Source organism: Zingiber officinale, chromosome 7A, assembly GCF_018446385.1.
Source record: "Zingiber officinale cultivar Zhangliang chromosome 7A, Zo_v1.1, whole genome shotgun sequence".
Classification (NCBI taxonomy): Eukaryota; Viridiplantae; Streptophyta; class Magnoliopsida; order Zingiberales; family Zingiberaceae; genus Zingiber; species Zingiber officinale.
The window spans coordinates 17218842-17342792 of record NC_055998.1 but is presented as its reverse complement, the minus strand read 5'-3'; the positions used below and the strand labels follow the sequence as shown (position 1 = coordinate 17342792).

Sequence of the window (123951 nt, the reverse complement as noted above, 5' to 3'; positions counted from 1 at the left end):
AATCATCGACATGCCCGCTAACATCCCGGATCCAGGGCCGAGCGGATGAGCCGCTCGGCTACCTTTTACCCTCGCCCATATTTCGGCCGAGCGAACTCCCGCTCGGCCCTTATGCTTCTGCCGAGCGGACTACCGCTCGGCCCTTCGATCTCCCAGCCTTGACGTCGGAAACCCAAGCCCTTGGATGGGTTAACTCTAGCTCCGCTCGGACCTACCCCAGCTGCTCGGCTCGCTTAGTTAGCCTACCCTGGGTTTACTGCCGGATCAATATGTTTCTCTCACATCCAATTTTCTCTCCTATCTAATTTTTTTTCTTATTTTCCTATAAGCTAAGGGTAAAAAAGGAAATTTATGTTCATTCCGATTGAAAATATTTAACTAACCAAACATCATTTTTAAGAATGATACCCAAGCTCATACCCATTCCCATTGCATAATACTATGATACTCATTCTCATTCCTATTCCTAGGAGAGAACCAAACGCCCCCTAAAAATTTTAAAAAATAGAAAAAACAAAAAAAATAATAATAATAAATAATAATTTGGAAAAAATAAAAAAAACATAAAAATTAGAAAAAACGTAAAAATAATAAAAAACATAAAAATATATATATATAAATATAAAAAAAATTAAAAACAAAAAAAATAAACATAAAAAAAATTTAAAAAGTAAAAAAAAACTTTAAACAAATTGATCCGGCAGTAAACCCAGGGTAGGCTAACTAAGCGAGCCGAGCAGCTGGGGTAGGTCCGAGCGGAGCTAGAGTTAACCCATCCAAGGGCTTGGGTTTCCGACGTCAAGGCTGGGAGATCGAAGGGCCGAGCGGTAGTCCGCTCGGCAGAAGCATAAGGGCCGAGCGGGAGTTCGCTCGGCAGAAATATGGGCGAGGGTAAAAGGTAGCCGAGCGGCTCATCCGCTCGGCCCTGGATCTGGGATGTTAGCAGGAGCATGTCTGATGATTAGGCCGTACACAAAATCGCACGATGGAGGATCTCGCCGTCACATCGTGAAATGGTCGGTACAGTAGCAGTATGGTCTCATGAACATCTTCCTGATAGATCCATATTTGGGCATGGCCCTTCTGACAGACCCATACTTGAGCATGGTCAAAGGCATGTTGTTGATTTGACCGGGGCATTCGGGTCTCCTCCAAAGGTCTATATAAGGCCTCCATTTCTTCACCGGAGGTATGATGATAAAAAAATCTTGATTTGGGAACCACCTTTTGTTATTCCTCGCTCGACTTGAAGGCCGGAGGGCCGCCGCCGGACACCCTCCCGCTTGTTGCAGTTCACCGGAGCATCTGAGGATTCCGCAGAAACGCCACGCGCCCGTGGCCCCTCGACTCGATCTGACAGATCAAATTGGCGCCGCTGGAACGCCTCCCGCCCGATCGAACAATGGACGAGGGCCGGACGACAAGACACGGACGCTTAAGGAGGGAACTCGACGCCTGTCGAGATAAGGGCCGCCAAACTCGTGGAGCAAAACAAAAGCATCCGCCGAGAAAGGAAGAACAGCGACATCTCGCTCGTGGCCGAGCCAAGCACCCAAGCCACCATCGCATTCCATCGGCCCTATTTCGCACAAGCAAATCAAGAGATAGATCTTCCTCGCACGTAAATGCCAAGACGGATGATAGAAAAGGGAAAGCCTCGACGGACTCATCTCCCGAGCGGACCAACCGCCAATTTTCTAAGCCATTCATGAGATCCTTTGCCTAAGCACTACGTGCCCCTACGATCGAAGTAGTATAATGGAACAACGGACCCGGATGATCATTTGGTAAGTTTGATAATACCGCCACGCCCACCAATACACCGATGGAGTGAAGTGCCGATTCCACCACGCCTCCGACGGGTGGTTCCGTGGGTCACGCTCGCCTCCCATCACAAGCTTCAAGGACTTCAACGCCTTCCTCCACCACTTCGCCTCCAAGGACGTAAAACCCTTCCTTGTTCACATCCACGATTCAACCATGGCTATGCCACTAATGTAACCGCCAACACAGGCTTGATGACGGGGACTTCATCCCCCTTCCCCCGAGACTACGACTTCTCCATGGAAACGACCCGCTTCGCGAAGCCCCAGGCCACATGGAACGTACAACCGTGGAGAACGGCGAGAATTTCATTCGATGCCGCATCCTTCCAAGAACCACACAGGAGGCACCAAGAGGAGGGATTCATCCTCCCACAGCATCGCATGTACAAGAAGTGGATGCCGCCGGCCCAAGCCAAAGAAGAGGTGGACTCCTATGTTCTGCTCCTTCCACCAGTCAGACACGCACAACACGAGAGATTGCCGGAGTCTTCCCTTCGTGACTAATCCTGCTCCCATGAGGGTCGAACGCCGGTCTCCTCCCCGTGACAGGAGGCAAAGGGCTCAGGAAGCCGACCGACCCGCATGGAGAGGCAACATCACCGACGCCCGACGCACTGCATCACCCGCACAAGAGAATCGTCATGCCTAGGGGAACGGTCCCACCATCCACCTGAGGAAGAAAACAGAGCAATATTTCGCGAAATCAACGCTATTGTCAAGGGCTCGACCGGGAGGAGACCCAACCGAGCAAGAAAGGCGGCCTACACCATAGCAGATCCACGCGGCTCATCAGAGCTAAGAAGGGCGATCGGACTGTAAATCACTTTCGGCCCGGGATTTAGGAGTAGAAGTACCCCATGACGACGTGCTCATTAAAGCGGTAATAGCAAATTACACCATTCATCGTGACATTTGTTGACACAGGAGCCCTACCAACATCATATTCAAGAAGGCGCTCGATCACTGAAATTGATCGAATCGAGTCACGCTTATGATAACCCCGCCTACGGGTTTACGGCAATGAAGTTCAAATACTTGATGTATTCTACGCCATCTCATCGAGAAGAACCGCCCGAGGACCAGGACAATAAACTTCGTGGTGGTCGACTCTCCATCATCTTACAATGTCATTCTGCAAATTCCGAGCGGTTGTCTCAACCTTCCACCGTAAGATAAAGTTCCCGTGAGGACAAAGTTGGAGAAGTGCGGGAGATCAACTAGCAAACGCTGCTATATAGAGATGATCCGAGCGTAGGCTCCGAAGGTCCCCGAATCGAGGTACACGCCATAACCGAAAACCCCGCTTTAATTTATGATGAAAAGGAGGAAGTTCAGATCCGACCCGATCGGAAGCCACCACTTACATCGCGGGGATCCAAATGTATGAGCTTAATGCTAATCATGATGAATGTTTGACACATGAGTTGCCCAGAATTTCGCCAAGCCTGTCGCATGAATTGCATGTCCGACCGACGGCCAAGAAACAGAGGACTTCGCCACGAAAGTAATACCATTATCCCGAAGTAGAAAATCTCTAAGGGCCACATACGCGAGGTACCCCGAGTCGGCTGGCCAACGTAGTCTTGGTCTCAAGCCGGGCGGCAAGTGGAGGGTCCGATCGACTTTCAGACCGAACAAAGCATGCCCCAAGGATTTTTATCCTCCGCCTGGACAGGTGGACTCTACGACCATCTGCGAATTAATTTGCATGCTTGATGCCTACCAAGGGTATCATCAAGTGCCGCCGGAAGATCAAGAAAAAGTAAGCTTTGTAACAAATGACTTCATATTGCTACAACGTGATGCCGCTCGGATTAAAGAATGCCGGGGCCACTTATCAACGCGATGAACAAGGTGTTCAAGGAGCAGATGGAATCTAGAAGTTTATGTGGACGACATCCTTATCAAATCCGTCTCGAGCGAATCATCTTTTCAAAGATATGGAAGAAACCTTCCAAACATTCGTTAAATCCAAAATGCCTGTTCGGAGCTAAAGGAGGGCGCTTGGGGTATATAGTGACCGAGCGGGGAATCGAAGCAAATCCCAACAAGGTGAAAGCCCTGCAAGACATGCCGCCCCCAAGAAATACAAGAGAAGTGCAAAGGTTGACCGGTCGGATAATTGCTTTATCCAGATTCATCTCTAGAACCTCCGATCGGAGCCTGCCCTTCTTCAAGATCCTGCGAAAAGCTACAAAGTTCCAGTGGGATGAGGAGTGTGACCGAGCATTTGAAGAGTTGAAGACATACCTAAATTCCCTGCCTATACTTGCCAAGCCGATCGGCGGGGAATCACTGTATATGTATCCGTCATCAATCGAGCATGCTGTAGGCTCAGCACTTGTGAGGGCGAGTGATGAAGAGCAGCCGGTGTATTTTGAAAGATGTCAAACTCGCCACACCGGACTCGAGAAGTTGGCCTTGCTCTGGTTCTAAGCCGCTAGGGCCCTCGCATGCATTTCTTAGCCCACACAATCATTGTCCGGACGAACAGTCCACTCGGAAGAGTCCTGTTGAATCCAGAAGCGTCCGGACGACTTATCAAGTGGACAACAGAGTTAAGCGAATTTGATATCCAGTACCAGCCCCGCCCGGCGATTAAAGCCCAATCCTTGGCTGATTTTGTGACCGAGGTACAGAGGCCAGAATTGGAAGCTCTATGGAGGATATATGTGGATGGGTCTTCCACTCGGCTCGGAAGTGGGATTGGGATATTGCTCATCTCACCGCAAGAAGAAAAGATGCACCTATCAGTCCGGCTGGACTACAAGGCCACCAACAATGAAGCAGAGTACGAGGCCATTATAGCCGGATTACAGGCAGCACGGCATGTGGGTGCCGGTCGGGTGATCCTCTATTCCGATTCACAGGCCGCTCAACAACTTTCCGCACCTTTGAAATCAATAGCTCGGCTTAAGCTACCGAAGCCTTTGAAAACTCAAAGCTACTTTCGAGAAGTGCTTATTGTAAGATTCCCGAACGAGAACCAGCACATGAATTAGCCAAACTGAGCTCAATAACGCCGATCGCCATTCAACAAACATTGAAAAACGCCGCTGGTGGCGACGCCGATCGGATGGAGGGCTCATTTCAGCACGATCGAGGACATCCATCATAGAGTTCCTCCGCCGAAAACACTGCCGATCGACGAAGCCCAACTTCTCGTGAGGAGGGCCGGTCGGTTTACACTCATCGGAGATCAATCAGATAAGAAAGCTGCGCCTTTGTTGAAATGTGTGAGTTCAAGACTCAGACATCCTCTGTGAAGTACACCAAGGATCATGTGGCGGCCATCCCAAGCGCGCCGTAGCCAAGAAGATCCTCGCCGTACTTTGGCCAACCTTACAAGCGACGCTCACGAGATTCACCGCCTTCATGCCGTAAGTATCACAACTTCTCCCACCGACCCAGAGGAGATGAAGGCATCAACCATCTCATGTCCGCTCGATCGCTGGGAATGGATATTAGGTCCATTGATGGCGACACGCAGGAAATTTTTACTAGTGTGTAGATTACTTCTCCAAGTGGGTGGAGGCCGAGCCGCAAAAGATTACTTAAAAAATTCATCCGCAACACATCATTTGTCGGTTCTCATCCCCCGACTAGTGTCCGACAACCAGCAGTTCACAGGGAAAATGTTAGAAGATTGGTGCAATAGCTACGATTGAGCAACATTTCACATCCGTGGCCTATCCTCGAGCAATGGTCGTCAAGTCGCCAACCGGAAATCCTTCAGATTCTCGCTCGGCTCGATCATTTGGGAGGAAGTTGGCCGATGAAGTGCCGAGCGCTCTGGGCCATCCGGACGACGCCGAAAGAAGGGACGGAGTCACACTGCTCCATTTGGTATATGGTGAGGCCGCCATCCCGCTGAAGTCGGCGCTGAATCCGACGAATAAATGCTACGATGAGGGCAACGAGCTGAGAAACATGGAGCTAGATTTGGTCAAAGAGGAAAGGGCAAGGCGCCGTCTGGCATATGGCCGTCACGGATGAAACAAAACTACAACCGACGCTATTCCTGTAGCATTCCAAGTCGGCGATCTTGTCCGAAAGGCTGCTGGCCACGACGCTTGAAGTCGGAGGCTCCATGGGCGTCCTCAAAATCATCGAAAAGCTCCGCGCCAGATATCCGGAAGATGAGGGCTCGACAACTAGATAGGCTGAGCGTTAACCACCTCCAATTTACCCAAGTGGTGAAAGGGTATCATCAGAACCACTACGTGTACATTTTTCGACCGATTATTGAAAATGCAGAAATGAAAACTCAGGAGCAAAATAAGACCAGATCATCAAGACTAGAAGACCCTGTGCCGCGGCCGGGCTGCGTAAAGATAAGCTACACGCTTGAATCTGAGACCTCAACCATGGCAGGATGGGAAACTAAAACCCTGCTACTGCTCAGGGTGATAGAGGGAGGTTATTGCCTAGAGCGAATGCCGAGCCGCTCGGCAAGGTACATTATAGCCGAGACTACCTCGGGAGGATTATATGCAAGCCCAGGCTCGATGTGAAGGCCCGAGCCGCCCTGCCGTATATGGTATTACAAGACCGACGAGCACCGCCGTAAAAATCGAGAGTCGGATCACGACTATAAATCACGCCGCGATCCCAAAGAGCCGGACGCAATGGACCGACTATAAATCACCGCGATCACCAAGAGTCGGGACGCACCGGACCGGCGACTATAAATCACGGCGACCGACCAAGAGTCGGACGCAATGACCGGCGACTATAAATCACCCGGCCCGAAACCAAGAGTTGGACCGGCGACTATAAACCACGCGATCCGACCAAGAGTCGGACGCATGATCGGCGATTATAAATCACGGCGACCGACCAAGAGTCGGACGCAATGACCGCGACTATAAACTCACGCGACCACCAAGAGTCGGACGCACTGATCGGGCGACTATAAATCACGGCGACCACCAAGAGTCGGGACGCATTGGACCGGCGACTATAAACACGCGACCACCAAGAGTCGACGCAATGATCGGCGACTATAAACCGCCGACCAAGAGTCGACGCACGGACCGCGACTATAACTCCCGGCCGGACCGCATCGACCAAAGATATCATATATTCTCCCGCTCGAGGTCGCGATCACCGGCCCCGAGCCGCTCGGCCGAGGATTGCGCAGCCACGCTCGATGTCAAGATCCCCGAGCCGATCGCCGAAGATTATGTCCGAGCCACGGGCTCGATGCCGAAGACCCTCGAGCCGATCGGCCGGGAGGATTATGTCCGAGCCACGGGCTCGATGCCGAAGACCCCCGAGCCGATCGGCCGGGAGGATTATGTCCGAGCCACGGGCTCGATGCCGAAGACCCCCGAGCTGTTCGGCCGGGAGGATGTGGACCGAGCCAAACGCTCGATGGGAAGACCCCGTGCCGTCGGGAGTGTAGTCTCGAGACCGACAAACTGTCGTTAGACATCGAGAGCCTCACCGACCGGTTTTCAGTTTGCCAACACTTGGCATTTGCTGAATACAAGCAGTGTGAATCCTCTAAGCGATTTAAACGAATAGAGCTTAACTGACTCTACGAACGAGCACCAAGAATACAAAGGCAATGAAGGGTAAACAATTTTAACAAAGGCCGTTGCGCCGAGCGGCAATTACAAAAATTTAACATCCGCCCAGCGGATGAAATACAAAGAGTGCTTAAATGACGCACATCACTCCGGGTCCTCGAAATTAAAGAAAGCATCGGGGATATCATCAAGCAGGGCCGTCAGGTCGGAGGCGGGAATATGCATGCCTTCAGGAAGGTGGCCGCTCTTCTTCAGATACGCCACGGTGACCTTAACCGCCTCGGCGAAAGTAGAAGAGATGTGGCCCCCAAACTTTACGCCGAACCTCTCTGACTGAAGGTATTCTTGGCGCGCTGCAGCCAGGCGACTCGGTTCTTCCTCCTTATATTTTTTGAGGACCGCCCGGGAGCCGCTTAAAGACTCTTGAGGGCTTCAAGTTTGCTTCACCTTTGTGCTCACCGAACGGGCCTGCTCGCTGCTCACCGGGCCTCCAGATCCTGGATTGTTGACCAGCGCACGACCTCCACTTTCATTTTGTCCAGCACGATCACCGCCTTCTTCCGGCCACTACCACCCTTTGTCGCGCTTCACCAAGGCTCTAGCCCGCCACCTCATCACCTGTGGCACTTTTCCGTACCGAGGATTGCTTTCTCCCGCCTACCGTGGAACCTTCCGACACTTAAGTTTTTCCAAGGCCTCTAACTTGCCACCGACGCTAGTGGCAATTTGTTCAAATTTCCACCGTAAGGGAAATAATAATATCAGAATCAAACAATAGCATGACACGGAATGAAGATGGGTTTGTCACACGATATTATTATCGCCGAGTCACTTAAGGCCATCGAATCAAGGCCCTCGAAGAGCTTGGCAGCGGACCCGCCAAGGTTATTTCGTGAACAGGGCTCGACGGCGATCGGCGGATAGCAAATATCCATGGGAATCTGAGGTGGTCTTGATGGTTGATGGCGATGCCGCTCGGCACCGCGTAGCCCGCCCAAGACTCTATAGTGGAAGTTCACCAACCGCCGCAGCGACGACGAGTCCGGGAGGAGAACCAAGGTGGCGACGCCTAGGAGTCCCGATCCGTGATGGCGGCGGCCGGAAGTCACCGATCGGCCAGTAGTCCTCCTCCCGGCTCGTGGAGGGTTCAGTCTCTTCGACGCTTCACGCAGATTCCAATGGGGATCCTCGACATGCGAACGCCCAACTCGGGAGCCGAGGAACAGGATCGATTTCCGCCTCAACCGCCAGAACCCAAGAGGCACCTGCTTGTGGGCGACTGTGCCCTCCCTCTCAGACTCGCCGGGCGGTTAGGATAAGACTCACGAGCTCCTTGGTGGCCGCCTAACTCATTGACTTCGCTTCAAATGAGCAGAGCCTTAGAGCCACATGACTTCAGTCATAGGGAAAAATTAAAATCGCTTAGACAAAAAAGCGAAGGAATGAAGAATCCTTACCCATGCGGTATGGGAGATCGCCCGAACGGAGACAACCCAAAATGTACAAGACCCTTTGAGCAGAATGGTCAATTTTGTATCACCGACCGTGATAACCATTGATGGTAGGCGGTTGTTTGAATTTGCCGAGCTCACTGGCTCAGACAATTTGCCATTTAGTTCGAATGTCGCCGATCGAGTCGAATGTAAAAGAAGAACTCCTTCCAATGCTTGTTGGAGGCGCATGTTATCAAAAACTTGAAGCCTATTCTGCTTTGGAAGATAAAAGTGCCCGGTTCTGATTGTTTGGGGTAGAAGAAGAAATGGAATATCTTAGGGTCGAGAGGAATGCTGTGCAACTTAAAGAGGACGACCATCCCGCTCAGCAACCTAAAGGAATTCGGCACAAGCTGGCCGAGCGGGATGCGGAAGTAGTTGCAAACTTCCAAAATAAAAGAATGAGTGGGAAATCTGAGGCCGCCCTGGAATTGGTCTAAAAAGAGACAAATAGAGCCGGTCGGCGGGTCATGTGGCCGATCGGTCGCGTCGGCTAGGATTATTTCGTGGTCATCAGGAAGCTCATATGTCCGGATGAGGCGCCGGGCGTGCTCCTCATCGAATCGGCTCTCCATGGTCAAGTACCAAGGGCCCAGAGCGCTACCAGCGGGTGCGGAGGAGCTTGCCATCTCAGAAAAGCGGAAGAATGGCGAGAAATTGAAGAAAGGGGAAGGAAAGGGGCGAAAGGAGCAGGAAAAACCTAATAAGTGAAGGCAGAGGACTCACGGGGAAGGAAAGAGGTCGGAAGAATCACCGATGAGGGGATCGCCGCCTAAACCCAGACACTAGATCGCCGGAGGCCGCAGCAATGGAATGGAACAGAAGGCAACACGCAAACAAGCGTGCGGCGAAGGAAGGAGAGGAAGACTTTATACTGCAGAGGCAGGTCAGCCTCCACCGTCCGATCCAAGGCACGAGAAACAAGGACGCCATCGGGCCGTCCATTTCAAACGGGCGCATCCCCTCGTAAATGACGTCGCCGCCACACCAGGATCGACACGTGGCGCTCTGTCACCGAGTGCAATTAATGCGCGTCATACCGCGCATGCTGTGATTTAATGAGAAAGATTTTGCGCGATTTTCGGGAAATGCAGGCGAATAAACATCTATCTGGAACGACAAGGCATCCCAATTGAATAGCCGAACGGCCTAACCTGATGTAAGGACCGAACGGCTCAAAGAATATTATAGGCGACGACTACCCGCTCGGACACGCAGTCCAGTCAGTCGGACTTACTGCCTCCTTCGACTAGACTTGAAGGGAAGGCAAGTGATCCGGCAGAAGACCCTGGGTAGGCTAACTAACCCATCCAAGGGCTTGGGTTTCCGACGTCAAGGCTGGGAGATCGAAGGGCCGAGCGGTAGTCCGCTCGGCAGAAGCATAAGGGCCGAGCGGGAGTTCGCTCGGCAGAAATATGGGCGAGGGTAAAAGGTAGCCGAGCGGCTCATCCGCTCGGCCCTGGATCTGGGATGTTAGCAGGAGCATGTCTGATGATTAGGCCGTACACAAAATCGCACGATGGAGGATCTCGCCGTCACATCGTGAAATGGTCGGTACAGTAGCAGTATGGTCTCATGAACATCTTCCTGATAGATCCATATTTGGGCATGGCCCTTCTGACAGACCCATACTTGAGCATGGTCAAAGGCATGTTGTTGATTTGACCGGGGCATTCGGGTCTCCTCCAAAGGTCTATATAAGGCCTCCATTTCTTCACCGGAGGTATGATGATAAAAAAATCTTGATTTGGGAACCACCTTTTTGTTATTCCTCGCCTGACTTGAGCGTCGGAGGGCCGTCGCCGGGACACCCCTCCCGGCCCGGTTTTGTTGCAGGTTCACCGGAGCATTCGAGGATTCCGCAGGAAACGCCACGTGCCCAGCGTCCCTTGACTCCTGATTCGGACAGGATCACAAATTATAAAAAATAAAAAAATGGGGAAAAAAAATAAAAAACTAAAAAAAATGAAAAGAAATAAATAAAATAAAATAACAAAAAAACACATAAAATAAAGAAAAACATGAAAAATAAAAAATAAAAAAAATGTAGAGTTTAAATAATAATAATAATAATAATAATATATAAGTTTTTGTTACATTATCTAGGTTGAACCAAACAACATTTGGTTATATTTTATTCCACATAACTTTGGTTATGTGATTACTTGGTAATCACATAACCAAGATTATACATGATAACTTCAACCAAACGCACCCTATATGTTATTTGGTTGTTCTAGAAATATAAAAGAAAGCCAATTAAAATTGATTGGTGACGGGACACCAGTAAAAGGAAATCAAAATTAGATTGATGGGAGGTCATTAAATGTATAAAATATATATATCTATATTTGATACAGGAGATTACAGACATACCCGGATATGACATGGTAATTAAAGTCAATATGATATGGTAATTAGCGTGTCATTCTCTACAAGAGTTTTCACTTCGCCCAACGCTAAATCCTTCGGTACGAGGACGACCGTCTCATGATCTGGTCGGACCTAGGAGACCAAATGCTCCATTTATATATTAAGGTATCTATTATATATACAATCATTTGATAACTGGTCGAATTTAAGGAATATCTGACCTACCACAAAGTTAGTCGGTCATACGTCCCACCAGAGTAAGGACATCCAGCTTCCCACTCAATACAAGTCTTTCAACATATGACCGGTCGACCCCACTATCGGCCGACCCTATGGGTTTTCTCACATGTCAATCCTCGTTCATATAACCGTTCAGTAATAACTCCGATCAAATTTATACAGTTCAAGATGCCCGTCTCCTATACATACATAACATAAATGTGTAAAGTAACTCTCCTTATAAACTCGGTCAACCTGCTAGATCTCAGGTTTTCACTTTAAAGGCAAGTCTTCTCTTAAATGGACGATTAGCTTAAAGTACCGATCAAATTTCTTAAGACTTAGTTTCCCATTTTTCAGAGACAAGTAGCCTGGTAAATGGCTGGTCGATCATAGAACCGACCGAACGTAGAAGACTTAACTTCATATTAATTCCAGAGTAGATATCCAACATCGCCTAGTGCATAACGAGTGACTTAAGGGAAGGGCGGCTATACAGTTAGTCAGTTTAAATATTCGGTTGAGATACACTCAGTAGATAACATGGTTAGAGAATCATAGTAACCTATCAGAATAACAACCATTTGTTAGAGAATATGCTTCTATTGTAATATGAGCATTCATTCGAACCTTCTTCAAATGTGACCTTACATTTTTCATCAACCGACATATTATGACAGCATATTTTTTCAACCGCTTCATTAATGGTGTATTTCTTCAATAGCCTCATTAATGACGTAAGTTATAAAAGAAGGGTACATATGAGTAACAGAAGATTCCTTGAACGATGACGGTATATCTCTCGGGTTGTATGTCTTCCTTTACCCAACAACTTCTGACGCTCGACATTATTTGTCACTTCGTGATGGCGAAAGTTATGAGAGGTTATATATAAAGAGGTCATAGTATATCTCTTACAACAGTCTTACTTACATACATATATTTACTATTCATCTCTCCACTTTCCTGCTCGGACACTATACTGACTCCCGCGTCGGAGAACCTAGCCAGAGACCCCTTTCTTGACCTTGGCGCTAATATTTTTTGTCTGCTCTCTTTGGTGTATGCAAAGAAAAAAAATGAAATTCATTTCTCCTCTAGTTCACGATTTGTTCTCAATCAATTTCATAGTCATCTGTCCAACGTGCTATCTTTTCAGTTTTAAGACATGATTAATATTTTTTCCAAAAAAAAAAATACATAGTATTTTGTTTGGTTTGGTTTTAAAATGCTAGGTTCAAAGGAATATTTATTAATGTTATGATAGATTATACTTGAATGGATCTACCATAAGTTCTTCCTGTTCATTTCACTTTCATCCTCAGCATGGCTAGCGGTGCACAGTTTGAGGTGCTGTGATGCCTTTTTCATGTATTCCATGGGTTAAATCTGCTCCTCCGTTGTATCACAGCGGTATGTCGATCTTTACAATAAGTCGAAAAAAATCTGATAGAACTATGATTGACCATTATCACTTAAACCATCAACTAACAAATTTAAGATACAGACGCTTAATTATTTAAATCTCACACAAGAACAGACTCATATTATTATCACAACAGCTATTGGTTATTACTCAACTCTTATTGCTGATAAACCTCCATCTCATAGCCATAGGCATGCAAACCATGACCACCGTCACGAGATCTGAAAAGATCAACCACCACGACTCCTCCCTCCTCCTCACTCCGTGGCCGGAGCAGCCTCCTCGGCCGGAGCCGGAGCTTCTACGACTTCCTCTGCGACGGGCTCCTCCGCCGGAGCTTCGGTGCCCTCTTCAGCTGCCGGAGCAGGGGCCTCTGGCTCGGCCTCCTCGGCCGGAACCGGAGCTTCTACGACTTCCTCTGCGACGGGCACCTCCGCCGGAGCTTCGGCGGCCTCTTCGGCTGCCGGAGCAGGGGCCTCTGGCTCGGCCTCCTCGGCCGGTGCCGGAGCGTCTGCGGTTTCTTCTACGACGGGCTCCTCCGCCGGAGCTTCGGCGGCCTCTTCAACTGCCGGAGCGTCCGCGGCTTCCTCTACGACGGGATCCTCCGTCGGCACGGCAACCTCGGCCACCGGGGCGGGCGGGGCCTCAATCGGAACCTCCACGGCCGGAGCTGATTCAACCTGCAACATGATCCGAGCTCAATCAATAATCAAACATCAGTCCATATATATACCGATCGAGCTAGCTCACCGCAACAGAAGCCATGGGAGGTGGGAGGTGGAGGAGAGTGAAGCAGAAGCGGCTGGGAGATGGAGATGAAGCCTGAAGGGATGGGAGTGAAGCTCTCGGGGAGAGAGGGCTTTTATAGAGGCGAGGTGCCGAGGCCCATGGCCTAAAAGAATCTCGACAGGCAACACGCCACATACAATTGGCTGGCCATGCCGCCTCCATTTCACGCTTGTAGCTTTCCACCTGTTTGGATCGGCATCATCAATTTGCACTCCGACTCTTGACATGGATTTTTCGGTGAATTATTCACCGTCCGATGAATCGTGGGAGAAGAGCAGCGGCCGTAGATTTCAGCGCTGGGGTGGAGCCACGGAGGCATCTGCAAAAGGAACGGGAAAAAATTGGCAAGTTGGCAGGTTCTCTTTTTTGTTGCTGGGAGGAAAGGACGAAGGGAGCGGGGCCCGCGGGGAGGACGTCCAGGGCTTGGGCGGTGGGAGGTGGGCCCGCGACCCTGCGAGGATGAGTCGATGCTGACGTGGTCGCCTGGCCGGGGGAGCTCCGTTCTGACGGGACAGCTCAGATGGGGCCCAACTGGAGCGACGTGTCGCAGACAGTTTGAACGGAAGCGCATTTCTTATTCTGCTGGCATTGAATTGCAATTAATTCAGTGAACGGTGATGCCGATTTCGATTTGAAAGCGGTTCTCAATGACAAATTGAAATGTGCAAACATTCGATTTCGGTTTAGTTAATCTTTGTTTGTTTGAATAGCAAGAATAAATCCTGTCATGATTATAGTTCGTATATTTGATTAAAAAATAAATTTAAAGAGTTGTACATATAAATTGAATATATAAGAGATAGTATTACTTGTGAATATTTTATACCATGTAAATCAAATACTTTAAAAGAATATAAATAATTTATTTGATTGAATGAATCAAACTCTTAATATGATTTCAATCACTAACTAATGTTGTTCTCGAAGTGTTTTATCTATTCATTATACTTGTAAGGTGTGTTTGGTTCAATTATAATTGAGAATATGATAAATAAACTATAATCTAAATGTTATTTGATTTAATATGAGATTAGAAGGTTTTAATAATATAATCTAGTGTAATATTTTATTATATTGCCCTTATCCTTGTCACAGTCTTACCCTCTAGCCCACATACCATGGTCGTGGAGGTCCCTTACATCAGCACTTGGGTGATCATGTCGTCATTAATGGTGGGTGATCTCTTCCTGCTGCTTCCCCACTTCGCCGATGACCTCGAGCCCTCTTCTCCTCTACTGCCCTTCTAGTCTCCCCCCTTCGCTTCTCTCTCATCCTCCTCCACTTGTTGGTGCAGGTTGCATTAATGGTCTAACTCAGGTTTTGATGAATGACAAAATAAGTTAAATTAGGTTTAATATGATCTAACGATTTAACTAAGTGTGCAAGAGAATTCAAATAGGTTAACAGGCTGATCGGATATCTAGCAAGAAATCCAGCTAGGTCGACAGGCTGACTGGATAGCTAGTACGAAGTCCAGATAGGTCAACGGACTGATCGGATATCTAGCACGAAATCTTGCTTGGTCAACGGCCCGACCGGATAGTTGGCATGAAGTCTAGACAGATCGACGGGCTGACCGGATGTCTGACAAAGCGGTAAGTTGGGGTAAGTCACTAGAGGAGAGTGACTTGGTGAGGACGTGTTCCCCGTTTGAGGGAACAGTAGGCATCGATCCAACTTAGATTCATTTGGAAAATCTAAGTTGAGATCTTGACTAGATTCTGATCTCGAGGGGACATAATCTAATTACTACTCTTAACTATAATTATACTAACACTTGTTTTACAGGGTAATATAAGTTTTATTATCTCGGAGTAACTTCATTTTACAGGAAATAAAGGCTGCCAAAAAGTTGGTCTAGATGCCCTGAAGGGATCCGGGCGCTCGGAGTGGTCCTAGCACCCGGAATACCAAAAATCAATCTTGTCGCCAGCTTGGAGCACGTTAATTGGATGGCTGACGTCACGGTTCAGCCACCCAGAATTGCCTATATAAGCAGCCTTTCACCAGGAGCACAAAACACAACTTCTCTCTGTAACTACTTTCTTGTGCGCTACTCCAAAGACTCTCCTGCAACATTGTGAAGCTTCTCTGACATCTTGCGACTTAGTTTTTATTTTCCTTATTGTCGATAATTTTATTTTATAGTTCTTGTACTTATTATATAACTTTTTTGAGAACTATTAGTGGATTGTCCAACGAAAGTACTCTCACGTGCGGACCTTGGAGTAGGAGTCTACGAAGGCTTCAAACCAAGTAAAACTTGGTGTGTTAGCGTTATTTTCGTTATTATTTTCCACTGCATACTTTGACTCAATAATGATTTTTCAACGATCGTTATTCAACCCCCCCCCCCTCTAGCATTCTTTTTATCCAACACCACCGACCTCGACACCGCCTTTGACTACTTCAACGATGACCATGCCTCTCTCTCCCTCGATCCCCTTCCCGTCCTCGCCCTTTCATCCCACCTGTGTTTTAGTCCAACAGCGACCTCGACTCGAGAGCCCCCCTACACCTCGGGACCTCGATTTCGTGTTTGACGGGGAAGAGGATGAGAGTGAAACGATGGATGCGGATGTCATATATTGGGGAATGATCATCCCGAATTGGACCTCCAATGACTTCTTCGTTAGGCAAAAGTGTTGCCTATAAGTGAAGGTAGCCTTAGGGTTTCTGGCGGACCTCCTAGAAGCGACGACAAAATCCCTTACATCAGCACATTGGCGGCGATGTTGCACTTAGGCAACACAAAGATCTCAATCTCTATCTCTGTCGACGTTTCGTTGATAGCAAGCTGTTAGGACACTCCGGGAGCTAGAAGGGGGTGATTAGCTCCAATCGCTTTGTTGATAATTTGTTCTAGCGAAAAACTAGAAGCAAACGTTAACATCTTGATTTTACTTGGTATCACCTCCTTAGGGTGACTAATCCAAGAGTCTGCTCTCCTCACTTATAACACACTATGAAATCCTTCTTTTAGAAGATGGAGAAGTCTCATACAAATTTCAACACTAGAATACACGAGAAATACAATAAATGATACAACAAGATTAAGGACATGAATACTGCAATGAAGAACTTTTGCTCTTGATCTCTTGTTGCTGTGGATCACCTCTTGATAATTGAAAATGTAGTAGCACTTTGCTCTAAGAACCTTCAAGAATTAGCGGAAAGAATCGAAGAAAAAAAATCTTTGCTTAAGTCTCGCCAAAGCCTTTATATTTTACAATCTAGGGCTTCAATCGATTGACCTTACCTCTCAATCGATTGTCACATCAGATCCGAGCAAATGTTGTCGTCAAATCTCACAACTATCTTCCCCAATCAATTAGTCAATCAATTAAGCACTTCTGGATCAATCACCCAATCGATCCAGAGTGTCTCTGTGTTAATGCGAGAACCCTTAGAATCGATTGGGCACCTTCCCAATCGATTCACCATTTTCTTGACGCGACTACTGTGCTTCGCGAAAAACCTCTCTCAACTGATTAACTAATTGATTAAGTTATCCTTGATCGATTAAGAAATCGATCCAAGCCCTTTCTGTTTCACAAAAATATGCTCTCAATCGATCCACTAATCGATTGGATTTGACACAATCAATTATTTAATTGATTGCCTAGCTCTGACTCATTTAATCTGAGTCTAGGATTCCCTTGCCCAATCTTTGGTCAACCGTGACCTGTTGTGACTTCTCTACCAAATGTCCAATCAACCTTTTGACCCACTTGGATTTTGTCAATTTCTCATTGGACTTCTGATCACCAAGTATGGTTCTCCTTGATTCACTTAGTTTTTTCTCTTGCCTAACTATAGTTAAGAATTTACTTTTCCAATGTGCGGTCCTTCTTGATCCATTTGGACTTCCCTTTGCCTAACCACAATTAGAGTTTTCCTTTGCCAACATATGATTCTCCTTGATCCACTTGGACTTTGCTTGTCTAACCATAGTTAGGACTTTCTTTGCCAACGTGTGGTCCTCCTTGACCCACTTGGACTTTCCTTGTCAAAGTGCAGTCCTCATTGACTCACTTAGACTTTCCTTTTCTTAATCATAATTAGGACTTTCCTTGCAACATACGGTCCTCCTTGACCCACTTGAACTTTCCTTACCAACAAGTGATCCTCCCTGACTCACTTGTACTTTTCCTTTGCCTAACCCTCGAGTTAGGATTTGCCTTGCCTAACCTCCAGTTACGACTTTGTCAATCAAGTATCGGTTCTCCTTGATCTACTTAACCTTTCTCACATATTGTCCAACAACATATTATTTAAACATGTTATCCACAACATTTTGTCCAAACATCGAAACTCAAACTCAAATCCACTAGAGCTTAGTCAAACTGTTCAACTTTGACTCAGAAACAATTGCACCGATAATCTCGCAACACAAACGAGTTTGATTGGAACCGACGAAGGGTAAATTTGGACAAATGAATTCGTTAACCCTAGAATCGCTATGAGGTAATGCGATTTCAGGTATATCCCCTTTACCAATGTGGTGGACATGCTCCATCTCTAGGAATTATAGATCACATGAATCAAATAAGATTAAGTAGTATAATGGATAACTAAGGTTATTACCAATAGCACTGAACCAAATCGATCCATGTATATATATTTTTGAATCCTATAACATGGTAAAAAAAAAAAAGAATTAACTATATTTTATATTAGTTACGAACCCATCCAATGTGTATTAATAATCCACATATGCAAATGATATTATTTTAAAGATGAAATAATAATGGAAAATGCTAATAATAACAGCTTTTAAGTTTAATAGAATAAATATAAAATATATATATAATTTAAATTTAGTAATAGTAAATATAGTAAGATAATTATTAAGATATAAGAGGTAATTGAAAGCTTTAAACATCTAAGTTGTTTTGATAAAAAAAAAATGTGAAAGGATTGATATATAGAGACATTTTATATAAAATACAACCAAATGATTGAAATAAAAGTATACGTTCTTTGTGATAATAAAGTAACTCCCAAATTTAAAATAAAATTATATAAATTAATGATGACATGCATTATATTATGTGGAATTAAATGTTAAGAATGAATTAAGCATGAGAGTAAAAATGAAAATCTTAGGTTAAAATAAAAATATTTTAAGGTGAATGTCGATAGTGCAGACATATAATACATATTTAAAAAATAAAAATATTATTTATATATATATATATATATATATATATATATATATATATATATATATATATATATATATATATATACTTAGGATGGAGGCACTCAAGTCACTTTCATCGTTTCATTTTATTGAGTTCTTAAAAGTTGTTGTTGTATTATTATATATAAATATTAAATATTTTTGATTAAAAATATTTGATAAGCACGGATTGATTAGGATCATAAATCATTAAATTTAGGCATGGGAAAGTGTGTAGCTTTAATAATTGATTTAAAAATTTCTCAAATCACATGTTCACCCATCAATCGATGCACCATTTACGATGGAGATGGGCACACTCCCTCACGCCTCACGACAAACCACATTCGTCAAACTCAATTCCAACTCCAACTCCAACTTCAACTCCAATCCCAAACTATATTTCCTCTTAATTCGAGATATCACATCCTCCCCACAAATCTCAAAGTCTCACGTATCCATCAACTAAACCGTCGATGCAACCCACTGCCATCATGACACTCACAAATTCCCACTTGTACGTACATCTTGAAACATTCATTCCACCAAGATAAAGTTAATCAAATAAAGAAAACTTGAATAAAAAATTACAATAATTTATTAACACTCCGGGCCAAAGAGGAAAAGTGTAGGGCCTTGATTTGTTTATTGACCTTGAATCTCTGTCCTGGAGTTGATTGGCTTATTCCACCGAAAGGTTTCCGAGCTAGGAAATTTATGCATCTGATCATAGAGTGAAATTTATAGTGGCAGTTCTCTGTTAGTTGATAAAGGATCCGAGCTTTAAGCTGTGCATTATAAGTAAACGAACGGACCTAAAATGAAGGAGAGAACGTTTCTATTAGCTGTAGTACAGAAGAAAGTAGAGCACGGGTAATTATAAGGAAACAACAAATCAAAGTGGCCTTAAATGATCTCCTTGCTGATTTGAAATTCTAATGGATATATATGGCTGAACAATGCAAAAGGGCATTGGCCATTTATTAGATCGATGCATATACAACATTGACAGATTGATGGATATATCCTTCTTTTTTATCAGTTTGGTGGCCATCATCATTCATCACCATTATTGCTGTCTAGTACTGAGTCACTCATCAGCCATGTTCATGTTCATGTTCATGTTCCTTCGAGTCCTTTCCCAACAATTATATATATATATATATATATATATATATATACACTTGGTGATTTGGCATGGAATGGGCAGGAACGTTGCGTTTGGCTTCAAGCACTGAAGAGAAAAAGGAACGTTGTGTTTGGCATGGAATGGGCAGGAACGTTAATGTGTTTGGTGTCTGCGCTAATGGGCCTTACAACGCATCTATGATAAGCCCATGGAGTCGTGAGCGAAGAAACAGGCAAAGGATTTTCAGACTGAATTCGGGAACCAGTCAATGACGTACGTGTCGAAGAAACTTTTGATTAATCTCGTCATTCTACATACTTTGATTATGATTAAAATACTTTTATTAATAATTTGGTTCGATCTAATGGTTTAATAGCCGTGGATAGCTTAATTCTTATACCATATGATGTGGTCGATAGGAGGATCTACACGCGGCTGTGCTAGGTCAAAAGTTAAGCTGCTCGATCAAAAATCAAGCTGAGGGATAAGTCAAAGAGATTAGCTCAGGACAAAACATATTTGAGTCTAGTTCAGATTCATCCAGATCGGTCTCATTTAGCTCGATCTCAGCTGACTCCTTCAGCTCAGCTGCTCCCAACTCCTCCGACTTAGTCAGACTTGAATCTTGACCCCTTCATCTCAGCCACTCCTGACTTCTCCAACTTGGTCTCACTTGAGTCCTCTAACTCAGCCATTTGCAGCTCCTCCGATTTGATCATGTTCCATTCCTGACTTATCCAGTTCAGTCTCACCCGACTCCTTTAGCTCAATACCTTCGGACGTGAGTGGAGAACGTGGGTGTTGAAATCAATGGAGAACGTCGAGCAACTAGAGGTATGGACAAAGAAGTGGAGGCTACATGATAGTCTCACGATCGGATGCGGGTTTGTGCCCCTAGAGGTATTAAATATATGAATAGAGAAGAGGTGGAAGAAGAGAGAAAGTGAATGAGATTTTAGTCCTACATTGGGAGTTTCAAGGCTTGTTGATTGATTTATATTGATTCACATGCATTGAAGATGTAAATAAATGTATGAGAGACTCTCTCTTATGTGTGAGTGCGCAGGGGGTGCAAATTTAGGGTCCGAATTATACTGAATCATGTTGACACATGTACAAACACGACCTGCGTGCGCTGAATACCGGACCGGTCGGGCAAAATTCGTCCAAGTGAAACAACTAACGTTTTGATGGGTAAAGAAGTGGAGGCTACATGGTAGTCTCATGATCGGATGCGGGTTTGTGCCCCTAGAGGAAGGTATATATAGGAGCTCGCTTTGATGGGCATAGGTATACGGACATAAGACACCATAACTCTCATATTCACTCTCCTAAGGTTCTCTTTCCAACCAACTACTTTTATTCACTCTCCTAAGGTTCTCTTTCCAACCAACTACTTTTCTAACGGAGTGTTAGAGTGGTTATGTGGAACTCATACGTAGTTGCTCTTTGATGACTCACCCTCAGACAAGAATTTCGTATAATATTAGAATAAAATATAATATCATTTATCCCAAATGATTTAATATCATAGATCGAAATAAAATACAGATAAATAAATGAAGGTAACATTTTAAACACCATATAATATCAATCCTAGAGCTCTAGAATATATGTATTGATCGCATTCTCACAATTACTATGCGCTGGCTTTCACATGCACGAAAACCGTGGCAGTGCGTGATCTTGAAAAGATTGAACTCGTACTACAAATTTCCGAACAGTACGAGAAAAATAAATGAATGCTCGTGGAGTGCAGTCCGGCAATTAATTCTCACAAGCAGTGGATTTAATTTCGAAGACTACTACTGCCTCACTTTTGTATTTTATTTTTTTATTAATTTCAAAAGAAAAAAATCAAATTTTTTTTTTCTTTTTTAACTTTTTGATTTGACAAACAGCTCTATAAATTTTGCAGATGCTCTAAGTACTCCTTGCTGAACACGTGGATAAGATGCTCTCTTCCCGCCTCTCATGCTGTAGCTAGGGCGCATGCATGCATGTGCGTATCTGCGGATATTCTCTCGCAATCCGGCGGTAGATACGGCGGAGGCTGTGTGCTTTCTTTCCCCCTCTCCGTCGACGTACGCGCAGTGCATGGGGAGGCGCGAGTTCGACGTACGCATCTGCATGCTTCATGGGGTTAGAGCCGGGCCGACAGGGAGCCGCCGCCGCCGCTGTGACGACTGTGAGCATACCCACTGCTTAGCTTGATCTACTCCCTTGTCTATCTAAATTTACCCGATTTAATTTATTATATATATATATATATATATATATATATATAATTTATTATCTTGGAGGAGGTAGGAATTGAGAGAAAGAAAGCTGCTTGTCAAATTTATTGCTCTCAGATCAGTTCAGTTCTATGTCTCTCTCGCGCGCGCGCATATATATTTTGTTAACTGGATTTAGTCTATGCGTGCTGTGGTTGCTTCTCTCTTCATTCAGTTCATACTAGTATGAAGGGCTTTTCATTAAAGTGGAAATGGGTTAAAACAGAACTTCCAACCCCTTTCTAAATATATCACGCTCAATTCCTCGTAGTTATTATTAGTCCTCATGGACTTACTTTTGGACTCTTTTCAAAAGACCTCATGTCAATAAAGATATTCCATATCCTTTTAATCATATGATCTTTTTTAAATTTTTTTAATGTAGAACTTTAATTAAATTCCATCATATATTTATCGTATGTGCATGGTCGAAGAAACACAAGTCTTCTCGGATGGATCTAGTGACTAGCGCATGAGGTATTACCACCATGAGGTCTGAGATTCAAATCTTGGTAAAGCCGAGGTAAATGCCTCCCTTATGTGCTAGTCACTATTCCAAAGGCTAGTAGCCGTCCGTGATTTACTTCTTCCATGTTGATCTTGGACGGATTGATAGGGGCACTGGGACGAACATATTCATCTTTTTTTTACTACCATGATCGAAGAAACACAAACTTAAAGAGTTTAGGATTTACTACGGTATACGGATTAGGTTTTTCAAATGGTTAATCAATCCTAGATACACGTACTGTAGATATCTGGATTAAAAAAAGCACACAAACTTAAATAATAGCAATTTATTGAAGCTGCTATAACAAAGGAAAGTACGCCGATTTAATTTTTTATTTTTTTATAATCAAAATTATTATAAATCCTATTATATCAAATACTCTTTATTAATTTAATTAAAATTGTTGAAGTTTGATTAAAATTATTTTAATTTAATTAAATTCGAGTTTATATTATTCTGATAATTATCACGGTTATTGATATCGTGAAGTAAATTGTAATAATTATGATTATAATGAAATTATTTCAATTTAATCGACATTATATATAATAAAAAAAATACATTTATATTAAAATATTATTTAGCAACTTAATTAAAATTATTTAAATCATTCTGACTTGATTTAACTATGGTAACGATCATGGCCATAACTACAACAAAATACTATAGCAATTTTATCCAGGTTAATAGAAAAATATTTTAATATAATTATGATTTTAATACATTGAAGTGCTATTTTATTTTATTTTTTTTAAAAAACTTCTCTTTAATAAAAAAAATAAATCAGATAACACCTAAGCTAGGGACGAGTGATGAGTGACCCAGAAATCCCACATCATATGATTATATGTCTCATTAGAAAACAAAATCTCTATAAATATATTATAACTAGAGATCGACTAACAAATTCTTGGATAATATTCATCTGCTACATCTTAGCCCCGAGTAAAGCAAATAAGAATAAAAACTTCACTTTTCAAAAAATACTATGATAAAAAAATATATTTTTATTTTTTGCCCAATAATTACCCTTCTTAGAACATTTATATCGGTTATTATATCTAAAAAAATTTATTCTAAATTTTAGATACTGTAGTTAAAAAATATTTACATTAAATATTTTATCTATTTCCTAAATTTTATATTTATAAATATTATTTTTTAGAATTTATAAATGAATTATATTTTCAAGAAATAAAAAATAGGAAAACTGATATAGTAGTATTATGAAAAATGGCAATCCGAATTTAATAAAAGAATTTTTTATTCTAAATTATATATTTTAAATAAGAAAATGGATACAAATACTCTTATACGACAATTATACTGCAATTAGGAGTTAATGGCCTTCTTAATGCTGTGGCTTTCGTCAGATTACAAGAAGTCCTTTTCATCTGTTACATCAGTGACGATTGCATGCATGTGAATGATCTCGCCATCTTCGTCTCCATTTGGATTTCAACTTTAACCAATTTACTTTTCTTTAATTACTTTTCACGCTGATGCCAATAATTATAATAATAATAATATAAATAAATAAATAAACAGGACATAGCTTAATTAAAGGATCTGGATATAAATTTCAAAGTAGGCTCAAAATTTTAGAAGGATGTTAAGATGAAAAGAGGTAAGGAAGGGACTGATGCTGCCGAAGAACCATAGACGTTTGGAAGCAGCCAAACAGCTTCTTACGGCAAATTAGTACTCTCGTCCAACACCTCCATTCATTGCTTGCATCTCCCAAATTGATGAAACCTCCAATTCGCTTTTCTTCCACCAGCCAATAACAGCAACTCCAGTCATTGCATTGCCTTCCAATCATTCACCAGCAACTTCTACTGTTATTATTTTTTAACTTGTCTCTACTTTTTTCCAGGAATTTTACAATTTCAACCGTAAAGAACTTCTGGTTCTAAGGGGTGAAGAACAAGTACTGGCCTAGCTAAAATTGGTAAGCTGAAAAAGGACTTTAGATTGCCACTGATCATGCAATTAATGAAAACATACACTTACACACACACACTCACCTGCTTTAATTTGGCTTCTCAGAAAGTAACTCGATTTTGTCTCACCATCTTTCTTTCGCTTGGCTTTACATTCTGGTGAAAGACAGAAGAGCAGAGGAAAACAGGCGTAAAAGAGGTTCAGCAATGCCCCTTCTCATGCACTGCAGTTCAATCGCAGGCAACTTGTCCACAGGCTCTTCAGCATCCTCTTCTGGACTCGAATTTTGGAACGCAATTAGGGAGCGAATTTACAAAGGTGGATAAAAATGGAGGAAATTTACCCTTCTCGGCTTCTCCTGGAGGAGCTCAGGAGGGATCTTGTACAAATCTTCATCCACTGCCATTGGAGCTCTTCTGGGCCTCGTTTGAGCTCTCCCAGCATCATAAACCTTCTTCCCCTGACTCCTCTCTTGCCCTCTCTGCTGCTGCTGCTGCTGCTTCGGGTCTCCGATCTTCACCTTAAAAATTAATTACGAGAATAAGCTATGCAGATTAAGAGCTACAGATCGCCTTAATTAATTACCTTTTTGATGATCTGGGCCTGCTCCTCCTGATGCTGCTTTATGCTGTGAGAAGATTTGAAGAGATCATCATAAGCTGGAGCTTCGCCATGGAAGTGGCCTCGGAGTAGACCGGCCTGCATTGCTGATTCGAAGTACTGGGTGATGGGCAGATCGTCGGAGTAGTCCCAGTCGCCGAAGGCCGGAATGTAGCCGTGGCGTCTGTCCTGCAGTCACCAGCAGATTCGAAGTCAATGATGGACAACTACTGTATCGATCGTATCAACTGCTTAGAGGGAAGCTTGTGTGCTCTCTCTATCTCTGTAGCCACCATGTTCACATACCTCCATCGTTATCAGTATCAAATGGACAGTAACTGGCAGATGGAAGTGTGATCTGAGGACTAAGAGGGGTTTTATGGAGGGGGTGGCTTCGTTTTAGTCCTTAGATTATAGTTTATATCAAAGTTAGTCCTATGTTTTAGTTATACGAGAGTATTTTCATTTTGCCCCGAGATTTAGGCTTTCGGGCCTCCTCTTTTGTTGGGCCGGACCGGCCCGTTTTGGGAGGAGTGGCAGTGCTTGGCGGGAACCGGCAGGATAAGGAAATTGACTTTCTTTAAGTCAACCGATCAGAAAAATCTAACCCAAACTGTTTTCCACGGTCGTCAGGACAGAGTTCATCAAATGCCTTCTTCTCCAGCGGTAACACAATCTCTCTTCTCAAATTTCCATCCCTAATCATGTCTTTCTTCTCCCTTCTCACTTGCCTAGCTTTCCTTTCCTTCTTCCTCGCCGGAATTCCTTTTGCTTCTTGCATTAACTTCACTGTCTACGACTTCGGATCTGAGTCGGCCATCAAGATCTCCGGCAATATCAACGTGTCCGGCGGCCCGCTCCAGCTCACTGGCGGCCAACCCAACGCCGCCACCGCCTACTACGCCCACGCTATCCCGATGTGGAGCGCCGCCACCAACGAGAACGCCAGCTTCTCCACCTACTTCGAGTTCTCTGTCTCCTTCCCCGGCGGCGGCGGTGGCAGCGCAGTAAACTCCTCCGCCATCGGTGGCTTCTCCTTCTTCCTGGCACCGTACGATTCGTTCGATCACAGGACTTCCAGAGTCAACTCGACTAGCTCCGACCGCCTGGCCGTGGAGTTCAATTCCTATCGGGTGAACTCGACCTCCAACGGCGCAGCCGCTGCGAACAACGACACGCTCGCTGCTCGAATCTCCTACAACGCAACCTCCAAGTCTCTCCTCGTCCAATTCGAGGACCTGATCAAGGCGAGTCCCAACTCCATGTCGTTGAATCTTAATCGCTCGGTGGATGTGAGGGAAGTCTTGCCGGAAAAAGTGCTGGTGGGCTTCTTCGTCACCAATGGATCGGGGGCGGCTCTCCAGAGGATCACAAGATGGGATTTCACCTCCGATCTCGAGCCGAAAAGGAACAAATCCACGCTCGAGTTATGGATGGTGGCTCCCGTCGTCGCTCTGATCCTTGCTCTCATACTGGCGGCGCTGACTTACTACATCCGTAGCGGAAGAGGGTCGTTGAGGACGAAGATCCTGTATTTTGCTATACTAAGTCTGGAAAAAGGCGTGACCTTTGCGCGTCGACCGTTGTTATTGCGTCGATTGATGGGTAACAAAGTCGAGAATGCAAGTTTGAACTTGACCGAATCTATGGACGATGAGTTCAGCACGGGGACGACTGGGCCGCGGCGGTTCTCGTACCTGGAGCTCGCGTTGGCGACGAACAACTTTTCGGAGAAGAGGAAGCTAGGCGAGGGAGGGTTCGGCGGCGTCTACAAGGGGTTTTTGTGTCGGTCCGGTAGAGAAGTGGCGGTGAAGAAGATATCGAGCCAGTCGAAACAGGGGAGGAAGGAGTACGAGTCGGAGGTGAAGATCATCAGCCGGCTTCGCCACCGGAATCTGGTGCAGCTCCTGGGGTGGTGCCACGAGCGCGGCGAGTTCCTTCTGGTGTACGAGTTCCTCCCCAACGGCAGCCTCGACGCGCATCTGTTTGGGCGGAAGACGCCGCTGCCGTGGAGTATACGTTACAAGGTGGCGGCGGGGCTGGCGAAGGCGCTGCTGTACCTGCACGAGGAGTGGGAGCAGTGCGTGGTGCACCGGGACATCAAGCCCAGCAACGTGATACTCGACTCCGGGTTCAACGCCAAGCTGGGCGACTTCGGGCTGGCGCGGCTGGTGGACCACCAGCTGGGCCAGCACGCCACCGGGGTCGCCGGCACGCTGGGCTACCTGGCGCCGGAGTGCTTCCACACGGGGAAGGCCAGCAAGGAGTCGGACGCGTACAGCTTCGGGATGGTGGCTCTGGAGATCGCGACGGGGCGTCCGGCGGTGGAGCACGGGAACGTGGCGGTGGCGGTGCCGGTGCGGCTGGTGGAGTGGGTGTGGGAGATGTACGGAAAGAGGCGGCTGATGGAGGCGGCGGACCAGAGGATGGGGTCGGACTTCAAGGCGGAGGAGATGGAGAGGCTGTTGCTGGTGGGACTGTGGTGCGCGCACCCGGACCAGAGGCAGAGGCCTTCCATGAGGGAGGTCGTCCAAGCTTTGAGGTTCGAAGGCGCAGTGATACCGAACTTGCCGAAGAAGATGCCGGTGCCGGTTTTTCCTTCTCTCCTACCGCCGACCCTTAGTTCCCCCAGTACGCCGCCGACGATCACATTCGGAAGCTTCACCACCGGAAGGTAGCTATCAACTTTAATTAACCACTGTTTTATTTGGTGTTATGTAAAGACTTCCCATTCCAATTCCAGTTCCAGTTCCAGTTCCCGTTCCAGTTCGACATTGTTGAATTTTGTGGAATTTATAAGAAAACTATGGTTTCCAATCCTCTACTGCAGTACTACTGTATGATTTCGGTTGGACAATGTAATAGAGATTTTGGAGATTTCGAAGAATTAATCGAATTAAAATTATAATAAATTTAATTTAATTTATTTTTAAGACATGAATAGATAATACCAAGTTATCAGTGAGAGATGGTTTCTACTAAGTGCTAAATATAGGTTGTAAAGTGGTCGAGTGCAGAGGGAACGAGTGGCAGAGTGATAGAGCGGCCAAGTGCAAAGCAATGTTTTGAAAATCGGATCGGTCACTGAATCGATGAGGTGATTGGATTGAGGTTTTTGAGGTTCGACCGGTCGAACCGATGGTTCAATCGTTATATATATATATATATATATATATATATATATATAAAATCATGATTCAATAATTAAAATTCATACTTCAATCTTGGTTGAACCGGCGATTTTGAGCGATTTTGACCGTATTTGAGAGGGTTTGACCGGTTTTAATCGATTTTTTTATTTTTTAGGCTTTGATGGTTTTGACCGAACCGGATCAAGGACCGGTTCGCGGTTCGGTCGGTCGGACCGCCCGGTCCTGTCTAGTTTCCTCAACACTAGTGCAGAGCGATCAAGTGACAGAGCAGTTGAGCGGTAGAGCAACCAAGTGGTAGAGTAATTAAGCGACAAAGAGGACCAAGAGGTAAAACAGTACCGAGGCCTACGATGGAAGCAATTTCCTTGAAACAGATTCGTCCTACCTCCGGTTGTATTTCGAGATTTTCTCGGATTATTTGTTTCCCAAGATACAATATTTAATTGTGATTCACACCTAGTACTAGTCGTCATGATGAACTAAGAGGTACTCGACTACTATCACAGGTACACTGACTTATAAATTCTAAACCTTAAATCCTAAACCCCTAAATTCAAGAACGGATCCAGGAATTAGAGATGGACTAGGCTGATTCTGAATTAACTGAGTTCACCAAGGACGTTGATCCTGTCTGAGAACAGTGAAGACGGTTGGCTGGGGGTGTGGTTCCTCGATTGACCCGTGTGAAGACTCTGCTCCTCTCTACAATACAAAGAACATCAGTGCCAGTTCAAGGAAGGGGTCTTCGGCGTTAGCCATCCGACGCTCAAGTCAGTCACCAGAATAGTGGAAAGACAACGGAGAAAATGTAGCAACAACGAGAGCTCAAACATAAATAACGCATACCTCCATTAGTGTATGGACTTCCATTCATATAGTACTCTAGTAGATATGTGCACGCTTCTCAAAGTACGTACACATTTTTCTTGTATTTGATAGCATGGATGGAGCCACTCAAGGGCTGGGCTATAGCCCAAGACAGCCCTTGTCTGTCCCTATCTAAATTTTAAATTCTAAATTTTAAATTCTAAAGGGACGAACACGATGAACAACTAAGGGTCAATGGGTTCGAACAGGACCGAAAGAAAATTTTACAAAATGAGTAGTATTAGATAGCTTTTGTGAAGAGATTTTTAGGGTACGAATGACGAAGATATCGGTGAGGAGAGAGAATGCATGAAAAATTTATTAAAAGTGCAGTTAGCTAGATTTCGTCGAGATTATCTGTAATCTCATGGGTCCGATTTTAGATTCTATTTTTATCCATATTTTTCAATTGCAAAATTTGTTAAATAAAAATTATTTAAATTCTTCATTGTTTGTTAAATAAATAAAAAAAGAGGCCCGATCTTGACTAGAATTTTGATTGTTCGATGTAATAGAATTAAACTCTAGCCAAACAATTATTGACAACTAGTTTATATAATTTGTCGAATGGACTTATCGTGTGATAACAAATAAAGTATAATTATCTATAATTGTATAGGCATTTAAGCAGTTGAATTTGAGGGGTTTCTATAAGGATTTAAATTTGTAAAAAAAGAAATCATATCTAATTTGAGATTATAATCTCTTTGATCAGGATAATTAAAAAGGGATCTCGGGGATTTTAAATTAAATTTATTTTAATTTTTATACTCCCATATTTTAAATTAGGATACTTGTAGAATATTTATTATTAAATTCGTTTAATGTCAACTTTCACACTTTCGTTTGTTTTGTTCTTTTGAAGAAAATTTTATATATCCTCTACTAAGGGCCGATCAATTTAGTCAATTTAATTGAACTAATTGAATAAGAAAAGTCAATTTAATTAATTATCCCACCTAACCAACTCCACTTGATCTACATGAGAGTGAGTGAATAAAATATTTTTCATATATGCATGAATTACTAAAAAGAAATTAATATTTTAATCTATTTAAATACTACATCCACAATAAAAGTTGTTTAATATTTTCTAGAAATTATTTTCCATTTGAGTAAAAAAAAAAAGCCAAACTAAATCCAAGTTGTCTCTATGGCTCTAGTTGACCTTGAACAGCTGATATAGACGATTGTTACAAGAAATTCTACAGGGTGGAGCTTCAGGTTGGATTTTGAAGCAAGGCGAGGCTAGAAAATGTGGAAGAATCAACGTCGGTGAAATGGTCCTCATATTCTGTATTATCTGAAGAGAAATAAATTATATAGTCAATTTATAATCGATCATCAAATAATGACTAAAGGATAAGACTCCGAAGGCATATACCTACTAGAAATTAATCTCTTATCTTATTATAACATATCTACCACTCTCGAATAAATTAGGCACTCCTGGGAACGATTTATGGTGAACCCTCGAAGCAAGGTTTGATTCTCGTTAGGCGCATGCTCACTGTATTGAATTTCTTGTGCACCTGGCTGTCAAATTTGGAACCACTTGTGCTTCCCTAATTTCCCTTGATATTCCCTTGTCATATTCAAGACCAATAAATGAATGACCCGAGTGTTTCAAGATCGACTTGGAACTCAGCATTTTGTTATTATTTTCTATCTTATCTTATATTTTTGGAAAGCAATTGGTGTTTCTCCATCAGATAACGCAATTTGAAAGGAGCATTTGAGGTCATGTTACAGTCAAATATTTTAGCACTTCAATCACTTCGAGTTTAATTTCTTATGGGAGACTTGGAGCAGACAGCCATTTCGTTTTAAGAGTAAATGGTACGTTACATGTGTATCATATTAGAAACATAATTCTCTATGTCTATGTATGTAAGCTCACATCATATCACAATCATAATAATTTATTTAGTTTTTACTTTGTGTTTGAAGTTGAGGCTAGTCTAAATCCTAAAATTATCAAATTAAAATAATAAGAATTTAAGGAGACAGTAGAAGGATTGTCAACCTCATTTAATAATAAAAAAACACTTATCTTCTAACAAATTGAATATTACATCATGGCCATCTCAATTCATTTATCATAAAAGATAGAATCCTATGGTCCACATTTTATAGATTAAAAGATGGTCTGTTTACATGTATTGATAGGAATTAATAGTTCCCATCTACTTTACAGATGAGGGCCATCAATAACTATCAATATATATAAAGGAATCGTCCTCTGATATAAAAGTGAACAAAAGATCTCAGTTGTAGTTTTAATGGCAAAGGATTAGAAATAAGAGAAAGGGAAGATTTCCTCCGCACGACTTCTAGATCTTCTTCGTGATTCTTCACGCAATCTTCTCCACTGCTCACAGCCAATTCTTGGAGGTTCTTGGGGATAAGTGCTGGTGCACTTCCAAGGTTCAAGAGGCAACAACAAGCAACAAGTAAACAAGAAGAGAAAATTTTCATTTGTATTCATTGTATTTTTCTTCTTGCATGTGTTGTATTTGTTGTGTGAGTATTGTAAGGCTTCTTTGCCTTCGATAGTTACCGTAAATGAGTGTTTTCATAGTGGATGTGAGTGTCATGTGTGGATTTTTGGATTAATCACCTCTTTTTGAGGTGGATACCAAGTAAATATACTTGTTAACATTGTGAGTGTGTGTTCTTGTTCTTATTCCGCTGTTCATCATCGAAGAAGCACACCAACGAAGCGCGCGACAAGCTATTCACCCCCCCCCCCCCCCTAAGCACCAAACGACCCTAACAGGTTTATCATTTGCTGGGATATTGACATTAATATAAGTCTCATCTAATGCTCCCAAATAACCCTACACTCAAAGAAGTATCATAAAATCAATTTATTTTATTATGTATATTAAATTGATTAATAAAAATAAATTTATAAAAATTATATACTTGAACCTTGAACCATTTCCACCTCTCACCCGTGCAATTTTCTAAGATTGGTTCTAGCTTCTTAAGCAAAATGTTGTGCGACTATAGAACAGAGTTCAAAGCTAAATGAAATTGTCTATTAATTGTTTCACTGGATCTAGCTGTTAAGCATTTTAGGACCCTATTCTTCACATTATGTGCAATAATGTGAAGAAAAGATATTACAAGTTCATTAGTTGGCATATTTCTATTTCCTTTCAATTTTCCATGTGTTGTTAGCAAATAGCAAAGTTTGCTTAAAGACCTTCTATCCATGCTACAGTTATCAACACATTATCGATCACTATGAAAAGTCATCTCATTTATGTTTATAGACCTAATATTATATCTAAACAATGTATGATAAGCATATGATATGCTCCTCTTCGATCTAGCACTTCTCCTCTTATATCTAGACAATGTCTGATAAGCATATGATATGCTCCTCCTCAATCTAGCACTTCTTCTCTTAATAGCTAAGACAACTGCCAACGATACAAACATAAATAACTTGCTTTCCATCATCTTCATGCATAACTTGCTCCTCCTCAATCTAGAACTTCTCTTAATAGTTAAGACAACCGCCAACGATTCATGCTTTCAATCATACAAGCACGTCTTCTCTTATACCTGTCTTACTGCTAACCGAGTCATATCAGCCTATCATGTAAATAAGGTAATGAATCAAACAATAAATTAGCAAGGCGGAAAATCTCAAATTGTAAACAGTAAGTTGCAGCAAGAACTAAACAAAAACTAAACAAGAACTAAACAACACAAAAACAAGTACTAAACATCAACTAAACAACAATAACTAAACGACAAAACCTAAATAACAAGATCTAAACAGAAGATCTAAACAAGAAGTAATAAAAAATAAACAACAAATAAACATCCAGAACTAAACAAGAACTAAACAGAACCTAAAACAAAAGGGCAACAAGACAATACTAAAACAAACATGAAGAATGTCGATAGGGTTCCTTAATGGGAAAAAAAACAAGTCTTTCATGATGCAACAAGACCAGATTTTGAACGGTTGAACTTGTTCAATACAACCTTACAACAAAATCCATCATGGGATTTGCTATCGAAACAAATAAAGGTAAAAGTAATTCTTGTATTATGATCAACAATTAAATGTGAACTTTTTAAAGAAACTACTTTAGCTAGAATTATTTCCCACTCATTCATAAGCTCTACACTTTTGCCCTTTCATGAGCTCTCCACCTCTGCCAATATTCGTCAGCTCTACTCCATCATATTGTAAAAAAATGACCAAAAGTCTAAGGTACATATTAACATTGTATAAGATCATACATTTTCCAAGAAGGCGAGTGGGGATGTTCGCAAATGGTACGTCTTTCAAGGGGGGAGCTGCTGGGGTTCTTCGCGAGGGGGAAAGCCGCTAGATTGCTACAAGAGGGAGGATCGCTGTGTGTGCGCGAGAGGGAGGATCACCACAAAGAAACACTGCTAGATCGCCATGAGAGGGAGGAAAGCTGAGTGCATGTGCGCGAGAGGAGGATCACCACGGACGAACACTACTTATGCTAGGGTTTTATGTGAATCAAGAACCACTCGGGTTTGATTGTATATGAGGGCCATATTGAAATTTGATAAATCTATAGGTTATTTTTGTCTTAAAGAGTAAATATTGAAGGGTAATTTAGACTTAAAAATTTTATGAAACCTGAAATCAAGAAAACCCCTACTTTAATGAGATTTTCTAATTTCGGATTATATGCCCAAATTATTGAGGTATCAGGCATATATTATGACTTAAAAATCATCAATTACTTAAACCAAACAAGATTTTGATTGATAATCTTAAATAGATAACCTCTAACTAAACGCACCCTTAAGATTTTTAGATTGATCATGGTAAACCTTGCAACAAATAGTAAAACAAGCAAATTATTGAAAATGATGATGAATACAAAAAACAAAGGAAAGGTTTTATGGAACAAGTAGGTTTTCATTCAGAAGAAAGATACATGATGATTGAACCAAGGAAAAAAAATGAACATGAGATTCTTTGTGCGACGTCATATTTGAGGCACACCTTATGGACTAGAGATTAGCAGCTGTTCCATAAATCCCATAATTATTCATATATTTGCACGCTTAAATTTGATTGCAGTGCTACCAAAGACCAAATTAATTAGACCAGCTTCCAGAGGTATAACTGGGGCTCATCAAGGTAAGTAATGTCTGACAATTAAGGAACTTGCTGACAGAGCCACCCTGGTAAAGCACGTACGGTTCACATGCAAATGCTTTCTTCTGGAACCTCTCTGAAAAAAAAAATCATTAAATAACACCTTATATTCCAAATGGAAATCACTGGCCATCCTTCATTCCCTTGTTTTTTTCTTAATTCAAGAATTGAAAGGCCCTCATAATTGATGCAGAAATTCCATCCTTAGAGCTGTTTCTCCGTCATTGGTAAAACAATTACAATCCAACATGATAAAGTGCTACCTTGTATTACGTTCTTCATGACTAGCAAGTAATCTCTTAACTTCATGATCACTGGCCCCTATGTCTCTTTAGTTGAATCTCTATTTCCAACATTTGGCTTCAGAGTAAGGTTCTGATTTCCTTTGACGGGAGGCAAACCCATTGCATTGGCAAAAATTCGCCTAGCAGCTCCAGTCTGTTGTTTCTTCAAATCTTCAACACCAATCATCCTTCTACGACTTCCATCTGGAGGGAATTTATTCCAAGAAGAAGCACCATTGTATGCTTCGTTGTAGCTAACAGATTTATGATCAGTCGACTCAATACCGTTTCTGGCATTCCTATTATATTTCAGCTTTTCATGGAGCTGCAGTTTCCCAGTGGAGAAAGCAGTTGATCCTTTCTTATTTTCTACATTTGCAACTAAACCTTCACCGTTACCTCTGGTTAATTCATCAGTATTTCCACCCTCATTTTCATCCAGGGAAAGCTTCTGAATGGAAGTAGAATAAATCCTCTGACCAAGTGCATGTGCGATCATCCTCCTAGCAGCATCTGGAACATTACGGGACTTTGAAACACTTGCACCTTGTTCATTGTCATCATGAAATGAAAAAATCCTCTCACGAGCAGCTTTATAAGCAGCTTCTCTTTCTTCAAGTGGGGTTGAAGGTGATACTTGGCATACAGTCTTTAAAACTAGCAGGGTTTGAGAGTTTGCAATCAGTAATATGAACACCAATGTAAAAAAGAAAAAAGAAATAAACAAATCTACCGAGAGCATCAACTATATGAATGCAGAAAATAGATCAATTTAACTACAAAAGTTACACAGGTCAGTTTACTCAGAACATCTTATAGATAAAGCTTCATCTTGTCTCAAGCTTAGTTTTTCATTTTTGCACGAGTAGATCTTATTTGCTTTTTGGATGAGTAGGCACAGGTCAGATCCTTGGCACCATTTCATAAGGTTTTGAACCCAAAGTTTCTTTAGGAGCAACAGATGATCAAAACCAGTCAACAATTTCAAGCATCTTAGTTGAAAAAATAGTTTGACAACTACACAAATACTGGACTGTATTAGTGTACAATTAGTCCAAAGTTCTTTAGTGTCCCCATGAATTCACTTCAAGTGAAGTGCACTAGATACACCATCTCTTAGCATCTTCTATGATTAGATGTTACATTTTCTCAACCAAAACCCCTGCTGACATAGTCTTGACTCACTAATGTCATTTGGTATTGTTTGTATGAAAATGTTGAGTGATTTTATTATGCATTTTTAATCAATCATCAGAACACTTGGAAATTCTAATTAGTAAATATAGAGATAAAACTTGAAGAATCAAAGCCATGCGATCAAATACATATTGATTTGGCTGCAGTTCACGTTCTAATAAGCTAATCCTACATTTATCAACTTTTGCTAGGAAATGTATTGAGATTATGAGTTAATACAGTATTCAACTCAAAGCTAATCATAGACTTCAAGCCGATGAAGGAAGAAAAGAAGTTATTTCTTCAATGTCATTACATGATGCATCAGGGTGTTGCCATAATTTAAATACTTAGGAATTATCCCTCTTAATTGAACCCGCAGTATGATGAATGGTAGTGGAATTAACCCCAAAAATATCTAATCATCTACCTAGGATAAAGTGGCATTAGGATGTTTTTAACTGACAGAATTGTTTAACTGGCAACAAAGATTCTCTCATGCATTTTGCAGAAAGAGGAACTGAATCATGCAGCCATGAGTGACAATAACAAGTACTTTTGGTATCAAATAAGGCACAAAGCATAACTGAAGATCTTCTGCAGCCAACTTCCTAAATGAAGTCCTTTCTTGTTCATGTACATATTTTAGAAATTATGAACACTTGCAGCCTAAATAGTTAGCTAAATAAAAACCCGAATAAAGCAGGACAAGAAACTTGAACATTAGAATTAAAGAATGTAACGTGTTTGGATTGCAAATAGCAATTAGATGCAAACCTACCAGGAGCCTCATTTTTTCTTATTGTAAATTCAGAAGTAGTCAAAGATTGTTGATCATCATACTGGAACAGTATATCACTAACTAGAATCGGTGGGCTGCAGTAAAAGTAGAAGGTATCAAGAAAACAATAAAAAATGGTGCAGAAATATATAGACCAACAAATCTTGACAAAATGGATTATCCATTAAATTTCGATGCTTGTCTTAAGATTTTTTTTTTTTTAAATCAGTAACATACATTAAAAATCTGTTAAAAGTTAAAACTAAGGGTTGGTTAAAAGTTTGTAAAGACAAAAATGTATAACAAATAGCAATAATTATCTTCAAAAAGATTGTGACGCTGAACAGAATATGTATATTATTTTGGGACGTGAAGTTACAAAGGGATTAACAAGAGAGAAGTAACACAAAAAACAAAGGAATAACCTAAATTAGGCTTAAACCTATTATAAAATTAAGAGTGCAAAGAAAAAGAGATGTAGCCATGACATGGACTAAGCGAACCTAATAGATTCAATATCAAAATAACTTGTCTAAAATAACTTGTCTTAAACATCAACTAAGCATAGGTTTATAAAGCTCTCAAAACCCTCAAAAAATCTAAACCGAAAAAATAACCAACTAGACTTATTCCTAAAATTTAGGATAAATTAACTAACAAGACTTGGTCCCTAAGATTTAGGACAAAATTAAATATAATTAAGAAAAAAATAAACTAAACTTAATTAACGAATAACTACTTAAAAAAAAACAATTTGGATCCCCTCTTACATCAATTGCCTAGAGTTGAAGATAACTCGTCCTCAAGTTTAGGGTGGGTGTATCCGGCTCCAGAACACACTTAGGTGTTTTACATTAAAAACATCATAAATTTTTAAATGACTAGGAAGTCACAACTTGTCGGCATTATCATTAATCTTTTCTAGTATCTTGCAAGGTCCAATCTTCCAATCTTTGACACCCTCAGCTCGTGTTGGCCATTGATGTACTTCAAAGTCTCATGATCAATGAACAAGATAAATTCCTTCTACACAAGATAATGACACCAATGCTTCAAGGATTGCACAATAGCATAGAATTCCAAATCATAAGTAGAGTAATTTTTCTTGGCACCAGATAATTTCTCGCTGAAGAAGGCAAAGGGCGTCCTGATTAACTTAGAACACCATCTATGCCAATGTTAGATGCGTCACAGTTTACTTCGAATAATTTGTCAAAATCTAGAAGTGCTAAAACAAGTGCTTCGGTCATCTTTTGCTTCACTAGTTGAAAACTAATCATAACCGCTTCAGTCCACTTGAACTCACGCCCCTTGAGACACTCATGCCCTATTTACATGAGAGCAGAAATCAAAATTAGGGAAAGTTTTCCACAACTGTTCAACGTTTACTTCATTAAACTTTTGGAAGGAAAAGGAAACATAATCTATCGGTGGTTGATTTTGAAGCAAACAATGATCACCGCCAAATCGGGTGGAAAACCAAATGACGCATGTACCCTCTCTTCCTCATAAAATTACACACTTTATGTGACTCTTCATTTCTCTTCCCCCAACTTATTTTCTCGATCAGAAGAGGCAGCATCTGCACATCATGCGTCTGTGGCAACGTCTTCGATCTTTCCTTGCCAGTGTTTTTGTTGTTCCTCATCAACTTGTAACATCTTGTCTTTCCTCAACAACGTCTTCTATCTTTCCTTTGCAACGTGTGACCACGCTCTTTGTTGTTCTACGATGGAGTTCTGTGATACAACAATCTAGTCACATGCTTCTCCCTTCTTAACTTTTTGCTTGATTTCTTATCACATTCATCGTTCTTCATCAATCTGGGCAACGAATGTCACTTCTTGATTTTTTTTTTTGTGTGCCACATTCATCATTCTTCATCATATTAGACAACGAATATTTTTTCAGTTATTTTGAAGCAAGCATGCACATATTTTCAGTTTACCAAAAATGCAAACACGAAATATTATTTTATAACGCATAAGATAAGGTTCCTTCAAAAGAATCTAATTCATCTTTGAATGTAATCTTTCGTATAAGGCCTTCAGATAATCCGCCGTGGTTGTGATGGCCAACTCGAAGGCGATGACTAACCAGTCGCACACCTTCTCCACGAACTCCGCCGAGCGGATGTAGTTTTGCCTCAAGGCAGCGACGCGGCCCGGCTCCGCCTCTTGGTACTCTTTGAAGGCAACACGGGAAGCATCAAGAGCCCCCTGCAAGTCCTTCAAATCATCCTTGAGCTTGGTCATCTCCTCCGAGCGGCCTTTCTGCTCGCCTTCCAGCAGCTCGACGAGCTCATTCACACGCTGCTGCAGAGCCCGGGCTTCCACATTCTTCTATTCCAGATCGGCGACGGCGGTGTTCTTCCGAGTGGTGGCGAGCTCAATTTTGTGGTCATAACTTTTGACCTGCTTGTTAAGCTGGTCCAGCATGTACGCCTGGTCGGCCGTCTTCTTTCTCTCGGCCTCTAACAGATCCTTGGTTTTGTCGAGCTCCTTCTGCAGCTCAGCATAAGAAGGGCCTCGAGAAGACGATGGGCCGCCCTGACTCTTTAGCCTCTTCAGCTCGTCCTCCACCATCGCCAGGCGGTTAGAGACAGCAATCTCTTCCACCCATCGCTGATGTACGATAAAAGGTTAAAGAGGCTGATCGGGAAAACTACATAAAGAAGAAGTAAACCTTACCCCTGTGGACTGCTGCATGTGGCTGTCAGCTAGCTTGTCGAGCGGTATCATGGCCACCTGGGCCCGAGCGTCCGCCCACATCTCAGCTAGAGGTCCCTTCATAGTGATCATATGCTCGGGGGCCGTCGGCCGATCGGACTCGGCCATGAACGCTTCGGTGGGGAGGTGCAAAGTGGCCCAAACAGTGCGGCGCCGACCCGGAGTCGTCTGAGCAGACGTCAAAGGATCAGAGGCTGGGGTGGACAGGGTGGACAAAATGCCCGAGCGGAGGACTCGGCGTGGTGCAGGAGGAAGGGAGGCAACCGGAACCGCTTCGATGGGAGCCGCAGGTGCCTCCAGTTAAGAAGGAGTCTGGTCGGAGGATAGCACCTCGACCGATGGTGCTTGGCCGCGTGGAGAGGCGGTGCCCGTCCGCTCGGACGCTTGCACTGCAGAGGTTGCCGAACGGAGGGGCTTCTCAACTCCCCGTCTTTTCCTGTTGAGCGAGAGCTCATCCTCCGGATCGGATGTTTTCCTCCCGAACGGTCGGTTCTTTGCCAGAAGTCGCACCGCCGGCAGCATCCATAGGCGAGGCCTGAGCGGCCGACTCGCCTGCCTGCGCTTCACTCTCATCCTCATGAGAGCCGACCGGAGCGATGCCCAGTTGCTCCATTTCCTTGGCCGCTGCCGCTTCGAGCGCGACCGCTTTCTTCTTCAAAATTCCGAACAGCACCGACTCCATTACGATATTCGCTACAAAGAAAAGAGAAGGAAATCAGTTAGAACTCAAGGCAAATGTACAAGTAAAGTTCTTACCGAAGCTGCTCAGGAGGGGGGTCCGGCTCGGACTCAAACCAAATATGTACATCACTCCTTCAAGTAGGAGCTTGTTGATGTCGAGCTTCAGACCGGCTAGCAAATTCGCTGCTTGAAGATAGTCCGGTCGGGTCTTATATTTCTTCAGCTCGGGAGAGATGGGCGGTCCGACCTGCCATTTCGTACAGAAGGGGAGCCGCCCGGGAACACGAAGGTAGAAAAAGTTCTCCTTCCAGTGTTTGCTGGAAGAAGACAACTTATCAAAAAAGACTAAGCCGGGCCGAGCATGAAACAGATAAGTGCCCGGCTCGGACTGCTTGTGGTAATAAAAATAATAGAAGATTTCCGGGCGGAGGGGAATGTTGTGAATCTTAAATAAGACCACAACCCCGCACAGGAGGCGAAAGGTGTTGGGAACCAGTTGGGCGAGCGGAATGTCAAAAAAGTTACAAACTTCAACAATGAAGGGGTGGAGGGGAAACCGCAGACCGGCTACGAATTGGTCGCGGAAAAGACAAAAGGCGTCGCTCGGCGGTTTGTGCGGCCGAGCGGAAGGTGAAGGTAAAATTAGCTCAAAGTCGGAATGGTTATCAAAAGCGTTAAACAGGCTCTCGGCATCGCGCCAATCGAACCGCGACTCCATGGTGGTATACCATGGGCCGAGAGCCGGGTCCGCAGGCTGAGAGGAGCTTGCCATCGCCAGAGCAATGGAGGAAGCAGAGATCGAAAGGGGAAGCAAATGCGCAAGAGAGAAAAAGAGCAAAATAGTAACCAAAGGACGAAACGCGGCCGAGAGCGCGAAGAAAACGCAGGAATGAAAGGGAGAAAGGAGAAAGGACCTTACAAAGGAGTTGAGGATCGAAGGAAGAAGGCGGAGAATCGTCGGAGAAGGGACAGAACGCTGAAGCACTGAGGAAGGATACGGGACACGCGAAAGCAAGGGTGCGGCGGAGGAAGAGGGTGAAGGCTTTATAAGGTCGGGCCCGATCGGCCTCGACCGTCGGATGCAGGTCAAAGGAACCGAGGCCCACATCGGGCCGTTCATTTCAAACCGCCGATGTCCCCTCGGACACGTCGCCGAGCTGTACGATGACGCCAGCAGAGGCGCCACGTGACACCATGCCACAGGGGCGCATTTAATGAGCGTCATTACGGCGCGCAGCGCGCGTGCTCGGTCTTAATGGAGAGGATTTCCATGAATTCCGAGGAGATCCGAAGGGCGTCAGCGTTGACCGTTGACACGGTTACAAAGCCAGCAGCAGTAAGAAGCCGAACGGCCGTGAGGAGGAACATTCCAGAAAGTGAGACAACGGCGTCACTCCGGCCGACCGGCAGTCCAGTCAGTGCACCTCCTTCGACTAGACTTGAAGGGGAGACATGTGATCCGGTGATAAGGACGGGGGATCCTCGTTGGCGGAAGGTCAACGGCACGTGGAGGTCAAAGGTCAAGAGATTCAACCCTGAGACACGACCGATCGGACGAAGCAGACCGACCGACCGACCGTGAATCCCCCGGGCCGAACGAAAGACAACCCGACTAGGGGTCGGGTTTCCGATGCTCAAGGTAAGAAGGTTACAAGGCCGACCGGTATGTCCGTTCGGCCGAGGCACAAGGCAACAGAGGCAGGAGCAATCTCATCCGAGCATATGACCGGGAGTCCTCCCGGTCGGACCGATACCTATAACCGGCGATAGAAGTGATACGCCTGCCGAGCGATCGGCTCGCTCGGCCCTGGAACAGACAGGGAACGCAAGAGGACAAAGGAGACAGGGATAACATCATCCTCGAGACACCTGCTGCCGACAGGCAACAGAGTTGGCGGTCGAGCCGTACACAAGATCATACGGCGGAAGCTTCCACCGTCACATCCGGGATATGCTCGGACGATTGCGGAATGACGTCAGGGGTACTTTTCTGACACAGGCTTGTTAAGGTATGTTTGGGGAAGCGTGCACGCATCGAAAAGTGTGCCCGCGCCTCCCCGGGGTCCTATATAAGGACCCCCAGACGTCGACGAAGGTATGCGAAAATCTCTACTGTAGCCACAGTTACGCTGCTTCTCGTTGCCTGACTTGAGCGTCGGACGACCGTCGCCGGGAAACCCCTCTCGGCTTCTTTGCAGGTTCGCCGGAGATCTACACCACCAGCCGGAGACAGCGGAGCGTGTCACGTCCCCAGCGTCCGTCGACTCAGCGCTCGGACAGGATCAATGGGATTTATAATCAATTTCATATTATTCATCTCTGAATCTTATATTTTAAAAATATGTACGTTTATTGCAAACTTGATGTGGGATAGTGGCCATATTAGGTTGTATCTTGTCATTTTTTTTATGTAAGTCTAATATAGAAACATCGTTTCCTAGTGTCCCTCCTGTGTTGCTTTTTGTGATTTATCATTGCCTACTTGTTTTGTTAGCTGTGTTACCTTGTTAGTCAATTTAGGTACTCAAATTGCATGTGATTTGAGGTTTTTGAAGATCAACATCAAACTGATTAAGGGCGTATGAGTTTCTCTAGCACCACCTGCCCTATCAAATCAAGATCCTAAATTAACGGTCTAATTAACCTTATTTGAACATGATAGGTAATTATCTGTTACAAAATGTCTATTTCTATCTATTGAAGCTTAAGCAAAAGTTGACTATTAGGTGATCCAAAGTTCTATGTTTTTTTTTACTGAAAAACCACTCTAGTTGTGAAAATATTTTATCAGTAATTAATTGAAATAACACAATGCTCCATTAATTTCTAGTGAAGAGTTCCATATGTTAATCATACTTCGAAATTAATGATAAAAATATTTTAAAATTATTTATTGTTCAGAATAATATGGTCATATGGATATGATTCTTTATTGATTTCTTGGATAATTGCATATGTCAACAATAGACAGGTAGTAATTCCAAAGGGAAAAATATATTCAACATACCCCTTGTAAGATAATAATGTTATAAACATAATCCTCCACAATTTCTCTTGAATAATTTTGAATGATAATCATAAACCAAAATTAATCCTAAGAAGTTATATTTCATTTGCTACTTACTGGTCATAGTAAAAGTTCAATCTTAGGGATAAAATATATTTCACATGTCATTTATTGGCTAGAATGATATACATATAATTATTTAATGATTCCCTGGGATGATTCCACATCATTTATCAACTTGAAGGGGTAAAGTACATTCTACATGCCATTTATTCACTAGAATAATATAACTATGAATATTTTTAATGATTCCGTTCGATAATTCCTGATTCATAGATCTCGTAATTGAAGGTTCCCTTGAATTTAGAGGTATTTAACAATGAATGCTTGTATTCAATGGGAATTCACGACCCAAAAACAATGAAACCCTATTCTCTAGGGTAAATTTGGTAACATGACAACCTATCAACCGTTGAAAATTAAAAAAAAAACTATAATTTTGTAAAAGTAAAATAAAAATCTGGTGTTCTATGATTGCCAACAATAACTAGAGAAAATCCTACTGGAATCATACAAGAACTTCTAATGAAAATTTTATGCTCAAATATAAACTAAAAAAGGTTTAAATAAAAAAAAAAAACATACACTGTGGTATCTGCACATCGCTCCAACACTAAGTGGCGGTCATCCCCTTCGCCAACAGATTCATGGGCAAATCTAGAAAGTGAATAATTTCAGATAGGATACAACAAGACAGTGATATCATACTGATCCCTATAAGAAAAAAAACTCTCCCCAGAAACAATAATGATATGGCGACATAGTATATAAAGAAAGATTTTGTACCCAAAAATATCTGCAAGTCGATGCAAAAGTAGGCGGTGGTATGGACTCATTGGTTGAAGTTCTAGGATTCCATCAGAACTGCATTAAAGCAGAAAAAAAAAACATTACAGTGTACTAATATACCGTTCTCTAGGAGCTAATACAACACAGTAATCAAAATTAGCATAAAACTCAAAGAGTAAAATGGGGAGTCATTAAGCCATCACATTAAATGAATCAACAAGCCATTTAGGTTTGGGATTTTGAGAGCAAGTTACGAAACCTGCTAGATTGCTAGAAGTCTGATGCAAATATGCAGCCATTGGTAAATTAACAATTGGATTATGCTTGGTGAAAGCAACATACTTACTCAATGCAATATTCAATATATATATATATATATATAACAATTCAACTCATATTTCATAGAATGAACAATTCCAAAAACATAAGCTATTTCACAAAACATACATGAGATATGGCAAGTCAAAATAAGAACATTGCCCAATATCAGTGGTAGTGTATCAATAACTATGCATTATGTAATAGTAACAAGTGATAAGATTTTCTAAACATTTCTACTCATCTTTCTATGAAATTATTCATATATAGTATAGAACCAGGTTTTACAAGGAAGTTTCTTATCAAGCAATACATCTTTTTTTATGTATACCGTATCAGTTCAACTGGTCACTGGACAAGCAGAATAAAGCAGTTGGCCTGACCTATAGACTGATCAACTTTCTATTCTTTTCTGAATACTTTTTATACAATTTTTTGCTATATGACACCTCCCTCTCCTTTCTTGTCTTGTCGACCAGAACTAATCCCTAGTGGCATAATACAAAGATTCAAACTAACAATGAGCAAGAATTCAGCACCGCCAGGATTAGGATCATGCTTTGCATATTTGGGGCATAATTTTTGTTGATATCACAAAATTGCTGAGAGTAGATATGGGCCACCTTCTACGTCTATTTTTAAAGGAATTATAGGTATGAGTTGTAGTGAATTCTATCTCACATTGGTTCTTATAGGTTCAGGGTTTTATGATGGGTCCTATATATACATGTGCTGTCTACCTTAACTATATGAATATAATACAATATTCAAATCCCCCAAACTCAACAAGGTAGTCAGAGTTACTCTCCTATGGCTAGGGCTACTTAAGTGTTCTCATAAGGGGAGAGGCTGACAAAGGTGGTGAGGCCTCCTAGCAGTCTATCAATATCTCATCCTTGATGAGTTCTATCTATAACATGTGTTGTGGATCTTGAATTCATGAATAGCATACAATATTCAAGTTCCCCAAACCCAACATGTTATCAGAGATACCCTCCTAGGGATACGGTTTCACGAGTATTCGCCTAAGTGGAAGGCTGCCAATGGCAGTGCAGCCTCCCTGTCATCTGTTGATACCTCCTCTTCGCTCTCAAACATCATCTTCCAGTGCCAAACAGCTCTGCATAACATGTTAAATTGTAATTTAATATTTATGTATGAACTTGTAGTTTGCACTTGGAAATTGTTTAAAACAATAGAGAAGAAAGAACACCACCACAACTTCAACTAAGTTTCAGTTCAAAGTTTGGTATCATAACAAAAGACACATACACTGACAAACACCATTCCATTGAAATAGATTTGCATTCTTAGAAACCATGTCACTAGAACAAACAGGAGCAAAATATGCTCCAACACCTAGGAAGCGTAGATTAACCACATCGGCAGAAGGGTGCCTTAAAATATGTCTGTCACATTCATTCTATCCTACACAGTATAAGAAGAAAACAACACAATCAAGTCCTTCCAAGGCACCATTTGAACCATCCTTAGTATGTAGACAAAAGTTCGCCGACTACTTTTACTAACAGTCCATCACAGTTGGATGAAATTAGTTCTACTTTTGAATGTGCAATTACTTGAGGAGACTTCTGACTGAGAACGGGCAAAAGAAGATTAGCATAGGAGTAATAGCAGGAAAGATCCATAGGCCAACTTGCCACTGTATTATGCCACCTTACCTTGTATCCTCTTGAAGAAAATTAACAAAAGTTTCTTCTATTGAAAGTACAAGGTGTTTGCTGTACAAGTTATCCTTTACCAGTGAAGCCAACTCCTCCACCTGAAAGTAACAAATTTGGGCTAATAAGGTATGTCCAATATTAGTGAAGTTAAGCTACGCATCAAGAAAATACATAATCAGCTGTTTAACCAATGTATAAACAAGAGAATGTTTGCATCTTCTTCCTTCTACTTCTGTTTATATGTTTTCCTTGGTTTACACAGTCATTGTCCAACATAAAATGAATGGATGTGATGGTTTATTCCATTTAACAAAAAAACTTATTTTTCTCACCCAAGTTTAAAATTTGCACCTCTTTTTCTCACATCTTACAGACCAAGAACCATTTTTGCCTGAGCACTTCAAGCACAGAGCCGAAATCATATAGTATTCCAATCAGTTCTCTTTCAAAATCACCGCATGTGGTACTGAGAAATTGTTTTTGTAATGGCGTGTAACGTAACAACTAGTTGAACTGTCTGGTAAACGAATATGCCTACTGGGCGACCGATCATGTTATTCTTTTCCCACAAAATGGAACATTCCTTTCTAAATATATAATACTTGAAATGAAACTCCTTCCTAAATCCTTCTTCTCACTTCTCAATTTCTACCTTCCACCGATATCCCACAGCGAAACAATACTATACAAAAAGTGGCGAACTTAACACCGATAATCAGACTATTCTAGATACAGAACGCCTTCAGAACCAAATAACAGATAATTAGGGGCAAGATGAGGATTCTCTTACCATCGCAAATTGGGTAGACGCCATCGATGGAACCTCGCGTGCTCCTGAGATACTGTGGTTCGATTTGGGGCACGAAGCCGTGCGCTTGTTCGGTAGCAAGCATAATTGAGACAGAAACCCTAAATTCTAAAGTAAAATAATAATTAAAACAAATGTCGTTATTACTTTTCGTAGTTAGAAATAGAAACAGCGTCGGCGTCAAGGAGGAGCCAGTCAAACCCCCAATTTTCATTATAATATTTTATTTAAAACTTATTTTAAAGCATTTTAAATTAATCACAAAAATATTTTTATCGGCCATGAGATGGTTTAATTATCTCACTCGACTAAGTATTAGAGTATCTAATTGTCACCCAGATTATATTTATTGTTTGATTTTTAGTTATGATGTAAAAAAAAAAATTTTCAAATGAGATTTACAATCAAGAAATGTTTAACTTTTGAACGGTCCCCCATGAGTATTTTTTAATTTATCTTAACAGTCGGTAAAAATCTTTCGTACGATTGAATCTATTATCTCAAATTTGATATTATCTGAACTGATTAATTTTTTTTTTTTGTATATGTACGATAAATAATAAAAAAATTACTATATATTAATCTTAATTGAATTAATTTTTCACTTATAATTAAATTTTTTTAATGATTTCCTTTTGATTCGCTTTGAAATACAACTTATACCTATTCAAAAATCAACCTCTAAAATTCTAATTATAAAAGAAAAAATAATAAATTAGTCGGGTGAAAAGTAACGTTAAAGAATCATTTTAAGCTATATTCCTTAATTTATTGGTAAATGAGTTTAATTTAGGACTTGTTTTATTAATATATGAGGGTTTAAATATGCATACTAATATTTCTAGTCAATTTTTTTAACTTAAATAATTACTACTTAGTTCCTTTTTATTAATGTATACTAAAATTTAATTAATTATAGTGTCAAATAATTGAACTAAAAAACAACAAACGAAGCACAGTGTACTTTCAAAAAAATGGAATTAAAAAATGATAATAATTGAAATGACTCAAAACAATAAAATGACAAAAAAAATGTTTAACACAAATTAAGTTGCAAAAAATATATTAGTACGCTATTTATTACTTATTTTTTGCATCACTAGTGCATAATACCAATATAATCTAGCTTATGCCATTTAAAATTATTAATTAAGTTGCTAATCAATTATCTTATCCCAACTCTTAAAACTTCTAAAGTATTCAATACTGTGTCAATTCCATTACCTCTTTTAATCTCGTATTTGTCTCTTTATTCGACCAAATTAAAATATACATACAAAACAAGAACACGAGAAAAAAAACATATTTTTTTCCTCTTTATTTAAACAGTCTTTCAAAGAAATTATCAAAATTAGAGAAAAATTAAATAAACGTTCTATTTTTGTACAATCAGCAGGCCAAGTAATTAAATATGTGTTTTGACTTCTGAAGGCCCTATTTCTCAACGTCAACTGAAACAGTCAACAGATATCCACATCCTCTTCCTGTAAGACTGTAAACAACTATATAGAAAAATGAAAAGTTATATGAATTAAAGATAATTTGCGAACCATGCATGAACCCTAAACCCTGCAACGAGAATATATTATATATAAACTGTTACATACCATTCGACACAAGAACATAACTTGTAACTGCATGCTATGTATATATGCACGTGTATATAGATATGTTCATCACTAGAGCAAGAGAAGAAGAGAGAGGGTACAGCCTTCAGCCTTCAGACTCTGTACTTAGCTGAGGCTGTACTCTCTCTCTTCTGCCATTGCTCTTGATGGTTTCTTGTGATCATATTCTTGATCCTCTATCTGCTTGAGACAACCCTGATGCACCACCCTATTTATAGGGGAAAATTGTGGGGGAAATCTATCCATCTATCCATTGTAGCAATATATATAATGTGTACAGTTTGGTAGAGTATTGGATTAATATTGAAGGGTCTGCAAACGACATGGGCAATAATGGCGCAAGTGGAGGTGAAGGCTTTACTCCTTCCATTAGGCATGTAGCTTCCTGTGCTGCGTTTGACTGTTGGATTAATGGATAGGGAAACCTGTAAAGGTTGTCAGCAATAATGAAGGTTGCAACTGTAGCTGCTGAATGCATGCATGAGGCTGTGTTGGCAAAGTTAACTCCTTAATTCGATCTTGGCGTTTTAGGCAGGGATGTGCGTGATCAGTGGACTAGAGAGTTGTATGTATGTATGTACGTGAACTTGCAATATACAAGAAATGATAATTAACTTGTTGCGAGTGCAATATATTGGATTGATGATGATTTGTGACTTGTTTATAATTATATCATAAAATAAATCATGTTATTTAGATCAATAAAAGGCATGGGAATTGAAATAGAAAGTAAAATTATTTGAAAGAATTGGATCGCATACGACAAATAAGAGAGAGTGATGAGGCCGCACTGCAGCAGTAGTTGTCGACCTGCAACTGCAAGCAAGAAAGTCCACGACAAAAGAAGGCAGTCTCGCTCAATTTGGCGACATGTATGCGGGCGTCCCCACGTCACATGGAACCTATACCGGCATGCATCTCGGTCTCTTAACGATAACGCATCATGATGATCGGGGGGGAAAATATTGGGAGACAGATTTGATAATGATGCATAATTTTAATAATATTATCACGTGTATATATATAGGATAATTTTATTATCCTATTTATTTTAAGTGCTCGATCGTGTGTATCATATATATATTTGCATAAACTAGATACCACAAAATACAAAATGAATACGAGAGTGAAATTTAAATGAAATAGCGTGATAAGGTAGATTTTCAATCCTAACTTTATAGCAAAAGTAGTGATCAAAAAATCAATTTAGAAATATATATATATAGTGCAGACAAGGGGACCACTAGCAAAGTGTCGTGGAAATGCTTATCTTTTGTTGGCCAAGATGGGACAATTTAGCCATAGAGAAAAATATATAGCAGTGATATTCTGTATGGACACCAAAATTTGAGATTTTGGCTAATGAATGAGGAGTCGTTTGTGCTTTTGAATTTATTCAATGAATAATTGATCTCTGGAATTAATTGGGTCTATAAGGTTCGAGATATCTGAATTATAAAAAAATTACACATAAGAAATTAACAAATTAATTCGCATCTTTGGCACATCGTGATACAACGATCTGTAGAAGTCCAGCTTTCTTTCTTGCACTTAAAATTTGGTACGCAATCAAACTAATTAAGAGCAATAAAATATTGACTTTTTTTTTTAAAAAAAACAGCTGATAAAGCTCACTCAATATGTCATTTCTCTTGGAATAGGACAATGAAATACATATATTAAAATCAAAATTTTCTTGAAATTATAGATATTTTAGTGATATATATAATTTTAAATAAAATAACATAAAATAAAACTTACCTCATAGTTCTTGATTGAGTGAATGATATCACAAGCAAATGAAAATCTCACGTGTGACTTTTCTAACGGTATCCACGTGCATTAGATCACGAAACATAATTCGTAGTTGTTTGTTTCTCGTATCGATAAAATATTTTGGAACTACTATCGATCTCTTTTGAAGGAAGAAAGTGAAGAAAAAATCTTCAAGGGAGAAATGGAGAGAGGGTTCCTAAGAATATTTTATAAGATAGCCTCCAAGGAAAATGAAGAGGTATGACTATTCAAATTCTCCATTAATCATTATGATGATGGTTGTTCAAATTCTCCATTAATCATAATGATTGTGACTATTCAACTTTTCCATTAATTATCATAATTATGGCTATTTGAATTCTCCATTAATCATCGTGATTGTGTATATTAAAATTCTCTATTAATCATCATGATTGTGATTATTCAAATTTTTCATTAATCATCATGATTGTAACTATTTGAATTCTTCATTCTCTTTTTTTTAATCAAAAAAATCCATATTCAATCTTGATTTAATTAATAATCCAATTAATTCTAATTTAGAAATGATAAAATTAATTAATTTTAGTATCCACTAAAATAATCAATTATAGATAATGCACAGGTAGTGTAAATCCATATACATACTGAGGTAAACCGTCTAGTAATAATTTTTAGTCACCCAATGTGATATAATATTAGTTATAAACTATAAACCACTATGAATCGATTACTGTATAATCCAATTCCTTTATCTAAGTATACATCCCAATTAATTCGATACATTATGCATCATCATCAAATTAATTGTTTTATTTGATTTCTAAGATATAATAAACTCCTCTCGAATGGTAAATCATTATTCTCATGACCAAGAATTTTAAGTCACTAATATCTCTATTAAGCAGTGAGAATATTAACTCCTAATCTAATAGAGCGATGAATTTTATATTAACTCAATACTATTCTCTTTATGTTTTACCATATACCCAACAATCATATTAATCATAATCTGATTAAAGACTACTTTTAACAATGTCAAAGTATATAACTCCACGTATAAAATAAATGAAGGTTTTAGGTCAAAAGATCAATTACACTCGTTTATAAGAGGAATGTCCAATGATGCTTAATATGTGATCTTCTCTTAAGTGGGTCGTGTCCAATGTACCTCTAAACTCAAGGCACCCCAAGTACAATTTAGATATTCATCACTCGGTATCTCTCAACCTAGTCATACTCAACCTTGATCTAAATATTCATGTCCCTTCTCGATATCTATTCAATTAAGAACTGTTTTCAGATTAATATATTCATTAATCTATAAAACTTTATCATTAATTATATATTTATAGAAAAATAAATAATTAATAATAAATACTTATTTTTATAAAATAATTATCTATAAAATAGATAAAAAATATCTTGACATATAAGTATACACTAACACTTTCACGGTCCACCCTAAGACCAATGAAAGGGTCATGAATTACGGTAGTATTCCTTAATGGGATGAACCACTGTGGATTCAAATCTTGCTCTGTGATAATTTTAGCAATCGAGTACCAACTCAGATATACCCGTGGGCGAGTTTTTTCTTTTCTTTCCACTGATACATGGAGTAGTTCACTGCTCCTAGTAGTTTCATATGTGATGTTGCCCCTGCAGAAAAATATAAAAGTCAGGCCTCTAAAAGCTCCACAAATCAACGGAAAACATGAATAGGCTAGGGACATCTCTTCCATACCTAACATCTCAGAATCTATCCCATTTCAACTCTCCATACCCTAGAAGATATGCACCAGCCTGAGTAATAATTCTTCTAAAGACCATAACGAAAAACATTACAAGAAAATGATCATTTTATAATCGAATATTCAGTCGTCTCTTAACTTTTAAAAACATGAGATTTAATTATAAATGCCAAAATCGTTAATTAGCATGAAAGAAAATATATAGTATCAAGAACTTACATTAATCTACTAGCCATCGCCACCATTTTTTTTTAAATTTTCTTAACTCCCATCCTCAGTTTCATCTCGCATTTCAAATTAACTCTTCTTCCTCACCACAATGGTGTCATCTTTATTCTCAGTTTCTACCCAGTTGAGCCGGCCCAAATCAATTATCGGCCGGCCTAATATAGAGTAAATAAGGCCCGTTATTATTTTACTTTTTTTTTTTACTTATATATGTATATTTATATTATCCATATAATTCATATTTTTTATGGGTGGAAAAATGGCTCGTGAAATGCATGGTGATTTTTTTATATGAATAAACACTAATTTTCATATAATTTTGACCGACTAGTGCACGTCAACAATATTAATGCGTTGAATAATAAAGCATGCATTCCATGAGTGCTTTTGCGCTGTCGATCATTAATTTGCATGCCTTTCAAAATATAAATAAGTCGCTCTCGTTTTTTTTTTTTTATATTTAAAGATCACATTTTAATTTTGATGGATTAAAGGATAAATTTTAATATCGATGCCAACTAAATAATAATAAAAATAAAGAAAATATAAACAAGTCAAAATTCAAATCATTTATAATTCTATCCGACGTCATTTATTGGATTTATAAAATATTATATTTATCTTATTTTATTATAATAACAATCAACATTATTCAATGTAAATCTATATACCATATTAAAATGAAAAATATTAGGATCCTTGTAATATAATTCAAACGTCAAATAACAACAAAAATACAATTTTTTTTTAACACAATGTAGGTTGACATCCATATCTAACTTTAATGATGAATTGATCGATATTTTTATTGTTTTTTTAGTATTTGCGAGTGACTTTTTTTATATTAATATATATATATATATTTTGTGTTTACCTTTTAAATTTATGAAATATTGGGAGATCTTCTAGGTAAAAAATTTGAATATCAATTTATTTTAGTTGTTTCATATTATATAAATTTAGATTCCTTTTGGTCATAAATTTAATGTTATAAGTAGGGTTGTAAACAAGCCAAGTCGAGTCGAGCTTTGGGGTGTTCAAGCTTGTTTGATAAGATAATCAAGCAAAGCCGAGCCGAGCCGAGGTTAAAATGAATCAAACTTTTGAAATGAGTGTTCAAGCTTGGCTTGATTTATTTTTCATGAGCTTGAGCTTGTTTAAAGCTTAGCTTGAGCTTGGTTCGTTTAGATGTTATCAAACTCTCAATTCAAGCTTGGCTTGAGCTTGGTTCGAGCTTGACTTGAGCTTGGTTTGAGCTTGGTTCGCTTAGATGTTATCAAACTTTCAATTCAAGCTTGTTTGATTGTTTGATTTGTTATTAAGATTGATAATTTAAATTTATTTATTTATTTTATTTTATTATTTATTTAGCATATTGAAAAGAAATTTATTAATAAATATTGTTCGTGAATATTGTTCACGAACGTTAACGAACTGAACACATATGTGTTCAAGCTTGTTTGTTTAGCTTAACGAGCTGGTTAAACTTGTTTGTTTAATTAATCTAATATATATTGAACGAACATAAACAAGCTCTTACTAAGCCGAACACCAAACTTGTTCACGAATGTTTGGTTCATTTACCGCCGTAGTTATAAGTTACATTTTTTTTTTATCATGCCAAATTATTTCACATTTTAAAGCTAAATTAAATTGTTTTGCATGTTAGAGACATTAAATTTATAAATATTTTATTTTAAGCAAATTTTTTTTTAAATGTCATCTATCCACCAATATTAACGTATCTTTATTGAGTAAATATTAAAAGAGCCTCCAAAATTATATAAATAAAAAAACGCTCCCTTTTCCAAAAAAAATTAAAAATGAAAAGACATCACCAAATATTTTTTCTCAAAAATATTCTTTTGCTCAAAGTTATTATAATAGTTATGACTAACTGTTACCACGTATAATAGTTACTTTATAATACTTACAATATATATATATATATATATATATATATATATATATATATATATATATTTTTTTTTTTTTTTTGCTTCTAGTGTTATATACTTATATTGACATGCTGTAATAGCTACAACTCGTTGTTACATGGTCTCTGTAGTTGTTATAACATATAACAATTAATACAGTAGTTTCTATGATTGCAAGTTATAACTATTTTAAAGAGATTTTGATTCATTTAAAGTAATTTTAATAAAATTTAAGTAGTACGAATATTTTGTTTTGATGTAATATTATTTTATGTGTAGTAATTTTAACTAAGATAAAATAATTATTTTTTAATGTTAACAAACTATTAAGTAGTTAATATTAAAATTGTCAATTTGGGTTGGATTTACTAGGCTCTACTAAATAATTTAAATAGATTGAATTAAAATATTATTAATTAATTTTAAACTCGGTCTAGATGGACCAACCTGCCTTGGCCTGTGACCCTCGTGAGTCGATCTACGACGAGTTTAGATTAGAAACACGTATAAATTAAATTTTATGTCAATTTATTATTTTTTTAATTTTCATCAAATACGATACATTTTTATCTATTTATATTTAAAATATATATTTCTAAAATATATTTAATTGAGATGATCTTTTGCAAAAAAAAAAAAATAATAATGTTTTGATGGAAATTAATGTTATTTAAAATCTGGAAGATATAATTTTTTAAAAAAAAATTTGATCTGTCCATCCTATATTTCACTTGGATTGGGTTATAAATTTTTCAATCTATCTCATCCAGCCATTTGGCTAGCCCATCACAGACCAACTCGCCCTGCCACGGTTGTTGGCCAGTTAATTTTTATTTATTTTTTATTTTTTTTATTTTTTGCATGGTTACATCCATTGAATAATTAAGCAAATAAAAGTAAAATATTGTAAATAAGAAAATAGAAAAATCTCAATTATTAAATTGTCTAGACAAACTGATATTAAGCAAGTACACAAATTACTAAAGTGGAGTACAAACTGCAAGGAAAAAGAAGAACGCACGTCCACAGGAAACCGAGGATCATCATACAAACAGACCCAAAACGAAAGAGGAAGGAGAGACGGAGCAAGAGGGAGAGCAGGAGTAAAGGAGGCATTGGCGTACGCGGATTTGCATTTGGAGTTGAAGGAGGATCGTACCCAAGGGTTCGGGAAGAAGGCGAGAGGTTGGAGTCCACAGTCCTCAACGTCGTTCGATAATTTTCTTTTCCGTCGGCCGATTTCTCTTCCGTTCGGTATCTTCCTTTTCATCATTTAAAAAAAAGCGTTTTTTTTTCTTTTCTTGTGGAGATCAATCTTCTTCTTCTTCTTCTTCTTCTTCTTCTTCTTCTTCTTCTTCTTCTGGTTTTATTAATCTATTTGTAATGATATTTCCTATCTGAGAGGGGAGGATAAGCCTGGCGCAGAAGGAATCGACGGATCCTCCAACTCTATTTGCTCGGTTCAACTGCCTCGCTGCTCTGGAATGCATATTGAACGTGATCAGGACCCTCCCGATGGGGTCCTGCCTGTCGTCTCCGGAGGACGAGGAGCTCCACGGAATCCCCGGGAGGATGTGCCTCAACGGCGCCACCAGCGCCGCGTCGCTCTTCACCCAGCAGGGAAAGAAGGGGACCAACCAGGACGCCATGATCGTTTGGGAGGTGATTTATTTTGTCGCCGACTTTGCTTGTTTTGTTGAATTCCAGCCAACTATCTATGTCTCGTCACATCGGAAGACGACAGAACACGACTAAAGATCATATATCTGTAAGACTAACTTCCTGATCTCGATTATCCAAGATATAATCGTAACGAATTCATCTTTAACATGCAGAATTTTGATGGTAGGAGCGATGCAGTCTTTTGCGGAGTTTTTGATGGTCACGGTCCAAATGGCCACATGGTGGCAAGGAAAGTAAGAGACATTCTGCCTCTGAATCTACGTGCCAATTCGCCATCTGCAAGAGCTTCTGATGGCCATTTACATTTCTTTAAAGCATGGAAAGATTCATTCCTGAAGGCTTTCAGAGTCGTGGATAAAGAACTCAGGCTTCACCCGGAAATTGATTGTTTCTGTAGTGGGACAACAGCAGTCGCTCTGGTCAAGCAGGTTGATTGATATTATTTACAACTTGTAGGTTGTTTTCTCTTTTGTGATCGATCTCGTCTTCTTCAGGGGCAAGAACTTGTCATTGGAAATGTTGGAGATTCCAGAGCAGTTTTGGGCACTAGAGATGAAAACAACTCTTTGATTGCAGTTCAATTGACCAGGGATCTCAAACCGAGCCTCCCCCGTATGCTTTTTCCACCACTCTGTTCATCTTACTTCCATGATTGTAGTCTAAATCTTATAGATTCTTTTCTTTTCTTTTCAATTCAATTCAAGGGGAAGCCGAAAGAATTCGGCGACACAGGGGCCGTGTCTTTGCCTTGAAAAATGAACCAGAAGTCGCTCGGGTATGGTTGCCCAATCAGAACTCCCCCGGCTTGGCCATGGCGCCGGCTTTTGGAGATTTTTGTTTGAAGGATTTCGGTTTGATCTCGGTTCCTGAGGTTTCATACAGACGCGTTACGGCAAAAGACGAGTTTGTCGTCTTGGCAACTGATGGGGTGAGATTCCAAGCCCGCTGAAACATGATCAGTCGAATGATGTAATTGTTCTACGAGAAATATCCTTAAGTTCTTCCCAGTTTTTGCCAGGTCTGGGATGCTTTGTCCAACAAAGATGTGGTGAGCATCGTTGCTTCTGCTCCCACAAGGTCGTCGTCGTTGTCGTCTGCTCGCTCTCTCGTTGAATCAGCTGCTCTGGCTTGGAAGTTCAAGTATCCAACGTCAAAGATCGACGACTGCGCCGTGGTTTGCCTCTTCCTTAATTCAGATGAGTCCAGCAGCTCCACTGCCAACAGTAAGGAAGATGGTCGACGCAATGACATCGAGGTTGCCATTGCCTGAACTGAACATTCTTATTGCTGTTTTCGGTTACCATGCTATTTTTTTATTAGATAAAAATTGCAACATCAATGACTAATAGTTGAGTGATGAGGCAAGAATCTTCTTCATAAACCAGTTTACCATTGCATTATTTAAGAAAGAGAACACTAACATAAACAGATCCAAGTTAGTGCGAGGTTGGCCAGGTGATAGGTTAAGTACTAAATCGAGGCAAACTCCATCGTTGCATCGAGGTAGAATTAGGAAACAAATGCAAAACAATTTGTTCAAATGCTTGTGCCAGACAGCCAACGTGTGTAGAAGGCCAATGCCTCTTTTGGCTTGTATTCAGGAACAGTATGACCAGATCCCTGAAGCACGATATCACAAGCAAAGTGAAAAAACTTTGGATGCTGATCAAAGAAACATGTTTGGCATTTTAAAAACGATACCTTTATGGTGAGAAAGGTAAGATCATGCCCGTACCCTTGGGTGTATCTGCAAAGAAGAGAATAAAAAGTGAAGAGGAGAAATGAATTGTGGCAGATGTGATAAAATTTGTCCACCTGCAGTGTTAGAGCACAAGAGGTTGAATGCTTACCCAGCAACTTGAGCATCAACATACCAAGGCCTCCATTCATCAATAATTCCATAGCCGAGTGATCTAGTCCATGCTTCAGTACCGGTGAAAGGCACACACATATCATGGTCACCGCTGCGCGTAAAAAAACAGTTCCAAACAGTATAGAACTTAACCTTGATGAGCAAAAACAAAACATTTAACTGGAAATCAGAGCACTGGTGGGAAACTTTTGGAAGAGATGTTGCTTTTTTTGTTACACTCATTTACAAAACTTTGCACACATAAATTGTATTGCCAGAAGTTAAAAGGATAGAAGGCCTTCTATTACCAAGAAAGATTGCACTCCAAAGAAAAATTAAAGGCAAGTTACCTGAATATGAGTGCACGATAACCAATAGCAGTTAGGTTCTTGTGATACTTGATCATGCTTCCAGCATCACTGTAGAAGGTAATCTTGTCTGTACATAGTTCCCATGGTCCTGTTATGCTTTCCTAACCATTTTAGAGCGAAAGGAAAAAAAAGGATCAAAAACAAATGACTTAGTTTCATTGAAACAATGAAGTGGTTAATAGTTTTCAGTAATCTTTTTGCTGTACCATCTCGCCATGAATTGCTGATCTCACTGATTCATCATTCAGCCATGCAGTTGCAACTTGATCATCCTACAGCATAATTCAAGTCAAGAATGACATCGTTGCTTGATGGTTAATAAATGATCTAGCAAAATAGTGTTCACTTCTCACTAACACTGCAGTGCCTATTAATTTGACAAGTGATCATTCCATAAGTTAGTAAACTACGAACTATTAAACATGCTCCCAATCCCCTTTATAAATTTACTACTATTCGGATACTCACCGTACAGGGAACTGTTTCACTTCCAAGTCCAAGTTCTGGCCAGGTAGGGATACGACCTTGTTTGACTGGTGCTCTATAAGGCCAAGAACGACCAAACATTCTTTTTCGAACAGGTAAAGGCCTATTGGTCTCACCCAATCTTCTGAAACTCAAAGGCAATTTGTCATTACGAAGTGCAAGTTCACTGCTTTCAGAACTGTGATAGCAGGGTTCCAGGATATTATAGATGTTAAGGTCATCAAGTACCTGGCCATGCAAGCAAAGTGAACCTTGATATTATCAGTTAAAGTAGATTGACACAAAATAAGATCAATATTACCTTATCAACTTTGTCTAGCTGGCTTTTACAATTCTCATCTGTTGGATTCCAGTAACTTCCATTACAAGAATTATTAACTTCCTGAAACATAAGCACACAAAATGATGTAACCAAGTAAACAGAGACCAGTTGAAATTGGATGAACTAAGCAGATATAGATATTGTATGCATCCATCAACAAATTGGCCATCTTGTGGAATTTTGTTAATAAATTCACTTTCACAATCCATGAAACTAGGTATAGTGCAGCGTGAAAGTAACACCTGAAACAAATCGCTTGATATAAGTCCCATTCCAAATGCAAATGGAACAAGAGCATCTCCATCAAACACATCATCAGCAACGCCATTTCCAACCATGTAACCCTGAAAGGAGTATATGGGAGAGGTTTGAAATTATGTCTGAACGTATATTGAAGAAAGGAAACAAGAAAACCATTATATGATACCTTGAAATTTAGAATAGGCTCTACTCCAGACTTGATTCCTGGAAGGAAATCTTTTGATCAACAAAAGCAAAGAGGAAGAAATTAGCCAACTCAACAGTGTTGTCTTTGTACCTTGAGCAACTTCATAAGAAAGAGTTGGAACATAAACTCCAGCATAAGACTCCCCAGATATGTAAAATGGATTTGCTAGAAACTCAGGGTATAACTGAAACCACTGCTTGTACAATCAAACCAAAAATAGCTTAAGCTCCCACAAGAAAAAAAGATACAAACCAATTGATATGCACATAATTGAACTTTTTGTATTTTTTTTTTCATCCTTAAAGACTCAATATCTTACTTAATGAGGCATCATAGTGATTAAACCATGTTTGTCTCAACTACAAAGTGTTAGCTTGCTTAATGATATAAGGGGATAGATTAATGCATTTAGGCACCTTCAAAAGGAACTTGTGTGAATCAGAAGCTGTCTTCAGATCACCAGTGACATAATCTGAGATATTGTTAGAGTAGGACAGTCCAACTCCCGCTGGAGAGTCCAAATAGAGGATATTAGATACCTGAGGATAGGGGGGAAAATAACTATCAGATGGTCAGAACCATAAGCAAGCAGAAACATAGAATTTGCAACCACTATTTGTGAAATCTTGGGCAAATCGTCACCTTTGACCAGCTATAAGGATTAAGATGTAGCTTTGGGAGGCTATTGTTCCCAGATTCAAAATTGAATGGACCTGCCATGAAAGATTAAATTAGTGTGGAACATCTTTATAGGAAGACTCAGAATAAGAAGACAGAAAAGGATAGATATACCTCTCATGAACAGTGTAAAGTAAGCTCTACAAGCTAATGGTTCAGTATTTTACAATTTTCAATGGGCCTACATGACAAGTTGGGATTCGAGATACAACAAAAAGTATCTCCAAGGATGAAGATGCAGATTTTTCAAGTACTAATTACAGTTCTCTGAGGATTTGGTTCTCATTGATTCTTTCCTCGAAAGAACGAATTTTGGCACTAGAAAGTGCATATCCATTATTCCAGACCTCATTTAGGAAACAGGAACACCAGACGAACAATCCACATCCAGCATGAGCATGGTGTCTATGAAAATTGAAGAAGAGATTAAGAACAACATTATTACCATGCTCGTACACGAATCCATCAAAGCTGGAGCATCCCGGCCCACCATTGAGCCACAGCACCAGCGGATCCTCGGAAGGGTTCCCCTCCGAGAGCACAAAGTAGTAGTAGAGCTTCTTCCCATGTTCTTCATCTATCGTCACGTACCTGTTTCCCCAACGGAAAGGTTTAAAAAAAAAAAAAACATTTTTTATTCTTTCACTAGTCTCAATTCCTACCCGCCATAGTGATCAGAGGGGAGCGTTCCAGTGAATCCCGGAACGGACGTGATTCGAGCACCCTCGGGAGCCGCTAAGGAGAGGCCACCAGCGAGGAGGAACAGGAACCCCAACAGGGGAGCGCGGCAGAAGCGTGGGACGGCCATCGAATTGCGCCTGGCTCGCTTGTTGCTGGATCGAAGGCCTGCAGGATTATTTATAATCTCGATATCAATCATCGGAGTAAAAAAAACAGAGAAAATTTTCGTTTTTTATCTTAAAAATTGGAATTTTGAGTGCGACAATGAGTTGTCTTCAAGTTGCCGCCATGCTTTTCTCAAAAAGTCTCCACCTCAAAATTAAGATGACTAGCGAGCTGATCGTATTGGATGGGTTCTGGCAACATATGAGGGTACACACTGGGTGCCAAACTTTTAAGTGGCTATTATTTTTGTGATTATCCGATACATTTAAAAAATTCTTTTTTTTAGTAACCCACAAAAAAGGCTTTATGTCTGTGCTATATATAATCATATATTTATATGTTGCTGTTTTTAGCTACGACATACACACGTGACCTTCGCGTGACGGAGAAAAGTGTATTTTCCCAAATTATTGATATAAATCCCACAATTAGCTTGTACAATGTCTAAATAATTGGTTTAGATAATGCTTAATGTAAAACCATTATTTTAGAAAGAAACAAGTAACCACCTTTTTGTTTTTTTTTTGTTAATTATGGGACCACTACTTTAGACTTTAATTATTAAAGGAGCATGAGTGGAAATAAATTAGAAAATATTATTGTCTATAAATACAATTAATCATTTGTCATTTATCCATTTTATTAAATTGAGGAAACATTTGAATTGGTAAACTTGGTAAGGAAATAATGAGTTTGTTTGATAAAAATATAGTTGTGGTGATTAAGATAGCTGATGAGACAAAATAGGAAAAAAATATATAAAATTCATGATAAAAATATAGGAAATACAAAGAGTGCTATATAATATTTTATAATCTATTACGCGATACATGGAGGAGGATGATACTCTACGATTATAAAATTTATGAGGAAATATAGGAAACACAAAGAGTGTTGTATAATATTTTATAATTTATTACACAATACTTGTAGGATGATAACCTCCAATAAGAGGATGTATATATTTTTAAAATAACTCAGAGAATAGTTTTATTTTAAATTTATTTGATAGATGAATTTAAGAAACTAATTACTTTTAAGATTAGTGGGTTAACAAGATCAATTGGACCAAGTTTCTTGCGACTCAATCCAATTATGGCCATGTTGTGTTCGCATTGATCTGATCTAAAGTCGTTAGAGTAGTCATATTATTTTTTCTATAATATCTCTAAAATTTAATGTAAATCATTCACTTTATTAAATTTAAATAATTAATTTTTATTATATACTATATTAGAGTATCCATATCAGTTGCCCTATTCAAATATTTTATCTTAAATTTTGGATAGGGTAGTTAAAAAGTATGTGCATTAGCTATCTTATTCTTTCCCTAAATTTTATATTTATGAATTCTTTAAATTTAGAGAATGATTTCATTCTCTAAATATTATAGAAGAGAGAAAAATAGGGAAGTTATTATATGGTATAATGAAAAGTGAATATCCAAATTTAATAAAGTAATTTTTTTTATCATAAATTATATACTTTTGATAAAAAAGCTGGTGTAGATGCTACCCTATAATTTTCATTATCTTTATTTTTCTTATTATTAATTTTTTTTCTCTTTCACTTTATTTATTATTTTCTCTCTCTCTCCCTATATAATATTCATTTTTCATTACTCAATCCATTTCTTTATTTTTTCTCAATCAAATTAAATGATATTTTAATATTTAAGAAATACATTGCATTCCTAAATTTAGAGAATGAATAGGATAGGATGTAAAAAATTTTGTTACATAAAATGTATAATTTAAGGTAAATTCTATATTTAGGAAAATTTATATTGATGCTCTTAACATAGCTAAAGTTACTTAATATCCATATCACATTGATAAATTTTAAAATTATCTCATACCCATTTTACCCTTCCATATTTACCTCAACAGATTGCTATAGTATCCATTAAGGTTCCAAATCAATTGTTATACTATAACAATTGATTAAAAAAAATGATTTATGTTTAAAAATTTATTACTCTCAATATAACGTATGAAAATGGCGTTTAAGGGCATGAATATAAACAAACGAATTAAAGAACACATAAAATTTGATTTCATGTCATTTCAATCTCTCTAAATTTATCAATTAATTTCAATCAAAATATGATGGATCTAGAGAGCTCCGAATGACATGAAATAATGTCTTATATGTTCGTTTATTTCTTCTAATTATATTTATATTCTCAAATATCATTTCCAAACGTTATACTGAGAGCAACAATTTTTTAAACATGAATATATTTAAACAAATATACGAATATATTAAAAAATCTTATTCGTGTTAAAAAATTATTACTTTCAATATAACATATGAAGATGATATTTGAGAATATAGATATGATTAGGAGAACTAAATAAATACATGTAAACTGATTTTATATGGTTAAAATTGGCTGATGAATCTAGAGAATTCAGAATGAAATGAAACTAGATTCTATGTATTTGTCTAGTCCTCCTGATTATATTTATACTCTCAAATATTATTTCTATACATCACATTGATAGTAATAATTTTTTAAATATAAATTATATTTTTTAATCGATTGATATAGTATAGTAATCGATTCATAATCTTATTTACAAATAATGTCCCAAATGGATTGGGATAAATATGAAGGGGCAAAATGGTTATAGGTACGTCATTGATAATTTTAAAACTCAAGTATTCGACCCTATTCGACCGTATTCGACCACAATTACTGTATGGTTCAGTAATTTAACGAAATGCAATACAACAATCAGGAATTCAGCCCTGGGGCTAGCGTAGGCGCTCCAGCAATGTCCAAGTATCCATGCTTGATTCTCACTTACGATGCAATTTTTTGAGTGGAATAAAAAATTTGGAATCTGAAATGAAATTTTTGGCTACCGAGCGAGGACGGTGAAATGAAATGTTGACCGTTGAGCCACTGCCGCGGGAGCCGCAGTTTGAGAGCTGGCAGAATCAAACAGGGAAGAACACGTGAATCAGAATAGAAAAGAAGAGAAGAGGCCGAAGAACAGTGGTCGAGCAGAGAAAGAGTTGGCGAGATCTGTGATCGATGATATCTGTCACTGAATCCCAAGTGCCTGAATTCTCCTAACCATTGACAGCGTTGCAGCATTCTTCCCTTCCCAGTCGCCTCTGCCCTCCTTCTTATGCCTTAATTCCTTCAGCAGCCCGTCGTTGCCGTCCAATATGCTCACGATCTGCCTCATCCTCGGTCTCCTCTCCGGGTTCGATCGCCTGCAGGCAATCCCAAGCTTCACCAGCCTGGTCAACTCCTCGCGATCGAACTCCCCCTCCAGCTTCCCGTCGGCGAGCTCCTCCAGCGGCCGCTTCCTCGCCTCCAACCCCCACACCTTCTTCACCAGAAGCACCTCCGGCCGACGGAAGTCCACGGCCATCTGCCAGCTCACCACCTCGAGCACCACCATTCCGAAGCTGTACGCGTCCGCCATCGTTGTTGCCTCCCCTGTTTCCACGTACTCAGGCGACATGTACCCGAAAATGCCGCGCGCCGCCGCGGCGGGGGCCCCCGAGAAGTGGCCGTGCGAGTTGCGGGAGAGGAACTCAGCTAGCGCGAAGGCACCGAGCCGGGGGTTCATTTCCGGGTCGAGGAAGACGGCGGAGGAAGTGATGCTACGGTGGATCACCTGCTCCTCCCACTCCTCGTGGAGGTAGAGCACGGCGGAGGCGAGGCACTTGACGATGTGGTAGCGGTGGCGCCAAGGCAGGGCCGCCGTGCGGAGGTGGAAGAGGTGGTGACTGAGGAGACTGGGGGTGGAGTAGTCGTAGATGACCAACATCTCGCCCTGCTCCGTGCACCATCCGCGCAGCTGGACTAGGTGGCGGTGACGCAACCTCGCCAGGTTGTGGAGCTCGCCGGCGAACCGAGCTCGAAGCGCCGGGCACGTGCGCATCCTGAGTCGTTTCACCAGCACCGGAAAGCGGTTGTCAATGTAGCCGCGGTAGCCGGTGCCGAAGTCCATCTCGGCCACCATCTGCGACTCCGAGAAATTGTTTGTGATCGCCGCGATCTCGTCGTATGTGATCTCCCGCGGCGTGTCTATAATGGGCATTTTCTTTCCGGCTTGGCAGCGATTATCGCTGCCATCGTCGTCTGCTGTTAAAAACAGGGTGGAGTTCCCGGCGGTGAGGAAGTTGGATGTAGTGGCGGGCGGTTTGGATGTCGTGGTGGTGGAAGGAGAGAAGGTGATGTATCCCGGTTGGGATTGGAAACTTGGGAGAGAGGGGAGGTCATCAGCGGAGTTGCTCTGCGACGAGAGAGTCTCCATTACCCATTTCATGGTCGGCCGTGCGTGCGGGTCGTGGAGGGAGCAGAGGAGGCCGAGGTGGATGAGCCGCCGCATCTCCGACAAAGAAAAGGTACCATCCGGCAGTCTTTGATCCACGGCGTCGAGGCAGCGACCCTCGTCCGCGAGTTTCCGGATCCAATCTAGCAGGAAGATTTGATCGTCCGGCGACGAGAGGTCCACCGCCCGCCGCCCGGTGGCCACTTCCAGAACCACGATCCCGAAGCTGAAAACGTCCGACTTCGCCGTTGCCGCACTGCTGCGGAGCTTCTGGAAGCTCTCCGGCGGGATGTACCCAATCGTGCCGCCGACCCGGCTCGTTTCCGTCAGCCGAAACTGGTAGTTCGTCGTGGAGAAAGACCGTATCAAGGTCTCAGAGACTTCGTCACCGTGATCTAGCCACCGAGCGAGGCCAAAGTCGCCGAGCCGGGCGTTGAACTCCGAGTCGAGCATGACGTTGCTGGACTTCACGTCGCGGTGGATGATCTGCGTGTCGAGCTGCTCGTGGAGGTAGAACATGGCCGCCGCCAGGCCCTTCACGATCCGTCGACGGCACGCCCAGTCGAGCGGTTTCGCTCCGGCAGCGAGCGGAAGGAAGAGGAAGCGATCGAGGCTTTGGTTGGGCATGTAATCGTAAACCAAGAGAAGCTGGTCGTCATGGACGCACCATCCCCGAAGGCGGACGAGGTTGCGGTGGCGAAGCTGAGCGACGGCCACCAGCTCCGCCGAGAAGGCCTTCTCGAACCGATCGCCACATCGAGCGACGCACTTGACTGCCACGACAGTGCTCTCGCTGGGAAGCACCGCGCGGTACACTCGCCCGAAGCCGCCGCTGCCGAGGATTTCCCTGTCACTAAACCCGTTGGTCCCGATATAAAGCTCGGAGTAGCAAAAAATCCGGGGGCTGCTACCGATGATGGCCTTGTGGACGTGTGGTGGCGAGTGCACGCCGGCGATATCCTCGAAGCAGATGGAGTCGGGGTCGACGGCGCGGTGATTATCACGGAAGCAGAGGCACCGTCGGCCACGGGGACAGAGCCAGCGGAGGACGGCGTCGGCGCAGGCAGAGATACCGAGGCGATGATTTCGGCGACGAGGACGCTTCCCGATCGAAGATTTAGCGGAGTAGAACAGGGAGCGGTCGCCGTCATCGGCGTCTCCGGCGGCGGGGACAACGTAGCAGAGGCGCGGGATGGTCGGCATTGGCGCGTTCGTGGACGTATTGAAAGACAAAGTCGATAAATAAATAAAGAGAAAACATTTAAAATAGTTTTTTCAATAAGACTAAATTGACTTCTAAGCCTCAAAAAGAATTTGGGTACAATTTTATATTGTCTAACACAAACTTGAATGAGGCTATTGACTTCATGTTAGACGCGTGGGCCAGTAGACTGTTGGAATTTGGAAACTCAGGGAATTGCTGAAGCGAGGAACAGAACAAAACTCAGAGAATGGAGACAGGTGGAATCATGTGATATTGTGAAAGATCCAATCTTGTGTCCAGCTCTCCATTTATTGTCATTTATTGGAAACTTTTCACCTGTTCTTTTGTCTTCCATGGAGGAAAAAACAGAAGAAGAAGAAGAGCATGTGAAGTTTTCTCTTGTTTTCCTCCACGATTTGAACTTTGTGCTTGACGAAGATAAAATATGAGAAGATGCAACAATGTATTTGTATTTGACTCAACGAGATCAACTACGCGGAAACTATGAAAATTACATGATTTTTTGTTGCAATACAACGCGGAGGGAAAGAAAAAAAAAACAGAAACTTACTGAATATTTCATGTAATATAAGTCAACATATACAGAATTTGTGATGCGTGTTCATAGTTTAAAAACACACATCGACTAAATCACGTGTCAAGATGTTCATACTGACTAATCCGTACAGCACACACAATTTAGTAAGAAATGGACAAAATGAGGAGTTTCAGATACGGTTTAGGAGAGAAGAACGACGACACCCTTTAGAACCCCAACACTACTAGAAATTAGTCACAAGATCCAACCTGATCCCCTTCGATCTGATTCGGCAAAACATCCTAATCAGCAGGAGCTGGGAGTTGCCAGTGTTGTGTCTCTATCGTACGTCTCTCTTCAGATGAAGATATATACCAACTTCCATCTATGTGGAGTCTGATCTCACGGGACTCTTGATCGCGTACATTATCACCCTCACATGAATACTTGCTGCAACTGCAGCTACCCACTCTTTTGCTAACCATGATCAGCAATATCAGTTATGTCTGTTAAGCTCTTCAGTTCCATGTGGTGGTCATGAGACCACCTGTTCTTCTTTCTAACGCAAAGGAAGCATGGCCTGTGAACTTTTCATCCACCTTCTTGGCTCCACAAAAATGGACGTAGAGGATTAATGGTTGTGAGATTCTTGTCTGAAAATGTTCAGATAGTATTACTGACGATTAATTGGGAATTAAAAGCAAAAAATTATTAGCCTCATGATCGATCATGATTACACATATATAAATCGCTGGAAGTGTGGCGGCAGGGGAAGAAGATCAATTGAGGAGCAGAGCAGGAAGTGACGAGCGATGACGACGGCGTACCCACTGGATCCGAAGTCGTACCGGCTTCTTTACGAGGTGGGTAGCGGTGTGAGTGCGGTGGTGTACAAGGCGGCGTGCCTCCACCACCCGTCATCATCGCCGGTGGTGGCGATCAAGTCGATAGACTTGGAGAGGTCGCGCGCCAACCTGGACGACGTGCGTCGCGAGGCCAAGGCCATGGCCCTGCTCTCCCACCCCAACGTCCTCCGTGCCCACTGCTCCTTCACCGTCGACCGCCACCTGTGGGTCGTCATGCCTTTCATGGCCGCCGGGTCTCTCCACTCCATCCTCGCCTCCGCCTTCCCCGCCGGCCTCCCCGAGGCATCCATCGCCTTCGTCCTCCGCGATACCCTACTCGCTCTCTCCTACCTCCACGGCCAGGGACACATCCACCGCGACATTAAGGCCGGCAACATCCTCGTCGACTCCGACGGCTCCGTCAAGCTCGCCGACTTCGGCGTCTCCGCGTCCATCTACGAGTCCCACTCTGCCACCGCCTCTGCTTCCGCCTCCTTCTTTAACGACGTCGCCGGGACGCCGTACTGGATGGCGCCGGAGGTGCTGCACTCCCACCTCGGCTACGGCATCAAGGCCGACATCTGGTCCTTCGGCATCACCGCGCTGGAGCTCGCCCACGGCCGCCCGCCGCTCTCCCACCTCCCTCTCTCCAAGTCGCTCATGATGAAGATCACCAACCGCCTCCGCTTCGAGGACCATCACGGCTGCGGCGGCGGCGGGGATCTCGACAAGATCAAGAAGAAGAAGTTCTCGAAGGCTTTCAAGGACATGGTGGCGGCCTGCCTCTGCCGAGACCCCTCCAAGAGGCCGTCCGCCGACAAGCTCCTCCGACACCCTTTTTTCAAGAACTGCAAGTCCAACGACTACTTCGTCAAGAACGTTTTGCATGCCGTCCCCGCCATCCACGAAAGGTATCAATTAATTACTCAATTTTTTGAGTTATAAAATTTGGATAGGAAAATGAAATTTCTCTAAAGTGCTGATTTATATAAATTATTTTAGATGCATGGAGAAGATGAACAACATCGAGGAAGTCAACATAGACTACGACCACGCTACCACCGAGGGCTCGGCGTCTCCTCTGGTCAAGATCCGCCGTATCAGCGGGTGGAACTTCAACGAGAACGTGCTGGCGCTGGACCCGGTGTACCCACCAGATATCGACGACAAGAGCTGCAAAGAAGAAGACCACCACAAGGAGGCGACGGCGGCGAAGGCGGACCAAACAGAGGCAGCAGATTGCCATCAAGATCAGGAGAAAACAGAGGCCGCAGATGCTAAGAAGCAGCAGGCGATGGTGGTGGTGAAGCAGACTCTGGTGCCGAACCTGGCGTCGCTGCTGAGCAGCCTGGAGTTGCAGCGGGGGATGGTGATGGAGGTGCTGTCGCGGTGCGGACGCTGCTGCACGGTGGTCGACGGCGGAGGCGGGGGAAAGCGGCCGGAGTCGGAGATGGTGATGATGGTGAACCTCCGGGACCAGAAGCTGTGGGAGTACATCAACAGCCTGCAGCGCACCGTCGACGACCTCAAGCTGCAGCTGCTCAGGGAGATGAAGCGCAACGCAGACTTGGAGGCCGCTCTCACAATTAAATTAAACTCCTACTAATGATATTTAACCTTATTACTTATACGCTACTCTGCTTTCAGCACAACTACTTTACTTGAGTTAAATTATGAAATATTGTTGTGTTCTCTTCTATAATCATAATGTAAACTAGTGCTATGTAGCGTAATAGACATCAAAGTATTTAGTCCTCATGGCCCTTTTCATCCAGAAATCTGACTTCGATCTGTTAAAGACAACCTCTCCTTGACCGCATGCAAATTTCTCATGAATGTCTTTAAAGGCCAATGTTTAGGAAAGGAAGTTTAACTACAAGTTTAATAACCACACATCTACACTAGATGAAGTAGCAAGCATGCATCCAATCGAAAGCTACAACAGTATATGACAATAGGTGGATAGTGAATGAAGTAATGACAATTCACAATAACATCTTCCATGTATGTGATGGTGATTTCATTGTTTTCTTGGGTATGATCTGTGGTTAATGTCTGTTCTTGATGCAGGTTCATTTGAGCCACGGGTTTGAAAACCTTAAGTCTTCTCTTTGAGCAGCAAATTTGATGTATTTATTGGCATTCAGTAGAATATGTGATCAACTCACAAAAAAGACTGAGGGAAATCTTAGAGGTAATTGAGAAGGAGATAGTCTCTGATAAGCCATGTGTCTCGAAACATTGGGTTGATGCACAACAATTTGTATCACAATTAGTTTCATACATTATATTTCAAACCAAAATCCAGCATCTAAGAAAATGGAGAACAATCAAACCTAGCAACCTGATGTGCTGAACTGATGAACTCATGATGTGTTAATCATCCAATGTGTCAACATGAACACATATGCTTCTAAGCAAGTGTTATGGGATGCAATGGCCTCCGTCTACTCACTCATCCTAAATCATCGGAGGCAATTATAGTCATCATCTAACTCACTCATCCTAAATCATCAAAGGCAGTTTAGTCATCATCCAGTGGATGTAATCTGTGCTATTATTTTGTGATTCAAAAATTATGTATACAGTTGAATGTATGCCTATTTTCCTGAATTTATAGAATAAGGGGTTCAACCATCTTATATGTGCTGGCTATGAGTTTGACTATTAGAGATCTTTTTACATAGGCAGTCTGGGCCAACCACATAAATCTGTTTCAGTTTCCTGTGATTTTGCATCTACTGTCTTTCTTCTTCCTTGTTCTCTGTGTTTTCTAATTTTTACAAGACATAGAAGCAAAGTGCTTTCCTTTCTGCAAAGAAACCTTGTTGTCCAAGCGATCCTCAGCATTCTAAGTACAACCAAGATTGTAGCTTAAAAACGAGTTTTTGTTTTTTTTCTTCTAGATCAACATACATGAACAACTTCAATTCATAATGAAATGAAAGACCACTATCTTATTTCAAAAAAAAAAGGAAGTTGTATTAATTGTACATGAAAACAATTTTTGTTGCAAGGAAAACTTAGTCACTCCTGGCAAGGGAAAAGAATTCACCTTTATGGGTGCACGTCTGTATGCTAGAGCCCTTGCGAAACTAACAGTGAATGTATCTTACTGAAAACGTTGCCAACATAAACATCAAATTCAATCACTGGAGGACCAAAATATACTTGGCTCTTTCCCAAATCAAGCAATGTGGTTAGCACACATTAATCATCCTTAACAAACGACTTGGTAATTCACACTCAGAAGTCGGAAAGCTGATATTTTAACAGTAAGGTCCCATTCCAAATTAGAGGATGGAAGAATCATATAGACTAAACTACTGGATACAACGACATTCCAGGTTTTTGCAAAGGATGAAACAGTAGACTTGGAGCACACTTCATTATCTTTTTCCAAGGAAGAGAACTATTTCATTTGATCACCAACAAGTTCACACTTAATCCAATCTATTTTTGCACACGACAAAATAACAATAGCAAGAAAGCTTCAGGAGATGGGCAAGACAGAAGAACCATTGCAAAACAACTCGTGAAAATGTTCATTATGCTATGAATGAAAAGAGAGCAACCATTACACAAGAGCAAGCATATTACACAACGCAAAAAAACAATAGATTCACAAGAAACTCATTCTCGCATAGGGATACAAGCATACAGAAAGGATGTACCTTTAGTTGCAGCGATATGCAATCAGTCGTATTTCTCTCTCCAAGAGTACACAAGGAAGAGAACCCAGGAGAGACCGAGGACGAGGTCGCCAACGATCTGGCGGGGCCAGACACGTGCGAGGTCCTCGAGGCGGCGCTCGAAGAAGAGACGCCAAAGGGCCATGGCACCGTGCAGGAGGATGCAACCCTTGGCGAAGAAGGCCTGGAAGTCACGGTCTTTGACGAAGGAGACCATGAAGAGGAGTAGCCCGATGGCAAAGAGGAGGAAGCCAGCGAAGGAGTCGGAGGTCTGGATTAGCAGCTGGTCGTGCGGCGTCGACCCCTGCAGCTTCCGCGCCGTCTCCTGCCCGTGCCCGACCACCGCGATCTCGTTCAAGTAGAACATCATCAGCGCGCCGCAGGTCGCCGCCATCGCCGACTGCAGCAAGCAGATCGAAGCGAAGATCCCAGACGTCGATGAAGCCGCTCCGGCAGCCATTCTTTGCTTTTCCCCCCTTTCTCCCTTCCTTCAACCTACGACCTCCCCCTCAAAGATCGACACTTTCCTACAACTACTGTGGCGAGCACCGCAAAAGCACCAACAAAGAAGCGGAGACTGCGGAAAGGAGGATCAAGATTGAGGAAGAAGAAGAAGCGATTGCCGAGAGCGGAGATTGATATCGATGGGGATTGGATAGGACTGGCGAAATAGGCATGGTTTTGGGGTGTGAGAATCTCCGTGCTTTTGGTTTGATGGACTATAATTTATAAACATTTTCGTGTCGACCGGATCTCCTCGACGCCCTAACCAGATCATTATACGGACAATTGCAAATATAAAATATACGGATATTTTTTTTTTTGTTTTTTTGGATTCCAAAATTCTCCTTTACACTTTCAAAATATTATTTTTTATGTATTTTTATTTGTGCAAAAATCTTAAGAGCTTCTCGGATTAATCAAATCATCACATTCCTTTAAAAAATAAATAAATAAATAAATAAATAAAAACGTTCCGTTGTTCGAAAATACATTTATTTTCAGCGTAGTTATAATAGACTAGCTATCATATATTAGAGTAATTACTCCGTCGCTGTTATAATACAGTTAGTCGTAGTCGGTGTGTGAAATTACTGTATATAAAAATTATTATATTAAAATATTATTTTATTAATTTAATTAAAATTATTTTAAAATTAATTAAATTATTTTAAAATAGTTATAAAAACTATTACATAGTTATTTTATCGAAATAGTAATAGAAGTTATTGAGTAGCCACTTCAACCAAATCTCCAACTTTAAATTTTAAATTCTTGAGTCATAAATAAATTCTGATTTATTATATGTTAAAATATATTAATTTGGTCAAAATTATTTTAAATTAATTAAAATTATTTTTAAAAAGATCTAGAATTTATTAAGTATTATATACATTCTAAATCTTAAAATCTTAAACATTCGGAGGCTATTATATGAAAATATTTTTATTAATTCAGTTAAAATTATTTAAATTTTAATGAAATTATTTTTAATTAATCAAAATTATTTTTAAAAAGTTCTAGAGGTTACTAAGTAACTACATAGTTAAGTAAACTTTAAATCCTAAATATTAAAATCTTGAGTCATAAATTTTAAATGTTGAATATTATCATATCAAAATACTCTTTATCAACTTACAATTATTTAAATTTTATCAATTTTTTTTAAAATAATTATAAAATCTATTAAATAGTTACTATATAATTATAAAAATTACTCAGTAGTTATTACAATACGATAGTATTGTATTAACTGTTATATATTACAGTAATTATTAAATAGTTGTTAACCATTATAATAGTTAATAGTAATTGTTATAATAATATTGAAATTAAAAGTATTTTTGGAAAAGGGTACCCACTTTTGATTTTTTTTTAAATATTTTTTTTAAAACGCTCATTTGGCGATTTAATAAATTAAGTTGTCCTTTTCAGTTTTGTCCTTTTAATTTTATTTAACTGCAATATTAATATCATAACAATTTCACACGAGTCATTATCCATTTTAAAGCGATTGAAAATTGAAATTGGCTTTTTGCCGAAGAGAAGGTGAGTGGGGACAACGATGGGCTCAACTGCCAAAGCCCATCGAGTGGATAAGATACTTTATGTTTCCTCCTCCTTTTGTCCCTTAGTGGACAATTTGATTCATGAATAAAATGATCAAGTTCTTGGGGCAAATTACCCTAAACTTTCTCATGCAAATTTTTACCTTTGCCGTCGATCGCTCTATTAGACAATATTTATTTCAATTTTTTAATTCATAGAAATTTACTTAATTCACTACTTGTGTATATATTTTGAAGGACAGTTACAAAATATAGGTTAAAAAAAATTAAAAAGAGGTATCATTTATTTAAAAGAGATATAATTCTTCTTAAATTTAATATCATTTAAATTTAAATCTAATATATTATCTATACACATAATTTTTAGGTACATGATAAAATATAGGTATAGAAAGTCCATAATAAATAAATTCAACGTCATTCTTGAACATATATATTTTAAATACGTGGAAGAAATTTAACATCATCTAAATTAATATATAATATATTTTCTATCTGATCAACATCATCTATATATAAATGTGTAGTATATATATAGGTAAGTACATAATCCACTTTATTAGATATAAAATATTTAAAATTAAGTATATATATAATTTAATTGGATATAATTAGATAAGATTATACATAAATGATGAATTGGTATAAATTAGAAAGTTGAAATAAATATTCTCTCACACAGGATTTATTGATAAAGTTAAAATTTTGTATTGAAATTTTAAGATAATTTAACGGAAGTTCTTTTGTAAATTTAAGTTTCTATTTATTCAAAATAAAATAAAATAAAAATTAATCATGTGCATTCAAAGGAAAAAAATATTTTCTCATGCAATTCAGAAAATTTCCAATTAATTTGGTATGCGTGCATAATTTCACTTAAAATTCTTTAAATAAAAAGTTCATCGGTTTTACCAAAAGAGCGGTCATATTTTTTTTATTTATTAAAAAATATATTTTTATTTTTAAAACTATTAAAAAATATTTAAAATAATATTATTTCCTTTGCCAACCTCCTAAACTTCTTCTCATCGTTTTCCAATACATTTCTTCTCTCTAGAATTAAAAAGAATATTATATTTTCTCATATCAACTCCATTGTTGGATCTATATGATCCCATATCAAGCTCATAATTGATCTAATATTTTTCCGTATAGATCTATTCCGATCTGATATGGTCCAATATTAAATCCACTTTGGGCATGATATTCAAAATATCAAACCCAGTATAAACCTGATATTTTCTCACATTAGGCTTAATGTGAGCCTGATATGAAAAATATCAAATTTATGCTGAATCTGATACTTTCTTATATTAGACCCACTAAGGGATGTATTAGAAAATAATATCTAGAGAAAGAAGATTTAGAGATCGAAGGAAAGGATAGAAAGTGAATAACACTAGTTTTAATATTCTTTTGATAATTTAAAAATTAGGATGCCCCTTTTAGTTTCTTTATTAAAGAAACGTGGCCGTAGATCTCCTTGATCACTGCCGTTTTTAATTCTCAAATTTCGCCAATGGGCTAGCGCGAGCTTGCCCATCCCAATGGCCCAAGATCTCATCACTTACTCTATTTATTTGGTCGATATTTAGTTTCTTAGACTTTAGGCCGAGTGAGGCGGCGGGAATGACAAGTGTTATGTGACACGAACTCTGATCGGTCCAATTCAAGACGGAGCTCAGATCAAAGTTGGACCAACTCTTCCGATTTCAACTCAAGTCAATTTGGCGCATGGGAACAATCGACGCCTCTCCTAAGTCTAGAAGCGACATGCTCCCTCTCCCAACATAAGAACGCATCTTTCGCCCCCATATGAAATTCTTAGCTTTATCAGCGTGGACGGTTATAATAGAGACAATTAGGGAAAGACGCACATCGATTACAAAGGTGCACCCAGGGTAGAACCACCCTTGAGTTAGGATGGGCTCCCGTCCCACCTCTTTGTTTTTTTTTAAATTGATCTAGAAATAAATTAAGCAAAGCTTGAGATTCGACTATACAAGAAATAAAGAATCAATCAATTAAGTAAAATTGTTGATTAGTTATTTGAATGATCCTCCTCGCGTATGTCGACGAGTGAATCATCGATGAGTTGACTTTGACGCCAACTTGATCGAAAATTACTAAAGGATAATGAGGATGGTAATGTGATTTTGCAAGCATAGAGGAAGGTAAACAATAAGAAGAAAGTTAGAATAACGGTCAAGGGTTCTCCGACGCAATCACTCCGATGCTCAAGTTATATATTATGTGCATATACCTCGGACTCTGAAAAGTACTACCTTTTATATTGAGAAGACAACCTTTTTCCTTATAATCCGATTTTTACGTTATTATTATTAATTGCTTAAATAATTCAAGATTTATTTATGCCATTGTGTTTTTCTTAAAATAATCTAAGATTTATATGATGATTATTTTTTTTCTGAAATAATCTGAGATGTCATGCAAGCATCCAGAAGGTAAACACCTAAAAAGATGGAGTGCTGAGGACCTTAAGGACTAGGGATGACAATGGGTCGGGTTCGTGTCAGATTCTATATCCTCCGTACCTATACCCATCGGGTATAAGATATCCGATGGGTATATCCATACCCATTAAAGGATTAGATATCTTCTATACGTATAATTTTTCTTCTTTCTATCGAATTATTATCATTCAATAAAAATATATTAAAATTAACATCCTCTATATATATATATATATATATATATATATATATATAAAATTAAAAAATAGATTAAACATCTATATAGTCTCCTACTAATAAAAAAATAATAATAAGTTGAATTTAGAAAAAGAAAATTTTCTTTAATATATATATATATATTATTTAATCGGGTATTCGAGTCAGGTATCAGGTATTGATGATCCCTCCATACCCTCCTCCATTCGGGTCGGATGTCGGATCCTCCATTGGGTTCGGGTGAAATTGCTATCCCTATCAAGGACGCCCAAGAAGTTGAGATGCTCAAGAAATTAGGGATGCCCAAGTAGTCGGGGTGCCAAGAAAGTAGGGATGCCTAAGAATTTGGGGGTGCCAAGGAAGCCAAAGTCAACTCAATTTTCCTTTTTCTTGAATCACCATCTCAACAGGATTACCAACCACCCTTATCCATATAGCACCCTCTGATTACCCTCAAGATCAAACTCTCCATTTCAAATTTAGTCGAAGGAGAAGAGAGTCCAATTGACTGGATTATTACGTGATCAGAATAATTCTAGCTGCCTGACTGCCTAAGCCACATGGCGGATCTCTTGTGTATTAAATCTCAACACGCCTCAGTCATTATGTTTTTAAATGCAACCACTATTTTTTAACACGTCGTCTACTAGATTCCTGAGCCCCAAATGCACAAGTGTATTTTTGAGGTTGTATCACATTAATATGATATAATCCACGGTAGAGAAGACTAAGTGCCCTTTGTTGGTTGCTACTCGGAAAATCTATAGGTTCCACTGTACTAGAATCGCATGTCTCTTGTATTTGGTATTATTTCCAAAAATAACTAGTATGATGCGGAAAGAAAAATTACTAGTTATACCTTTTAGAAAGACCTCTTGATCTTCTACCGTATTCCTCTTCTAACCTCGGACATTGTGTGGGCAACGATCTTCCGAGATGAGAAATTACCAAAGCACCTTCTTTTCCTTTCTTCAAATTTCGGCCAAGCACAAAGCTTCCAAAAGATGAAGATCTTTTCCACCAACCAAGCTCCAAGGGATGTAAGCTTTCTCTCATTCTTCCTCAAGCTAGATCCGGCCACCGATTAAAACTCCATGAGCATGAAGAGGTTCGGCCACAAAGAGAAGAAGAAGAGAAGAAGAAAGGGCCGGCCAAACCACCAAGGAAAAGAGGGAGAAAAATAGAATAGAGTCCTTCGCCTTGAAGCCTCCTCTACCCCCTCTTTTATAATCCTTGGTCTTGGTAAATAAGGAAAATTTAATAAAAACTTAATTCTTTTGCCATGAAAAGGAAAATTTTATTTAATTAAAAATAATTTTTCTTCTCCAATTTATTTGGCCGACCACACCATAAATTTCCAAGCAAATAAAATTTTAAAAACAAATTAAAACTTCCTTATTTGCTTCCGGAAATTTATAAAATTTCTCCAATAATTTGTATCCCTTCATGATTGGTTTATAAAAAGGAAATTAAAATCTTTCTTTTAAACATGTGGATAAAAAGAAAGTTATCTCTAAAAATTAAAATCTCTTTTAATCTACAAATAAGGAAAGATATCAAATCTTTTCTTAATCATTTGTAGAAACTTATAAAAGAGAATATTTAATTTTAAACTCTCTTTTAAATCATGAACATGGTTAAAAAGGAAAGTTTTCTTAAAATTTAAAATCCTTCTTTAATCAACAAATAAGGAAAGATTTCAAATTTTAAACTCTCTTTTAAACATATAGATGATTTACAAATAAGGAAAGTTTTTACCAAAAATTAAAACCATCCTTTTAAACTACAAATAAGGAAAGAGATTAATCTCTTCTCTTAATCTTTTGTAGAAAGTTATAAAAGGAAATTTTTAATTTTTAAACTCTCTTTTAAAATCATGATATCCACATAAGAAATAATTTTAATAAAAATCCTTTTTAATATTCTAGTGGCTGGCCACCTAAGCTTGGGACCCAAGCTTTGGCCGGCCACCTACATGACTCATCCACTTGATCTTGGCCGGCCCTAGCTTGGGTTCCAAGCTAGCTTGGCCGGCCCCATTGGATGGGTAAGAAGGTGGGTATGCGGTGGGTATAAATCTCTATATACTAGAGGTTACGATAGGGACCGAGAGGAGGAATTGGTTTTGGTCTCCCGATGAAATTAAGCATCCCGTGTTCGCCCCGAACACACAATTTAATTTCATCAATAATAATTCATTCCACTAAAGAACTATTATTGAACTACCGCACCAATCCCAAATTACATTTTGGGCTCCTTCTTATTATGAGTGTGTTAGTCTCCCTGTGTTTAAGATAACAAATGTCCACTAATTAAGTAAGTTACTGACAACTCACTTAATTAATATCTAGCTCCAAGAGTAGTACCACTCAACTTCATCGTCATGTCGGACTAAGTCCACCTGCAGGGTTTAACATGACAATCCTTATGAGCTCCTATTGGGGACATTCTCAACCTAGATTACTAGGACACAGTTTCCTTCTATAATCAACAACACACACTATAAGAGATATCATTTCCCAACTTATCGGGCTTATTGATTTATCGAACTAAATCTCACCCATTGATAAATTAAAGAAATAAATATCAAATATATGTGCTTGTTATTATATTAGGATTAAGAGCACACACTTCCATAATAACTGAGGTCTTTGTTCCTTCATAAAGTCAGTATAAAAGGAACGACCTCAAATGGTCCTACTCAATACACTTTAAGTGTACTAGTGTAATTATATAGTTAAGATAAACTAATACCTAATTACACTACGACCTTCCAATGGTTTGTTCCTTTCCATCTTGGTCGTGAGCTACTGTTTATAATTTATAAGGAACCGATAACATGATCTTCTGTGTGTGACACCACACACCATGTTATCTACAATATAAATTAATTGAGCAACTACATTTATCATAAATGTAGACATTTGACCAATGTGATTCTTATTTCTAGATAAATGTTTATACCAAAAGCTAGACTTTTAGTATACACTCAACACCTTTTACCAAGTAATTTATTACTTGGATTTGATTTGTTTCATGTGCTTAATCCTATAGTTAGAAATTTATCCCATTCATATAACAATAGAGATCCAACTGTGTTTATTAAGCGAGTCAGGTTATATTAGCTCAAATAAGAATGTCTTTGCACATAATCATTGATTCTGCATTAATCGTCTTTCGTCGTCTTCGTCTATGAGCTCTCCTTCCTACCAGTAAGTTTTTTAGTTCGTCCATGCAATTCTTCTTTTCACCGGTCTTTGATAGTCTAGAAGTGCACTTCATGGTTGGGGAATTTTCTTCTGTTCTCTAGTATAGATCAACTACATCAAGCTTTACTAATGCGTCCTTGGATCGATTAAAGACTAATTATGGGATTCCTGCTGACCATCTAATAGGGCTTCTGAATGGTAATGACCTGCTAGACCGTTGTTGGATCGATTACGCACGTGAGGAGATGAATCACGTGATTTTCAAAAGCTCGTATTTTTTTTTTTGTTTTGAAATCACGAGTATGCGTAGCGAAAATTAAAAGTGTGAACAACACAGGAAAACATGAGTGATTTTACTTGGTTTAGCGCCTTCAGCGACTCCTACTCTAAGACCCAGGTCCCGTGGACCTATCGATGGGTAATTCACTAAAAACCTCTTCTAGTACCTCTAGAAGAGGGAATCGAGTACAGAGAAAGTTTGAAGAAGTATAACAGACTATACTTTCCATTTGCATAATTTAATTACAACTAGAAATCTTGTTACCGACACTTTAGTAATTGATGTGAAAGCACTTGTGTCGGAGTTGATCTGCCTGTCATGATTGGAAGTCTTTGGAATAGTCGTCGGACACAGCAGCTTTGTAGCAGAGTCGTAGCAAGAGCCTGGAGCAGTCAGAGCCTCAAATGGATGCGTAGTAGCTCGTATGGAAGTTGTTATAGGTTGCTTGGTCGAACCTGCCTTATATAGGCTGTGGAAGACACCTTCAATTGGTCAAACTCTATCCCGAATGGCTCAGCTCTTATCTACGACGACGTCTAAGTTTATCCTGCGGAAGGCGCCTTCCATGACCATGGAAGGCTCCTTCTATGAATAGTGTGAAGGCGTCTTCCATAACCATGAAAGGTGCCTTCGGGCATTGTCCACCCGAAGGCAATTTCTCTCTTTTATCCTGCAAAACAATGTTAGTCCAATAAACCTGCAAGACAAGTGTTAGCATAATTATAATTAAAGAGTAGTAATTAGTTCCTGTCATCCCTGGACCAGAAACTAGTCAAGGTCTCAGTTTAAGAATCTTAAATGGATCTAAACTGGACTGACGCTTACTGTCCCACCAACCGGGGCGCGTTCTCACTTAGTCACTCTCCTCCAGTGACTTACCTTAATTTACTAGTTTACTAGACATCTGGTCAAATCGTCGACCTGTCTGGACTTCATGCCAACTATTCGGTCGACCCGTTGACCTAGCTGGACTTCTTGTCAAATATCCAGTCAGCCCGCAACCTATTTAGACTTCGTACCAACTATTCGGTCAGCCCGTTGACCTAGCTGGATTTCATACCAGCTATCCGATCGACCCGTTGACCTAGTTGGATTTCATACCAGTTATCCGATCGGCCCGTTGACCTAGTTAGATTTCCTGCACACTTAATCAAGTGGTTAGATCACAACAAAACCTAACTTAACTTACTTGTTATTTATCAAAACTTGAGTTAGACCGTTAGTACAAAACTGCACCAACAATCTCTCCCTTTTTGATGCAATAACAATCTAGGTTAAGTTAGGAAAAAATACACAAAAAAATAGACAAAGAATATGGTTTAAGTTATTTGGATTTAATTCGTTTTAGAGTTTGCTAACTTAATCAACTTAACAACCCTTCTCCTTTAGCATTCATCAAAAAACAGGAATAGATATTTAAGCAAAATATGTGCTAAGAAAAGTTAAAAAAAAAAGGAATTTGTACAATAAATAGTTTTCAGGATTATTTGAAGGAGGAAAAAAATGTATAATCATAAAAACTTCTCAAAAAATATATTTTATAAAATATGTTCAAAGATAGTTTTGAAATCACTTAACATTTCAAAATGATAAAGAAAACAACTTATTGAAAATTTTAAAGTTAAAAAAAATAAGTTTTGAAAAGAACCTCTTTAAATTTTTTTTCAAAGTGTTTTAAGACATTTTGTAAAGAAGGAAAAAATTAAAGATATTTTTCAAAACAAATTTTAAAACACTGTATATTAGTATTTTCACAAGGCTAATAAAGTTGAAAATACTTCTAAAATCTACTAAGAGTAGAAACTTTAAGGGTTACCAACAAGAATTTTGAAAATGACAAGTTATCCAAAAAAAAACTTTAAAAGCTTTTAAAACCAAAAAGTTAAAATGCTAAGTGCTGCAACATTTAAAATTATTTTAAAAGTAGTTTGGAAAAATTGAAACAATTTTTAAAATAATTTTTTAAAACATGTAATAATTTTAAAAATAATTTTTGAAAGAGTAAAACAAAATTTTGTTAACTTGTTTGTCCTCCCCTGAACCTGAGATTACTCCAAAATAATCTAATCAACTATGAATTGTTCTTAATTATCTAATCATTAGTTACTAACTAACTATCAGAAGATAGCAGTGTTCTCTTGGTTAGTCAAGTTAAGTCATTTTATCCAGTTAGTGTTTGACTAACTTGGATTAGTTAACCTGATTGCTATATATTTGGTATTTAACACCCAGACTTATGCTGATGCACTAATATAAGCATCGTAAGTCTAAGTAATATGCCTACGTTGTTAGAGTGTATACTAAAAGCCTAGCTTTTTGTAAATATTTATTTTTGAAATAAAGAATCACATTGGTCAAATATCTATATTTATATGCTAAGTGTAGTTGTGCAATTAATTTATATTGTAGATAACATGGTGTGGTGTCATACACAGAAGATCATGTTATCAATTTCTTATAAATTATAAACAGTAGCATGACTAAGATGGAAAGGAACAAACCATTGGAATAATCGTAGTGTAATTTAGTATTAGTTTATCTTAACTATAAAATTACACTAGTACACTCAGAGTGTATTGAGCTGGGTCATTTAAGGTAAGTTCTTTTTATACTGACTGCATAAAAGAACAAGACCTTTGTTATTATGGAAGTGTGTGCTCTTAATCCTGATATAATAACAAGCACATATATCTAATATTTATTTCTTTGACTTATCAAAGGGTGCGATTTAGTTTGATAAATCAATAGGCCTGATAAGTTGGGAAATGATATTATGTATAGTGTGTGTTGTTGATTATAGAAGAAAATTGTGTCCAAGTAATGAATGTTGATGATGCCCCCAAGAGGAGCTCATAAGGATTGTCATGTAAACCCTGCAGATGGACTTAGTCTGACATGACGATAAGGTTGAGTGGTACAACTCTTGGAGCTAGATATTAATTAAGTGAGTTGTTAGTAACTCATTTAATTAGTGGACATTCTATTCTTAAATATAAGGAGACTAACGCACTCATGATAAAAAGAAGCCCAAATTGTAATTTGGGATCAGTGTAGTAGTTCAATAATAATTCTTTAGTGGTATGAATTATTATTGATAAAATTAAGTTGGGTGTTCGGGGCGAACACGGAAAGCTTAATTTCATCGGAGACCAAAACCAATTCCTCCTCTTGGTCCCTATCGTAGCCTCTTATTTATAAAGTATTATATTCACCCATACTCACCTTAAGGTGGCCGACCAAACCTAGCTTGGAGCCCAAGCTAGGGTCGGCCAAACCAAGGTGAGTTGGTTTCATTAGGTGGTCGACCCTAGCTTGAACCCAAGCTTGGTGTGGCCGGCCACAATAAATTAAAAGGTTTTTATTTTTTAAAATATTTATTATGTGAAAGCCATGGTTTTAAAAGAGAGTTTAAAATTTAAATTTTTTCCTTTTATAATTTTCTACAAAAGAATAAGTGAAAGGTTTGATATCTTTCCTTATTTGTAGTTAAAAAGAAGATTTTAATTTTTGATAAAATTTTTCTTTTTTGTAACCATCCTCATGATTTTAAAAAAGAGTTTTAAAATTAAATCGTTCCTTTTATAGTTTCTACAAAAGATTAAGAAAAGATTTGATATCTTTCCTTATTTGTAGATTGAAAGGAAGATTTTAATTTTAGAGAAAACTTTCCTTTTTGTAAATCATCCACATGTTTTAATAGAGAGATTTTAATTTATAAAAGTTTCTTTTTATGACCAACCATGAAGGGAATTTTTAAAAGAGAAATTTTTATTTAAAAATTTCGGAAACAAATTAGGAAGTTTTAATTTTGTGTTTAAAACTTTCCTTATTTGGAGGGATTAAGGTGGCTGGCCATATATAGTTTGAAAGAAAATTTTTATTAAACTTTCCTTTCATTAGCAAAGAGAATAAGGAAGTTTTAATAAAACTTTCCTTATTTGCCAAGACCAAGGAATATAAAAGAGAGGGTAGAGGTGCCTCACCTCATAACAATATCTCTTCTATTATTTCTCTCTTCCTTGGTTGGTGGTCGGCCCCTCTCTTCCTCTCCCTCTCCTATTCTTCTTCCTCGGCTGGCAGCATCTTCATCTCAAGGAGCTTGGTTGGTGGTCGGATCTTGTTAAAGGAAGAAGGAGAGATAGGAGGTCTTGTTTCTTAACATCCCTTGGAGCTTGGTGGTGGCCGAACCTCATCTTCTCTTGGAGTTCTTGTGGTGGCCGAAACTTGCTTGGAGAAGAAGGAAGCTTGGGTGGTTCTCGTCTCGGTAGATCATCGCCCACACGACGTCTGAGATAAGAAGAAGAATATGATAGAAGATCAAGAGGTTGTTGCTTACAAAGAAAGGTATAACTAGTAATTCTATTCCGCGTCATACTAGTTTTCTTTGTATAAATTTTGAAATACCAAACACAAGAGGCATATGATTCTAGGTTTCGAATTTGTGATTCGAGTTTGCGTTCTTTTGTTTTTTTTTATCTTGTGATTCGATTGTTCCTTTTGGTTAAACCTAGGGTTACTATAAGGAAATTAAATATTAAATTTCGTTGAAATGCTTTGTCTAGGAAGTGGTGGATGCTCCCATACCCAAGAAGGCCTAGTGCCTCACCATGTTTAACCTGGAAGCCAATCTTTGAAATTAATATTTAATTGAATTTGTAACATGGGTGGATTTGGATCAATAATATTAAATATCATTTGCGATCCAAGTCTAAACATCTAAAAACAGATAAGTTAAATTTGAAATCAATAATGTTAAGTTCCGTTTGCGATTCCTAATTTAATTTCTAAAGAACACAATAAGTTGTTAGGAATGGTTCAGGACTTGTATAAAATTTTTGTACAAAGGAACCGGTATGATATTTCGAGTATCAACCAAAAATTTCACCCCTTTTCTAAGTTTGGCAATTACAAACAAAGTAGCCCTAATGTGTTAGTGAGATGCTCAAGCCCTTGATCTATAAGAACATGCTTTCTAAGGATTTGATCTAGACTAAGGTTAAAATTAATTTTGAAAATTCTAAAAATAAGAAAATTTTGAGAAAAATAAAGAATTTTACCTTAGAATTTGGAAATTTTGAAAATGATGATCTTAGTCTATGAAACACATTTTTAATTTTAACAATCAGACAAAAAAACTAACTGAAAATAGTAAATCAAGTCATATACAATGCATAATAATGTATGATCATATCTGATCATCGTCAGCAGGTGTTGGTAGAGGTCACTTAGGAGCGTGCAGAGCCTGAAGAATCTGTTTAAATCTAATGGTCATGTCATCTCTGAGATAAGTAAATATAGTGGCTATCTCCCCCCGGAGTGTGTTGAATCCATCCGAGACTGACTGCCAAAGCTGCGTAGGGGACTCCTCAAGTCGAGCGAGTCGATCCTTGACGAATAGAGAAGTCGAGGGCTGGGTCGAGGTCGAGGGTTGGTCCGAAGTCAGAGGATACCCGAATATCTTCTCAGCCGTAAACTCTGGCCACTCCTCGGCCTCGGTTGGAATAGGTGGAAAGTCATCCTCGACCTCGGTTGGTATGGCTGGTTGTGGGCCACCTCTCTAGGCTAGAACCCCCTGAGTAGTGATGTCTATATGCACTAGGGCCAGCTGATGCTGATTAAACTCCTCATATGCACTAAGGGAGCTAGACGTACCCTGGGTCATATCTACTCCTATGGTCGAGAATATGTATGTCAAGATATGACAATAGGGCATATGAACTTGATGCCTAGTGATGAGACTGGATACATGTATGATATTATGAAACACATGTAGTGCAATGTCTATATCTAGACACTGATAAAAGAGCATACAAAAAGAAGGAGTGGGAGGGTCGCATCATTGCAACATCGTGAGATGTGATCGGTAAAATGCAGATAGTCAGGACTCGATATAGAATATTATCCTGGACCCTGAGAGAGAATGACCTAAAGTCAATCACTGTAGGTAGTCTCTCATCCCCCAAAAAATACATATATATAGTATCTAATGTAATATGGGAGTAGTGCTCGCCAAATGGCGGATCCCTACTAGGGTAACACAAAAATGGACATGTTGACCTCTTAAGTTTTAAACTATCATATAATAAGGTGGGGGAAAAGTGAAAATCCTTTCCACCAACTCTGGTGGAGTAGGTCAGGTCATCTATCTTTTCTATGTTGTTATAGAACTGAGCACATAAATCGAGATTTACTGCATGACTGCAGTAAACTAGTTTATCTAACTGGTAATGCTCAATGACCTGTGTGAAGGGGTGCAATACTGGGTAAAAAAAAGGTCCTATTCAAGTACCTAGATTTCAATGGAACATATGTATGCTGTAAAAAAGGAGACTCTAAGCTGCTCAATAGGGAATTTAGCATAAGTAGATGGAGTATTGCTAGGCCTAGGGGGAATATATTATCTTTTCCTAATTTTATACACATATAAGCATAAAGAGATAAGAAAAATGGATATAAACTAAGTATTGAAGATACATATTGAGGTAAGGTATACCTAGGAGGCATTTTTGAGATTGAAAATGTTGAGAAATCCGGGTTGGAAGGCGCCTTGTCGCTGTCGAAATCGTGAATAGAACTCGCTTCTATTCGCTGAAAAAAATGATCGAAGATGTCTTCAAGCTTCATGGAAGGCGCCTTCCATACCTTATAGAGGGCGTCTTTAAACGGCTGAAGGCGCCTTCCACAGTTTAGGTGGGATTTTTACCCCTCTATTGGGAGCGTCTCCGATGTTGTCGAAGGCGCCTTTGGGATGTGCCATTTTCATTTTTTTTTAAATTTGAGATTTTAGATTAACTTTAATTTTTTTTTATTTTCAAAAATTTAATTTTAAGGTTAATTTTAATTTTAATTTAAGTTTAAGTTAAGTTTAAATTTTAATTTTTTTTAAAGTTTAATTTTAATTTTAAGTTTAAGTTTACTTTTACTTTTATTATTTTTAATTTTAATTTTACTTTTAAATTTTAAATTTTAAATTTTAAGTTTTAGTTTAATTTTACTTTTTTAAAAAAAAATAATTTTAAAATTTAAAGTTTTAAGTTTAATTTAGGTTTACTTTTAATTTAAAATTTAAGTTTAATTTTAATTTTAAGTTTAAGTTTAATTTAAATTTTAACTTTAATTGAAGTTTAAGTTTAATTTAAGTTTTAGTTTAATTTAAAGTTAAAGTTTAATTTTAATTTAATTTAAAGTTTTAAGTTTAATTTTAATTTAAAGTTTTAAGTTTAATTTCAATTTTAATTTAAAGTTTAAATTTAATTTAGGTTTAAGTTTAATTTTAATTTTAATTTTAATTTTAATTTTTAAGTTAAAGTTGAATTTGATTTGAATTTAGATTAAATTTAGTCCTTAAGTCATCTCACCCGATTTACATTTTCAATTAGGGAATCCTATAATTTTGTGAGATGAGTTAAAATTTAATTCCAGGGTTTGGTTTAACTTTATATTAGATTCAGGTTTAACTTTGGGTTCAATAAACAGACATTCTTTGGATAAACTTCTGGGTTATGGTGAGACACCTGGACATCATTAGAGTAACCATGTCTTTGAGATTTTCCAAATAGTCCTATCCACTGAACTTAGTACAAAACCTTGGTCTAATTAGTTATGATTCGTAAGGGATAGCTTCAGTTAGTTCCACTAAGTCAAATGCACTTAGTCGAAATTATATCTTCCAAGACATGCATAGACAGAGCTTCCCTAACCTACTATCATCCAAAACTTCACTAGTACCGTAGGTCAAGTTAAACTTTTGACCCTATTTAGCTTATTCCTAATTACCCTGCTGAGTAAGTTATTGATTTTGGAGGTGTCAACTAATTTGGAGCCTCCCCTGAATTATTGAATCTTTTGGGTTAAGTTTTGGGTTTACGTCGATTAGTTTTATAGTTGTAGTATACTTGGTTATAGTTTTTGTTTATATTGTATTTATTTAAGTTAGGTTTAAATAACTTAAGGGTTTTCTTTTGTTTTGTAATTATTTTTGAAGATTTAACTTTAGAGTTTAAGGGAGAGTCTTTTGATTTATTTTGATTTATATAATACATTTTATCTTTAGGTTGATACTGATTGAATCCTACTTGCGTGGTTAGACACGCTTTCGGAACTCAAGCTTTACTTTGATTTTTATTTTGGTTAACTAAAGATATAAAGGATTTGTTGGTTGAGCTGGGCTTATATCTGAGTCAAGACTTGTTATACACAGATCTTTGTGATCCAAGTATTATATCGAGGTACTTGGATTTAGTTATGAATTTTTGTAGTAACTCTTTTAGTTTAATTGATTCATTTTTTAATCTGAAATTATTCTCCTCAAGTTTTGCAACTTCAGTTGGGATTTTATCTTGAATTGGTTCAGTCGTTGCACTTAATTTTAATTGTTAATTAAGTTTGTTATCTTCTTTTGTTTGTTCATTTATTTTATCTCAGATATAGTTAATTTTTTATTCAAGCATGCAATAACTTTAAAAACTTTCAGCTTAATCCAAAGTATACCTCATTGGAACATTCAGAAATGAGTACGGACTTGTGGCTTGATTCGGGTTCGGACCCGTCATCCGATTCGTTCTCCGATTCTATTTCGTAAGCCATCAACGCGAGGTAGTTGGAGTGCTTCGGTTCTCCACTGTCTGATTCATCTTTGGACAATTCATCCCACATTACTTTGAGGGTCTTCTTCTTCTTTAGATTCGGGTAATCGGTCTTGTAGTGACCCTTCTTGTTGCATCCAAAGCAAGTCACATTTTTGTTGTTAGAGTTGGAGGTGGAGTTGATCTTCTGCAAGTCCTTGCTGGTGAAGTTCTTCTTTCTCTTGGTGAATATTTTTCTTACCAAGTTCACCAGATGTTCTTCATCATCTGAGTTTGGGTCAGACTTGACTTCAGGTTCCAACTTGGATTTGGACCTGTCTTTTGATGACCCTGCAATAAAAGCAAGACCTTTCTTGGATTTGGCATTAGTCTGTTCGTGCAGTTCTAGTTCACAGAATAATTCATCTAGTTTTAACTTTAACAAGTTCCTCGAAATCTTATAGGCATCCACGATGGATGCCCATTAATGCATTTTAAGGAAATGCGTTTGATCCCGTCCGGAAGCTGAGTCAGATGGAGGCGGGCCTTGTTGTGCTAAAAGTTGACGGAAGGTTGTTGAGATGTTGAATCGACGAGGCACCCCTTGGACAGGCTCGCACGGGCGATTCTACGGAAAGAAAGGATCAGGATGATGACGCTATTGCTTTGCACACACTCAAACGAGTCACACGGTCGTTAGAGACCAGAATCCAGGGAAAAAGTCCCCGAGTCAGGTCCTCCGACGCTCAAGTCAGATACTTTTTCCCCAGAAAGCACGAAAAGTAAAAGACTGGTAAGAAATGACGAGTGAGCGTACCTCTGTAAGGGACAAAGCATCCCTTTTTATACTGCAGCTGAGGCTTCTGGAACCTGGTGAATGTCAGGGAATGTCGGGTGTCAGACTCTGTCTGGCGGTGGTTGACACGTGGCTTTCTCTTATAGGCTGGCGGAGGAATCAAGAAGGGTATGAGCCTCCCCCCGTTAGAATATTCCCTGACATGCGATGATTGTTCTCTGACAGGTGGTTACGATTCCTTGTAGGTCTATTCGTCGTGTAGTGTCTGGTCTCCTGACCCACCTTCGTCTGCGTCATTCGAAGCATGTACATCCCGACCTGCACGCTGGGTCTACTTCTCGACCTGCATCTGCCCGCCGTTTATCCATGGTATGAACGCTCCAAGTTGCATGCTGGGTTGGTTCCCTGACCTGCACCTGTCCACAGTTATCCATGGTATGAACGTCACGACCTGCACGCTGGGTCTGTCCGCCGACCCATATCTGTATGCTGTTATCTAGGGCATGAGCGTTCCGACCTGCACGCTGGGTCCGATTCCCTACCTGCATCTGTCTACTGCTATCCATGGCATGAGCGTTCCGACCTGCATGCTGGGTCCAATTTCCTACCTGCATCTGTCTACTGCTATCCATGGCATGAATGTTCCGACCTGCACGCTGGGTCTGTCCGCCGACCCATATCTATCTGCTGTTATCCAGGGCATGAATGTCCCGACCTGCACGCTGGGTCTGTCCACCGACCCGCATCTGTCTGCCTTCCTTCAGGACATGAATGATCCGACCTGCACACTGGGTCTGTCCGCCGACCCGCATATCCAGGGCATGAGCGTTCCGACCTGCACATTGGGTCTGATTCCCGACCCGCATCTGTCTGCCGTTATCCAGGGCATGAGCGTTCCGACCTGCATGCTGGGTCTGATTCCTGACCCGCATCTGTCTGCAGTTATCCATGACATGAACGTTCCGACCTGCACGCTGGGTCTGATTCCCGACCCGCATCTGTCTGTTGCTATCCATGGCATGAACGTCCCGACCTGCACGCTGGGTCTGATTCCCGACCCACATCTGTCCATCGACAGTCTTATTTGGTATACCCATCTAATCAATAAGTTGGCCCCCTAGTCACACCCAATCCCTGGTTATGCCTGACCCATGGGTCCGATCCTTAATTATTTTTGGCCCTGTGGGTTGGATCCATTTTCGATTCCCTTCGAGATCAGATCCGGCCCAACTTATAAATACTGTCCTTTGACCAACCCCTCAACTGAAGCTTTGACTTTAGCCACATGGGTCGGACTCTTAACCTCCCAGTAATTCTGATTCTTGACCTCCACGATGGCGTTGCCACGGAGGCTAGACTTCTGACCTCCCGGCTGGTGTAATGCTTGACCGGCCACGGAGGCTAAACTTTTGACCTCCATGCTGGCGTGACTTTTGACCTTTCTGTGGCTTTGACCCCTAGCCAAATCATCTCACCGACCCCACATTCATGCACCATATCAGCGTTTAAGGCATATCTTATCAGATCCTAGTTCTCTAATTGGTGGCCGATTGTGTGGAGTCCATTGAGGATATCCTTTATCCTCGCATGTAGATGACTGGTAGTCTCACCTTCCTATATTTTGATATTAAATAATTTATTTAAAAATAAATCTCTCTTTATTACCTTTGCGTCGTTGGTTCCCTCATGTAGTTCTATGAGCTTATCCCAAAGTTCCTTTGCATTTTCATGTGGGTCGATGTGGTTCAGCTCTTCTTTTGTTAGCCCACACTGATTGTGTTGAGGGCTTTGAAGTCAATTTGTGTTTTTTTTCTTCATTTCCGAATTTTAATTTTCTGGGTCCATTGGAATTCCGGTGTTGTGGTCGATTGGAGCCTTGTACCCTTTTGACGATGCTCAACCATTGGTTGTAGTATGTTCTTAGGTACACCTCTATCCGCTCCTTCTAGTGCGGGAAGTCATCACCGTTGAATAGGAGAGGACGAACGATGTTATACTCTTTAAGTTGTGCCATTTCACAGCTGTAGAAAAAAAAAACTAAAACAGGGTACCAAGACTTGGTCTTGGATTAGAAGTGTTTGAGATATAAAAATGTAGAAAAATTTGAGAGGTGTTGCACTAATCTCAAATTAAACTGAACGAAAAAATTATCTAAACAGGTAAAGTTTTACCAATTCAAATAGAATGTGAAAAACAAAGAAATCTAAAAACGATTCCTTCGACTTGATTTTTAATTGCACCAATTCAGAGCAGAACCCGCTCTGATACGACTTGTTGGATCGATTATGCACGTGAGAGGGGGGGGGTGAATCACATGATTTTTAAAAACTCATATTTTTTTTAGTTTTGAAATCACGAGTGGTTTTACTTGGTTCGGAGCCTTCGGCGACTTCTACTCCAAGATCCAGATCCTGCGGACCAATCGATGGGTAATCCACTAAAAACCTCTTCCGGTACCTCTGGAAGAGGGATCGAGTACAAAGAAAGTTCGGAGAAGTGTAACAGACTACACTTTTCGTTTGCAGAATTTAATTACAACTAGAAATCTTGTTACCGACACTTTAGGAATTGATGTGAAAGCGCTCGTGTCGGAGTCGGTCTGCTTATCACGATCAGAAGTCCTCAGAGCAGTTATCGGACGCAGCAGCTTTGTAGCAGAGTTGTAGCAAGAGCCCGGAATAGTCGAAGCCTCAAATGGACGCGTAGTAGCTCGTATGGAAATTGTTATAGGTTGCTTGGTTGAGCCTGCCTTATATAGGCTGTGGAAGGCGCCTTCTATAGGCGTGGAAGGCGCCTTCTATAGGCGTGGAAGGCACCTTCAACTGGTCAAATTCTATCCCGAATGGCTTGGCTCTTATCTATGATGACGTCTAAGTTTATCCTGCGGAAGGCGCCTTCTATGAACAGTGTGAAGGTGCCTTCTATGAATAGTGAGAAGGCGCCTTCTATGAATAGTGAGAAGGCGCCTTCCATAGCCATGGAAGGCGCCTTCGAGCACTGTTCACCCGAAGATAATTTCTCTCTTTTATCCTGCAAAACAATGTTATTCCAATAAACTTGTAAGATAAGTGTTAGCATAATTATAATTAAAGAGTAGTAATTAGTTCCTGTTCTCCCTGTACCAGGAACTAGTCAAGGTCTTAGTTTAGGGATCCCAAATGGACATAAACTAGACCGACACCTACTGTCCCACCAACCGGGATATGTTCTCACTTGGCCACTCTCCTCCAGTGATTTACCATAACTTACCAGTTTGCCAAACATCCGGTTAGCTAGTCAACCTGTCTGGACTTCATGTTAGCTATCCGGTCGGCCTGTTGACCTAGATGTACTTCTTGCCAGATATCCGGTTAACCCGTCAACCTATCTGGACTTCGTACCAGCTATTCAGTCGGCCCATCAACCTAGTTGGATTTCATATCAACTATTCGGTCAGCCCGTTGACCTAGCTAGATTTCTTGCACACTTAATCAGGTGGTTAGATCACAATACAACCTAACTTAACTTACTTGTCATTCATCAAAACCTGAGTTAGATTGTTAGTGCAAAACTGCACCAACAACCGCCTTCCTCTAGGTTTTGTGATCTTCTTTCAAAGTTATATGTTGAGTGGACTGCATTTCTCTATCTCGGTTTTTTTATTGAAGTATCGTATTACCAAGCCATTTGAAGTCTTGGAGTATATCAAAAATTTGCATCATGGGTTCCCTAATGCTTGGATAGCTAATAGAATATTATTAACCATACCGGTTATGGTAGCTTCTGCTGAAAGAAGTTTCTCAAAGTTGAAGATGATAAAGAACTATCTTCGATCAACTATGTCACAGGATAAATTGAATGGTTTGACCATAGTGTCTATTGAAAAAAAGATGGTAGTTAAGCTTGATTATGATGATTTAGTTGACAATTTTGTACGACAAAAAGCATGAAGAGTATGCTCATATGTAATATGTTTATATTTAATAAAAAATATTATATAGGACTTTCATCTAAAAATTAGCTTAGGGCCTCTAATTTTCTAGAGACGACCCTAACAAATACACTGACAAATCGACATCAAAGACAGATTTGAGCGAGTGACGAAGGGCACTATCATATACTTCTATAATTTTTTGTTCTTTTATGTATAATTTTTTCCTTGTGTATACTATCGATCCAACTAATCAATAATTAAAGAGCCGATCATAAAGACATATATAATTATTTCCACATCAATTCAATATATTTTTTCTCTCTTAAGATTATAAAAAAAAATATCAAAAAGATAAGAATATAATTATCTTTTATAAATATTTTCAATTTAACTTTGGTCGAGGGAATTAAGTATTATTTTTTAAATAAAGGAATAAAATGTTATTTGATAGAAAATATAAGGGTTGAATGTATGTTTTCCTTTAATTAATGAAGAAAAAATATACCTAGAGTTTATCATGACGGATGATTAGCTGATAGATATTATGATAAAAATTATTACAATTGGTGAGTTTAACAAATTAAAAAAAAACTCAAAATTACAAATTAAGAAGAGATATTGAATAGTATTAATCGGTAATCTTCGGAAATTTGGAATTGCATGGTCACGCTTTGGGAAATTCAAGAACTATGATTGCAGGGTCAAAGTATGGGAAAAGAAGAATTGCATTGGAGACTTACCCATGGTTCATACTGTTGACTGACTTTAGTGTCATTGTATGTTCCATTTTGCAGTATCCATTTGAATATGTCAAAGCATCCCCACATCATAATTTTCATTTTCATTTTGGAGTGCTAAATGATTAAAATTTAGTCAGCCAAAATATATACATACATATATGTACAAAGACATTTTAATAATATCATACTTATATATTAATTACATGCATATACATATATGCATTATAATTAGATAATAAAGATTTCTAGTTGATCAAATTCTGGTCAATAAAATTTACTCTTGTTGGTTACATGCATGCATTTAAACTCTAAAATTTAAAACAATAAATCTTGTTTGTTAGAATCTGACCAACTAGAAATCTCTATCTTTCAATTATAATATATGCATGTATATACATGTAATTAATATGGGTAATGCTAAATGGCCAGAATCTGGCCATCTAGAATCAATACATGCAAGTGTACACATGGGTATTTTGGTAATATCATCTGTGTACATTAATTACATGCATGTACATGCATACATTTTAATTGGAGCATAGGTAATTCTAGCTGGCCAGATTCTGGCCAACAAGAATTATCGAATTAATATATCCATATGATATTACTAAAATACTCATGTATATACATGCATGTATTCTGACTGGCCAAATTCTGACCATTTAATACTATCCAATTTAAAATAAAAAAAAATATTTTATTAAATTTGAATATCTATTTGTGAAATATTTTATTAAATTTGGATATCTATTTTTCATTTCACAAGACATCAATTTTCTTTTATAATTTATCATATATTTATTTTTTAATTTTTTTTTTCTTTTCTTCCTAATTTTTATTATTAGATGATGGAAAGAAAAATTATTTTATTAAGACCTATACTTACCGTCCCAAATTTATTAAGATCCATTATTTTTAATATTTGAATTTTGTTTAAAAAAGAACAGCGATCTCAGTTTTTAATAAAAAGATATTGATGTCGTTTACTTTTACTCGATTATTGGTACCAATTAATTTATAATATTAAATTATTTTATAGATTTTTAAATTATTATTTGTAATTATATGCTATAAGACCTAATTAATTTATCTTTTCGACCTCTCTCAAAATTCTTAGCCGATAGTGATTAGATAATTTTTCGGTCTTTCATTAGTACTATACGCTTATTTTCTTCCTCACTCGATAATAATAGAATGCCCTTCTCTGTCCTTCGCTCGTTTTTTCTTCTACCTTGTTAATAATATTAATTAGGAATTTTTATATCCCTACAGCGCAAAATAGAATGCTAATTTTTAAAATATTAAATTATTTTTTCCAATTTTCGTGAAGTCTTGAATCATATTGTTAGTTTTTTTTTTTAAAGCATGAGGGAAAGTTTTTTTAAAACAAATTTAAAATCTAAAAAAAAAACTTTTACTTAGACCTCAAAAAGTTGAGATGGCGTTGGAGAGAGAAAAATTCTCTAGTCCATTTTTACGAATTAGGGGATGATCCATAATATAATTATAACTGAATCATGATTGTGATTTAATCTTAATTAGTTGTGATATTTTTCTGTGTTCACTTCCTATTTAGATTATAGTTTAGATCGGAATTGACGACCAAAGGCCACTGGCGGTGGGTGGGTGACCCGTGGCCGGGCTATCAGGCGCCAAGTGGAGAGCGCCTCTGATCATCCATCCCAACTCAAACTATAACCTAGATGATAAAATAAATCTAAAACATGATCTTAACTAATTATGATTAAATTGTAACTACACTTTTATTATGAAACCATTCACTCATCTATAAAAAATGGATTAAAAGATTTTGTCTGAGCCTAGAACCATGGTGGAGATTAAAACATGTAGAAGTGGTCCTTATTGGTTCATCCACTGGAATAGGCATAGTGAGCCACAAAATATTAACGTAATTGGCTCACAACTCACATCATACCAGACTTCTTGCTATCTCCATCCATAAATAAATGAATAACATAACATAGTTAATTGATGTGATAATATAAATTATTAGTTATCTCAGAGCTAATTTTGAATATTTTATTTTTCTTACTTGCGCAAATATATTTTAATTTTGATGTTTAAATTTTATTGAATAATTAAAATATTTGAACTTGAAATCACAAAATATGAAGAAAAAAAAAAACAAGAAAAGGAACTTTTAGATTCGTATGGTTCTATTTTTGCTGAATATTTACTTCCAATCTACGGGAAAAAAATATGCTCGTTTACTTAAGGTAAAAGTCAAGTCAAGCATATAATAGTTAAACATGGGGCCCAAAAATGAATGATTTCTCATACCTTTTGATTTTATTATTATTTTTTTTCCACTGTCTTTTTTATTGTTCTAATCTTCTACTCCGTCAACTATGGAAATAACAAAGAATTTATCAAAAATTATTCTTAAAATAAATTATTAGAGGGAAGACATTTAATGAGTCAATAAATTATAATAAAAGGGCAAGTGGATGCAAAGTATAATAGACTCGAGTGTAGAATTAAGCTTTGAGCAAGTCCACACGCGCACTTAAGTTTTGATCAAGTCATGAGAGACTTAAAATCTAAAGTATTAATATGATAAAAAAAAAATCTCAAATGTTATTTGAACCAAAAAAAAATTGACAATCAATTTAATACTTATTATAAATATTAATTTAAAATTAGGTTAAAAGAAAAATAAAAAAGCTATCTTTATTTTTATTTTTATTATCATTAAAAAAAGAGGAAAATATATCAAAAGGATAATTTATATTTTATATTTATAATTTTAACTAATATGTAAATGATTTAAAATATATTCATAGAAAATCAATCAATCAATTAAAATTGATTCAATATTCATTGTTTAAAATCAATTATATTGATTAAAATTAATGATTTCTATATAAATCAATGGAAAGTTATTTCATATATAGTTAATAAAATATAGTTTTCCTAAATGCTAGATATATTAACAATATTTTGTTAAAAAAATAAGGATAAAGGATAAATGCTAGTGGACACACCAAAATATACATCAATTAAATAAAATTATATTATAACAATTAATCTTACATATAATTAATAAATTATAATTACCATTAATGTTGGGTGAGTTCAATTGTATTTTTACTAGGGTAAAATATTTATATATATATATATATATATATATATATATATATAGAATGCTCCATCATTGGAAGGATAAAGATGATAAATCTCTTTACCATTTTAATTTTGCCTAAATTAGACACAAATTAAATATCTTTTCATTTAAAAACATTCGGCATTTTACTGAACACATGCAAGTTCCAAATTAAATTTAGCCTACCTAATTTTCGTAATGTTAAAATCACGCACCACGTTACCATTATATCTTTCCTTATTCTTTCTCATTAAAAATTTACTGCTCAATTTACACGGTTAAATAAAGATATGAAAATATTGACATGAGGATGATTTCTAGCAACATATTGATTTAAAGTGATTCTATCAATTAATTTTGGATAAAATTAACTTAAAGAAATTAAAAATTTTAAAATTTGATATTTTTTTTAAATTGAAAGTTAAATTCATTTAAGGTGCTGGTTAGTACTACCATTATACTGTCTTAGTTTGTGATAAATTTTATCAATTTTTTAGAAATTTAAAAATTTACCCTAGGCAATAATCTAACAATACAATGCCTTCTTAGTGTTTCAGACATTTAAAGCTAAGTTTTAGGTGGTGTTTGATTAAATGAAGAATAACTATAGGTATGAGTTTGATAGTAAAGTGGAATGAGAATGAGAATGAGAATGAAACTCACCTAGTTATATGAGTTTGGTTGATTCTCATAAATCTAGAAATCATTCCCAGACCCACAATCAAACACTATCTTTTATTATCATTTCATTCTCTCATTTCCAAAGTCATCAACTAAACACTCCTAAGTTTTAATGAATTAACGGATGAATTTCTCTTAATGGATGATTAACCTAAGAATACTGGATTGATGGACCGTTAGCTTGTTGCGAGCGCTTCCGATTTATTTTAGTGATCAGTAGAAAACTTCTGTGAAGTTGAATAGATTATTCAGAATTAGTCGACGTAAGCTAGATATATGATATGTCAAATTTAAATTTGAAGACAAATATACTTAAAAGACTTCCATAAATATATTAATTTTGTTTGATGGATCATTTTTAATCCAAATTAATATACAAAGAGTAGTAAATTTTTGAATTAGAGAAAAAAAATAATCAAGCGGATAATATTGAATCTGGATGATTGATTCGATCTCATAGAAATTTTTCATTGACTACTAGGATAAATCAGAAAGCACTTATGATAGACGGTCCAGAAGTTTAACACCTCTTAATTGCAAGTCTCATTTGAAAGAAATATCTCTATAAATAAGTCATAATTAGGAATTAAATCGTGGTGTCTGAAAGATAACTGAATACCCATACCACTACACCATAATTCAGAGGCAAATATTGAATTAGATAATAATCTTAGTTAATTTTATTGATTATTCTTAGAAATAATTAATCTAGTCATATGAAAATTTTCTATCCATGATAAATGTTGAATTAGAGAGGAGCGGGAGGGTGTATGATAGAAATGCTTGATATTACAAAGCGAAATGAGAATCTTGTATGTAAAATAAAAAACATTTATTCCTAAGTTATGCATGATGACAATGATTAACCTAAACTGAAAATGCTGCCAGCTTTTTTAATCCGACAGATAAAGCATCTTCTGTGTATCGACGGATAAAACAACCCCAATTCCACAAGAAAACGCGTCGATATCTTCGAAGCCAAACAGCAGGCGACGCAGTCAAGCGGCGACTTCGCCCAGAGCCGCCGCGTGCTCCGGTGCGGCTCATCGACGACCCGATCGAACACGGAACAAGCGGCGGACCTTTCCTCCTCTGCCCTTCTTGGTATCATCTCCACTCGCCAGACGCGGACGTTTCGCGTTCGTATAAGAAGTCCCAACGCTCGCCCAGATTTTGCAGAAGCTCCTCCTGTGTGGGTTTTCAACGAACATTCTTGGATCTTTGTTGGCTTGGTAAGAGGTGAAAAAAAAGAGAGTTTTTTTTTTTTTTAAAAAAACTCTTTTGGGGGAGTTGGTTTTGGGAGAAGACGAAGTGGTGGGGGAGAGAGAAGAGAACATGCCCAGTTGCCACCTTCCGAACGGCTATAATTAGGGTGGTTTGCGTTGCTATTTACTGTAGTTAATATTATTGGGGGCAGAGAGATTACGACAGACAGAGATAAGAAAAGGAATATATCACACGGAGAGGAGAGGGAGGAACTGCCGGCGATCGAATTGATTAGTACGCTTTCAGCGGCTGCGTGATCTAATCGATTCAGGAAACATTCGGTGCGGATAATTTTTTGCTCGGAGGAGGCCAAAAGGAGGATCTTTCCGGGTGGAAAGTTGCTATCTTCTGCTAAGCTTTGCTTTCTCAAGTATGCCGGAGGGCGGCTGTCCTTATTGCTCCAAAAAGACGGATGATATGTGCGGGAACGTCTGCGGCGGGGTAATATTCTTTTCTGATCTCTAAGTTTCGAGATCTAAACTTCAGTTTTTCTCCCTTTTTCAAAATTGGATCTTTTCGAAATTTAGGTCATTCGTTCCCCTGTGCATGTATCTTACAATTGAAAATCTTATCGGCGTGACGCTCGAGCTTCTTGAATGCATGATGCTATCAACCAATATCACAAAATTAGGGATCTGTGTAGCATTGGAACTATTGAGCTCCTAATTGCGTCGATGCTTTTCACCAACTCTAAATTACTGTTTTTTGCTATGATGCAGGCTTCGAAAGCAGCGCTGAGCATGTCACGGCTTCGGTGCGCCCTCCAGGGCTTTGATCTTAGGGCATTGTCGCTTCTCCTGGTGGGCGTTCCCATTCTCATATTCATCATTTATGTCCATGGCCAGAAGATAACCTACTTCCTCCGCCCACTTTGGGAAGCCCCTCCAAAACCATTCAAGATGATACCCCATTACCACCACGAGAATGCCTCGATGGAGAAGCTGTGCAAGCTCCATGGTTGGGGTGTTCGGGAAATGCCAAGGCGTGTCTTTGATGCTGTTCTGTTCAGCAATGAACTTGACATCCTTGAAATCCGGTGGAATGAGCTCAGCCCCTATGTATCAGAGTTTATTCTCCTCGAGTCCAATTCAACATTCACCGGCTTGAGGAAGCCACTCGTTTTCGCAAAGAATCGCCACCGTTTCAAGTTCGCTGAGTCACGGCTGACTTATGGGACTGTTGGAGGCAGATTTGTGAAAGGAGAAAATCCTTTTGTTGAAGAGTCTTACCAGAGGGTTGCATTGGATCAGCTTATCAGGATTGCAGGCATCAGTGATGATGATCTGTTGATCATGTCTGATGTTGATGAGATCCCTAGCGGTCACACGATTAACTTACTAAGATGGTGCGATGAGATCCCTGAGAAGCTTCATCTCCAGCTTCGTAACTACCTTTACTCTTTCGAGTTCCACCTCGATGATGATAGCTGGAGGGCTTCAATTCATCGTTACAAATCTGGGACGACCCGGTATGCCCATTTCCGCCAGTCGGATGACCTGTTAGCTGATTCCGGATGGCACTGCAGCTTCTGCTTCCGGCGCATCAGCGAGTTCTCCTTCAAAATGAAGGCATACAGCCATGTTGATCGTGTTAGATTTGCCTACTACTTAAATCCTGCAAGAATTCAAGATGTCATATGCCATGGAGCAGATCTTTTTGACATGCTTCCTGAGGAGTACACTTTCCAGAAAATCATTGCCAAGTTGGGGCCAATTCCTAGTTCATACTCCGCCATCGATCTTCCAGGTTATCTAATCCAAAATGCTGCAAGATTCAGATACCTTCTTCCAGGAAACTGCAAAAGAGAACGTGACTGAGTGAATTTTGGGGCATCTTCATTTGGTGAGATGTCACAGAAATGTACCACCCACAAACTTCTTAAACGTAGGGCATATATTGAAGACAAGATCCCAACATGTGGTGGATGGTTTTTGCCAGAAAATGGATGAGCACTCTGATTATCATGTTTCATGCGTCTGCTCCCAGCTGAGCGAGCGCAGTCGACTGTAACTAGCATGAGAGATTGCCCATTTCTTCCTTAGTATGTGATATGAAGCCTCATTTTTGTAGGATCTAAAGGAGTGGCATTTCCATACATTCTGAGATTCTTTTCAGTAGGAATCCATTAATTCATGCATTCTTCTGTCCACTGACATAACTCTCTTTAAACTTTGCGATTGTAGCATACTCTGTGGTTGGAATTTTGTTTCTCATGAATTTGTACTTGTTTCAGTTTCTGACGATGCCTTTACAGTTACTAATTGAGGCCTCATTGTTATTATGCATGTAGCATACAAATCTCTACTGACAAACTTGTATTCTCTTTAATCTCTAACCTAATTACCGTTCTCTTGGCCTGACCTTCAAGTTTTATGACATAATATACAGACCTAGTGCATCAACAGTGCTCTTTTACTTGGCTAGAGTGATCATGATACAGTTTCTTTCCTTCACTTGTATAAATTTTTCTTGGAAAATAAAGAGACAAATAATATACCATAGATGAGCATATAGGCAAGTTTCTTATTCTGCTTCCTTTCATGGTGCAAATAGTCATATAAATAATAATTTTATATAGAAAATTTAAAATTTAAAATTACAATATATAAATATTTAAAGTCATAGTATATCAATAAATAGCTTAAATAAAAGGAAGATAGAACAGCCAACTGCAAGTCTTCAATTTCAAATCAAACGCATGACAAGCTCCCTCACAAACTTCATTTGATATCTGAAACCTAAACATACAGAGTTTACATATTGTGTTCCTTATGCAGCACAACATTAGCTCATTTAGGATTATGTGCAAGTTTAAAATACCTTAAAAATCCAACAGGAGTTGTGGGAGAATTCTCTCCAAATGAGTAGGTTCAATTTTATTTGTACCCTCCGCTTCAGCAATTATAGTAGTGCGCTCAATTGCCTCTACAAAGAAGAGAATTTCTCTTAAATCATTTATCAAGACACTACAAAAAATAATCAAAATGCAAAATACCTGTGATGAACAGCCGGAGAAGTTCGCAGCTTACACTCAGAGCACTATGATTAGCTGCAGAAGGAAAGAATCATCTTAGCTCACATAACACAGGTAGAAAAAATATGTAAGCAGGGACTTTTTGTCTTGCAATGATCATATTGCACAATGAGTTCCAGTAGAAGAGTAGATCATTGCTAATGCATTATGTTCGATGATGTTTATGTGCCAGTTGTGCTGGTGAATCTAGTAGCAAGTTGTGTAGCAGGCAATGGTTTAAGCTGTACAAGTTATCGAAATTTATTTACCTCACAGTGTGAGTTAAGCTGCCTTTTAATACTATGGCCGGTAGCCCAAACTTTTAAGTTATATTCACCAAAATGTGCATGCATTAGCATTTCATTTTTGGTCTTATTTTGTGAGTGTCTATCCAATTATGTTGGGTGTCACTAAAGAGCTTGTGATAAATGAATCAGACCTACAAGTTCATTTATACTTGAAATGAAGATCCACTAAAAATCAAGTAAATCCTTTCTTCTTAACAGATGGATTTGAAATACCTGTAGTTGGTCGACTCTTGTTGGATGCCCCAGCACCAACCTGACAACCAACATGATATCTATTAAGATCTTTAAATTTGTTGGCTATTCACAAGCGATAGCATCACAAGGACTAAAAACTAGCGTTGGCTATAATGAAAGGGAGAGTTTATACTTCAGCCAAAGGCAAGTCTTTTAAAAATGCAACTGTATCTAGTGTACTCCTACATTTTGAGGAATTAATTTCAAGAACAATAACACAAACATAAGTGCAAATTGCTAGCAAAGGAACTAACAGCAGCCAATTGTGACAGTTAATTGAGGGAGAAAAGAGTCTAAATGGAAAGCAAGAACAAAATAGCAACAAACCTCAACATCAACAACTTCAGTTTCTTCATCCCGCTCGGCTGAGCTGCTCCAAACCAACTTGAAAATTGCATGAATAAGATCCTGAAAACACAAAAAGATCAAATTTTGTCAAACAAGAGAAAACCAATTCCACCTCAAAGCAATATGTGGAGACACTTTGGACTCACAGGATCAAAACTGGTTTCCATCTTGAATCTAGTCTCGAGCAATCTAGTTTGAGCTAAAGACTGCAAGGGTCGCGCATACAGGTTAGACGTGTACTGACCAATTCAAACTAACAAAATAGCATGCACTATGGTTAGACTTACTAAGTTGTTGCCATGACGATTGATAAGGCAACAAAAAGGTCTTCATGTAGAAAGGGAGCAACAATGTGCTACATTTACTCAGATGAAAATTGAGGGAGAAGAATAAAACTAATAAATGACATACAAATCCTTATTGTTATATTCATTTTTTGCATCATTTATCCTCCCTTCATATCTTTCATTTAAGTAAAGTGACACTTGGTGTTGGGGAATGGCTATTATAGAAGCAACTAATTGGAGAAGAGGTAGTGTGACCTCTGATCACAAAACTTTAAATTCTTCTTTAACCCAAGCCAAGCCATTTATGCGTGTACCCTTCCAAACCATTGTCCAAAATCTAAAGGAATTTATAACACATGATGTGACAAAGGATACTTATCTAATACAAACTCAATAATTCTAAACCTATATGGCCTTACAATCAACTAAACTTTGTATAATGAGCTTCTATTTATCAATAATTTTAGGGTTAATACATGAATCTAGCATAATGTTTAGGGTTTTCTTAAATTTAGCATAAGTTCTAAAAGTTATCAAATGTAGTGCAAACACTATTTAGCATTTAAAAATAGCTTCCATAAAACATTTATCCTATTGTGATTAAACAAATGACGTGACATCTACCTGGCACCATGCCAGGTCAGATAAGTTGCAAAGTCCACATCCAAAAGAATTATTTAAACCATTCAACCTATTTACTTACTAATCACAGATCAAACCCGATATAAACCCCAAATAAAGTAAATTGATTATGCTCAACCTCTCGTGAGAGCCATTTGGATCAACAACTAGTATGCGGGTTGTCATAGTCATATATGTCCAATAGCATGCTCTGCAAAGGGCTACTCTTGCTATGCAGCCTCACCACTCTATGTCAAACTCGATGGTCATAGACACCATCTTTGTCTCCACAATGTTGGTCATCCTCATCCTCCTCATCACTAAGATACTATTGGAAAGGTAATATAGGAAGTGGTATAATGAGATAAATTGTGTGAACTCTTTCAAGAGCTCCTCTGTGATGCGGCAAGAGTTGATATTGAAGGGCTTGATTTGACAAGAGATCAAGTGAGAAGCGATCATCGAGGCAACATGGCAGCTGAGCGAGTAGATGACCATTGGCTGTAACAAGTCAAGTGTCATCTTGATATGGTAAGTCATTGTAATATTAACTCCAAAGAACTTTAATGTTCTGCAAAACAACAATCATTTCACCTCGTTAGATGAGCTAGTTACTAAGATGACCACAACATTAACCTCATCCTCAATAAAGCATATTGTAACCAACTCATCTAAGAGTGTCGCTCAATCTAAAAACTTGCTTCCCAACTTACAGATTGTCACCAACTCATGTACATACCCCATGATAACATCTCCAATCAACACACAATAGTCATGCACCCCTAGGCTGAAGCAACCTCTTAATTTTACCTTTACATCTCCAAAGGCTCCACTATAAAGATTATGATTACCAATAAAACTACAATGCCCAAACAATATGGAGACTAGCCCATATAAAAAAAAAATGGGGTAAGAGTCTACTTTGATTTATGAACTTGATTCCCAATGTAGATCAACTCAATTGAAACCTATCGATTGCTATGGCATATGACCTGTTATAGAAGGATGACAATGATAGGAATTCATCAAGGAGGGTAAGGGAGAGAAGGGACAAGTAGGGTAGCAAATATCTAGCCATGGCATGAGATCTTCGCATATGGCTTGATGCCCAAAAAAATCAACCACACGAAACAGGACCGCATCCAATGTTTTCAAACTGAACATTTTCAAAAAACTTTCACGATTAGAAACAAACCAAGCAGTAAAGGAAACCATAAATAAAAATCGAATTTTCATAATCAACCACAAGTTTTTATATTAGCGACAAATAATAAAAGAGATAAACACACACAGCGTATAAAACCCTAATACATAGAAAAATAAACGATAAAACACAAAGCATGAAATTCTCATAAAGTTCATTAAGTGTTAGCCTTCTCCTGGTAGTAATCAGCACAGACCCGTAGAAATCTAAAAAAAACTTTCTCTTGTGGCAGTGAAGCGGCAAGAGAAGAGGGTGAAGGATTGACAAGGAAAACTGAAATGCTTATAAGACGATCACAAAACAAGCAAAACGCTATCAATTTCCAGAAAAAAAAACAACTATCAACTGCGCAATCACATTTTACTGCAATCTGCTAAACACCAATAGATGGGCATGGTTCCTATGTAGCAACAAAGAAGAGTGAGAAACATGTTACCCCAATGCTACATGGGGGGAAAAAATCATAATACTGCAAGAACCAAGGTCTTACACGCGGGAGGCACACAAATTCTACTGCCCAGGAGATTCTGTCACTCCAAGTAAGAAAAAGGAAAGGTCTTCCGCTTCCGAGGAAGAAATCTTCCGGCGGCGATGGCACCGTACGCGGGCCGCGGTGAGATCGAAAGATGGGGAGCGCTTCGGTGTACCGACGTCGCTTCGAACGAAGAGAGGGTCCGAGACACAAATGCCCGATCGGAGGAGTGATCTTGAACGTTTACTTTAATGAAAATTGATGAGTTAAAAAAAAAAATCCATTCTTAAATAATGCCAGCCCAAGACTTAGGTGATGTTTGTTTTACGGATTTAGGAATGAGGAAATATATTCATTTTCATGATGATAAAAGATGAATATGTTTATCTTTAGTACTCCCGTCAATTTTTTTCAGGGCTAATATGGAGTAGGTAAATCATGGACGACTACAAATTTTTGGAATAGTGACTAACACATAAGAGAGATATTTATCTCGACTTTGTCGAGATTCAAACCTCAGACCTCATGGTGACAACACCTCATGTGCTAGTCACTAGACCATCCCTAGGGGACCAATCTTATATTTGGTTGATGGGAATGAAATTGAAATTTAGAAATAAAACCCCAAAATTTGGATATTAATGAAACCCACCATCTCCCTTAGGTTTCGATAAGAATGAGAATGAGAATTATATTTTAGACAGAAATAACCTTAATATATTTGTTTAGTTTTTCTTTCATATCACTTTCTCTCTCCTTATTATCTCTCAACGTACTTTCTCTCTCCTTCTATCATCACTTTCTCTCTTATTATATTTTCTCTCTTCTTAATCTCTCTCATCACACATTCTCTCTCCTCATTTTCTCTCAACACATTTTTTCTCTCTCTCATTATATTATACTTTCTTTCTCATCATGTTTCTCTCCCATCACACTTTTTCTCTCATCACACTTGCTCACTCCTCATCCTCTCTCACCATATTTTCTCTCCCATCATACTCTCTTTTTTCCTTTTTTCTCTCATTACATTTTCTCTCTCATCATACTTTCTCTCTCTTCAATTTCTCTCATCACACTTTCTTTCCTCATTTTCTTTCATCACACTATCTCTCTTTTCATTCTCCCATCATACTTTCTCTTTTTTCATATTTTCTCATCATGCTTTCTCTCCCATCACTCTCCTCTTTTTTTCTCATCATACTTTCTTTCTCATTGTATTTTCTCTCTTCTTAATCCCTCCCATCACACAATCTCTCTCCTCATTGTCTCATAATACTTTCTCTCTTTTCATTCTCTCCCATCATACTTTCTCTCTCATCCTCTCTCATGCCCTCTTCCATCAAACTTTCCCTCTTTTTATTCTTTCCCATCATACTTTCTCTCTCCTTAATCTCTCCCATCATACATTCTCTCTCCTCATTGCCTCTCATAATACTTTCACTATCTTCATTCTCTCCCATCATATTTTCTCTCTCATTATAATTTGTCTCTCATTCTCTCTCATCATGCTCTTTTCCATCAAACTTTTCCTCTCTTCATTTTTTCCCATCATACTTTCTCTCTCATTATTCTCTTTCATTGTTTTTTTCTCTTACATTCAACTTTCTCTCATATCTAATTTTTTCTCTTATTTTCTTCTAAGGGTCAAAAAGGAAATTTTAGTTTATTCCGCTAGAAAATATTCAACTAACCAAACATTATTTTTATGAGTGATATCCATTCCCATACCCATTCTCATTCTATAATACTATAATTCCTATTCTCATTCCAATTCCTAGGAAAGAACAAAACGTCACCTAAGATAATTTTAAAAGTTAGATGCATTCACATATGAGACAATGTTCTCCCCTAGGATGCCCAGTTAATTAGAAGCTGAGTTTTGTTAGGGGTAAAAGATTAAGTTTAGATAGGTACATGTTCTTGGGGGAAAAAAATTCCCCTCACTCTCTAATCACTTAGTGGTTGGTTACAAGCTTACCCCATGATTTACTTCCGTTCACATAACCTGAGGACAGGCTGTGAGGGATATCTGGGGCGATAATCATCTTTTACTATATATTTTGGTCCCACAGAATGTCCAGTTGGCTAGAGGATGACAGATTTAATACAATAGACTCCTATCACCCCTAACCAACTTGCAGTTGGCTATGTTAGCCCTGTGTTACCTCCATTCACATAACTTGAGAATGAACTGTGAGACGAGCCTGAAGTGAGCATAATCACCTTTTGCTACAATGTTGTGAGACCCCATGAGTTGGTGCAGTTGGTATTTGTATGAATGTATGCTCTAATAGCTCTCAAAGTCAATTTCTAGCGGGTGTAAAATGTCTAATTGGATGTCTAACATCCCCATGCAAAGGGTGTTGGATTGTGTGGACCAGCTGGGGGGGGGGGGGGGGAATAGACAACCTGCAATTTTATTAGCTCTTTCTCTAGCTTTCTATTTAGTAATGACACACTCAATTAATTAAAAATAAATAACAAAAACATAAAGTAAGAAGAGAGTTTTTTTTTACTTGGTTACAACTAGAGCCGTCAATTTGGGTTAGGCCCGTCGGGTTGGCCCGCCCCGCCAAACAATTTAAGCGGGTTGGGTTGGAATTTTATCAACCCAAGTTTGTCGCGGGCCGACCCGCCTAGGCCCGCGACTCGCGCGGGTCGGCCCGCGGGTTGAGAAACACATGTAAGCAGTTTATATTAGTAGTCAATGCTGCAACTGCGAGAGTACCAAAGGTTAAATTGTAGCATTTCATTATCTTCTTCATTGAGAGGAATACTAATTAGGAAAAGCTCATACTTATGAAGTTCGGTGTGATAGACAAAAGTTACAGAAATGTATATGCGCACAAAGTCGATTAATCTTAAAAGTAGATGACCTTCTTAAAAGTAGATGACCTTCTTATTTGATTCGTTTACACACGCACAGCCAGGGTACCACTGATCTAAACTGCTCGATGCATAGCCAGGAGTCCTAATTACTATTCCTCTTCATTGCACAATTTTATGCCAGTTTATTATCTTTCTTTGTTATAATTTTAAAATAAAAATAGTACTTTTGACCCAACATAAGTACTTGTTTATGTCCATTTATATTTAAAATACTTGTTTATGAATGATCAATGATATGCTCAAGGAAAAAAACTCAAGGAAAATCTCAAGGATAGACACATAAAGTCATGACCCACCATTTCACTTTTTGTGGGCCCCATCACTTTATGTGTCTATCATTGAACTTTTCCTTGAGTTTTTTTCCTTGAGCATATCATTTTTCTTTATGAATACATTTGATTGATAAAACATTTTCGAAGTAAAACATTGAAAATATGAACTATTTTTTTAATTTTTTTTTAAAAAAATTTGATAGGCCCGCCGCCTTGGATTGGGTTGGATTGGAAATTTCCCAACTCGCCAAATTGACAGCCCGCCCCGCCCCCCGCCCCACGCCCCACCAAATGGTTGGCCCGCCACGGGCAAACCCACCCCGCCATGGGTTGACCCGTCTGACAGCTCTAGTTACAACCTATATCATTGTTAATCCGAGGCAATTCAAAGCACTAGCAGAAAATCCTTCTTCAACAACAGTTGGAGATGAAAAAGTCCTTTATTGTTAGCTAAAGCCCTAGAGCCAATCATTTGATGATTGTATTTTGAACTTGTTGTATCATATTCTATATAAATAATAAAGGCATTTGGTTTTTGGTTATTATACTTACTTGTATTGGTGCCAAATAAACTAAGTATAATAACGTCCTTGAGTAGAAGGTTCTCACCTATATCAATCAGTTAGTTGAACCGATAGTGAGATGATATAGGGAACACTACTCTTAATCATTCCTAGTCGAGTATTAACATTCAGGGACAATGTTAATGCAATAAGACTAGCATGTAGGTCAACTCGACGACTTGATCTCACAAGTCATGGATATAGAGATATCAAGTTGACACATGGGTATGCATTGGAGAATGTATACTGAATGACCCGCTATGAGAAAGTATCATGGATCGTTATATGAGTGTCATATACTTTCTCATGTGGATATTAGTATGATTACTAGTCCTTAGACCTGAAGTCACCATGGTTCCCTACATAAGGAGTTATGTACTTAAGTTTCGTTAAACGTCACCCGTAACTGGGTGGACTATAAAGGCAATTACTGGGTATGTAACAAATTATGCGGAGCATAATTCATGGATGGACTTTAAAGGCAAGTGGGTCTTTAAGAGAAAGACTGACATGGATGGACTTATCTATAAGGGTCGCTTAGTAGCTAAAGGTTTCAAGCAGATTTATGGTATTGACTATGATGAGAGCTTTTCTCTAGTAGCAATGTTTAAGTCCATTCGGATTATGCTTGCTATTGCAGCCTACCATGACTATGAGATATGGCAGATGGATGTCAAAACCACGTTTCTGAATGGAAACTTACTCGAGGATGTGTACATGACACAACCTGAGGGTTTTGTAGATTCACAGCATACTAGCAGAGTATGCAAGCTGCATAGGTCCATTTATGGACTAAAGCAAGCTTCTCGGAGTTGGAATCTTCGATTCGATGATGCAATCAAACAGTTTGGTTTTATCAAGAACGAAGATGAACCTTGTGTCTACAAGAAGGTTGTAGGGGACATAGTTGTCTTCCTCATATTGTATGTGGATGACATACTGTTCATTGGGAAGGACATCCTTATGCTTCAGTCTGTCAAGACATGACTAGGGAGTTGCTTCTCAATGAAGGACTTAGGTGAGGCATCCCACATTCTAGGGATACAGATCTATAGAGATAGATCTAAGAGATTGCTTGGCCTAAGTCAGAGTACATACATTGACAAGGTACTCCTTCGGTTTACCATGCAGAACTCCAAGAAGGGATTTCTGCCGATGTCACATGGAATGAGTCTTTCGAAAACTCAAGGTCCCTCTTCTAGAGAGGAGAGAGACCGCATGGATCAGATCCCTTATGCCTCAGCGATAGGATCGATCATGTACGCCATGCTATGTACTCGACCTGATGTCTCGTATGCTTTGAGCATGACGATTAGATACCAGTCAGATCCAGGTGAAAGTCACTGGATAGCGGTCAAGAATATTCTTAAGTACTTAAGAAAGACTAAAGAATATTTCTTGATATATGGAGGTAATGATGAGCTAGCTGTAAAGGGTTACAGTGATGCTAGCTTCCAGACCGACTAGGATGACTATAGATCACAGTCGGGGTTCGTGTTTTGCATTAATGGTGGTACTGTGAGCTGAAAGAGTTCGAAGCAGGACACAGTAGCTGATTCTACGACAGAGGCCGAGTATATTGCTGCATCAGAGACAACAAAGGAGGCAGTTTGGATTCGCAAGTTCATCACTGAACTTGGGGTGGTTCCTAGCATTGCTGACCCTATTGAGCTCTATTGTGACAACAATGGAGCTATAGCACAGGCGAAGGAACCTCGCTCACACCAGCGGACCAAACACATACTACGGCGCTTCCATCTCATTCGAGAGATCATCGAGAGAGGAGATGTGAAGATTTGCAGAGTACCTACAGAGGCTAACATCGCAGATCCCTTGACCAAGACTTTGGCACAGAGGAAGCATGATGGTCACACTAGGTCATTGGGGCTTAGAGCCTACACTGATTGGCACTAGTGCTAGCGGGAGATTGTTAGCTAGAGCCCTAGAGTCAATCATTTGATGATTGTATTTTGGACTTGTTGTATCCATATTCTATATAAATAAAGGCATTTGGTGTTTGGTTATTATACTTACTTGTATTGGTGCCAAATAAACTAAGTATAATAACGTCCTTGAGTAGAAGGTTCTCACATATATCAATCGGTTAGTTGAACCGATAGTGAGATGATATAGGGAACACTACTCTTAATCAATCCTAGTCGAGTATTAACATCCAGGGATAATGTTAATGCAATAAGACTAGCATGTAGGTCAATTCGATGATTTGATCTCACAAGTCATGGATATAGAGATATCAAGTTGACACATGGGTATGCATTGGAGAATGTATACTAAATGACCCGCCATGAGAAAGTATCATGGATCGTTATATGAGTGTCATATACTTTCTCATGTGGCTATTAGTATGACTACTAGTCGTTAGACCTGAAGTCACCATGGTTCCCTACATAAGGAGTTATGTACTTTAGTTTCGTCAAAAGTCACCCGTAACTGGGTGGACTATAAAGGCGATTACTGAGTATGTAACAAATTATGCGGAGGGATGTGAGTGATGTAGATGGGATCTATCCCTCCTATATGACGGGAGAGACATCGGTATTCTTGATAGAGTGAGACCACGAAGTGCATGGCCATGCCCAAATGAGTCAATATGAGATATTGAGCTCATTTGATTGAGTGAGTCTACTTGGAGTTCAAGATTTATATTGATTAGAGGATGACACGGTCTATGCCTCGCATTGATCAATCTAGATGTCTAGGATAGAAGGATGCTTGTCATATATTGTGAGGAGTCACAATTAGTAGTCACAAGGTGATGTTGGATCTCAACATTCTTGTAACTTGGGTAGTAATGATGTATTGCTAGATACCGCTCATTACTTATATTTCTAAATGAGTTTAGGGGCATTGCCAACGTTACAAGAACCTATTGGGTCACACATAAAGAACAAGTGGATCGAGATTAGGTTCATATGATGAACCAAGAGGATTAGATTCATTTGATGAATCAAATTGGATTAAGAGTAATCCTAATTGGGCTAATTGAGTTGGACTCAAGTTGATTCATGTGTTCAATGAGTCTAATTTAGATTATGACTCATTGAATCAATTTAATTAAATGAATTAGATTCATTATATTAAATTGGCTTGAATTAAATGGTTGGATTAGATCAACCATGAGAGAGATTAAGTCAAGTTTGACTTGACTTGAGAGGAAGATGAAGAGTCAAGTTTGACTTGACTTTATGCCACCTCATTGGTGAGTTTGCATTAAGTGGACCAATGATGATGCTCCACATCATCATGGTTACTTAAGTGAAGTGCCACCTCATGGGAGTTACCAAGAGTTGTGACTCTTGGTATCCCATGGAGGTTACAAACCACTTAATTAGATGAAAAGAGTTTCATTTTGCAAGAGTAACTCTCATTCAAGTGATCTTCCTCCTCCTAAGCTCTCTTCTTGCTCCTTCTCTTCTCTTGGTCGTGGGTTTCAAGCAAGGGAGAAGAAAGGAGAGTGAATCTAATACAAGAAGAAAGGTTAGTGAAAGTCATATAGAGATTTTAGAGGAGTGTGTTCTCTTCTTTTCTTTTCTTCTTCTTCCAATCCTACCCGAGAGCCCTAGAGAGTGCTAGCACACTTGTGGTGCTCTCTTCTCCATCCTTGAGTGTTAGAGAACACTTCTTGTTCGTGTGGATATCACTAGAGAGTTGTCTACGTTGACAACTTTGAGATCCGGCATACCGTTGGACGAGCGAGATTTGTGAGGGCACGCTTCAAAGCTATAAAATGTTTTTTCCTTTGTAGATCTACTGTAGATCATAGTTTGAAACTCGTACTTGTATTTTCGCAAGTTTTCTTCGCACGGATCCAATGGCTAGGGGGTTTCGGGGTTTTCGCGACGCGAAAAAGCGGTTTTCGCGGCCCGAAAAACCCAACATTTATAGCAGTTGGAAGCTCAGAATGAAATTATATGAATATAGAATTGAAAAGCAAGTGCATGTGTTGTTTTATTTCGAGTTTAAGGGGTTTCTTATAACCTCTAGTTGAAACCGTTGGTTGACGTGACAACTGAGGTGCCTCAGTTGTGCTAAATATGATCCATGCACAATGGCGCTTTTCTGATCTAATGGCATCGGAGACACCTCTGTGCATTGAAGGCATCTCGGTTGTGCTGAGATGGACTCTACACTTATCTCTGCTGAAATGACTCCTGCTCTTTGGAGGCGCCTCAGTTTAGCTGAGACGTATCGACTCCTGTTCATCTGAGGCGCCTCTAATCAACTGAGGCACCTCAGGTCTTCGCATCAGCAGGGTGCCTCCGCCTGAGAGTGGTCAAGTATAGATTTGACCATTCCCTCTTTCGCTCAGCTGGGTGACGGTTCAGTCGTCTGAAGTTGAGCTCAATTAAATCCAACTCTGACATTCTCTTTGAGCAAACTTTCTCCTAGATTCTCATCCCTCGAATGCGTTGCCCGCATCCTTCTCGCTCCACCAGTATATTCTACCACAGTTACTTGTCCTTCAAATGTATCGAGCCCATCGACTTCCATCACGTGTCATCCTTCTTACTCGCCGTGTCTTCCTTTCGACTTTTTATATTTCTAAGTCCCTGCACATTTAGATACAAAATATTAAATACACAGGGCCTAATTTACTCATTTGATCAATATCAAAATTAACCCGGGGTACTTACAATATCTTTCTTTTTTATTTACATCAACTTGAGTTAAAATTAGGAAAAATAAACAATAAACAATTTAAAACAATATATATATATATAATGAGAAATGATAGAGAAAATATTTAAAATTTTTTTTAGGGGGATAGATGATCCAGAGTTTTGTATTTTTAACGAAATTATTTTGTAAATAAAATAATTCTTAGAAATTAAACCTCAGGATTGTCAAAAATAATTTAAAAATTACTTTTAATTTTTTAAAAATCATGAAAATTTTTGTCCATGTAAAAAAAAATCAATCTAATTATAAATAAAATTTTCACATGGAAATTATTTTTCTTATAACTAAAATAAATATTTTTATACAGAAATAATTATTTTTAAAATTAAATACTTAAAAATAAATTGACATGTCAAAATAACTTGTCAATTTTTTTAACATTTATCTACAGAAAAATTAAGTTTTTTTAAAAATAATCATTGAAAGATTTTTAATTTTAAAAATTTGATTTTTGATAAAAATTCATAAAAAAATTATTTAGCAATTAAAAAATTAAAATTTTTTCCCACTAACCGATAAAATAGTGTTTATTACAGAAAAAAATTTAAAACTTAAAATCAGATAAAAATTCTACGAAAATCAATTTTTCCAAAAAAAAACTTAACCAAATTAAATTTCAGCTTAAGACAATTCAATTGACCAGACCAAATGCGGGACAGCCCTGGGCTGTAGCCCAGCCCTGTTTGAGATCTGTCTCCTATGAGGAGCTCCCTAGTTGAGGAGAGAGCGGAGAAGTGAGCAGACGAAATCGTAATTTATGGCTGCCTTTAGGCAATCTGTTCAGGACAAGTAAACTTGTCCAATTAGTCATTTTATATAACTCTCTATATACTTTATTTTTCTTCAAAATAGTCTTCTATTAAAATTAGTAATAAACGATTTGAAATTACTACACACTATCGGAACATAGCTAGCATTGGATCTATAAAAATTATTTCTCTATGAGAACAATTTTGATAAAATTATTTCTCTTTAATTTCTTTGTTCAGCTTATGTTGTTTGATCTGTTTTTAATTTATGTAACACAAAGGACTAAGGTTGTGTGGTTGCCGAGTTCTTCACTGAGATGTTTACTTAAGGTATTTGCTAAGATTTTGTCCAGGCTATACACATCTCTGATATCTTTGATTGATTAGTTTATCTGCAAATATAACCTTTGAGATTATTTTTGTTCTCTTGTTTGAACGATTTCATAAAAAGGCAGTTAACGGACTGTAGCTTTGCATTGTCAATTATTTAACAGCTTCTGTAGCTATTTTCCCTACTGTTTTAATAATCATCAGTTTGTTTGATCAAATGATTCTTGAGAGTCATTGCAAATGGGTTTGTTAATCTATCTAAATAATGTCGGGGTAACTAGCTTCCTACGCAGAAGTCGTCACAGATGTTGATGGGTGCAGTTGACCACTACGTCTCCTAAAGCAAACCTTCTTCAATGTGTAGTAATATTGTTGAGTTAGTTAGTGTTTGCCCTCCAATATAATGTTGCTTTATTGATTTTAGTTAATGTAAACATGATTATGAGGTTAGAAATGGGAAGGAAATAAAGAGGTGGAGAAGAATAGTTTTTTAGTTTTATCGTTGGTTTAAATTATAACACATATATTGATGTTGTGGACATATGTATGAGGAGAGACTCTCTCTCACGCGTGAGTACGTAGAGGAGTGCAAATTCAGGGCCAAGATTTTCACTAAATCAAGTTGACTCGTGTGTGAGCATGACCTACGCGCGTCGAATGTCAGATTGGTCGAGACAAAATTTGTCCAAAAGAATTAATGAACCAACATTTTGCCGCCTAAATTTTTTTTTTCTACCTGCATGCTCAAGAGTGTAACGGAAGTATTAATATGAAATTAATGATAATTCCATAAAATCTCGCCATTAATGACGACATAAACTCATTAATGGTGATTTCGTAACGTCTTGGCATTAATGGTGACATTAAACTCATTAATAATTATTCCGTAACGTCTCAACATTAATGAAGACATTAAATCCATTAATGGCAACATTAAACCCAACATTAAATGACTATAATTTGGTCATTCATACTGGCAAAGTGAGAGCTCCTATATAAGGAGGCTAGATCTTGAGCAAAGTGGAAAGGAGCGGAAGAGAACAAAAGCGAAAGCGATAGCAAAAAAAATTCCTCTAGCATCATTTCTCGATTCTTTTCTCTCAGTCGTGCATCCGTTAAGCTAAACTATTCATAATAGCACTCAGATACATTTTCAGTTCACCATGAACAACCAGTACTTGGTTCTGTGCGTGGTTCTACTGTTGTATTATGGAAATAGATAACCCGAGAGAACCTTGAAGCACAGCCAAAGGTAGGGCGAATTGGAAATTGTGTTGAGCGCAGGCTTCGACATCTTCCTTAACCTGCGCGCGTCAAATGCCAGACCGGTTGAGGCACAATGTACTTAAAAGAATGAACCAACGTTTTGCCACCTAAATATCTTTTTTCAACCAACTCAAGAGTGTAACGGAAGTATTAATCGACATTAATGATGATATTAAACTCATTAATGGTGATTTCATAATATCTCTACATTAATGACGATATTAAACCCATTAATAATAATTTTGTAACATCTTGACATTAATGAAGACATTAAACCCAACTTTAAATGATCATAATTTGGTCATTCATTGCAGGTAAGATGAGAGCTCCTATATAAGGAGATTTGATCTTGAGCAAAGTGGAGAGGAGTGAAAGAGAAGTGAAAGTGAGAGCAATAACAAAAGAATTCCTCCACCATCATTCCCTGATTCTTTTCTCTCAGTCATGCATCCGCTCGGCTGAAGCATTCGTGATAATACTCAGGTGTATTCTCAGTTCACCACGAATAACTAGTATTGGGTTGTGTGAGTGGTTCTGTCGTTGTATTCTAGGAAACAGACGACCCGAGAGAACCTCGAAGCACAGTCAGAGGTGGGGTGAATATGTTTCAAGGAAACTGTATTGAGCACAGATCTCGATTCGGCTGCGCATTGCATCTATTCTAAGACTCAGACCACCGGAATCTTGGCAAAACCAACCCCGCAAGCAACTTGAGATTATCTACTCAGGTCATCACAATAGATAAGTTAGAGTTGATTTTATGTAATTTTAGTTCAGTAATTTTCCCCAAAATCTCTAGCATATTGTCCAACAATCTTAAAATAGATTCGATTCTATTGAGATGACCACAAAACAAAGTGTTGAGATGCAATAGATTCAACACATGAAGGCCCCCTCCGCCTCGATTGGAGCTGTATCAATCAACCACGGGGAGAGACCAGAGAGGTTCACTGGATTAAACTTCAAGAGGTGGCAGCAGAAGATGTTCTTCTACTTGACCACACTCAATCTGGCTCGGTTCTTGACCGAAGACCCTCCCAAGCATGCTGAGGATGCTGATGTTCATACCATTAGTACAGTGGAGGCATGGACTCATTCTTAGTTTCTTTGCCAAAATTACATTCTCTACTGCCTTGTTGACTTGTTGTACATTGTGTATAGTATGAAGATAACGACTAAGGAGCTGTGAGAGTCTTTGGACAAGAAGTACAAGACGGAGGATGCGGAGGCTAAGAAATTCATTGTGGTTCGATTCCTGGACTACAATATGGTTAACTCTAAGATAGTAATAAGCCAAGTCCAGGAGCTTCAGGTTATCTTGCACGAGATCCACTCAAAAGGGATGGTTCTGACTGAAACCTTTTAGGTAGTTGCTATCATTGAGAAGTTTTCTCCCGGCTGGAAGTGTTGGTGCAATCGATCTCTATGGTTTTGATGTTTGACAATGTACCTAAGTTTGGTCAGTTTGACTAAGGGTTGATCTAAATAGAACTTGAAGTTTGGAAGAGAAAAGTCTAGTCAACACTAGATGACTAGCAAGGGTAAGTCTTAATCAAAGGATAGGCAGGTGAGAAGTCTATTAAGTGACTAGTTATAACTAAAATTAGGTAAGGGGAAGTCCTAATGAGTGAAGCTGGACCCTAGTGAGTGAAGCTAGGTAGTGGAAGTTCTAGTGAGTGAAGCCGGGCTCTATTGAATGAAGCTAGGTAGTGGAAGTCCTAGTGAGTGAAGGCGGACCCTAGTGAGTGAAGTTAGGTGGTGGAAGTCCTAGTGAGTGAAACTGGACCTTAGTGAGTAAAGTTAGGTGGTGGAAATCCTGGTGAGTGAAGCTAGGCAATGAAAGTCCTAGTGAGTGAAGTTGGCAACTCTAGGGGAAGGTAACGAAAAATCTTGAAGGAGTAAAACTCCAAGCATCTGTGATCGACTGGTTTCGACCGGACCAGTGAATTATTAATAATGCCAACACTATTTTTTTACTATTTTATATCTATTGTGTTAACTCAGTGTTACAGATAAGTCTTAGTAGATCAGCTTGGTCAGATACTAAACAAGACCAGAGAAAGACAAACAAGTCTGGAGGACTAAATGTTTGGCAGGTAAGTGGAGGTAAGCACTAGAGGAGAGTGTTCTAGTAAGGACGAGTCCCAATTAGGAACTTTAGGTGCATGTCCAATTTAGATCTATTTTAGAAACCTAAATTGAGAACATGACCAGTTTCTAGTCTTAGAAGGGCATGAACTAATTAATACTGTCATTTTATTATTGTGCTAACTATTGGGATATGCTCGATGAAGTGTGTGCTAAAACACGTTTCGTAAACATGCACAGCGGAAGACTAAAACGTAAATATATATAATTTATTATAACACACACCACACGTATGCAGGATACAATCGCATTGGACAAGATCATAAAACAAAAATGAAAATAAATAATAATTATTCTAGGTATACCTTACTGATGACTTGTAACGAGAAGGGCATCAACCGTAGCGATGTTGTCGAACCTCACCTCTATTCGTATCCAAGCCGAGCTCCTCATGACAACTCCGTGAGTACAAGTCTCTTATTTGAAAGTAACTAGCCACGAGCGGAGGAGAGGGATCAAGAGAAGAAGAAGCACAACAAGGAAGAAGTTCTCTTCCTTGCTTAGTGGTCACGACAATAAGGGAAACCCCTTTGCTGTTGGTGGCATGAGAAAGAGAGGAAAGAAGGGAGAGAATAAAAGTTGGGTTAAGGGTTTTCAAAAACCTAAGCCAACTAATGATCTCATATCATATTTCTCTCTTAACCATATCAATATATAATCCTTATTAATGAGTTGAATTAGAAAGTCCAAATCTAACCCATTATCCCCTGACCAAAAATTAGCTCCTTAACCCCTTGGTTTGGTTCACAACTAAATCAAGTTGGTTCATGGCTAATCCAATAGGGTCTAACTCTTTCATAAAAGATGTGACCTATCCACACTTCCGATTCGACAAATATTTCCATATTTATCTTATGTATTGTCCAACTAAACATTTATCTCTTGATCTAAGAATCCTATTCTTTAACTTATTTTACGTCTTTTAGAGACTTATAGTACGTGTGACCCAATAGGTTCCCGGTTTATCTTGGTCGTCTATAATTTACTACTTAATTATGGAATAATCATGAGTGACACCTAGTAATACATCATGATCCCCAATTAGCTGAAAAATCATAATTGATTTCAGAATTAATTCTGAACCCTTCAGCAATTACAGTAAGTCATGCCTCGTTTCTTTCACTTGTCTTATACCCACTTGGTTCAGGACATGGTCTATATGTTAGTCCCCACTAGACTGATTACGCCACACCTAGCCCAAGTAATACTTCCTCGTTCTGCAGATTCAAATTACTCGTACATGTTTCTAAGAGTCTCGTACTTTTGACATGTGATGCTTTGACCAAAGATTTTGAGTAATAATCCTAACAAGTGTCCATTGGATATATGTCTCCTCGTAAGAAGCGGTGAATCCTTTATGGGCTATCCAAACACCTTCACGTACTTCAACTTATACTCAATTATCTTGGATCCACACCTCGATGAGATGCTTGCTTAAGATGTCAAGGTATAAGTCTCCATGACTAAGATGATTTGTATATCTCAAGTCGAAAGAAACTTACACTCAAGTTGCAGTAAGAGCTTCACAGATATATCCATATATGTAAATAATTATATGAAGTCTTACAGCGAGTCACTTCAATGAACTAGTTACCATAACTAGCATTTATGTTTAACTTTCTACATCCCAATGTCTCCAGCCAGTGAGAAAATAATTGTTTAACGAACCAAGGATTATAACCCATGCTAGTCTTATAGAATTGATGATTTTTGAATGCATTAATTTGACGACTAGGGAAATTCTAATACGTTTATAATTACATATGTAGAGATAATCATAAGTTGTGATCCAATCACAAATTCTCTCATGCTATGAATTGTATTGTAGACATTCAGTAAATGTGTTTAAGACCATCAAACATATAATATGCACTCAAATAGTGAATATATATTTATCAAATAAATAGTAAAATCATAAGGTGATTGCCTTAAGACATCCCTCAAAATCTAACACTAACTTCATTTTGTAGGGTATATTTTAGTTTTTAGACTAATATAGTTTACAGGATGAAAGGAGCAAATTCAATTTTGAGTGAGCAGTACCAGAGACACCTTCAAGGCATTTGAAAGGGCCTTGAGTTAGGCGATGGAAGGCGCCTTGGAGAGACTTAAAGGCGCCTTGGGTTGGATAAGGAAGAAGGCTTCGTCGATGCTAAGAGCTTGCTTTTGAGGGATAAAAGTATGTGTTGAAGGCACCTCTAGTGGCATTGTAGGCGCCTTCAATCCCCTTTAAAAGGGCTACTCAACCAAGGTTTCAACACAACTAATATACAACTCTTCTACAAGCCTTTGTGCAACCGTTCGACAATTTAACCTCTCCAACTTCATGCTGCTGCTCTACTATGACACTGCTCTGTTCAACTGCTACCGAGAAGCCGTCCAAACCAAGCTTGATCCGTTAAATCTAAGTGTTGGGTAACGAAGTTTATTTGTGTACTTAATTATTTTTTAAAGGAAAGTGTAACTTATTACACTTTCATATTCTTTCATTTGTATTCAATTCCCTCTTGTTGGTCGCTACTTGGAATACCATTCTGTTTTCTCTGTATAAAAATTTGTATAAGCACAGAACTTTTCCTAGTAAGCCATGTGCTCTTCAGAAGTTAAACTTGGATTGGAAACGAAACTTAACATTTTTACTCTAAGTTCAACCCTTGTGTTCTTCAGAAGTTAAATCATATTACAGAAGTTGATTAAATATCTATTTCAAGGATTGGCTTCTAGGTCGTTGGCGAGGCACTAGACCTTCTTAGTTATGGGATCATCCACCACTTCCTAGACAAAGCCTTTCAAAGAAATTGAATATTTAAACTTCTCACAGTAACCTTAGGTTTAACTGCAGAGACCTCAATCAAAGTACAAGATCGAAATACAAAATCGAAGCACAAAAATGAAAACACGTAATTGCTAGCCTCTTGTGTTGGTATTTCAGGATCCATACAAAGAAAAACTAGTTTCGCTGCGGAATACCTTTCTTTGTAAACAAAGACCTCTTGATCTTCTGTTGTATTCCTCTCCTCCTCTTGGACGTCGTGTGGGCGATGATCTACCAAAATGAAATCTACCCGAACCACTTCTTTGCCTACAAGTTTCGACCACCCAAAGAATGCCAAAATAGGAAACTTCCTTCTCTTCTCCTTCTCCAAGCAACCAGCCGCCAAGTGCTTCTTCTTTTCTTTCAAGTTTCGGTCACCAAGAAGAGATGAGTGCCGACCTTAGAAAGAAGAAAGAGAGAGAAGAAGATGTGTGCCACCGACCTTAGGGAAGAAAACAAGGTGAAGGGGAGAAGATGAGAGAGCCGACCACACAAGGAGAAAAAGAGGGAGAGGTGCCGACCCTAAGGGAGCAAGGGAATTATGGAGATGTGTGTATCACATAAGGCACCCTCTACCTCTCTTTTATAATCCTTGTTCATGGCAAAAATTTTTTTTTTAATAATAATTAAAATCTCTCTCTTTTAAATTTCCTATTGTGATGACTACAAAAGGAAAGTTTTAAAATTAATCTATTTTTTTAAACAATGTAGATGACTATAAAAAAGGAAAGATTAAAATTAAAGCTTCTCTTTTAAATCATGGTTACAAAAAAGGAAAGTCTTATTAAAATTAAAATATCTCTTTTAAACATTATAGATAACTACAAAAAAAAAATTTAACAAAATTAAAATCTCTCTTTTAATCCTTTGTAGATAGCTATAAAAGGAAAGATTTTAAAATTTAAAACTCTTTTTTAAAACCATGTGGGTGCCTTCAAAAAAGGAAATATTTTACTAAAATTTAATTTTAAATAAAATCTCCTTTTCTATCATGCTATGGCTGGCCCCTTGCTTGGGCACCAAGCAAGGCTTGGCCGGCCACTACTTGTGCTCCAAGCTAATGCTTGGCCGGCCCCCTTGCACCAAGCAAGGATGTGTCCGGCCCATTACTTGGGTAAGAAGTGGACTTTGTGGATACAAGGCTTTATAGAGGCTACAACAGGGTCCAAGAGTAGGAATTGGTTTTGGTCTCCCAATGAGCTTGAGCTTCCTGTATTCGACCCAAACACCCAACTCAAGTTCATCAATAATAACTCATACCACTAAAGAGTTATTATTGAACTACCGCACCAATCCCATATTACATTATGGGCTCCTTCTTATCATAAGTGCATTAATCTCCCTGTATTTAAGATATCAAATGTCCATTAATTAAATGAGTTACTGATAACTCACTTAATTAATATCTAGCTCCAAGAGTAGTACCACTCAATTTCATTGTCATGTCAGACTAAGTCCACCTGCAGGGTTTACATGACACTCCTTATGAGCTCCTCAAGGGGACATCATCAACCTAGATTACGAGGACACAGTTTCCTTCTATAATCAACAATACACCATATAAATAATATTATTTCCTAACTTATCGGGCCTATTAATCCAACTGAATAAATCTCACCCATTGATAAATTAAAGAAATAAATACTAAGTATATGTGCTTATTATTATATCGGGATTAAGAGCACACACTTCTATAATAACAGAGGTCCTGTTTTTTTATACAGTCAGTATAAAAAGAACAACCTCAAATGGTCCTGCTAAATACACACATAGTATACTAGTGTAATTTTATAGTCAAGATAAACTAATACCAAATTATACTATAACCATTCCAATGATTTGTCCCAATCCATCTTGGTTGTGAGCTATTATTTATAATTTATAAGGAACTGATAACATGATCTTTTGTGTGACACCACACACCATGTTATGTACAATATACATTAAATGGACAACTGCATTTTACTAAATGTAGACATTTGACCAATGTGATTCTTATTACAAAATAAATGTTCATTCAATAAATGTTCATACAAAAAGTTAGGTTTTTAATATACATCCTAACACCTCTTCTGGTAGTTTCGTAAGAGGACTTTAGTGGATTTTCCATTTATAGGTCCACGAGAACTGGGTTTTGGAGTAGGAGTCACGGAAGGTTTCGAACCAAGTTCCTCCTTGAGTTATTGTGTGTGTTCTGTTTTCATGTTTAGTTTTTTCGCTGCGTACTTAGTTTCTAAAATCACGTGATTCACCTCCCTTTCATGTGCGTAACGATTTCATAGGAAGAACTTCAAGAACTACCTGAAGTATAAGCGAAAGGAGATGAACATGCAAGAACTCATGGTTGGACTTCTAATTGAAGAAGACAATAAGAGTTCAAAGAAGAAATTATTCTCTCAGGCTACTGTGAAAGCCAATGTGGTTAAGCACGGTCAAAACTCGAAATGGAAGAGCCCCAAGACTTCCAAGATGGGACCTAGAGGAGGCATAAGCAAGAAATTCTCTAGAAATTACTTCAACTATTGCCGAGTAGGTCACAAGTCTTCAGAGTGAAAAAAGTCAAAGAAGAAGCATGAAGTCAACCTGAACGAGAGACTAGAAATGGACGATCTCTACGCCATGATTTCTGAGTTGAACCTACTAGGTTTAAACCTGGAACAATGGTGGATTGATACTGGTGCCACCAGATATATCTGCTGTAATAAGGAGCTGCTCCACAACTTTGAAGAAGTCAATGGAGATAAGTTGTTCACGGGAAACTTAGCAACCTCGAACATCATGGGTCAAGGAAAAGTGGTACTGAAGATGACCTCGGGCAAGGACCTTATTCTAAATAATGTGTTGTATGTTCTGAAGATTCAGAAGAATCTAGTGTCCAGATCACTATTAAGTAAGTATGACTTTAGCATTATTTTTGAGTTAGATAGAGTTGTACTATCCAAGAATGGAATGTTTGTAGAAAGGAGCTATGTATCTAATGGGCTGCTCAAGCTCAATATAATAGCCATTAGGCCTAAAATAAATA

At 38.8% G+C, this 123951-nt stretch overlaps 11 protein-coding genes and 1 long non-coding RNA gene across 15 annotated transcripts; 5 read left to right on the top strand and 7 right to left on the bottom strand.

The window, feature by feature from the left end:
• Positions 1 to 12892: 12892 nt before the first annotated feature.
• LOC122001077 (skin secretory protein xP2-like) lies at positions 12893 to 13851 on the bottom strand. The gene is made up of 2 exons (XM_042555655.1): positions 13622 to 13851; positions 12893 to 13551 (listed from the first exon to the last, which is right to left on the bottom strand). The coding sequence occupies exons 1-2, from the start codon at positions 13820 to 13822 to the stop codon at positions 13129 to 13131; spliced, it is 624 nt and encodes a 207-aa protein (XP_042411589.1). The 5' UTR covers positions 13823 to 13851; the 3' UTR covers positions 12893 to 13128.
• Positions 13852 to 24368: 10517 nt separating this feature from the next.
• LOC122001076 lies at positions 24369 to 25446 on the top strand. The gene is made up of 2 exons (XR_006117272.1): positions 24369 to 24462; positions 24638 to 25446. It is a non-coding gene; the product is annotated as an uncharacterized LOC122001076 (long non-coding RNA).
• Positions 24714 to 25732, bottom strand: LOC122001075. 2 transcript variants are annotated; one of them, XM_042555653.1, is made up of 4 exons: positions 25612 to 25732; positions 25291 to 25494; positions 25049 to 25225; positions 24714 to 24978 (listed from the first exon to the last, which is right to left on the bottom strand). In XM_042555653.1, the coding sequence occupies exons 1-4, from the start codon at positions 25615 to 25617 to the stop codon at positions 24922 to 24924; spliced, it is 444 nt and encodes a 147-aa protein (XP_042411587.1). In that variant the 5' UTR covers positions 25618 to 25732; the 3' UTR covers positions 24714 to 24921. The 2 variants fall into 2 exon arrangements, with proteins under 2 accessions (XP_042411587.1, XP_042411588.1); XM_042555654.1 differs by having other exon boundaries at positions 25049 to 25219.
• Positions 25733 to 25932: 200 nt separating this feature from the next.
• LOC121999241 (L-type lectin-domain containing receptor kinase IX.1-like) lies at positions 25933 to 28059 on the top strand. Its single transcript, XM_042553946.1, has one exon. The coding sequence runs from the start codon at positions 26010 to 26012 to the stop codon at positions 27981 to 27983; it is 1974 nt and encodes a 657-aa protein (XP_042409880.1). The 5' UTR covers positions 25933 to 26009; the 3' UTR covers positions 27984 to 28059.
• Positions 28060 to 34187: 6128 nt separating this feature from the next.
• On the bottom strand, positions 34188 to 46924 carry LOC122001074 (R3H domain-containing protein 2-like). 2 transcript variants are annotated; one of them, XM_042555650.1, is made up of 6 exons: positions 46792 to 46924; positions 45999 to 46099; positions 43996 to 44073; positions 43795 to 43866; positions 36733 to 36827; positions 34188 to 35432 (listed from the first exon to the last, which is right to left on the bottom strand). In XM_042555650.1, exons 1-6 carry the CDS (start codon positions 46813 to 46815, stop codon positions 34813 to 34815), a joined length of 990 nt encoding a protein of 329 aa, XP_042411584.1. In that variant the 5' UTR covers positions 46816 to 46924; the 3' UTR covers positions 34188 to 34812. The 2 variants fall into 2 exon arrangements, with proteins under 2 accessions (XP_042411584.1, XP_042411586.1); XM_042555652.1 differs by lacking the exon at positions 46792 to 46924 and having other exon boundaries at positions 43996 to 45912.
• An 8149-nt stretch (positions 46925 to 55073) lies between these two features.
• Positions 55074 to 57107, top strand: LOC122001072 (probable protein phosphatase 2C 33). Its single transcript, XM_042555648.1, has 5 exons — positions 55074 to 55773; positions 55947 to 56222; positions 56289 to 56406; positions 56499 to 56722; positions 56813 to 57107. The coding sequence occupies exons 1-5, from the start codon at positions 55627 to 55629 to the stop codon at positions 57062 to 57064; spliced, it is 1017 nt and encodes a 338-aa protein (XP_042411582.1). The 5' UTR covers positions 55074 to 55626; the 3' UTR covers positions 57065 to 57107.
• Positions 57108 to 57143: 36 nt separating this feature from the next.
• Positions 57144 to 60806, bottom strand: LOC122001069 (serine carboxypeptidase 1-like). The gene is made up of 14 exons (XM_042555646.1): positions 60614 to 60806; positions 60397 to 60542; positions 59916 to 59986; positions 59690 to 59812; positions 59364 to 59466; positions 59253 to 59290; positions 59068 to 59169; positions 58805 to 58885; positions 58486 to 58731; positions 58224 to 58289; positions 57997 to 58118; positions 57645 to 57758; positions 57496 to 57541; positions 57144 to 57414 (listed from the first exon to the last, which is right to left on the bottom strand). The coding sequence occupies exons 1-14, from the start codon at positions 60757 to 60759 to the stop codon at positions 57331 to 57333; spliced, it is 1488 nt and encodes a 495-aa protein (XP_042411580.1). The 5' UTR covers positions 60760 to 60806; the 3' UTR covers positions 57144 to 57330.
• A 2832-nt stretch (positions 60807 to 63638) lies between these two features.
• On the bottom strand, positions 63639 to 66298 carry LOC121999240 (receptor like protein kinase S.2-like). The gene has a single exon (XM_042553945.1). It carries the CDS (start codon positions 66296 to 66298, stop codon positions 63851 to 63853), a length of 2448 nt encoding a protein of 815 aa, XP_042409879.1. The 3' UTR covers positions 63639 to 63850.
• A 1276-nt stretch (positions 66299 to 67574) lies between these two features.
• On the top strand, positions 67575 to 69339 carry LOC122001070 (serine/threonine-protein kinase BLUS1-like). The gene is made up of 2 exons (XM_042555647.1): positions 67575 to 68593; positions 68685 to 69339. Exons 1-2 carry the CDS (start codon positions 67650 to 67652, stop codon positions 69286 to 69288), a joined length of 1548 nt encoding a protein of 515 aa, XP_042411581.1. The 5' UTR covers positions 67575 to 67649; the 3' UTR covers positions 69289 to 69339.
• Positions 69340 to 71203: 1864 nt separating this feature from the next.
• Positions 71204 to 72093, bottom strand: LOC122001073. The gene has a single exon (XM_042555649.1). It carries the CDS (start codon positions 71832 to 71834, stop codon positions 71379 to 71381), a length of 456 nt encoding a protein of 151 aa, XP_042411583.1. The 5' UTR covers positions 71835 to 72093; the 3' UTR covers positions 71204 to 71378.
• A 26307-nt stretch (positions 72094 to 98400) lies between these two features.
• LOC122001068 (beta-1,4-mannosyl-glycoprotein 4-beta-N-acetylglucosaminyltransferase-like) lies at positions 98401 to 100943 on the top strand. Its single transcript, XM_042555645.1, has 2 exons — positions 98401 to 99147; positions 99426 to 100943. Exons 1-2 carry the CDS (start codon positions 99079 to 99081, stop codon positions 100521 to 100523), a joined length of 1167 nt encoding a protein of 388 aa, XP_042411579.1. The 5' UTR covers positions 98401 to 99078; the 3' UTR covers positions 100524 to 100943.
• A 422-nt stretch (positions 100944 to 101365) lies between these two features.
• On the bottom strand, positions 101366 to 105433 carry LOC122001067 (protein MHF2 homolog). Of its 2 annotated transcripts, none has more exons than XM_042555643.1 (7): positions 105212 to 105433; positions 102756 to 102815; positions 102589 to 102669; positions 102241 to 102280; positions 101702 to 101755; positions 101527 to 101631; positions 101366 to 101444 (listed from the first exon to the last, which is right to left on the bottom strand). In XM_042555643.1, the coding sequence occupies exons 2-6, from the start codon at positions 102774 to 102776 to the stop codon at positions 101528 to 101530; spliced, it is 300 nt and encodes a 99-aa protein (XP_042411577.1). In that variant the 5' UTR covers positions 102777 to 102815; positions 105212 to 105433; the 3' UTR covers positions 101366 to 101444; position 101527. The 2 variants fall into 2 exon arrangements, with proteins under 2 accessions (XP_042411577.1, XP_042411578.1); XM_042555644.1 differs by having other exon boundaries at positions 101366 to 101437.
• Positions 105434 to 123951: the final 18518 nt, after the last annotated feature.

Excerpts from the sequence above, each read along its gene's own strand:
- LOC122001077 (XM_042555655.1), bottom strand. The coding sequence starts at position 13,822 with ATGGAGGCGGCATGGCCAGCCAATTGTATGTGGCGTGTTGCCTGTCGA. Across the intron at positions 13,552-13,621 it reads CTCCCATGGCTTCTGTTGCG|GTTGAATCAGCTCCGGCCGT; the intron begins GTGAGCTAGCTC and ends ATCATGTTGCAG.
- LOC122001075 (XM_042555653.1), bottom strand. Across the intron at positions 25,226-25,290 it reads AGGCCCAGATCATCAAAAAG|GTGAAGATCGGAGACCCGAA; the intron begins GTAATTAATTAA and ends TTAATTTTTAAG. Across the intron at positions 24,979-25,048 it reads TCCAGGAGAAGCCGAGAAGG|AAGAGGATGCTGAAGAGCCT; the intron begins GTAAATTTCCTC and ends ATTCGAGTCCAG.
- LOC121999241 (XM_042553946.1), top strand. The coding sequence starts at position 26,010 with ATGTCTTTCTTCTCCCTTCTCACTTGCCTAGCTTTCCTTTCCTTCTTC.
- LOC122001074 (XM_042555650.1), bottom strand. The coding sequence starts at position 46,815 with ATGGCGTCTACCCAATTTGCGATG. Across the intron at positions 46,100-46,791 it reads CGTCTACCCAATTTGCGATG|GTGGAGGAGTTGGCTTCACT; the intron begins GTAAGAGAATCC and ends TGTTACTTTCAG. Across the intron at positions 44,074-45,998 it reads TTTCTTCAAGAGGATACAAG|TTCTGATGGAATCCTAGAAC; the intron begins GTAAGGTGGCAT and ends GCTTTAATGCAG.
- LOC122001072 (XM_042555648.1), top strand. The coding sequence starts at position 55,627 with ATGGGGTCCTGCCTGTCGTCTCCGGAGGACGAGGAGCTCCACGGAATC. Across the intron at positions 55,774-55,946 it reads ACGCCATGATCGTTTGGGAG|AATTTTGATGGTAGGAGCGA; the intron begins GTGATTTATTTT and ends TTTAACATGCAG. Across the intron at positions 56,223-56,288 it reads CAGTCGCTCTGGTCAAGCAG|GGGCAAGAACTTGTCATTGG; the intron begins GTTGATTGATAT and ends CGTCTTCTTCAG.
- LOC122001069 (XM_042555646.1), bottom strand. The coding sequence starts at position 60,759 with ATGGCCGTCCCACGCTTCTGCCGCGCTCCCCTGTTGGGGTTCCTGTTC. Across the intron at positions 59,987-60,396 it reads TGGATTCGTGTACGAGCATG|GTCCATTCAATTTTGAATCT; the intron begins GTAATAATGTTG and ends CTTTCATGGCAG. Across the intron at positions 57,542-57,644 it reads GTTGATGCTCAAGTTGCTGG|ATACACCCAAGGGTACGGGC; the intron begins GTAAGCATTCAA and ends TCTTCTTTGCAG.
- LOC121999240 (XM_042553945.1), bottom strand. The coding sequence starts at position 66,298 with ATGCCGACCATCCCGCGCCTCTGCTACGTTGTCCCCGCCGCCGGAGAC.
- LOC122001070 (XM_042555647.1), top strand. The coding sequence starts at position 67,650 with ATGACGACGGCGTACCCACTGGATCCGAAGTCGTACCGGCTTCTTTAC. Across the intron at positions 68,594-68,684 it reads GTCCCCGCCATCCACGAAAG|ATGCATGGAGAAGATGAACA; the intron begins GTATCAATTAAT and ends AAATTATTTTAG.
- LOC122001073 (XM_042555649.1), bottom strand. The coding sequence starts at position 71,834 with ATGGCTGCCGGAGCGGCTTCATCGACGTCTGGGATCTTCGCTTCGATC.
- LOC122001068 (XM_042555645.1), top strand. The coding sequence starts at position 99,079 with ATGCCGGAGGGCGGCTGTCCTTATTGCTCCAAAAAGACGGATGATATG. Across the intron at positions 99,148-99,425 it reads GCGGGAACGTCTGCGGCGGG|GCTTCGAAAGCAGCGCTGAG; the intron begins GTAATATTCTTT and ends GCTATGATGCAG.
- LOC122001067 (XM_042555643.1), bottom strand. The coding sequence starts at position 102,776 with ATGGAAACCAGTTTTGATCCT. Across the intron at positions 102,670-102,755 it reads TGGAAACCAGTTTTGATCCT|GATCTTATTCATGCAATTTT; the intron begins GTGAGTCCAAAG and ends TTGTGTTTTCAG. Across the intron at positions 102,281-102,588 it reads CTGAAGTTGTTGATGTTGAG|GTTGGTGCTGGGGCATCCAA; the intron begins GTTTGTTGCTAT and ends GTTGGTTGTCAG.